This window comes from Lissotriton helveticus, chromosome 9 (assembly GCF_964261635.1).
Source record: "Lissotriton helveticus chromosome 9, aLisHel1.1, whole genome shotgun sequence".
Lineage (NCBI taxonomy): Eukaryota > Metazoa > Chordata > Amphibia > Caudata > Salamandridae > Lissotriton > Lissotriton helveticus.
Genome location: NC_136070.1, coordinates 1,052,543,372 through 1,052,687,550, shown reverse-complemented (window position 1 = coordinate 1,052,687,550; position 144,179 = coordinate 1,052,543,372).

Below are 144,179 nucleotides of genomic sequence, written 5' to 3'. Positions count from 1 at the left end.
AAGGGTGAGCACAGTATGATAATTTTATTTTTGGGTTAAAAATCATCTTGCGGCCAACTAAATCAGGAGTGTTGGCATTGATTGCAGCTACTCTGTATCCTTTTGCTGAGATTGACTGAAGCCTGTGTCCTTTTCTCCCACATACTATTTCCAATTAGTTTTGCCCCATCTAGAGGTAGAGGGGACCTTCTTCAACGACTTTGATCACACACAGAGGAAGCCTTGAACTTTCAAATGCATGTACATGTTCTGTTGCAGATGAATATATGATGTTGCAATGCATGCGTTTACAATGCATGCTTTTACACCATGGTCAGTACAACGACTGTGTTGTTACCACGCGTACCATTAAAACGACTTGTTGTAGGGGGGCGCTGGAGTTTGAAATAGCATAATTTACTATTCCAACTCCAGTCTCTGCAACAGTAGGGAAGGTGTTGGATTGCAAATCCAACACCTAAAGCACCCTACAGCATGTCATTGTAATGACTTGCGTTGTAATGGAATGCCTGGTAACAATACAGCTGCATACTGTTATAGTTGTTTCTCCCTCCAGAAGACACGCTACATGTAAAAAAGTTCGCAGGATCAAGCAGGAAACTCAGCCAGCTGTGTGTACTGGCAAGAGGCTATGAATGCAATAGGGTAATGGGTGCTTGCAGAGCTGAATTATGGCAGCATACTCTGCCCTTAAAGTGATCTTCAAAAATTCAGACCACAGGGACAAAGTCAGATTGCTCAACTGACTGGCCTTGCTCCTATTAAATCACGTCTGGTGAGTTGAACTTCGGAATCTACTGAGCAAAATGCTTATCCTCTCCAGTTTTTTAGTTAATGTAGAAGCATATATAGGAGCTAGTTTTAATTTCCTGGAGACACCACTGTTCAAGGATCCTGCACAGTGGCATACTCAAAATGATAGGGCCCTCCTGCAGGTTGTGAATAGGGGCCTCTGAGCTTTCCATGACTCACAGATGTTCATTGGTCTTGGACTGAATGGGGCCCTCTAAAAGGTTGAGGGCCCCTGCGGCGCAAGGGCTGCAGGACCCTGCATTACAGCCCCTGCACCTGCATTTAGAAATACAAAGTGCCAATTTGCAATGCACCCAAGTGCATCATGATTTATAATTGTTATTGTGAGCAGCAACACATACATTAGATGTCGTTGATAGTCTGTGTGCAGACCACAGACATCAGGCAGGTGCAGGTTGTGGTTCCATTGCGTGTTGCATACTCCCAACAATGTATCTTTCACACGGTCACACTTTACTGGGCACTGTGACTTTTCTGTGTTTAAGGGGCAGAGGGCATCACAATGTCAGCAAGGTGTTGGAGTAAATACCATTGGCCCTATAATTCCTCCTGAGTGCAAGTTAGGTGGACAGCCCTTTCAATACTATCGGGGCTGGCTGCTTGATTCGTCTTACCCACACCACCTTTGCTTTGCACCCTGCTGGTACCCTGGGTGCAGAGGCAATGTGTGGCCTTCTCACAACCCACAACACAAAGTTAGGGTAGAGTTTGAGAAGGCCACTGAGTAAATCTGGACCATGATCATTGTTTGTGCAGTGCTGGCAGGTTTTGGTTGTGCTCTGCCAATGGATTGCTAGTTCCACTCCATTTTCAGTAATTGTTCGGTAAGTCATTGTAGCTGGCAAATAAGCTCCGTAAGCATTCAAAGTATCCTTTTATTTGGATGTAGCCATTAGAATTGGCTGTGGTTCATAGGAATGATTGTGCTGGCATGGGTTCATTAATTTCTTATTATATGGCAAGAAATATTTGCATATGAAAGTGACTTGATAGAAGCATTGTGTTAATATCTTTAGCAGTGCGGAATCATTTTGATCAGTTTTATGGGCAATTGTGAGGTATTCAGGGAGCAATTATCTTAACACAATGTTTGATGTACAGTTTCAGCTCAGAGGCAGCACAACATGTTAATGCCTATATGCGTTTATAAAAATGTAGTTTTACTCCTATTTCCTTCAACCAAATTATTGTTTTTGCTGAGGTCAATTACATATTGCATCCATGTTCTCCTTTGTATAAGTGGTTAGGAAGGGATATTGATGACTTGTTCTGCTAAGGTTTTAATGGAATCCTATGTTGTGTTATGTTATGTTAAGCTACGTTTTATTATGTTAGGTTATATTATGTCATTCTGTCAGAATTTATATAGCATCATACAGCTTTCAGAGCCTACCACATAGTTCCTTGCTATTCACGGCCATAGTTCGGTAGTCATTGCCTCTAATATAAATACTGTGCCTGGTCTTTTCAACGATCTTTGCAATGTACTAAATATAAGGATTTGGGTGCCATTTTTCAGTCTATTGAGGTGAATGACATCCATTCCCCGAAACTGTTCTTTAGTCAGGCATTGTTAGATAAATAGGTGGGATCATTGCAGAAATGTGCATGTGAGGAAGCAGTTATTTCTACTTTCCCCCTTAACCGATTTTAATGATTCTGGCGTCTTTTTACTGATTCATTTTTTTTCTATTTTTCCAAATTGGATTGGGAATGTTATTGTTTCATTTCCTGTTATTTACAAGTGTTGGTTCTTTGAAACTAGCATGCACTTCACTGGGAATTGTCTGTTGCTTGCACTATAGCTGCCAGGGTTGAGCAGAGATTCTCCAAGAAATGTGTGTTAACCTAACCAGATTGTCTTTACCAAGTTTGTATGGGTCTCCCTTTTCCAAATTAATAGCCACATTTCTGATCCTGTCTAAAGTGTTGGAGGATAGTCATGCAAAGGGGGCTACTCTTCATGAGATAGCTGCCTCCCTTAAAGGATTCTCTCAGATGATTGACCGGCAGATACATGCCTTGGATACCATTGCAAAATGATACCAAGAAATGACAAAGATGCACCAAGAGCATCGTTGAACATTTTGGAAAGAGAGTGCACTGCAACATGCCTTGGTCATGGAGGTGACAGAGCCAATAAGCAGTAAATGGCAAATGCATGTAGGAGAAAACCTCTAAAATACCTTTTGATGTGTTACAGTTTGCAACTTTATTCCTATTGAAGTCACTTAAACCATTTCTGTATAACTTTTATCTGTGTTGAATATTTGATGTTCCATTTAGAATACAGGAAAGTGTTATGTATGTTCTGTTCTTTGGCTTCAAAGTGTAATGTACTGAAAAATTCAATTGTGGCATTGAAAGTATCTTCTAATTAACTAAACCTTTCCTTAGGCTGACTGTTCTGTACCCCACCCCAGGAACCTGGATGTGGGCATAGATCAGGGTTAAGATATATATGTAAGCCCCGTTGCAAAATGATGTTGTGCACCAGTCTACAAAGGTTTCCTGCGGAACTTCTGGTGGGTACAGAAGCACTCTACCCCTGTACATTCAAGACATCTGAGTAATAACTTAATGATCCCAAAGTGTGTTCAACAATGACTTCTGAACGTTTGTGTGCTCCACAGTACTGTCATGTCTTATGCTCAATAACGACAGACAAATATGTCAATCTAACAGGAGTTTTATTGTGTGCCTCCTCTTACGTCCCTGTCCCTACTCTAACTGCCCACTAACCGGTGCCGGCTCCTCCTGTTCCTCTTTCTCGCTCCGCCCCCCCAAGCACTAAACTGCATTGCACAATGTTACATCTCCCCCTTTCTTAACAAAATGAAATTGACTTCTACCAAGTTCGTAATTTTCCACTCAGCCCCATGAGTGGGCAGACAGTCTGTTTGGGCCACAGGAAGGTGTCTCCATGCATGAGCTCAGATTCAGTCCGGTCTTCAAGCATCAGTAAGGTCGAATCAGTGATGGGCCTGTCTTTGGTCGATCTTTCTGTGGTCTCAACACAAACATCTTTGACCACAGGAGCGCATCCTTGAAAATGTGAGACATTGTGCGTGAACTGCTTGTTCTCAGATTCCACAGTTGTCATGGTTTCCTTTTGCTGTGTGACTACTGATATCTCAGCGCGGTAGTGACAGTCTGTTCTCCATTGTGACACTTGTTTTTCTAGGCATCGGCTTGTGGTTTCACTTCTTTTACCCATTCGGTCAGGGGCATCAATGCTCTCGTGTTCACGGCCCTGCGTATTGAACGATAGAGCATTGCCTGATAAGACATTATCTGAACTGAGTGTCCTGGTTCGGTTTTGGGACTCATTTGCGGGCTCTATTTGTCCTATCTGCTCCCACTCGCGTTTGTAAATGTTGAACTCTTTGAGCATTGGGGCATGAGCACGTTCCGTTCTCGTCCCCTCTTGCCTTCGTGATGCGGATCCATCTTTGCCAACACACCTTGTCTTCTTGACCGAGTGATGAGACAGTCTTTTCCCATATGGTTGTCTTTCTTCTGAAAACCCCTGGGGTCAACCTCGCAAACCCCGTCAGGGGTGACGGTACCCTCCTCAGGTCCGGATATGACTGCAACGGACAGGACAAGTTGCTTGACGGGGTGATCGAATGTTTCGAGCCATCGGCGTGAGATGTGTTGCTTTGGGCGGGTAGAACATTCTCTGAGTCCAATGTCCGTTCAGGTGATCGATGCCATGGGGTTTGTCGTGAACTTGATTCCGTTGATCCGAGTGAACGTACTGACATGTCTTCTGAATCAGGGAAGTCTCTTGCTGATTTCCTTCGGGACCCTTCTTTCACGTGTGTTTTGACTGATACACTTCTTGAACTGGTAGACTGTGACAAACTGCTTTTAGAGTCTGGACTCTCTTTGGGACATTTCTTGGGGTATGTCTCTCGACATGTCTTCCAAGCTGTTTCAGTGGAGAGATTGTCTGACAACCAAGCATTTATTTCTTTTGTTCGATCCCAAGGCCTTTTGTCGCTGCCCCTCTCGTATGATGTTACTTGTCTTTTCTCAGTTCCCTCATTGTCACGGTTGTCCTGAGTGTGCTTGCCTATCATTTTCGGGTGTTTGAGTGAATCACCCAGTCTTCTGAGGTTTCTTTCTTTTTCTCGCTTGTTGGGGGCTCTGTTGTCTGTGTCCTGGGAGTTGTGTTTTCCTCGGTTATATGCTTCTTCTGACTCGTCTATAAAAATTGGTGAACCGCAGGTTGCTCAGGTGTGTTTGTGTATCGGCTCCCAGAGTTGACGTGACTGGTCTGGTGTTCTATAGCTTTTTTTTCCTTCATACTTGTTGAGCAGGCTGTCATCGGTTCCATCCATGTGATCTGTCCCACTTGACTCGTCTTCAGAATAGTTTGTACCATTTGTTGAGGGACTCCTTGAGGTTGAATGACTCCCTGAGGTTATGTCGGTGGGGCTGTCATGATCCTGGATCATCCCAGTCTTTTGTCTTCGCGTTGTTGTCTCAAAGTATTTCATGTCACTTTGTCTCTCCTGCTGTCTTGTCTCTGGTCTGTCTTCGCCCTCCCTCTTTCTGGTTTCTGTTGCCTCTTGGATTTTATGCTCTGCCATGAGGGATGTCTCTTTTCGCTTATCTTTCTCTCTTGCATTGACATGCAATTCTTTTGACAATTCTCTCGCTTTGGTTCGCTCTCCAGCTTCAGCTCTCCTGATGATCTCCTTTAGCGAGAATTGCCTTTGAAGTATCTTGCTCTGTGCGTCAGGTTTTGAACAGCTCTCAATGGCCCGGAGACGAATCGCTTCCTCATTTGTGAGTGTATGGAATTGACAGTATCGTACCAACTTTTGTAACCTCGTTATGAAGTTTGGTAATGATTCCCCTAGTTCCCGCCGTGCTGCATTGAAGACGAGGCGTTCATGATTTACATCTTCCTTTGTGGTGAAATGAGCACGTATCGTCTTTTTGAGTTTTCTATATGTCCCTGTATCCTTTGCTGAAAAGGTTCTGATTAGGCGTCGGCCTTCGTGACCCACCAGTTGACGTAGTATTAGTAGACGTTTGCCATCTCTTCGCTCTCCGGTTATGTCAAGAAATGCATCCAGTGATTCTAACCACCGGTTCCATTTGGGATCCAAACTCTGGTTGCTGGTACGTGTCACTGGGGGTGGCACTCCAATGCAGGGGTTAGATGAATGTGTTACTTCTCTCCCCAACATGATAGTGGAACGTGGTGGCATGACAATGTCACAGAACTGTGCCCTTTGCTTCCTGTCTTCTTCACAGGACTGTCCCCTTTGCTTCCTATCTTTTTCTGCTGACCCTCCTCAGCCGATAGTCTTTGTTTGGTCGTTTCCTTTGATTTTGGTAAGATGCACCGCTCCCGGGTGACTATTATATGTTGTCCGCCCCTGGCACGACTGTCTCGGTATGCTTCAGTGAGTTAAGCTTGGATCTCCTGAGGTCAACTGGCCACCCTTCAGCTGCACCACGCGCGACTCGTGTCTCTGCGAATTCCCACTTTCTTTGGAGTTGCGTGCTAACTGCAGATAATCGGTGGAGCTGTCGCAACGATATGTGGCAACATTGACATCCTCTTCTTGCGTTTTGTTCCAGACTAGTGCAGGTTGTCCAGCCACTTAGTTGATGAGAGAAGGCTTCTTCGACATTCATCTCCTCATGCCTCTGGATCATTTAATTTCTTGGCTTCTGGTACTGTCTTCTGCAGTTCTGCCCTCTTCTGGATCTTCAGCAATTCTGCCCTCTTCGGGGTCTTCTGCAGGACTGCCCTCTTCTGGGTATTCTGCAGGACTGCCCTATTCTGGGTCTTCTGCACTTCTGCCCTCTTCGGGGTCTTCTGCAGGACTGCCCTCTTCTGGGTCTTCTGCACTTCTGCCCTCTTCGGATTCTTCAGATTACGTTTCTCACATCTGCTTAGGCTCTTTTCCTCACACTTCTTACATCAGCCAGTACTTGTTTTCTTGCATCACTTGCATTTGCATATGCTTGTCTGTGTTTACTCTTATGTTCGCTAGTGCTTGTTTACTTGTGTGATTCACTTTTTGCATTTGTCAAGGCTTGTTTCCTTCACGTTTGTCAATGTTCGCTCATTTACCTTTGCCAATGCTTGGTTCCGTACACTTGCCACTGATTGTTCCTTTAGATTTGCCAATGCTTGTCCTTGCTGTACACTTACATTTATCACTGCTTGTTTTCTTGTTCACATTCACTCGTGCTTGTTTGTTATTTCCTTGGCTCAACCAATGCTTGTTGGATTTCTCTTCTTGTCCCCACCAATGCTTGTTTTGCAATAATTAATGCTTGTCTTGCAATTTCCAGTGCTTGTTTTTTGCACCTGTCAATGCTTGTTTTGCAATCCTCAATGCTAGTTTTGCAATTGCCAATGCATGCTTGCAATTGCCAATGCTTGTTTTGCAACTGGCAATGCTTGTTTTGCAGTCGTCACTGTTTGTACTTGCACTCACCAATGCTTGTTTTGCATCTATCAATGCTTGTTTGGTAGCTATCAATGCTTGTTTGTCTTTTCCAGTGTTTGTTTCGGCCTCAAACTTGGGATGCCTGACTTCAAGATGGCCGCTCATGCATTTCACAGGAATGTCCTTCACGGCTGCCTGACTCTAAGATGGCCGCCACACAGAAACTTTCATTTCCCACGAGGTTTGGCTGCATTCATTCTTCCTGCTCGCTTGACTTCATTCAGCACTCACCGACTGCTGCTTCCACGGGCACCAGGATTTCCTCAGCACTTTCCACGCTCCTTGGCCACCACAACCATCCAGGTAGGCTCAGGGATTTGCTCTGACTCGTGCCGTTACGAGCGTGCCGTTTCTCACGCATCGGGGGTGAGCTCCGACATCGCCATTTTCTTTACGCTCTTCACCTCGGTGTCCACGCTTCTTCCCGCGCTCTGCACTCCTCAGGGCATCACGGCAGGATCGGGGTGGGCTCCCGACTTCCTCCTTTACGGCACGCAGCTCGGTTGGCACCGGGGATGCACTCCCGTTTTTTGGCGCGAACTCGCGCTCGGTTTAAATTTTATGCAGCGCCCGGCCACACTTTCCAGCAGAGCTCCACGCGATCGGCGAATCGCGGAGCGGGGCACTCACCGCTGGCCTTTAGCTGCAGGCGGCGGCTTCGTTGGGGCACACGTGTCTCGCAGACACCTTTCTCTTCGTGGTGCCCAGGGACAGGACGCTTCTTCTGGGGCTCTGAGGTGATTGTCTTCACATCCCACCCTCGTCGCCAGTTGTCATGTCTTATGCTCAATAACGACAGACAAATATGTAAATCTAACAGGAGTTTTATAGTGTGCCTCCTCTTGCGTCCCTGTCCCTACTCTAACTGCCCACTAACTGGTGGCGGCTCCTCCTGTTCCTCTTTCTTGCTCCGCCCCCCCAAGCACTAGACTGCATTGCACAATGTTACAAGTACCTCTGTGGATTTAATGCATTTATACATCCATAGGGTGTGTAGAGATGAAAGATGTAGCTACCACCATCACTAATGACGTGAATGGTTACAAAAGGGGCATTTATAAAAAATATAATACACCAAGCCTACAAACATGCCATTTGCGTGATGGTAATGTGTGGGTATTATGATGTACTGATTAATTAGCATGTTTGAGATACTGCCCCACATGCGATATAACACCTATGTGAGGTATTACCTACCAATGAGTAACCGTGGGTGGAGAACTCAGCTCTGCCCATGGAGTATGCATAGATTTGCCTACTCCGCGTTCCGCAGACAACGAGGAGTAGGCAAATCTCCGCACACTCCGCGGCAGAGCACAGTTGACCAGCCCCTGCCTCCAACCCCCAAAGTAAGAATTAAATAAATATACATCATAAGTAAAATAATAAACACTTACTTTGGCTGTGGCATCCCTGGGCTGCCGTTCTCCTCTTCCTCAGCTTTTCATGGTGATCTGTGAATGCGCACGAGCCCGCGCATGAGCATTCCTTGTGAGAAATGCACTGCGCGAGAGCATGCGCAGATCACCTTGAAACTCAGAGGGAAAGGAGGACGGCAGCCCGGGGACGCCGCAGGCAAGGTAAGTGTTTATTATTTTACTTATAATGAATATTTATTATATTCTTACTAGGGGCGGTGGAGGAGGGCGGCGGAGCGGAGTTGGCCCCCAACTCCGTGGACCTCCGCATAGTGCCACTCCGCTCAGGGTTCCAAATGAGTAACATTTCAGCAAACCCCATAGTAACCAAGCAACATCCAAGAGGTGACTACCTAAAGACGAAGCTGTCAAATGTGCTTCCAGCAAAGGCAATGTACACACCAGTCAGGCAGCCCCTGGCATTACAGACAGATTGCACATTGATGGAGTGCCTAGTTATAAAATCCAACAGAATTTGCTTTTAAATAAAATTGGATCTTAAAAAAATATTATCCTTAATATAACATTCAACTGGATTTGCTTCAGAAAATATTGGATGATAATCATATAATGGAAAATAAAATAACACAGGGGTTATTAAAATATTTCACAAATTAGAATCTTCAAAAAGCCAAAATAACCAGGTTCAACATGACCTCCCTTGAGCCAAAATCTAGGTTAGAGAAATCAACACTGTGATGGACTTCCCTGCTTAGGCAATAGAATGTGGACAATTTCCTTGCAAAAACAGCCAGGTCCAATAGGCTCCATAATTTGCTAATTTTCATCAAATTCTAAATGAGCCACTTTATCTGTGTTTTGGATACAAAAATATATACAATATATTAGGCTTGCGAAACCTCTTTCAGTATCTGAAGAGATCATCTTTTCTTTATTTGGTTCCTCAAGGGCCTACAGTCCTCCACGTGAAATCCCCTAAGTGACTGTTTTCCAGTAAATTAAAGTAGCATCCATTTAATATATGAGGGAACGTAGTGAATACCAACTCAGATTATTGAAGAAAATTAGATGTAGCTTCAATGAACCCAGGCTATCGGTTGCCCCAACAAAGTGGACAACTGGTACAACTTCTTTCATGTGTTTCACCGTCAACTGGGAATTTATCCAGTATCTAGCAGGTCTCTTTAGTGCAAGAAGTGACATATTTCATGCACCTTCCAGATACGAAGGCATGAACAAAATAAAGATGCAGGCGCATTTATTAAAGCAAAACTCATATGTCCTTAAGAGTTTTTTCAGTATACTGTCTACAGCAGACCTGGTTCAAATGCTTTCAGGAAGAGTACTCTTTCTAGTTCCAATTCCTCTTATAGTTGAATCAAATATTTATCTGCTTTTCTCTTTAATAGTCTTGAATTGAAGGTTAGAGTGTTAATTGTGGAACTTTAAAGGGAACATGTGAACATGTCTTTGTAGGTACCCTCTAACTCAATCACAAGCTGTTTCTCATATGTACTACTCCAACGTTTCCAGAACTATGATCCCAGGAAATTCCAGAGACACTTGGGCATGCACTCGTGGAAGTCTCACAGGACATAGTCGGTCGAGGGCATGCTTTACTAGCACAGGAGCTCTCCTGCACAGTGATTCATCTCCTGGAAAGTCCAATGAAATCTACACTTACTGAGGGAGCCCGTGCATGCGCATTCCTCGCCAGGAATGCGTTGCGAAGCAGCCGCGCATGCGCAGTTTCAAGAGGAAGGCGCGATAGACCAGGAAGAGATGTTTCCGTGATAAGGTAAGTGTTTTAGATCTTATTTCAGGCTTTAATGTGTTTAATATTGCAGGCGTGAGGCGGGCGGGAGGCGGGCGGGCAGCCAACTTCCGTTCCGCCCCAGATTGTGCGGAAATTTGCCCCATTTTTCCACCTTCTTTGCGGAAGGCGGAAGGGGCAAATATCCGCACATTCCGTGGGCGGAACGGAAATGTCCGTCCACCCCTCGCAAATATAGTAATTCTTGAATTTTGTCATGAAATTACCATTAATAGGTTCCACCATCAAAAGGCATTCAGAAAACAAATGCTGGTTAGAAAAAAAAGTGCACTATTGCGATGTTCTATTGATTTGAAGGTGATGGTAACTAGCGGTAACTTTTATTGATACCTGGGGCCATTGTGGTCCCCCGTATTGCCTTATATGAACCAATTTGACAATGGTCATTTTATCATATCTTATACTTGTACCACATTGATGATATGCCTATTTTAGAATAAATCACGGCTATTTTTTTTCCTATTTGCTACATGGTAACACATTTTGTAATGTGCAGAACTGGACAGTCATTATTTTGTTTAATAATTGTCTGCATGTGTGATTTAATTAGCTGCCACTCCATTACCTGTGTATAAAAGGCTAGTGCTCGGGAACTAGGGGCCCGATGTAGGTAGGCAAATACCGGTCGGAAACGGCCGAAAATACCGATTTTCGGCCGTTTCCCACCGGTATTTGGATATTGAGATGTAGGGGCATGTTAAATTACAGAATCGGTAATTTTACCGAATCTGTAATTTTTCCGATTCAGTAAAATACCGAATCTGTAAAATTACCGATAATGAAATTTAACATGTAGGTAGCACTGTAATTAGTGCTACAAGGGTTTAAGAATTCGTTATTTACCACCAACTAGGGGCCAGATATAGGTAGGCTTTTACCGGTCGGTAACGGCCAAATTCGGCCGTTACCGACCGGTAAATGGAAATTGAGATGTAGGGGGCATATTTTTACAGAATCGGTAAATTTACAGATCGGTAAATTTACCGATTCTGTAAAATACCGAATCGGTATTTTTACCGATTCGGTAAATTTGATATGTAGGTGGGACTTTTCTGAGTCCCACAAGCCTTACCGAATCGGTATTTTACCATCAAATTCAATTTGATGGTAAAATACCGATTCCGGTGTGCATGCACATGTGTGCATGCACACCTGTGCCATATGACAGGCAGACCTGCCCTTAGGGCATGTATGCCTGCCACATGGCACCCAAACCTGTTTTGGGGGTGCTAGAGGGTGTCAAAGTGACACCCCCTGCACCCTTGTGAAATTCGGTATTTACCGATTCGGTAAATACCGAATCGGTAATGCCCATTCATTCCTATGGGCTTCAAAGCCCATAGGAATGAATGGGCATTACCGGTCGGTATTTACCGAATCGGTAAATACCGAATATTACCGATTCGGTAAATGCACATCTGGATTTACCTACATCTCAGTACTTCTATTTTACCGATTCATAAATACCGAATGGGTAAAATTCGGTATTTATGAGTCGGTAAAATAGATTTACCTACATCTGGCCCTTTAAGTTGATGGTAAATAATGAAAACCCTTCAAAAAGCATTTTTTTTGCTTTACAAAATGTGCCATGTTGCAGATGTCAGCAACATGTGCACCCACGCACAATTGAGGGGTGCAACAGGGTGTCAAAGTGACACCCTGTCCCCCTTTCAAATTCGGTAATTTTACCGAATCGGTATTTACCGATTCGGTAATTGTCATTGATTCCTATGGGCCTCAAGGCCCATAGGAATCAATGGCAATTTCCAAATCGGTAAATACCGATTCGGTAATTACCGAATCATTCCGATTCGGTAATTTCAAAAGTAAAATTACCTACATCCCATTTACCTACTCTTAAATACCGAATCGGTATGATTCGGTATTTAAGAGTAGGTAAATCGAGATTACCTACATCGGGCCCTAGGAGTTTTAAAATGTGGGTGCATGACTATCGAACGAATTGTGTTGTCAGAGCTTTGCTTCACGAATCATCTGCGCCTCTACCTGTACTATATGTGATTGGTGTTGTGAAAGAAAAATATCACTTTTCTAAATTATTTCTCATAATTTCTTGAGCATTTTCAGTCAACTAATTTGCTTGCGTAGTGCGACTTTAATTTCAATGATCTGGCATCACGCAAACAATTCAATGCTTTTAATTAATTTAACTAATTAGGCATGGACAATATTTATAAGTGCAAAAATATGTCCTTGGAATTCTAAACGCTCTGGACGTATTAGAGCTATCTCTTGGATATAAGCTTAATTTTTATGACACAAACAAAAACAATTATTTCCTGAAAACTACCCAGCGTGTGTTGATTGCTGAACATGTTACACAGGCGTTTTATGCAAAGGTTTTACCAATGTCAGAATGCTGTTCGAGAAGTTGCAGGAAAGTGTATCAGAACCACATTTCAAAAGGAAGGCTTAAAGGTAATTGCCCAATAAAATCAATACGTTAAAATGGGCTACAGGGCTTCATCTGTTAGCACAGACCTCCAGTCGTTTCTGTTTTACTGAGATAAGAATAATGGCAGAAAACGCAGTGTCCTGAAGGTAAGAGATAAATGTAATCGTGCTCTGGTAACATCAACAAACTGTTTTCATACAGGAACATATAACCCAAGGTAAACAAACGTGAATTCCTGCTAGTTTTAAGTCTGGAAGAAATACAAAATATTTTCTAGTATTCGACAGTAATAATATGAGCCTATATAAATCTTCTAACAATTTACATTCCTTAGAACAGAAACAGAAGAAAATAAAATCTCTCACCTGAAGCAACAAAAAGTTATTTCACAAGACACCACTGCAAAATCCCTGCAAGAAAATCACATTTAAAAGCACATCAATTAATACTGGTTTATAAAGTTATTTACTAGAAGATTGAGGCTATATTTACAAACTGAATGTTGTAATACATAAATTAATACTACAATGGTAATCCTCACGCACTAAAAGCTGCGGGCAGATATACAAGCCCCTTGCGCTGCCAGTGCGTCACTTTTTCTGAAGCATTTGCAATGCATTTTTCTTTCTGCTCCGTATTTACAAGGACAGGAAAAGCTACCCTGTGTAGCTTTTCCTGTCCTTGTAAATACAGCCTCTTTACATGCAGCACATTGCGTGAATGGGGCGTTCCATGGTTGTTGCTGTGGGTGTTCCCACGCAACACCAATGGAACCAGACACATTTCCAGATTTGCATGAAATTGTAAATCTGGAAATGCGTCTAAATGCTACACCTCCCCAGGGAGGCTTAGAGAGGCACAACGAGGAGAAATGTATTCATTTCTGCTAGTTGTTTACCTCTTTCTATGCGTGCTGCATTCTACAGAACACATAGAATGAGGAAATAACGTTTAATGATTGTTTATGCACATGAAGGTGTTTCTTCCTGCACATAAACAATCCTTTAAATAAGTGATGCTTTACAAGTTCTATGTGTGCTAATGCAGCACACATAGAATTTGGCAAACACAATTTCTGATTGTTTATGTGCAGGAAGGGAAGCCTTTCTACACATAAACAAATATTCCAGTGACACAGGCATCCTTGCACCATGGTGCAAGGGTGCCTGCGTAGGCACATGGCAGCAGTTTGTGCGCCAGCCTATACTTCGCTCAATATATCCTCTACATCCACTCTCTCATTTAATTCCAAACCCATGACACTATTATGATCCCCAAAATAACCCTTTCTAGACTCTCTCCTACTCTACCCCTCCTTGCATCATCTGACACCTCTTTTACTATACCGATCTCCCAAAACAAACCTTTCTAAACTCTTCCCTCTTTTCTACCCCTCCCCAACCCTTCTCAATCCAAATAACTGACTAACATATCCACCACTTTCATGTTTCACCATACTGATTCAACACTAATCCTGATGGGTTCCAGAGTAGCGTGTTACTTGTGCTTCAAAACCCCATCAGGGGTAGCAAGCACTATATAAATACAAACCTCTTTCCCTTCACTATCCCGCCACCTACCCGTCTCTACCCAAATAACTGATTAACATATCCACTACTCAAATTACTTCATATTTTACTATACTAATTCTCAACACTAATCCTTTTGGGTTCCGGAGTGGCGTGCTACTCGCAAGAAAAGCGCTTCAACTTCAACACTATTATGCTACTCTCCTACTACCGACCACTATATAATACACTTTAGTTGCTGAATCACCCTCCTGATGCCCCCACCCCTTGCTCTCTCTATCCTTAGAATTTGGTATAAGCCATCCCTACATCCAAAGTTTACCTGAACTCTATTGTAACGGGATCAATGACTTTGCGCCGTCTTATATTACTTGTTACCTGATTGTATATTGGTTTGTTTTCTGTACACTATTGTTTTCCTATTATGCTATTGACTATTATACTGCTCCCATTATTTCTGTTCAGTCTTGTTGCCCCTACCCCTGTTCTTTGTGAAGCGCTCTGATATCTGTAAAGATCTTGTTCGCGCTATATAAAACTTTGAATAAATAAATAAAATAAAATCAGGGGTAACAAGTGCTATATGAATGCAAACCTTTCTTCCCCTTTTATCCCTCCGCTATCCTTCTCACTCCAAATAACTGACTAATATCCACCACTGAAATGACTTTCATATTTCACCATATTAATTCACCACTAATCCTTTATGGGCTTCCTGAATAGCGTGCTTCAACACCCCATCACGGGTAAAAAGGGCTATATAAATACAAACCATTTTTCCTGCTCTCTCCTTCTGCTATCATTCCAAATCCAAATAACTGACTAACCTATCCACCACTTCAAATGTACTAGCATGTTTCACTATACTAATTCAACACTAATCCTCTATCGGTCCTGTGTTAGCGCCAGAGGCAGTAAGCGCTATATAAATGCAATTACAATACAATACAATACAATATTGTTGTAAATATGTTGCATCCCTGTGCTTCCAACTAATGCAGTGCGGTGCAGCAAAATGACTTGCTCTACCGCGCTGGGTTAGTTTATTGTAAATGTGCCCCTGCATTTCACAAACCTACAGTTGGAGACCTCCTCCTCTTCTTACTTTTCTGTCTGTCAGTCTCTAAACCATGTGTGAAGATCTCCGTCGACATATGTAGACATTTTTGTAGAAAATATGGAACGGACAAAGGAATTCGCTGTGTAATGGAGAATACTTACTTCTAAAAGCGAGAAGTTTAAGGAAATTTCAAAAGGGTAATACAGAAACACACCGGCAAAAATTTAAGACATTTCCAATTCACAAAATGTGCATCTAAAGTTATTACAGCTCTAAAAGTACCAAACCAGATGTAAGTTTACTCAAACCAAGCTTGGATTAAGTCAGGCACTATAAAGGGCACTACCATGAAATTAACATTAAAACCCATAGAAACTAATGTTAAAATCATTAAATTAGTCAAGCATTCAAAATTATATCTATATAAATTATAACGTTAATAAAAAACGACCTAAAAATGTAAACATTTGGAAAAAAAAGAAGTGCGTATATTAATTAAATATGGTTGCTAAATAGTAAATGAAAAATTAAATGTTATTAAGGGCAAGTAATCTTATGTGTACATTATTGTTACAAAATGCATTATCAGTTTAATCAACACATTAAAAATATTTACTTATGTAACACACATTGAATTTTAAAGGGAAATATGTTGTAAAATCTATTTTATTGCTACCAGGTTAGTAATTTTTCAAAGCAATTTAGTTTTATATTATACATTTAAAAAAGTTTTTTTTATGAAAAACGTTATAAAATGTCCCTATATTTTCCCCTTATAGTGATATTTACATCTCCGTGGTCCTGCCCATTGGCTGAAATGACTGCCAAGTAGGTGTCAAATAAAATATTGTTGTAAAGTTGCTTGATGTCACTTTGCAATCGTAGGAGGGCCCTCCCCTTCAGTGGAGTGGATGGAGACATGTAAGTCTACACCTAAGTGTAAATGTCCGATCAGAAATGGAGAATAACAAAAAAGTGGAGACTTACACCTTGGCAGTAGTAAATAAACATGTGCGTAATTATAGACAAGATTATTTACCGATGTGAATGAATCATGCTCATTCAATTTATTAGTTCAATTGGTTTCCTTTTCGGAATTCTGTGAATAGAAAGTTATACTCTGTTGTTGAAACTCTTAAAATCAATTTACAGTTACATTTATAAGATGGTATAGCAATATTTGTCATATAGGGACTATTATTAAGTTAATGATCTCAAATTTATAAATGAATAAAATTGAAACAAATGCATGCCCTCATGGAGTACAATGCTCTATGTGTTCTGGGTCAGTGGGCGAGTAGTATTCTACTCTGTTACTTACATCATTGAAATAGTATCCTGGAATTGCCAGGCTTTGTAGCAAAGTCCCGGTGATGTAAGAAGCATTTGTGTTTCATCTGGGGAAAGAATTGCTTCCATTTACCACCTTTATCTGATTTGTCTTTCTGGAGGGGTGACTGGGAGGTATTTTTTTTCTTCCTTTAAGTCATACTCATAAAATTCCCATATAAATGGACATTCAGCCAACGCGTTTCATTCAAAAATGATTTTGAACTTTGTCAGTGCTGTAAATTATATGCAAAAAACACAACATAAGAAACCACACACTAACATAAATTAGTATAACAAAAATACAATATTTGTAAAGACCAACAAGTCACACAACAATAACAAAACAGGGCATAACATAAATTAATCTGCAACAAGGCAACAATCACAACACATTAACTTCATAATTTTAGAATCAAATAATCAACAGGACCTAGTGTGCAAGAAAAACCCCACCGAAAAGGGGTCCTCCTCACGTTACTCATCTCTTTAAGAATAAATAACATAGAAGAGAGGAGACTTGTTACACAATTGTACAGTATTTGATAAATGGTAACCAAACCCAATATTGTCATATCATATTTCTAATACTTCTTTATACTTGAACATACCTCAAATATATTAATATCCTTTATACTCCTGATGATTCCCATATTCATGAGAAAAATCCACCAGAAACATATTCAACTGGTCCAATGGTATATGGGGAAAGGCTATTTAAATATTAAATGGACTACGTGGAACATGTGTGGCAATAATGCCTGCTTCCCAGGATGAATTCAGTACTACAGCACTGTCTAAGATTATGTATTCCCTAGAACAAGCATAGTATCCACTGGACTAGGGTGCTCTAACTCCTTAAGTTCTTTAAGTCCTTTAAGTCATACTCATAAAATTCCCATATAAATGGACATTCAGCCAACGCGTTTCATTCAAAAATGATTTTGAACTTTGTCAGTGCTGTAAATTATATGCAAAAAACACAACATAAGAAACCACACACTAACATAAATTAGTATAACAAAAATACAATATTTGTAAAGACCAACAAGTCACACAACAACAACAAAACAGGGCATAACATAAATTAATCTGCAACAAGGCAATAATCACAACACATTAACTCCATAATTTTAGAATCAAATAATCAACAGGACGTAGTGTGCAAGAAAAACCCCACCGAAAAGGGGTCCTCCTCACGTTACTCATCTCTTTAAGAATAAATAACATAGAAGAGAGGAATACACTTCAATAAGACTTGTTACACAATTGTACAGTATTTGATAAATGGTAACCAAACCCAATATTGTCATATCATATTTCTAATACTTCTTTATAACAATGAAACAGTTCCTATGTTCCATTACATCATCCCCATATATCGGTAAACTTGAACATACCTCAAATATATTACTATCCTTTATACTCCTGATGATTCCCATATTCATGAGAAACATCCACCAGAAACATATTCAACTGGTCCAATGGTATATGGGGAAAGGCTATTTAAATATTAAATGGACTACGTGGAACATGTGTGGCAATAATGCCTGCTTCCCAGGATGAATTCAGTACTACAGCACTGTCTCAGATTATATATTCCCTAGAAGAAGCATAGTATCCACTGGATTAGGGTGCTCTAACTCCTTAAGTTCAAAGCGACCACCCCAGGGCTGAGTCCTTAGTTGATGTTTTGGGTAATTTGTGCTTAAACCTTCTTAACTGTTTTTCGCAAAACATTTGCATCCTTTAATTGCTGAAATAAAAAACTAAAGAAAATAAGTAGAAAAATTTTAAACAGTTGACAACAATTTCTTCTGTAATTTATTCGCCCCATGAGCACACGACTACCGGCACTCATGACGGCCGGGAGCCATCCTGAGCATCGATGAGGTTAAACTCTTCTAGGTCACAGTGATATATACTCTTTGTGAGTTGCCAAAATATAAGCCGGACATAGAACCAACAAATAAGCTACATGTTATAATAATTTTGCTTTTTGTACTGATCATGTATCAGTTCATATAGTAACCTGTGATGGATGAGAAATGAATATGAAGGAAATCTATATTCTTTTGAAATGTGCCCAAGATAATGTGGTTGGAAATAGTGGTTATTTTTGCTACTTTGAATTTGACTTTACCCATACTCTCATTTGATTTATAGGGCACTTTGTGCTTTTTCAAAGAACACTGGCTTACATTTGGAAGCCACAAATGGAGTGAAATTAAATCCATAAAAACAAATATTCTCCTATTCTATGTTCCCACTCTTCTACCAATAAAAACGGTTGTGTGAGAAAGTTCCAGAATCGACAATGATCCGCAAAATTCCTATCACCCAGCTTTTCTACAATTCTTCTGATAAGAATGAGACACTCTCATTTAACAGTAACAATGGCTTACATTTGGAAGCAAGAAATGGAATGAATTTTAATTTATAACAATTATTATACTACTATTCTGTGTTCCCACTCTTTTACCAATAAAAATGACTGCATTGGATAGTTTCCGAATCTGCAAAGATCCACAAAATTCGTTTCACCCAACTTTCCTTCTGATATGAATGGGACCATACTTTTGTGTCTGGGACTACTGCCCATGGCAGAAAATGTGCCAAACTGTATCAAGTTATATTCAAGGTTTTACCGGTCCTTTGCAACAAAGAGGGTGGACATGGGCTCTTTGGCACAAAGTGGAAATTGTATTCATATGAATGACTTCAATGCAATATAGCTCAGAAATATGTGTTTATATTTATATATATAAATTGACCGAAAAAAAGGTTAAAGTGATGTTATAGTTAGGTGAGATGGATTAAAACCTAACATTTATAGACCGAAAAAACACTGAGATTTGCTAGTTATAGTTCAGTGAACTATCTATGTCTTGTGCTCTGCCAAACACTGCTTCTGACCTCATGTATTACATCACTTATGGCATGTTAAATAACATCGATGAAGACATCACTGATAACATCATTAATGCTGCTACTCCTCAAAAAACCCTAGAACATTTTATAATACGAAGTAGATTGTAAGGGGCTCAAAAACATATATAGCATAGATTAACTATATCCACATCTGTACTTGTCCGAAATAGAAATAGTGTAGTACTGGCGATACATCTGATTCACTGTGGTAAATGTTTTATGGTGCACAGAATAACTACAAGTAAACTTCGAAGTACAAGCAGTTTTTCATTTAAACAATGTAGGGACTGAGCCCACCCAGTCTGTGTTGGCGAGGTTTGGTACACACAGGTTGCAGCTTAAATTAAAGTCCTGTTGTGAAAATATGTGAGAAAACTAAAACTTATGCTTACAATACATTATACACTTGTGGATTTCTATACACATGCTGCAGTTAAAGATTTGTCATTTAGTGAGGTCAACAATTTCTGTATAAACTGTAGGTCCAGATATTTATTTCCAGAAGTTCAGCGATATTTCTGAGACATTATACATTTCATGCATTATACATGGATTGCTCGCAAATAGTGCAAGTCACAGTATGACTGAAGGCATAGTTTTAATGGTCTACACCATTCTGATAATTTCAGGAATATGTGTTCAGTATTTTTGCAAACTAAAGGGGGTTATGCATAGTACCTGGTTGTGTATGACTTATCAGCAGCCAATGAATAGCAGTCACTTTTTTGCACACTGTTCAAGGATTAATACATTGCTGATCGCATTAATGTCCACAGAGACATTACCGGGGCAATTATAAAAGTAACTTACACATGTGAGCAATTTAAAAATCTATGTTTACTCTTACATGACTTGCTGATTGTAATAATGTCTACAGACGTTATGTTTCTTACACAGATGGATACCAGTAAAAAAAGAGCAAATATCCACTATATGTCGGTGATTTCACAGACATGTTTCATGTTCTTCATGTTGTGAAAGGTTACACCTCCTAGCACTAAAGAAGTCATAGAACCATTGGTCTAGATGTACCTTCTGACTACCTTCCAGTATGAAAAGCATAAAGCAAACTGTCTCATTCATTGCATGATGTCACCAGTGATGTCATCAATGCTGTGATTCGAGATGTTATTGTGATGTCATTAATGGTGTCATTTAACAGGGCATGAGTGTTGTAATATGTGAGGTCATAAGCAGTGCATACTGTGCATGCACGTTGCAGTTCATTCACTGAACTATAACTTGCGAATTTCATTTTTTTTTGTTTTTTAAACGTTTGTATTTTTGGTCTTTCACCAGTTCATTCACTGAACTATAACTGGAAAATTTCAGTGCTTTTGTTTTTTAAATACTTGTATTTGTGGTCTTTCAAAACCTAACTATAAAGTCACTTTGACTTTTTGTTTTTTTCAGTAAAGTTCTGTTTTTTAATAAAGATTACATTGCCATACCATATAACATCTTTTAAACTTTTGTTGTTTCCAATGAGTTTCTGACTTTTTTAAATTATATTCTGCTAGCACTCCAAATGTGCAGCTTAGGGGCCCCCGGTTGGCCAACCCACATCAGCCTGCCATCTGTGGTCAGACTGCTGGCTCCCTCCTGCCCACTGCAGTCAGCTTGCTGCACCTGCCCATGTCGGCATGCCCTGAATAGTCCGCTTTCTGCCCAGTGCTCCTCCCACCTGCCCTTCATGGTCAGCTTGCTGCCCTGCCATACTAGTTTTCCCTTTATGATTAGCCTGCCAACCCTGCATCCTTCTTGCCTGCCTGATGATCTCTGTGCAATACATCTGCTGTGCAATACATATGCTCCTCTCTCCTACACTCCATTGTCCTTTGTGCTGCTCCTGCCCATGCCAGCCTGTCCTCCAAATTCAGCTTTCTACTGCTGCCCCTTACCTCTCCTTTTAGCCCTCCATTCTCAGCGTGCTGTCCCCTACCCCACTCCTCTGTCCACCATGCCCATTGTGTTTTCCCTGCTACCTCTGTAGTCAGCTTGCGGCCCCTGCCACTGCCCATACCCACCTCATCCTGCCCTCCATTTCCCATGTGAGTACCCTTGACCCCTCCCTCCCACCCTACCTCCATAGTGCATTGTGCTGCCCCTGCCCAACCTGGCCTGGCCTCAATTGTCAGCTTCCTGCCCCTGCCTCTGCTGCTTCCCTCTTGCCCTCCATTGTCAGTTTGATGCCCATTCTGGCCTACCATCTCTGGTCAGCTTGCTGCCCATGCTTCTACCCCTATTCACCGTTTTCCATCTGTGTGCACCTGTTCCCCTTTCCTGCCCTTTTTTGTCATCTTGCTGCCCCTGCCAGTGTCGACCTGCCCTCCATGGTCAGAGCACTGCTCTGTCCCATCCCCCCTTACCTCCGTTCTCCATATGCGTGCCCCTGGTCCCTCCCTCCTGCCCTCAGTGGTCCATTTTGCTGGACCTACCCATGATGGCCTATCCTCCATGGTCAACTTGTTGCTGCTGTTCCTCCACTCTCTCCCTCGTCTCTCTATCTCCTGCTTTCTGCTCTCCATGTGATGTCCTGCCCCCAGCCTCCTATCTCCTAGGTCTGTTGTGCTGCCACTACTCATACTACCCATTTATGTGTGGTCATCATGCAGCCCCGACACTCATCTCACCTATCCTCTGTTCACCATCCGTGCCCACTTCCACCTGCCCTTCATGATCAGCTTGCTGTCCTTCCCGATCTATAATCCCTGGTCAGCTTGCTGTTCCTGCTTATCTCCACAACCTTTCATTGTCCGTGTACATAGTCCTGTACCCTCATGCCTACCCTCCAGGGAAAACTTAATACCACTGAAGGCTAAATAGGGCCTAGCAGGCTTGCTGTTATTACATGACAATGAAAGGACCCCATAACAATAATTGTGAAAGGGTCTAATCAATCTCTAATTCCTTTACTGAGATTGTTAGACCTGTCATCCTTGGTGTTGTCTTTCCCTTAAACATGTTGCCTTCTCCCCTCCTGCTTTCTGAGTTTCATTTTGTTGGCAATATGACTCTCTTCCTAAAATGGGGTACGATTGGTGTACAGTTGACCTGCATATTTAATTCACTTACAGGTCACTAGTCTATGATATTACATGTAAAGACCTGTAAATTAATGCTACTAGTGGGACTGCCATACTCCTTGTTCCACCCACTAAGTAGCCCTCCAAAACATGTCTCAGGACTGCCATTGCAGCCTGTAGTGGAGTTTTAAAACTATTAATTTGACCTGATAAAATAAATCATTTACCAGGCCTAAGTCTTCCTTTTTTAAACACAGTGTGCATTGTATTTAAAAAGGAGGGCATTTGTTTTGGGAAATTTTATTGCTCTGATAGTGAATAACCCCTAAATTTGTTTTTGCACTACTGCAAGCCCTATTTATCCCATTGGTTAACATTTGGTTGCCGTATTACATGTAATATGTACTAACCTTTGATTGAGAAACATAAAGGGATATCACGTTTGAACTTAAATGTATTATAAGTCAAAATCTTCTTTAACTGTAAAGCCGGATTTTAAATCAGAATACTGAAAATGCCATTCTTAGAAAGCTGACATGTTCTTGTCTTAACAATTTGGTGCCTGCTGCCTGTGTCCTGGGTCAGATTGCTGTGAAAAACTTTAGCAATTGGTCTTTGTGTATTTCTCCAAGACAGTAGTGTGGCTCACTGGTTAGAAGCGGCAGACCCGAGAGCAGAAGTCGGCCCGGGACCAGGGTTCAATTCCCGACGCGGCAGGGTCGTGGACCTGGGTCAGCGGAGTCGATAATTCTCACTTCGGTGCTTACTCTAATCAGGGGTTCCACTCGGCAACTCTGGGCATTAGCTTGCCTAATCTCCACAACAGCCCCATCAATTCCGGGGATGCCTGGCTCCACCTTGGGGACTCCCAGCAGGGACCATCTCACAGGGATAGCCAGGACGGGTTCCCCAGAGTTATACAGCGCCAGGAGACCAATGGACGGGTAGCAGTGTGCTTTACAAGCTCAAATACATTTACATTTACAGTAAGACACAAGGGGATTAGATATTGGCAGGTACATCCTACCAGAATGGGTTGGGTGGAGATGTTCTCTGTCCCACTTATATTTCAAAGGGCTGCCTCCACCCACACAAAAAGGACCATAACTTCTGTCTTTTTTCACCCTTGACTACTTAGAGCATTGGCAAGGAAAGAGAAAAAGCTTTCCAGAACTAGATTTGGAGGTAGCCAGAATGTCACCCCCACATCAAAGTCTGGTACCAGTTATAACTATTGAACCTCCTAAACTATGTCTTCATTACACTCCTGAACCTGTTGACAGCACAGAGGAAGGACTGCCTTGTTCCCCAGAGGACTGTCCTGCTGCTTAAGACCTGCCTTGTTCCTCAGAGGATTTCTGTGCCACTATCAGAGGATTTCCCTGCGTCTTGATGCCTGCCTTTTTCTTCAGAGTGCTGCCCTGCTGCTTGAGACCTGCCCTGCTCATTGAGAAAGAAAACGGGACCAACTCCCTTCATTCGAGAGTAACATGAGTGGCTGCAAGGGTAAGTTGGCTGTCCTCCTGTTCTGAGATATGCGGAAACTATGTGCTCAAGAAGCATCCCTGCAGCTGCCCAACTGACCTGCTGTCTGAACCTACAACTGGACCTGCTAAAGCCCTGCTGACCTCAGCTGCAGTGGGTCCTTGATCCCCCAAGGATACTTGCCCAGGGCCTGACCATCAATATACATCAGAGAGAGCTTTTCCTTGCCTAACTGAAGGTTCCTTCATATCTGGGGCAAAGCAACATGCAGCCCCGCAAGGCCTCACTGCATAGTTGAGCACTTAATTGGAACAAACACAGACCAATGAAATGCATGCCCCTCGCCACAAAGCTGAAAGCTTCACCAGAACCAACGCCGATCGGCGTGAAGCCTCACAAAGTAACATTGCGCATACCTCATATCAAGGACATAAAAAACATCTCCTAGCAGGCAAAACCTGGTCCTGTGCCTGGCTGCGCTCAATTGCAATCGGCCAGAACTTGTGACTTTGCCCCGGTCCAGCATGACCAGATACCCTCCATTGGCACTTTTATGTGCTATATTAAATTCAATATTTGAAATTGAATATCTATGGTTCTACTAATTGGATTTCTGTTCTCTGATTTCATTTTATTTTATCATAATTGAACCTATTTTTATAAATTGATTTTTCTTCAGTTATAGTGTCACTTTTTTGCTGTTTTGTGCTGCATAAATACTTTATATTGTGCTTCTAAGTTAAGCTTGACTGCTTTTGTGCCAAGCTACCAGAGGGTTAGGCACATTTAATTTAGTTACTTTTGTTGTTCACCCTGACAAGATTTGTGGTTGTTGTTTGAGCAGAGGAGTCACCCCCCTCAATCAGTAACCTGATTTCTTATAGGGATCCATAACCTGAAAAGGAGGAATACAAAAAAACAAGAAAACATTACCTGTGATAAAAAAATGTGCACAGAAAACAAACTTTAGAAACAAAAATGGTTAAACAGCCTTGGTATAGAAATGTAATAGTGCTGCAATACGCTATTTACTTCCCTGTCCAGGGAAAACATGCATTTCTTCATTCTTATTTAACGATAAAGATTCCCAAATGATTAGTCCCACTATAATTTTTATTTCAAGATATCTTAGGATTTGTTCTCTAGCTCCTCCTCTTTCACAATTTTTCACAGAATCAAAGGCAAAATATTGTAAGTCTTGAATTTTGCTGTTATAAACATTGGCAACATATTTAGGCACATAGTAAGACACGTTCCTGTTCGAAATAGCTCTATTATTTTGACGCATTCTTTGTGTATAGGAAGTGTGTTTCTCCCAATGTTCATTTTATTGCCAGTGCATGTTAAAGCGTATATGACATATGATATTTCACAATTCAAAAATCTTTTCATTTGCAGGATTTACAGTCTTATCAAAACTTAGCAGGTGCATAGGCCTAGCCCTGCCCAGGCCCTCCCTGGATTTACCTGTGACCTGTCTTCCAACAGATCAAGGCCCTTGCCCACCAGAACTCCAGAACCTTGAGGCTCCTTACTCACCTCTCTCTGTCTTGCTCTCTCTCACATCGATCTCTCTCTCTCTGTGACTTTTGTGCCACTTCTCACATTCTCAGCCTTTTTCTATCACTCTCAATGTGACCTTTTGTGCCCCTTTTACTTGCTCTTTAGGCCCTCCCTCCCACTCTTTGTCCCTTTTCCCTCATTGTGCCTTTTCTTCTCACTGTTGCTGTGACTTTTTCTGTTGTTTACCATGCTGTCTGAACGCCTCACCATACATCAGCTTCTCGACACCACACAATCAGGATTCAGACCCAACCACAGCATGGAATCCGCCCTTTTAGCAGCAATGAACGATATCTGGATGATCCTCGATAGGAGGGAAAACGCAGTCCTCACCCTTCTTGACCTATCAGCAGTTTTCAACACTGTCTCCTACCACATCCTAATCCAATGACTCCACAAAGTAGGCATCCAGGGACTCGTACTTAAATAGATCTTCTCCTTCCTCACAGGAAGAACACAATCCATTTCCCTCACTTTGCCTCTGAAGCACAAGAACTTATTTGTGGAGTCCCACAGTGCTCCTCACTCAACCCAACACCTCAACATCTACATGATCCCACTAGCCAACATCATATGAACTCACAATATAAACATCCTCATTTATGCCACTGACTTACAACTGATACTATCTCTCTCAGGCAAAACATTTAAAACAAGCAACAAGTTCACCACATGCATTACAGAAGTAGACACCTGGATGATATCCAATTGCCTCAACTTGAACTATGATAAGACTGAGGTGGTAGTCTTTGGGAAGAACGCTTCGCTATGAGACTCCACTTGGTGGCCCACAGACATTGTACCCACCTCCATGCTTTGCTCAGAAGCGAGAATCCTCAGAATCAAAACAGACCACCAAGTGACATGACTTCCCAAGTCAACACACCAAGAATGCTGAAGAAAGACTTCGAGTGGCTACTATGATGACATTTGGTTTATTATATGGTGTGTTTCCACATCCTCACTGTGTAATAAACTCACAATCTGAACTTGAGTCCAGTCATGTTTGTTTATTGGAACCTTAGGTCAACCCTGGGTAGCAGTCAGGCTGAAATGTCAAGCATTAATAAACCCCCAAAAAATTAGATAAGAAAGAAACATGGCTTTCAAGAAATCCAACACCAACTCATAAAATTGGACTGTATTTTTAGGAGCTTATGAACACAAAAATGAACAAAATCCACAGGAGAGTTCCTGAGATGTAAATACTTGAAGAAACAGTAAATCACAGTTTATTTACTCAACCGCAAACAAGGATTGGTATGTACTGCAAAAACAGGACTTTGAAACTTTTTGGAAACTTTCTCAAAACTTTGTCCAAGTGGGATTCATTAATTTACAGTTACTTTATGTGACCCAATCTGGCAGGGAGCAGGTCAGGAAGAATGACAAAGTCTGAAGGAGCAGTTATCTCGTAGGAAAATCAGTCTCCATTCCACTTCAATCATTAGTGGCAACATGCTATGAACTTCAATGGAGTGGTACTGATGAAAGGGAGGCAGAGGGATGAACATGCTCAAGGATGCTGTGGTTATCATTCTGGGGATGGAGTCTTCCTGGGGATACCCCTAAGTCTACGAACACAGTGGGGTGACTTTGGCCACAGAGGTCAATGTTCCTCAAAGTCCTGGATGGAGGCTGGTCAAGAACCAATTGTTTCTGGTCTCTGCTGCCAATAAATCTAGTGGTTACATTCTACTGGTAATCACTTTTCTTCTCCGTGACCAAACTGCACTCTGGCAACTCTTCCGAGTCCAGCCTACTCAGGTGCCATTTTGTATGCACCAGGACTTGGTCTCACAGGCTACACTCCGGCGGGCAAGCGATTATGGCTATCGACTCGCCGAGGCAGACTTCTTCATCTTGGTGCTGGAACAGGAAGTCTGACAACTGACTCTTGGAGTGTCCTGTCAGGGTATTCGGGTCAGCTTTTTCTCAGTTAGTGCACTGCAGGCACAGTCCTATCTTTGCTAGGCCAGGGAGCAACAGATGCAGTGCAACCTTGGCAGAGCCTCTTTTTGCCTGGTCCAAGGTCAGCAGGACAGTCCTTCTTCGGTCCTCTTCTCCAGTACAGATGATATTGAGGTATGGGTGATAGGGGTGCCACACAATTAAGATGCTTGGGTTTTCAGAAGATCAACCAATAGAGTTCTATGTCATCAAAAGGCATCCAAAAGATATGGATCAATCACCTCACTCACTTGCTGTGGCATGCTTTTTCATTTGTGACCCATCCACACATAGGTAGATGGATACCGCCTTGGTTGACTCAACCGGTATCTGGGAGTTAACATAAAATTTGACTGGATAGTTGCAGGGATCCCGGTTATTAAAAACATCTCTGGATACACTCCTTTTGGAATTACTACTTTATTTAAGGAGTACCCCAGATATGATTTAAGTGGTGAGGTTGGGATTTTATTCACAGTTATCCTGCCTACAAGTTTCAGCCATTTTATTTTCCATCCGAGAAACATTGGATCAGTAGATCATTTACAGCTTGATGCAAAAGAAACCCAAACGCTATTCGCTGCGTGCATTCCCAAGTGTATGTGTATGTAATGAGTGAACTAAAGACAGGGACACCAATTTCAGATTAGCCCTGATGATGGCTTATTTTATGGTTTATTTTTAATTAATTTCCTATTTGTATTGGTTAGTTTGCTTTACAGTTGTTCTTATTGGTTATTGGTCAATCAGTTGGATTTTTTTCCCAGTTATTTCCTTTTATTATGGACTCTAATTAGTGTGTCTGTTTATAATGTGTGATATATAATTCTCATTTTTGTTTTATTTCGTTTTTTTATATTTCTTTTCATTTAGGAACATTTCTATTTTATTTTACATTAATTTTAGCAAGTATTTTTGTTCAAATATCTGATGTTTTGCATTTTAATTTCTTTTATGTGCCTAAAGTTTATTTTATTGTTATAAAATTTACATAATGTAGTTAGACTGTTTTTTTTACTCATGTAGTGTTTAATTTTATTTGTTGTTGAAAGTAAAACTGAGTTATTCCCTTATTTTGCAATATTGTACTTCATTTTTTGCTATATTAGTGGTAGTTGCTATTGTGTGTTTCAATACTTTTTACTTTTTATATATTTAGTTTTAGGTAAAAATATTTTTATTTATGATATTTTTGGTTTCAGTATTAGTGGAAATAGATGTTTTTAAGGGCGATACTTTGATCGCCAATATTTGTTTTATTGTAAACTAAGTATAGGATGGTGATTTTATGGTAAGTAATTTTGACGTCAGCATTCACCCTGCTATTTCACAGAAAAAGGTCTGATACAACTTTTACTCTCCAACCCCAACCACTTATCTATCAAATAGCTCCATCACATTCATTGCAACTCAATGGTAACTTTTGCCCACACATCTCCTGAAATCTCCAAGAGGAGTGTAGAATTGTCACTACTTCCTTGATGTCTTGATATGTATAGGCTCTGTTGGTGAGGCAATTTTCTCTTGTACCAAGTTTGACAACAAAACATTTGTTATAAGACTTATAGCTTTACCTACTTGAAACACATATTATTTCATGAAGTAGCTGTTTTAAATAAAATAGTTTACTTATATCCTCCTAAAGTATGTAAAATGATAGCCAATTTCCTTCTAAACAGAAGCAATTATGAAAATACATATGCTGAGGTTGGTGGCAGTGTTCGGTGCGAATGACCCCTTCCTGGTGCTACAGACTTGCATCCGTGCCTGGTGTGATCTCAGCTATTTATTTATTTATTTATTATTTATTTATTTAAGGATTTATAGAGCGCCTGGTGACCCGAGGGCATCCCCGCGCTATAAAACTGTGAATTGGCTAAGAGGGGGGAAGGGAGGAGCGGAACTCATTACTTGGGGAAAAGCAGCGTTTTAAGTTGTTTGCGAAAGCGAAGGTAGCAGGGTTCCAATCGCAGGCTGCGGGGAAGCAGATTCCAGCGAGAGGCTGCCTTTACAGAGAAGCGACGGCCTCCGGTACGTGCCCTCCTAAACTTGGGGACATTCGCCAGTCGTTCATTGTCCGATCGTAGGGACCTCAGGGCCTTGTACGGGGTAACCATTTCTTCCAAGATGGAAGGGCCTTGTCCATTTAGGAGCCTGTGGGCAATGCACAAAGCCTTAAACTCGATCCTCTCTCGTACTGGTAACCAATGGAGTGCTTTGAGGGCAGGTCTTGCGGAAGATCTGGAAGGGAAACCAAGCAACATCCGAGCAGCTGCATTTTGGGTTCGTTGCAGCTTACCCAGGGTGGATTCAGGGGCTCCCAAATAGACAGCATTACTGTAATCCAGTCGGGCAAGAACTAGTCCTTGAATCAGTAATTTCCTGGAAGGGGGGGGGAGTAGGGGAAGAATCCTGCGCAAGGACCGCATGAGACCAAAGCAAGTACCAGCTGTTTTAGTAGCCTGGGTTTTCATGGTTAGGTCTGGTTCGAGCCAGACCCCCAGGCTCTTAAGTTCTTTCCTGGGGGTGGGCACTTCACCCAAGCAGTCGGGCCAAACAGATGATGGAATAGTTGTCCATTTCTTGCCCATCAGCATGACCTCTGTTTTAGACCCATTGAGCTTGAGCGAAGATTCGCACATCCAGTGATGGTCTTCTGGAGGCAGTGCAGAAGACTGTCTGGGCGCTGGTCTAAGTGTGACAGTGAGACGACCAATTGCGTGTCGTCCGCGTAGCTCACGATCTTAAATCCAAAGGGGGCAACTACATCTTCCAGAGGGGCCATATAGGCATTAAAAAGGGTGGGGCTCAAAGAAGAGCCCTGGGGAACCCCATTTATCAGAGGAAGAGAGTCAGACCGGGAGCAGCCATCCCAGACCTGAAAAGAGCGGCCCGAGAGAAAGGACTCCAGCCAGGCCAGCGCCGTGCCCCCGAGTCCCGCCCTAGCCAGCCGGTGGAGCAGGACACGGTGGTCCACCGTATCAAAGGCTGCACTAAGGTCCAGGAGGATCACTGCCACTGATCCCCCCGAATCCAGAATGCACCTTGCCTCCTCGATGACAGCGAGGAGGGCGGTGTCCGTGCCCTGACCAGGGCGAAACCCCGTTTGGGACTGACGCAGCAGTTTGTTTGATTCTAGAAACTGGGACAGCTGCGCGTTGACCAATTTTTCTGCAATTTTGCTGATGCCAGGAAGGAGCGAGATTGGTCTATAATTGGCTAGGTCGGAACGGTCTAGTTGGTTTTTTTTTTAGCAGGGCTTTGACTACCGCTCCCTTCCAGCCAGGGGGGACCATGCCTTGAGACAAAGAGGCGTTGATCAGCTCTGTGACTGGAGGAGCGATCACTGGGGCGACTGCTTTGAGAAATCTCATGGGCGCGGGATCTAGGGGGGAGCCACTTTTCATTTTGGCCAGGGTCTTTTCGACTTCATCCAGTGTGACTGCTCTAAAGGCATTAAGAGACGGACCAGGGATGCTTCCTGAGCTGGTGATAGGTGTGATCGTGTCCCGGCAAGTTAGCTGACTAGGCTGTGGAAGTGAGTCCAGGATGGTGGTGATTTTTGAGTCGAAGAATTTAGCAATTTCTTTACTCCTGTCTGGGGAGATGCTGGACAGTGATGGAGGTTCAGGGATCTTTAGGAGTTCTTTTACTATGAGATAAGATTCTCTTGCGGAATTGGAGGCATTTTTTATTCTGTCATCATAGTAGGAGGCTTTAGAGGTTTTCAGAGCGGCTTTATATGCTCTGACAGTCCTCCGGTATGCATCTTTATTGGAGTGAAGCCAGTCCTTCCTCCATAATCGTTCAGCTTTTTTACAATCTTTGCGGAGAACTCTAAGTTCTAAGTTAAACCATGGGGCTGAACCTAGCTTTCCGCTTTTATCTTCCCGATTTTTCATGGGGATGATAGGATCAAGTGAGTCGGAGATCCACTTCCTGAGGTTATTGTCAGCTGTAACCGGGTTCCCGGTAGGATTGGGAGTTGACGCTTCTAAAGCAATGGCCCATTCCTTGATAGGGAGTCTGGACCAAGCCCTGTCTCGGGTGTACGTAATGGACTTAGGAGGCTTCCTGAGTTCTCCTGGTAATACGAGGGGGACCAAAAAATGGTCAGTCCAGGGGAGAGGGCATACAGGTTTGGCCAGGAGGGTATGAACATTGGTGAAGACTGGGTCTAGCAAATGGCCCTTAATGTGGGTAGCTCCGGTGTTTGCTAGTTGGAGACCATAAGCAGCAAGATCTCGTGCCAGGTCGGCAGCCCCTGTGTCTAAGGGATCGTCAAAATGGATATTGAGGTCCCCTAGCACAGTGAAGTTGGAAGTGGAGTGGGCAAGAGCTGATATGGAATCCAGTAGGGTGCTAGCAAAGGGGCCAGAATGACCGGGGGGCGATACACCAGAATGCCTGTCAGTGAGGTTACCGGGGACAGGCGGATGTTAAAATGGCAGCTCTCTGAATCCTTGATGAGGGCATCACTGATTCTGCACGGGAGATACTCCCGGTGCAGAATTGCCAGTCCGCCTCCTCTGCCACAGGGGCGTGGCTGGGATTGGATGAGGAAGCCCGGGGGCAGAGCCAAAACTACATCCGAGTCAGAGTGCGGTGTAAGCCATGTTTCTGTTAAGAACAGAATGTCTAGTTCATGGTCTTCAAGCAGATGGTTAATGAGCAAGGCATGCATAGGGAGCGACCTACAGTTTAGTACTGCTAGTGTCAGGCCAGAGTGTGTACGAGGCCTTTGAGTCAGTGGTAGTTTGACCGGAGGGCAGATGGCACAGTTTGTAAAAGTTCCACCTGAATCATGGACATAATGACAGTATGTGCTTTTGATGGGTCTGAGGCTAAGTAAGTCACGGCTGGAGTAACTCACCCTCTTGGTAAGCCCGTCTGGCAGGGGCTGTGGCCCTGGGCCCGGTCGGGCGCAGACGGGCGCAGACGGGCTTGCCTTAGGCGCGCCATCGTCGCGCCCGCTGCGCTTGTCCGCTGCGCGTCCTGGTCATGCACATAATTTATGCCACTTCCGGAGAGGAGGGGGGGGGCGTGGCCTGGAAAGGGGGCGTGGCCTCCGGTTTCAGCGTGCTGGCGCCAAACAACGATCCCTGGCGGTCTACCAGCAGTAAGAAATCGACTGCTTTCAACCCAGGTTTTCAGTAAGCAAGGTGTGGTATTTTAAAATCATACACAGTATTCAAGTGACACAGAAAACATTTTAAAAATATGAGCAGAGCTTCGCTCCCGGCTACAGCCTCAGTTATAAGTTATCTGCTATCCTGATATTTTTTACTTGGTACACATACCATTTATGCATACACTCTGAAACCTAAGCTTTTCATCATGGTTCTGAGACCCCGAGTCTAGCTCTATGATCTGGAGGTGCACATCATGTGTGCTCCCTGCTTGACAAGAGACTATTTTCTATGTCCATGTCCATGGTTATATACATTAAATGGTGGAGGCAGTTTACCATTTTCTTTGGTATGAGTGGTGCCTCCATGCAGCACACATATACATTTTCTATTGAATGTAGTGCCCAGAACCTGCTCTGACATCTGTGTGTGTGTGTGTTTGTGATGTATGATTGGTGACTGGTAGCAGGCCTCCAAACTCTTTATGAATGTATGGCTGCAGAGGCCAGTAGGTTTCTATATTCAATCAATCAATCAAACAATCAGGGGTTTGTAAAGCGCACTACTCATCCAAAAGGGGTTATTCGTTTTGGAGGGGATACCACAACCAAATCAATAAAGTTCCTATGGGTTTATCAAAACACCGTTTTGAGATAATCTGTGCTCTGTTTAATCCCAGACAGCTGTGGCACAAATAGCAGGGCATCTCTAGAGAAGTGTGTGCTAAGTTTAAGCAGTACCTATGCTTTTAAGGTAAAGGGCACAAACGTATTACATTAGTGCCAATTAAGAAAATGTAAGACAAATATAACCAGTAAAGGCTGGTTAGACCAGGGCTCAGGCAGGTCCAGGAAGGTCCAGTTGTAACTGGTCAGCGGAGCAGCTGCAGGGAGGTCTCTGAAGCTTATTGTGTCCCTGTAGCTCACATTGAAGGCTATCCCGCTAGCACTTGGAGTCACTGTGGTGGCCCTGGCTTCAAAGTATTAGGTCCAGTTCCCCTTCTGTTTGACAGCAGGGCTACAAGGCAGTCCTGGCAGCAGGATATCAAAGCAGTCCTTCTTCTGAATCGTCCACAGGTCCAGAAGTGTACTGCTGAGTGGCTATGGAGGTATAATATTTATACCAGGTACCAGCCTTTGTGTGGTGGGAGTCCCTCTCCTACCCCCAATACTGCTTCTGAAAAGTTCTTCTTCTTCCCCTGGTCAAGGTTTAAAACTATCTGAGGTGACAAAATGCAGGGAAGATCTGGTGTCATGTTCCTTTTATTGTGAGTATAGGCAAAGCCCTTTAAAGTATAAATGAGGCTTGGCACAGCTTTGCCCCAGCCATCCTGTCTGAATGACACATCCTGTTTATACCAAAGCCCCCTTTATGTCACTGCTTGGAAGTAATACACAAACCCCAACAGCAGAGCCATTCCCATTCCTGTGACCCCCGGACACAAGCAGAAGGCACAGTTGGGTGGGACAAGAAATTGCCAACTTCCTAGAAGTGGCATTTTCAGAATTCTAATTTAGGATTTCAAATTACAATTCATTTGAGTGTAAAAAGCATATTTCTAACTGATCCAAACCTAGTAAACATGTGCTGCTTTTTAAATACAATGCACCTGCCCTATGCACCTTTAGAGCCTTCCTTAGGAATAACTTATATGTATTCAAAACAAAGGTTTATGCCTGGAAAAGACATGAGGCACCTTGCCCATCTGACTCAGGAAATCACCCTTGCAGATGCAATTCAGGAAGGACCTCAATACCTGGCTCTTCGGATAAACTCAGTACTTAGTCCGATCCACTCCCCCCCCCCTCTCCCACAGTACCTTGAGACTCTCAGGGGTGAGTAGCCACGGTTTGCAAACCCTGGTTGATTTATTGACTGGAAAAAGTTCATTTTGCCAGGTCAAAATGGCAGTTTAAAACTGTACTACAGGCTGATGTGGCAGACCTGAAACATGTTTTTGGAAGGCTACATTATTAGGTAAATGTAAATGTGCTGGACTTGTAAAGCGCACAGCTGCCCGTAAGCGTCCCGGCGCTTGCTTAGGGAACCCGTCCTGGTATTCCCCTGTGAGAAACCCCGGCAGGGTATCCACAAGGTGAAAGCCAGGCATCCCGCCGCGAGGGGCCGTAGTGGAGATTAAGCAAGCTATTGCCCAGAGTCGCAGAGTGTGACCCCGTGAGTTGAGTAGGCACCAGAGCAAGAATTGTCGAGTCCGTGGAATTTTGAGCCCGAGACGGGGAATCGAACCCTGGTCCACGGTCTATCTCAGCTTCCGGGTCTGCTGCCTCTAACCACTGAGCCACGCTTCTCCACAATGGGTGCTGCTGCCACATATGCCATTTCATTTACAGGCCCTCTGTACATGAAGTACCATATACTATTAATTTACATGTCAATTAAAAGTACCAGTTAGGGGTAGACAAAAGTTACCATGTTTGAAGGAGGGAGCAAAAGCACTTTAACACTATTTAGTAATGGTAAAGAACACAGAGTCCTAAACTCAACAAGTTTTTATTTGGGAAGGTCTAACCTAAAGTAGAATGTTTTTGTTGTTTATTTATGAAAAATTACAAAACATTGTGAATAGAATTAATTTAAATCAATGTAATCATTTAAAAAAAGTGGATTTGCATTTATTTTACAGTAAAAAAATAAAAAAATTGTATCATTATATAATATACATTTTCTAATATATCATAACGTTACAAATATATATTATTATTTAAATGTTGTAATACATTAATTTATTTTAACATTATTTCCTACACAGTTGTATTTTAAGTAGCAGTCTCCATTATTTCATGAGATTGAGTTGCAGTTCCAGTGGCTGGTGCTAGACTTACTCCAGGTCTGAGCAAGAGTACATATCCTACTGTTTTGGTCCATTTTTGGCTATAATAACTTTAGGAGTGAAATTTGTAAATAACAACGAGCCCACTCTTTCATACATTGGTGACTGTCCCTATCTAAATCCCTCTTTAGCCCTCCATAAACTCCCCCTTAGTTGCTTTTAAACCCCTCCCTGTTCCTATCTCAATTACTACCAAGGATTTCTCCATAGAAAAGATAGGAGAGGTGAAAGTGGAGATTACCAAATGTAATGTTGTGAATTCCCTTTTCCAGTAAGTACCATAGTACTATTTTACATTCTGGAAAGTGCAGTTTCTGAATCAGGCCCAGAGCTTCCGATTGTTGTGAACATTCCTACTTGTAAGTCCTGCAGCTTTTTGCTCCTCAGGGTAGGCTTCCACAATGTCTCTCTCCTGCCAAGTCTGCTGCAGGGTCCAAACCGCTGCGGTCAGTTGGGACCTCTTGAAGTCAGGAATCCTTCTGGTTTTGTGCCCATGAAGCAGGTTAATAGGAGGCCAATCTCTTGGCCCTTGGGGAGCAGTTTCAGTCCCTGGGTGCCTGCAGGATTCAGGAGGCATTGAGCCTTAATGTGAGTCTTCTGCTTTTAGTGGGAATCTGAATTCAGGAGTCTTCTTCCAGCAGGGCCTTCTTCTTCAGGTGGAGGTTTTCTAGGTATAGGAATGTGGTTGTGGTTGACTCCTTTTATAGCACCTCCTCTTTGCCTTTTAGTAAAATTATCCTGAGACACCTGTCACCTCTGTTTTTAGCTCCTTAGACATTTCTCAGCTTAAATCAGCTTTCCTCCCATCTGACAGGGATAAAAGGGTTCCCTGCCCATATGTGACTCATCATTGCTCTCTGAAATGGTCCTGAGAATTAACAGCCAACCTTGGTATTTTCAAGTCCAAATAAATAGTGCCAAAGCTGCCATTTGTTCTGCCAGGTACATATGAAAGTGGTCGGAGTCTATTGCTTTCATAGACAGCAAATGTCAACAAATATCACGTGTCAAAGTCATACAATAAGTAGTCCGTTGGTGCGGTGCATATTTTATTTTAGCACGTCATAGAATACTAGGTATCAATCACTAAGTAACAAGGTATAAGAGAAGCAAAAACTCGAAACATATCAATTACTTCATTGAATCAAAGAAAAATAGAGAGAACAAATTAAAGAAACAAATGTGCTCATCAAAATGAGAGCCAATTACATTCTAATATATCAACGCGCTCTTAAGTGAACATGAAAAAGGGTTAGTTTAGAGGGGATGGGTGTGATGGGATAAAACTGGGGACCGGGTAAAGGTGTTGTGACTTTTAAACAATCACAGTGAGGTTCTATGTAGCCTTTACAGTCTGGTTAAGATCGATGGTTCCATAATACTCTTAAGCACAGGATCTGTATTTGTCCATTAGTTATTCCTATGCTCAGAGAGATGCCATGGGCTAGTTGTCTACGTTTCGACCCCTGGTTGTATGGGTTGTTCGGAACCTCATGGTGGGGTCTTCCTCAGGACACAAAAGTAGCAGGAGCGCTTTACGTGGGGCCAGTTCAATGGCCGTTGAGATAGGACCTTCCTGGGTTCCTATGCTGTTTGATATAGCTGGGACATGGTAGCTTTCCAGATAATATGTTCTTTATATTTCAAAAATGTTCAGTGTTTTCAAAATCATCGTCTGTCCAACGCTGGTCACAGACATGCGTGGCTAGACTCTCAGACCCGGTGGTTTCTAATCTGCACCGGGAGAGAAACCTCTCTCTGACGGCAGCCGCTGGATGTCTGGGCTGCCGTCAGAGAGAGGTTTCTCTCACGTCTGGGCATACCCATGCCACATGAAACACGCAAAAGATGATGGGAGGCTGCTTGCAATAAGTCTCATCACTTGCAATCATTCAGAGTAGCACTCCAACTCATCAATCTTTTTCTCACCATGCCACCTCAGTTTAGACCCAGCCATCTGTTACTGGAACCAAACTGTACACAGCTGATGAGCCCATGACTAGGGTTTAAATGATCCTGGGTTGCTTGTGCTCTGGTTCAGGGAGGACCTGGCTTGGCAGTTCAGGCTGGATTGTACAAATTGAAAGCATGGTCAAGACTGAATTGCATATAGCTGGGTCCAAACTGAGGTGACATGGTGTGCAAAATAACAATAGATTGGGATACAACCAGAGTAATTACTAGTGGCTTATATTAATTGAAGTATTTCATCCATCACATTTTTGTATACTTTAGTGTGTTGCCCTAAGTGGGATGGGTATGCCTAGACGTTGGTCCCATTTGAACTGTGTCACTGGAACAAATCAGTTTTATGTAAACAAGGGAACCCAATAGATACCTTGGACCATGGGTAGTCAACTATTATAAGGAACAAGGGTCCTAAGGATAGTTCAATAGAGTAAACAATGAAATTATAGACCGAAATCAGTACTATAATCAAATTTTCTACACCCAGCCGGGTGAGGAATTATTTAATGTATGATCAAGGAGAAATCAGCTGACCTAGGGGAGGTCATATACACATATTTAGATAGGGCACAATCCTGTACCTATCCCAAAGTCAGAAAACATAATAAGAAAAGTAAACATGTCAAGAGAAGAGTTTTAGCAGGCAAAAAACTATTGGAGCCAACTGTCGCTTGCAAAATGTTACACAATCTTAGCAAGCTTCGACATACAGTATCTACAGAACAATATACAGATGGATTAACTGCAGAACTGTTTAAGCGTCGACGTTTCGATCCCCCTGGCTCCTAATAAACCAGGATCATCATCAGGACTGTAATAATCATTGCCTGTTTTAGTTGCGAACGCCTGTTGAAGTAAAGAGGGAAGAAAAATAAGAGAACAACATAAGGCATCCGCCTAGAATTGTAAGATTTTTCAGTAGCGAGATCCATAAGTACATCTAATTGGCAATTGGTGACTGAACAGGTGACCTTCATTTGTGGCTATGTGGCATGTGCAAGGCACAGACATGCAAGTGAGGTCCGCCTAATGTGCCAAGGCTTAGTGCAATTGGAGGCCATGCTCTAAGTCAAAAAACACATTATTATCGTCACTGTGAGTGGGCGGGTGCTGAGTTATGACGGTCCTGGTGGGCTGACCTTGTGCCGTGTAATTGGTGCCCAAGTCGGTTGGTACGGAGATCAATAAAGTAGTGATAGTTTGAAAACCGGTTGGTGCAGGTTTACTGGGTACATAACGGTGCAGTGATTAAACATATGCTACGGTGCTAGAATGACCGGTGGTGGTTTAGCAGAGACTTGTAAGCAGCATTGCGAACAATGAATTAATAGATCCGAGCAATTGGTTAATAAACGGCGCAGTGAGTGGGCATATTAAAACCGTGATGCCGGCAGGCGTGTTTATGCACGAACTAGAAGGGTGCGAAATACTAAGTAAAAGGCGGCGCAGTGAGTGAATTTGCATTGGATTACTAAATTTCGGAGGTTTTTCCGGACTGCTAACCAAAGGGCCGTTGCTAGGAGTGAGGACTGATTAACATGCATATATTGGGAAAGCCGCGACGTGCTCCCAGGAGAACACTGACCTGCCGAGTCACTTTGGCGGTCCGGGTCAGGCGCTGCTGTAATGGATCAAGGGCCCAGGTATTTAGGGTGCCTGAAACGGAAGCGTAGTGTAAAAAAAGTAGTGTAAAAAATGGGCGGACCAGTGTCACACAGCGATTGAGTGAACGGGTGCCTGAGCATGAATACCTTAATGAGGACGGAGTCGGGCATGGATTGGCCAAGGGCCCGCGGTCGAGTCCTCCACAGTGGTCGGGCTCTATATTAGGAGTGCGTTGCTCCAGGGATAATTTCGCCACTTTTAATACGGCTGTGTCAGTTCTGGAAAAAAGGGCAAGAATAAGTGGTTCGCCCAGTGAGTGGTACCGGGGGTCATGATGCTGGCAAGGCACCTATGGCATTCATAGGCTCGGGCTAGCGCTTACCTTACGTCACAAGTTGGTGCGGCAGTAATCCGATGACGGGGACTCAATGGTCTCTCTCCTCATCACGGGCAGCGGGGATCCGCGGGTGTTGTGTTGGAAGGGACGCTTCCGGGTGGCTATAGATTGCTAAAAACCGAAATGGAGGACGGACTATCCATTTCCGGTACAACTACGGCGGCCATACTAGAGTGGCCTAATAGTTGACTAACACATAGGAATCGTCAACTACAATAGCGGCCATATTGTAGTGATGTGGTTGTGATTCTGAGGGGTGACCCAGTGACTAGTGTAAAGGTGCTTAACGACCTTGGGTGATTCCAGGAGACCGTGAATGCCCATAGGAGTGAGGGACTATCCTGTTGTGCCAACCATTTATACATATGACAATTTTTAACACAGGATTATACATTTAAAAGGTTCTAATATTGATACGGTAATACCAAAACAAACAGTGGCCTGAGTTGTTTTACAGAGAACAGAAGACTCAGCATTCAGAAGAACAATTTTACATATTGAATCTGCATTGAAGGAAGTGCGGCAAGATATACCCCTAAAGAAATTGTCCGTTATGGAGCTATCTTGCCAGTCAAAGTGGTATACATACTGATTATGTGGCCGTCAAACAGAGAGAAGGAACAGTTATAATCTCAGAGAAGGGAGGTCCAATCCTCTGTGCGGTTTAATCCATTACGGATCGAGCCCAACATTATTATGCATTTTAATTCCTCTTTGTTTAGGAGACTTGCCATACTACCTCCTCTTTGGGGTAGTTTCAATGCCTTTAGTACTGTCCAACGGATGTCATCTTTGCAATGATTTGCATCCATGAAATGTTCCACCAGTGGAGCATTCGGCGTTCGGCACCTGATGCGGCTTCTATGTTGGCAGATGCGCGTTTTGATCTTCTGTGTCGTTTGGCCAACATAAACTTTACTGCAAGGGCATTGGATCAGGTATACAACATTATTCGTGTTACAGTTTGTGAGAGTATTACATCTAAACGTAATGTTGTTAAACACCAAAGTTTTACCTTCAATGGTCAAGTTACAGACAGTACACCCTCCACACTTGACATGTCCAACCATGGGGGACAAGCCCCATGCAGCTTCTAGAGTGGAAGATTGAGTGGGACTGGGCAGGGCTGCACGGACTAAATGGTCCTTTAGATTCTTGCTCTTTTTTAAAGAAAACAAAGGGCGATCAATCTCTAGAATACCTGCATTGATCACAGGCCAATGATGCAATATCATTTTCCTCAATTTGTTAGACAGGGGAGAGAAAGTTGTTACACATGCTATTCTGTCCATATCTTGTTTTGGGTTGGGGACTAATAGTGTTTCTCGAGGACTATACCATGCCCTTTTCAAGGTGTTTTTTACTATTCTCCTTGGGTAGCCCCTATTTTTTAGTTTATTGGCAAGGATGGTGCTTTCTTTAAAATAGTCCGCCCTACAAGAGCAATTTCGCCTAATTCTAAGGTACTGTGAGAAGGGTAGTGAATCTCTCAAGGCCCTGGGGTGATTGCTTGTGTATTCCAGTAGGGCATTCCTCTCAGTGGGTTTCCTGAATAAGCGTGTCAGAAGTTCACCTTCATGGTGGAAAATGGTAAAGTCCAAAAAGTCTATAGATGACTTATCAGACATGGAAGTGAAGTTAAGACCCGAACAATTGTTGTTTATCCAATGCATGAAATGGCGTAGAACATTGATGTCTAACCTCCATAACATGAAGATATCATCAATGTATCTATCTCACATGATGATGCCAGTGAAGAAAAGATTAGATGGTACTAGAATGACTTGCCTTTCTATCTCGTCCATGAATAATATAGCCAGATTTGAGGCGAAAATCGCGCCCATCGATGTGCCCTTTATTTGTTGCTAAAAGAGGCCTTTAATGAAAAAAAGTTTCGGGTGAGGCAAAGTTCAAGTAACTGACAGATAAATGTTGTTGGTATAGCATGTGGGCGAGGTCGTTTGTCAAGAGTCTTTTGTATTACATTAAGGGCTGCCGTTTGCGGGATGTTAGTATATAACGACTCCACGTCCATGGTGCACAAGGTGTCGGTTGTGGGGTCGAAGGGATGGTGTTCGATCAAGTTAATCATGGACATGGAGTCTCGTACATAGCACTCTGTTGGGGGGACAAATTATTTAATAAAGAAATCAACATATGCCCCTAATGGTTCCAAAATTGAGCCGCATGCTAACACTATTGGTCGTCCTGGCGGAGTGGTGATGTTTTTATGAATTTTTGGCAGCGTATAAATTACAGGGGTCCTGGGGCTTTTCACATTTAAATAGTTGAATTCTTTCTTTGTCAGGAATCCCTCTGCAACTGCTCTTGAATCTCTTTAGAAGGGTACGATGCTAGCCTAAGGTAGTGATCCTTATTATCCAACTGCTTTTGAATTTCAGCAGTATAGGAGTCAAGATCTTGTATGACAATCCCTCCACCTTTGTCTGCGCTTTTGATGACTATAGACTCATTGGTTTTCAGGGAACTGATGGCTTGCTTTTCCTTGAGTGTAATGTTGTAGGGTATAAAACACCTTTTTTGTTCAAAAGTTGAGAGGTCTTTTAAGACCAGTTTCTCAAACGTAATAACTTCTGAAGGTATCATTCCTGCAGAGAGTAAAAAAGTGGAGGGTGGACGAAAGGGAGTATGTGCCTTGATTTCAGGTGAGGTGTGAATTTGAAAAAAAGCCTTAAGGCGGATGCGCCTGAAGAATCTCAGAAGCTCTGTCTGAACCTCCATGAAGTTGGGTGGTATCGTCGGGACAAAAGACAGGCCCTTTTTGAGAAGGGAGAGCTCATCCTCTGCTAGTAAATGACTAGTGAGGTTAAAGATAGGGATGGTTTCAATTTGTGTAGGGGGAGGTCCTACCATTGATAGCAGTTGTTTCTGGTCCTCCGTTCTCCAGGAGGATTGAACCATCTCTGGGTTTTCTTGACCCGCCCATGTTGAGGTGGTTCCTGCTGGCCTCTCTGTAAAAAAGAATTAGAATTCTGATGTGCGCCCCCTCGCCTTGATGCGCTAGTCCCCTCACCTGCGTCCGAGTTGTCGGATGACTCGGCGGAGGTATCAGAAAACCCCACCAAGTTCTGTCATCTGTTGAATCTACCCTAATGTCTATTGTGTTGGGGATTAGTATATGACCTGTTAGTGTAAAAATCTTTGTGCAAATATGGGTAGGTTACCTCGATGTTATAAGATTTTATGTCTTTTTTAACCTTCGTTGACTTTTTGTTCTGTTCGATTCTGTAAAAGTCTGCAATGGTCTTATCCACCTGTTCTATGAGTTTTTTGCTTTCTGTTGTTGTGTTGGAATCATCAATTTGTTTTAGGATATCAGCAATTTCGGCTTCTAATGATTTTAATGTTTCAGTGGCGATGTCAATACCTAGTGCCAACCAATGGCGGGAGCAAGTGGTCCCTATGTAGCTGAAGTTTGACGTGTACTTAGGATTGTCTGTGAAAATACCCGGTATGTTTCGAACCTGCAAGCCTAAGGGAATCACATCTGCCTTCAGGTAGTCCGTCAGCATCAGTACCATTAACTGCAATCTGACCTGTTTCTTCCTTAATTTTTCTAACTGTTCTGGTATTAAGGTATTGGCCTGGTTGGGAATCTCAGAATTGTCTGAAAGCAAGGAGGGGCCAGAGCATAGATGTTTGATATAATCGTCTGTGTATAAAGGAGCCAAAGTTGACATAATGGTCTCGCTTGGGGAAGAAGACGGGGGAGAATACTCTTCGTGTGGAAAAAAAAAAAAAAATGGAAAGAGGTAGGGTAAGGTGATAAGTACTAGGGAACCCAAACCAAGTAGTTTGGACAGAGTATGAACCCTTGCAAACCAGTGTTTGCGCTCAAATCTTTTTTATGTAAACAAGGGAACCCAATAGATACCTTGGACCATGGGTAGTCAACTATTATAAGGAACAAGGGTCCTAAGGATAGTTCAATAGAGTAAACAATGAAATTATAGACCGAAATCAGTACTATAATCAAATTTTCTACACCCAGCCGGGTGAGGAATTATTTAATGTATGATCAAGGAGAAATCAGTTGACCTAGGGGAGGTCATATACACACATTTAGATAGGGCACAATCCTGTACCTATCCCAAAGTCAGAAAACATATAATAAGAAAAGTAAACAAGTCAAGAGAAGAGGTTTAGCAGGCAAAAAACCATTGAAGCCAACTGTCGCTTGCAAAATGTTACACAATCTTAGCAAGCTTCGACATACAGTATCTACAGAACAATATACAGATGGATTAACTGCAGAACTGTTTAAGCGTCGACGTTTCGATCCCCCTGGCTCCTAATAAACCGGGATCATCATCAGGACTGTATTAATCATTGCCTGTTTTAGTTGCGAACGCCTGTTGAAGTAAAGAGGGAAGAAAAATAAGAGAACAACATAAGGCATCCGCCTAGAATTGTAAGATTTTTCAGTAGCGAGATCCATAAGTACATCTAATTGGCAATTGGTGACTGAACAGGTGACCTTCATTTGTGGCTATGTGGCATGTGCAAGGCGCAGACATGCAAGTGAGGGCCGCCTAGTGTGCCAAGGCTTAGTGCAATTGGAGGCCATGCTCTAAGTCGAAAAACACATTATTATCGTCACTGTGAGTGGGCGGGTGCTGAGTTATGACGGTCCCGGTGGGCTGACCTTGTGCCATGTAATTGGAGCCCAAGTCGGTTGGTACGGAGATCAATAAAGTAGTGATAGTTTGAAAACTGGTTGGTGTAGGTTTACTGGGTACATAACGGTGCAGTGATTAAACATATGCTACGGTGCTAGAATGACCGGTTCTGGTTTAGCAGAGACTTGTAAGCGGCATTGCGAACAATGAATTAATAGATCCGAGTAATTGGTTAATAAACGGCGCAGTGAGTTGGCATATTAAAACCGTGATGCCGGCAGGCGTGTTTATGCACGAGCTAGAAGGGTGCGAAATACTAAGTAAAAGGCGGCGCAGTGAGTGAATTTGCATTGGATTACTAAATTTCGGAGGTTTTTCCGGACTGCTAACCAAAGGGCCGTTGCTAGGAGTGAGGACTGATTAACATGCATATATTGGGAAAGCCGCGACGTGCTCCCAGGAGAACACTGACCTGCCGAGTCACTTTGGCGGTCCGGGTCAGGCGCTGCTGTAATGGATCAAGGGGCCCAGGTATTTAGGGTGCCTGAAACGGAAGCGTAGTGTAAAAAAAGTAGTGTAAAAAATGGGCGGACCAGTGTCACACAGCGATTGAGTGAACGGGTGCCTGAGCATGAATACCTTAATGAGGACGGAGTCGGGCCTGGATTGGCCAAGGGCCCGCGGTCGAGTCCTCCACAGTGGTCGGGCTCTATATTAGGAGTGCGTTGCTCCAGGGATAATTTCGCCACTTTTAATACGGCTGTGTCAGTTCTGGAAAAAAGGGCAAGAATAAGTGGTTCGCCCAGTGAGTGGTACCGGGGGTCATGATGCTGGCAAGGCACCTATGGCATTCATAGGCTCGGGCTAGCGCTTACCTTACGTCACAAGTTGGTGCGGCAGTAATCCGATGACGGGGACTCAATGGTCTCTCTCCTCATCACGGGCAGCGGGGATCCGCGGGTGTTGTGTTGGAAGAGACGCTTCCGGGTGGCTATAGATTGCTAAAAACCGAAATGGAGGACGGACTATCCATTTCCGGTACAACTACGGCGGCCATACTAGAGTGGCCTAATAGTTGACTAACACATAGGAATCGTCAACTACAATAGCGGCCATATTGTAGTGATGTGGTTGTGATTCTGAGGGGTGACCCAGTGACTAGTGTAAAGGTGCTTAACGACCTTGGGTGATTCCAGGAGACCGTGAATGCCCATAGGAGTGAGGGACTATCCTGTTGTGCCAACCATTTATACATATGACAATTTTTAACACAGGATTATACATTTAAAAGGTTCTAATATTGATACGGTAATACCAAAACAAACAGTGCCCTGAGTTGTTTTACAGAGAACAGAAGACTCAGCATTCAGAAGAACAATTTTACATATTGAATCTGAATTGAAGGAAGTGCGGCAAGATATACCCCTAAAGAAATTGTCCGTTATGGAGCTATCTTGCCAGTCAAAGTGGTATACATACTGATTATGTGGCCGTCAAACAGAGAGAAGGAACAGTTATAATCTCAGAGAAGGGAGGTCCAATCCTCTGTGCGGTTTAATCCATTACGGATCGAGCCCAACATTATTATGCATTTTAATTCCTCTTTGTTTAGGAGACTTGCCATACTACCTCCTCTTTGGGGTAGTTTCAATCCCTTTAGTACTGTCCAACGGATGTCATCTTTGCAATGATTTGCATCCATGAAATGTTCCACCAGTGGAGCATTCGGCGTTCGGCACCTGATGCGGCTTCTATGTTGGCAGATGCACGTTTTGATCTTCTGTGTCGTTTGGCCAACATAAACTTTACTGCAAGGGCATTGGATCAGGTATACAACATTATTCGTGTTACAGTTTGTGAGAGTATTACATCTAAACGTAATGTTGTTAAACACCAAAGTTTTACCTTCAATGGTCAAGTTACAGACAGTACACCCTCCACACTTGACATGTCCAACCATGGGGGACAAGCCCCATGCAGCTTCTAGAGTGGAAGATTGAGTGGGACTGGGCAGGGCTGCACGGACTAAATGGTCCTTTAGATTCTTGCTCTTTTTTAAAGAAAACAAAGGGCGATCAATCTCTAGAATACCTGCATTGATCACAGGCCAATGATGCAATATCATTGTCCTCAATTTGTTAGACAGGGGAGAGAAAGTTGTTACACATGCTATTCTGTCCATATCTTGTTTTGGGTTGGGGACTAATAGTGTTTCTCGAGGACTATACCATGCCCTTTTCAAGGTGTTTTTTACTATTCTCCTCGGGTAGCCCCTATTTTTTAGTTTATTGGCAAGGATGGTGCTTTCTTTAAAATAGTCCGCCCTACAAGAGCAATTTCGCCTAATTCTAAGGTACTGTGAGAAGGGTAGTGAATCTCTCAAGGCCCTGGGGTGATTGCTTGTGTATTCCAGTAGGGCATTCCTCTCAGTGGGTTTCCTGAATAAGCGTGTCAGAAGTTCACCTTCATGGTGGAAAATGGTAAAGTCCAAAAAGTCTATAGATGACTTATCAGACATGGAAGTGAAGTTAAGACCCGAACAATTGTTGTTTATCCAATGCATGAAATGGCGTAGAACATTGATGTCTAACCTCCATAACATGAAGATATCATCAATGTATCTATCTCACATGATGATGCCAGTGAAGAAAAGATTAGATGGTACTAGAATGACTTGCCTTTCTATCTCGTCCATGAATAATATAGCCAGATTTGAGGCGAAAATCGCGCCCATCGATGTGCCCTTTATTTGTTGCTAAAAGAGGCCTTTAATGAAAAAAAGTTTCGGGTGAGGCAAAGTTCAAGTAACTGACAGATAAATGTTGTTGGTATAGCATGTGGGCGAGGTCGTTTGTCAAGAGTCTTTTGTATTACATTAAGGGCTGCCGTTTGCGGGATGTTAGTATATAACGACTCCACGTCCATGGTGCACAAGGTGTCGGTTGTGGGGTCGAAGGGATGGTGTTCGATCAAGTTAATCATGGACATGGAGTCTCGTACATAGCACTCTGTTGGGGGGACAAATTATTTAATAAAGAAATCAACATATGCCCCTAATGGTTCCAAAATTGAGCCGCATGCTAACACTATTGGTCGTCCTGGCGGAGTGGTGATGTTTTTATGAATTTTTGGCAGCGTATAAATTACAGGGGTCCTGGGGCTTTTCACATTTAAATAGTTGAATTCTTTCTTTGTCAGGAATCCCTCTGCAACTGCTCTTGAATCTCTTTAGAAGGGTTCGATGCTAGCCTAAGGTAGTGATCCTTATTATCCAACTGCTTTTGAATTTCAGCATAATAGGAGTCAAGATCTTGTATGACAATCCCTCCACCTTTGTCTGCGCTTTTGATGACTATAGACTCATTGGTTTTCAGGGAACTGATGGCTTGCTTTTCCTTGAGTGTAATGTTGTAGGGTATAAAACACCTTTTTTGTTCAAAAGTTGAGAGGTCTTTTAAGACCAGTTTCTCAAACGTAATAACTTCTGAAGGTATCATTCCTGCAGAGGGTAAAAAAGTGGAGGGTGGACGAAAGGGAGTATGTGCCTTGATTTCAGGTGAGGTGTGAATTTGAAAAAAAGCCTTAAGGCGGATGCGCCTGAAGAATCTCAGAAGCTCTGTCTGAACCTCCATGAAGTTGGGTGGTATCGTCGGGACAAAAGACAGGCCCTTTTTGAGAAGGGAGAGCTCATCCTCTGCTAGTAAATGACTAGTGAGGTTAAAGATAGGGATGGTTTCAATTTGTGTAGGGGGAGGTCCTACCATTGATAGCAGTTGTTTCTGGTCCTCCGTTCTCCAGGAGGATTGAACCATCTCTGGGTTTTCTTGACCCGCCCATGTTGAGGTGGTTCCTGCTGGCCTCTCTGTAAAAAAGAATTAGAATTCTGATGTGCGCCCCCTCGCCTTGATGCGCTACACCCCTCACCTGCGTCCGAGTTGTCGGATGACTCGGCGGAGGTATCAGAAAACCCCACCAAGTTCTGTCATCTGTTGAATCTACCCTAATGTCTATTGTGTTGGGGATTAGTATATGACCTGTTAGTGTAAAAATCTTTGTGCAAATATGGGTAGGTTACCTCGATGTTATAAGATTTTATGTCTTTTTTAACCTTCGTTGACTTTTTGTTCTGTTCGATTCTGTAAAAGTCTGCAATGGTCTTATCCACCTGTTCTATGAGTTTTTTGCTTTCTGTTGTTGTGTTGGAATCATCAATTTGTTTTAGGATATCAGCAATTTCGGCTTCTAATGATTTTAATGTTTCAGTGGCGATGTCAATACCTAGTGCCAACCAATGGCGGGAGCAAGTGGTCCCTATGTAGCTGAAGTTTGACGTGTACTTAGGATTGTCTGTGAAAATACCCGGTATGTTTCGAACCTGCAAGCCTAAGGGAATCACATCTGCCTTCAGGTAGTCCGTCAGCATCAGTACCATTAACTGCAATCTGACCTGTTTCTTCCTTAATTTTTCTAACTGTTCTGGTATTAAGGTATTGGCCTGGTTGGGAATCTCAGAATTGTCTGAAAGCAAGGAGGGGCCAGAGCATAGATGTTTGATATAATCGTCTGTGTATAAAGGAGCCAAAGTTGACATAATGGTCTCGCTTGGGGTTGAAGACGGGGGAGAATACTCTTCGTGTGGAAAAAAAAAAAAAATGGAAAGAGGTAGGGTAAGGTGATAAGTACTAGGGAACCCAAACCAAGTAGTTTGGACAGAGTATGAACCCTTGCAAACCAGTGTTTGCGCTCAAATCTTTTTTATGTAAACAAGGGAACCCAATAGATACCTTGGACCATGGGTAGTCAACTATTATAAGGAACAAGGGTCCTAAGGATAGTTCAATAGAGTAAACAATGAAATTATAGACCGAAATCAGTACTATAATCAAATTTTCTACACCCAGCCGGGTGAGGAATTATTTAATGTATGATCAAGGAGAAATCAGTTGACCTAGGGGAGGTCATATACACACATTTAGATAGGGCACAATCCTGTACCTATCCCAAAGTCAGAAAACATATAATAAGAAAAGTAAACAAGTCAAGAGAAGAGGTTTAGCAGGCAAAAAACCATTGAAGCCAACTGTCGCTTGCAAAATGTTACACAATCTTAGCAAGCTTCGACATACAGTATCTACAGAACAATATACAGATGGATTAACTGCAGAACTGTTTAAGCGTCGACGTTTCGATCCCCCTGGCTCCTAATAAACCGGGATCATCATCAGGACTGTATTAATCATTGCCTGTTTTAGTTGCGAACGCCTGTTGAAGTAAAGAGGGAAGAAAAATAAGAGAACAACATAAGGCAACCGCCTAGAATTGTAAGATTTTTCAGTAGCGAGATCCATAAGTACATCTAATTGGCAATTGGTGACTGAACAGGTGACCTTCATTTGTGGCTATGTGGCATGTGCAAGGCGCAGACATGCAAGTGAGGGCCGCCTAGTGTGCCAAGGCTTAGTGCAATTGGAGGCCATGCTCTAAGTCGAAAAACACATTATTTTCGTCACTGTGAGTGGGCGGGTGCTGAGTTATGACGGTCCCGGTGGGCTGACCTTGTGCCATGTAATTGGAGCCCAAGTCGGTTGGTACGGAGATCAATAAAGTAGTGATAGTTTGAAAACTGGTTGGTGTAGGTTTACTGGGTACATAACGGTGCAGTGATTAAACATATGCTACGGTGCTAGAATGACCGGTTCTGGTTTAGCAGAGACTTGTAAGCGGCATTGCGAACAATGAATTAATAGATCCGAGTAATTGGTTAATAAACGGCGCAGTGAGTTGGCATATTAAAACCGTGATGCCGGCAGGCGTGTTTATGCACGAACTAGAAGGGTGCGAAATACTAAGTAAAAGGCGGCGCAGTGAGTGAATTTGCATTGGATTACTAAATTTCGGAGGTTTTGCCGGACTGCTAACCAAAGGGCCGTTGCTAGGAGTGAGGACTGATTAACATGCATATATTGGGAAAGCCGGAACGTGCTCCCAGGAGGACACTGATCTGCCGAGTCACTTTGGCGGTCCGGGTCAGGCGCTGCTGTAATGGATCAAGGGGCCCAGGTATTTAGGGTGCCTGAAACGGAAGCGTAGTGTATAAAAAGTAGTGTAAAAAACGGGCGGACCAGTGTCACACAGCGATTGAGTGAACGGGTGCCTGAGCATAAATACCTTAATGAGGACCGAGTCGGCCTGGATTGGCCAAATCAGTGCATGGCTGATGAGCCCAATACTAGGGTGAAACCAGTCCTTGATTGCTTGTGTTCCGGTTCAGGGGGCACCTGGCTTTTCCTCTATATTTTCCAAGGTTCGCAAGACAAAGTATGCAGCATAAGAAATCCTGTGGATAATGACTCGCCTTTGTTCTCGCGAGTTCCTGTATCTGTATGTAAATTTGACAGCCTGATGATCCCAAGTTAAAATAAGTATCTAAAGTATATGGAAGCCTGTACCAATGTTAATCCATATTTAAATACAATTCAAGTAGGATAGCAACACCTCGCCCTTTCAACTGAGGATGGCAAGCTCCTAAGTCTGTATTATGCAAGTTTCGCCCAGTTTCTTCAATTCATTCATCAAAGTGCAGGACTGGGAGCCACAGTCAAGTCCCATGGGCGTCTCTTCGTTATGAAACCCAGGATGGTTAGAAACTGGAGAAGGCGTGGACCCATAAAAGCCCTGTCCTTTTCTAAGTTAAACCCCCATGGGCTTTCCTATTAGGCCTGAGGTATACGTGTAAAAATGCTGCCCGTTCCAAAGCCCAAAAAAGCTTTGACCTCACGACTTTGTGGGCGAACCAGCAATCTCCTGTCAGTCCATATGGGGGGGTTCACACACAAAGTCACGAGGTCAAAGCTTATCAGGGCTTTGGAACGGGCAGCATTTCTGCTTGATTACTTCAGGACTAACAGGAAAGCCCGTGGGGGTTTAACTTAGAAAAGGACAGGGCTTTTACGGGTCCATGCCATCTCCAGTTTCAAACCATTCTGGGATTCATAATAGAGAGACGCCCATGGGACTTGGCTGTGGCTCACAGTCCTTCATTTTGACGAATAAATTGATGAAACTCGGCGATACATGCATAATACAGATGTAGGAGTGCGCCAATCTCAGTTGAAAGATCTAGGTGTTGCCATCCTATTAGAATTGTATGTGGATACGGATTAACTTTGGTGCAGGCTTCCATATACTTTGAATACTTTTTTAAACTTGGGATCGTAGGGCTGTCAAGTTTACATATAGATACATGAACGGTGAAAACAAAAGAGAGTCATACTACACATTATCCATAGGATTTCTTATGCTGCATACTTTGTCTTGGGAACCTTGGAAAATCTAGAGGACGAAGCTCTCTTTAATTGATCTGGGCTTCTTCAGAGGATCAGATTTCATGTATCCTTCCTATACATCCGGTACACTGTACTACAGTGATGCTGGGTATATTTATTGTTGGATCTTAGCCTTAAAAAAGTCCTGCTGGACGAAACACGTGTCTGCTGCCAGTGTGTTTTTTTGTATGTGGACACTTGAGAACAAGAAGAAAATAAAAGAATAAGAAATATCTGATGGACTCACTCTCTCTACTATCTACGCTACTATTCATTTTTACATTGTGTTGAGACTACCCTGTGTGCCTTGGCATTTGTGTATGTCATCACTTAACCACTTGGATGCTAAGGTACCTGATATTCCTCCATGTAATTTCGATTGAAATCAATGGAAACTCCATGACGAGCTGGGCTCGTCATGAGCGTCGAAGGGGTTAAAGTCTACACGTCTTGCTGGAGAGCTTTTGGGTCTGCCTGTGGCCTTGTCTTCTATGAGATGAGCCCTTGATGGTGCAGGAATTGACAGGTGAAGGAGGGAAAGCCCAACTGCCATGACAGAGTGTGTGGCAACCCAGAATAAACAGACTAAAAAGGGGAGTGTAACCGGTGTCAAAACTAGGCATGGGCGGATTTCACACATCCACGATCCGCGGATTTGCGTATTGTTGATCCGCAAAATCCGCGGATCTGCGGATTTGCGAATTTGCGGATTTTTTTTTTTTTCGCTTGCGCTCGTGAAAGTCAAGGATGCAAAGGCCTCTATCCAGCATCACAGCTGATTTTTGACGGTAGATTTGGGAAGAAAGCACTCCTGCCCAGCCTCGACAATGCTCACGATTAATAATGAGCAGCAAGCACAGGACAAGAGAATATTCTTAGCGCCTTGAAGCACTGCACGAAGGAGCCTGGGCGCGAGTTCATTGCAGATCAAAGTGTCAAAGTGGCTCGGCTCGTCACATTGGAATCCTGGGAGTCTGCCTCTGTGCGTGGTTTCCCTTGTTCACTGGGTCTGTCCTCAAGAGACTGCGGGGGCGGTTCACAAGGGAGAGGTTTGCACACAATCTGCTCCGATAACGAACGAAGGAGCAGTGTGTTTTTTTGTGGGGGGTTTTATAGTGCACACATTTCGTCATTGAAATAGATCAGTCGGCAGTCATAAGTGACACCATTGATTCAGATGTTCAATGTCATCACGTTCTCCACACAGTACCCCCTCCCCACCCATCCACACCCCAGGGTTTATTCTCCAAGCACAAAAACGAGCGAGACTCAAAGACAAGACTCCGACAAGGCTGTTGTGAAGGTGCCGAGCAGCTGAGAAGGGGGTGGGGCAGCGTTGGGTATTACCGCTCCTCATGGGACGAGATGAAAACCAGAGCAGAATAGGCAAACAGCGGCCCAAGGTGTTTCCTAAATTAGAAAAAAATCTCAATCCACATCAAATGACGCACTTGCTTGGGGGTACTGTAAGCCAGCTCAGTGGGTTAACAGCGGGCTCATCCACTGTATTGTCGTGTTTTGCAGGCTGTTTCAGGATCGCTTATTTTTAGCATTATTGTTTTTATTCCTCTCCTATAATAACTCACATTTAGCTTAGTTGCTGCAGTTTTATAAAGCTTTAATTCCAAAGACACAAATGGCGGGAAGACGGTTCACATCGCAAGTGTGTGGACGGGGCCAAACGGGCGGGGATTCCATGCAAGCACACATGCCTCTGGTGTGTATAAAAAGTCAGAGACCGATCAGAGCAGCAAATGAAGAGAAAGAAGCTCCTGGTCACAGGAACAGCCAGGGGATTGCGCTCGTGAAATTCAAGGATGCAAAGGCCTCTATCAAGCAACACAGCTGATTTTCGACGGTAGATTTGGGAAGAAATCACACCTGCCCAGCCTCGACAATGCTCACGATTGTTTTTGGTCTGATGAATGCATCACTGAATTTGAGCTTCAACTAGGGCACATGCTTTATTGATATCTGTAAGTGCTTCCTGTTGAGGTTTAATTTTTGTGACAGGACCATCGTGCCAGAATGAACCCTGCCCTTCATATCCTTTAACTATTTTAGGATGGCGCTGGCAAGCTGCCAGCGCCATCCTGAAATAGTTACTAAGTTAGCTTCAACAGGAGGCACTAATAGATAAAATAAAGCAGGTGCTCGAGCACCTGCTTTATTTTATCTATTAGAGCTTCCTGTTAAAGGTAACTTGGTAACTATTTCAGGATGGCGCTGGCAGCTTGCCGGCGCCATCCTAAAATAGTTACAAACAACAGGCCAGGCTTCAACCTTTGCCCCCGGATCCGCCGCGCGCGGATTTGCGAATTCTCGGTAAATTCGCGGGAGTTCGCGGATCGCGAATTTACCGAAAATTCGCAAAATCTGCGAGCGGAACGGATTTTGCGCTCACCCTTAGTCAAAACAATCCTGAAGAGCCCAGCCTCCCAAATAGCTTACACAACAAGCCAAGTAAATGTCACCCAAGAAACGTCACTCAGTGTGACTGTGACTTGTCTGCCCTCTGCCTGAATCCGGAAAACTGGTGCTGACTCAGTTGCTCTTCAAGATCAGAGGCATCGGGAAGCACCGCTGGGAGGATTCCTATCAGAGAGAGGCCTTGGGTTGCTGCCAGACTTGTGCTGTTCCCATTTGGAGCCACTCTACCAAAGTATCAGTGCTGAGAGTCCAAGGTGGCAAGCCACTAGTCTGCACCACGGAGAGCTCAAGCAGGACTGTGACCATGTTCCAGGTATCGGCCGTTACGCATTTGTGTGATCCAAGCACTTGATCCACCAAGTAGCTTGACCTGCAGGAACCTAACATATTATTGCGTCTTCCTCCTCTAAAACGTCAGTGGGTTGTTTAACCCAGGCAGGACCACATAGCTCTACAAAACATTTGCAATGAGAGCTAAATGCACTGGACTTCAAATTACAGAAACAGGGAAGCAGCCTGCACCTTATGTTGTCAAGTTCATATGTATATGAGACATAGATTAAAATGCACAAAGTTCCAGAAAAAACACCATTATTTGACAGTGATGATAACACATATTTGCAAGTTGTTGTGACTGAAAGAAACGGTGACTCAATTACTTGTGCTTTTTCTGTGAAATAAACCTAGTCGAGAAAAACAAACTGCTGTATGGCATTTAGATGGTGTCAAACTTAAATACAATTGAAAACTGCATCTACACCCATAAAAATCTATTTCCAAGGCAATTCGTTGAAAATGTCCCCCTGAGTAAGAAAAAGACAATATATTAATGGACTGTGAAGCTTTCTCTAGCTCAGAGTTGGCTACTCACTCTGAAGAGAGTCAATAAGACCGAAATGCTTTAAGGATTTTCTTTTCTAATCCATACATTCCGATGCAGGTGTTTCCATTTCAGGGTGCATTGCACTGCTTGATTGGAGACCAACTCATTAGCTATTGGCGTTCTGATTGTGAAACAGTAAAAGACTTAACAGTTATTACTCAGAACATTTCCTGCAATTTCTTGGAAGTGTACCTCCCCTAAGAATAAGAGTTTATTACTTATGCATGCACACTCAAAAACATTCTGAACCACAAAAATATCTTACTATATCTAAATACCATACACCCCAATTGTAAAATATCTTCATAAGCGATCGTGCTTTAACTCAACCGAAGAGCAGTACTCCTGTTGCTATTTTCAATGATCCATCATAAAGTCTGGTGCTTGTAATTTTGTGTAAGTGTCATGATTTGAAATATATGTCCTTTGTATGTACTTCCCCCATCAATTGTGTTTCTGATGCTCTAGACAATTACAATGAAACTTCTACAATCAGCATACCCAAAATAGATCAGTCCCACAGATAGTGAGAGGCCAGCTAGGCAGGGGAACATTTCCAGCACAGATCTGGCAGATTGATTACATTGGGCCCTGCCAACTAGTTGAGGATGTCAATATGTGTGCACGGCTGTAGACATATATGCTGGATATTTGATAGCATTTCCATGCAAAGGTGCTACTCAGTTGAACACATTGACAACGTTAGGCTTGTTGATTTTGTATTATGAAATTCTATTACAGATTCAAAGTGACAATGGGTATTGTTTGAAAGGCAAATTGGTGCAGGATTATTTTGCACAACATAACATTGAGTGGGTCTTTCATATCCCGTATTACCCGCAGGCTGCGGGTCTAATTGAGCGCAAGAATGGATTGTTAAAAGATCAATTGAGAAAGTTGTCTGATGGGTCATTGAAACATTGGAGAGATCATTTGAATGAGGCATTACAAATACTGAACAATAGACCCTTAGTAAATGCAGAAACCCCTCTGATGCGATTGCTAACCTCAGCCTTGAAGATTCAGCCTCATGTAGCCACCAGTACAATCCTCTACTGGGAGACAGCTCCTGGAGCTTTGGCACTGTACCGGGCGACACCAGAGGCTGCAGGTCTTGAGTTACATGCTTTGAAACTATACAGGCTCAAATCAAAAGATATAGCACTTATTGAGACCGGAGTGGGAACCCAGATTCCACTGGAGCACTTTGGTTTGATTGTACCTCGGTCTGGGTTGGCTTTAAAAGCATTCAAGTGCTGGGAAGGGTCATTTATGCAGTCTATCAAGGTGAAATCAAGGTCATCCTACTGAATAGTGGAGACGCTGATTTGATAGTACAACCTGGAGACAGAGTCGCTCAAATAGTGATTATGCCAATATATGGAGGGATAGTCAAGAAGGGGACTGCCCCACCCCTTCTCAACGTGCCTGGGGAAGGAGAGTTTGGTTCTACGGACAAGAACCCTGGAGCCAAGGCGTGGGTAGAATCTCAGAATAGTCCCCCCAAACAGGCAGAGGATATTGCAACAGGAAAGGACAGGAAAAGTAGGAACATGTGCCTGCTGATAAATGTTACTTGCGAAAAAGAATAATGCCTGTTTGTTCTCTGTTTTTTTAGATCATAGCATGGAGTGTCTGTACTTGCTTGAGCGTGTTTGGTTATGTTCAAGTGGCGCCGGGAGGGACCGGGAGCACCTTACTCCGAAGTGGCCAGCCGACAGCGCAGATCAACAGCAATGCTGACTCGACCTGACAACGCACAGACAGTCCTCAACAGGTCGTACTTTTGTAGGACAAACATGAAAAGCCCCATGGATATTATTTCTATGTGCCGCGTTGCTATACCTACCCCCGTCGATATACTGTTGCAGTCATTCAACGTCACAAATGCAGACAAGGCAGTGGAGGAAAATGAGAACTCACCTGTCACCTTATGAGTTTTGCCGATTTGTCCAGAAACTACTGATGATGCTTGGAAAAATCTAACACAAGTGATAACGTTTAATGTCACCAAAGGAGATATTTGTTACAATCTAACCTGTGACCCCATTTCCATTGGTAAATGTGCTCAAATAGGGCTTGAAGGAACTGAGCCTCAAATGACGTGGGAACAACAAACTCTATGCAAAAATCCAAATGAAAGTACATGTAAAAATATGCAGAACAATATGACATGTAAAAATGTAGTATCTGCTGCCAGTCAATTCAGGCATGTTATATTGCCTGTAGGGTGGTTATTCTCTTGTGGTAATGTTACATACACGTACATTCCAGCAAATATCAGAGGTGGACCGGGTGCCTTTACCAGATTAGGCCTCATGATGTTCTCATTAAATCCATCATCACATGTCCGTAATACAAGAGAAGCTGTTCAACTCAGTGAACATTGAACATTGTGATTCTGAAGTTCATTTACTATCTAAGTCGAAATATATTAGTTTAGCTGCTTCAATATTTGGAATTCCAGGCCTAACCATTTATAATTCTAGGGCTGTTAGTAAATTAGCATGTTTGATGGTGAAAAATATTAATCATTGATCAGTTGATCTAGCAGAATTATTACTAGATGTCGGGAGTAAGAAAAGCTATCCTACAGAACAAAGCCACAATCAATGATTTACTCTTGAAACATGATCATGGATGTTCAGACTTTGAGGGGAATGTGTTGCTTTAAACTTTCAGATTATTCTAAGTCAATTCAGTCCCACATTGATGCTTTACACAAGTTAGCTAAAGATTTCAAGCAGGATGTAGAGAAAGTATGGTGGGATTGGTTGTTTGGGTGGTTGCTGGACTTTGGTAAACTTCGCTCAGTTCTAGGTGGGATAATATTATCAATATGTATCTTGATATCGTTATGTTGTTGTATCCAGGTTGTGCCTAACCTCTCATCTATGCTTCGACCTAAAGCAGTTGATCTTAGACCTATTTGTTACGAAAGCCAATGGTCAAAGGGTGAAATGTAGTGATATTAAGAATGATATATTGACCATTGGCTCCATTTGGCATAATTGACTCAATTTCCGGAGCTGACTCCATCTTGTATAACAGACAACATACTCAATTTTCTGTGCTCACACGTAGCTGCAAAGCGGGGAGGGGATGTTTTCGCTCTTCACTTGTTTTTGCTACTAACTGATCAGAGTGAACTGGAACATGTTGTGTGGGATGCGTACTTGGCAGCTTTCAAGGAATGTTTGGAATGTCCAGCTCTGACTTGGAGTCAAAATACAGGAGCCTGGCCGGCTTCTGTCTTGACCTTGACACAGACAAGTACGGCCAGCTTAGTTTTTCGCCTCAGAAGAACGGGGACGAGGTTTCTAGAACCTTCGCTTCACAGAGAGTAAAACGTATTAAAGCAGTAGAATATGTTGACAGGTGGATTGGAGCTCACTTATGGAGTAGACACACAGCCGTAAGAGGAACGGAACCTGAGTCCCGTTCGAGAGTCCAAGCCCAACTGTCAACGGGCTCCCCAGCTTGAGTTGGCAAGGATGTCGAGTGAACAATTGGTGAGGTGTTACTTACTTTGTGTATATAATTTCTAAGTATCTTTGCTCTTTGCTACATGTATATATGCTACATGTTATTCTGGTTTTGTGCTTGAGTTACTTGATTTTTAGGAGTATGCATCAACCAATATAGATTGCCTTCCTTTCCAAAATATTTGAATTAATAAACATGTGTGTGTCACTTTAAATGCACTTAAATGTGTTGTCTTACCTCACCTTAAGTGAGTGCTGTATCTTGTTTTATCGTCTCGACTTTTGGGAGTGCTGTTTCATGAGTGTTATTTAAAGAGGCAGCAGTGCATTTGCCTCCTCTTGGGAGTGTAGGGTTTAGGTTTGTCCTATTGTGAAAAATTACAAGCACTACAGTCGTCGATATGGAAGTTGAGGTCGCCAACTACAATGTAGCGGTGAGAGTCGATTGCTAGGGGGCTATGAGATTGGGGATGGTGTATCAGAATGTTGCTCGGGGTCCTGGAGGGAAGGATGGCTCTTATTGTGATCTTCGTGTCCGTTTGTAGTAGGAAGTTGAGGAGTTCCATGAGAGGTGTGGAGTCGTTATTGGTGAAAGTGCATCTGATGGTTTCCTTGAATTTGAAGGCGATGCCTCCACCTTGTTTGTTGGCGCGGTCTCAGTGAATATTCTTGTAACCTTCGGAAGTGGCGGTGGTGATGTCGGGGTTCGAAGAGGGGTTGAGCCACATTTCAGTGATGAAGGCATCATTCATGGAGAGAGTTGTGATGGTGTCAGAGATTTCCATGGCATGTTTGCAGAGTGAGCGGGTGTTGAGCAGGCTTCAATGGCGCAGTTGTGGGGTGTTTTTGTGTGGGATCTTTCGTAGGTTGTGTTGTAGGAGAAGTGGCATTGTCAGCAGGTGAAGGGTTTTTTGGTAGATCATGGAGAGGAGGAGATGCAGCTCTTGTTTCGGCGTCTGGGGTCTAGGAGTTCCTTGGCGGTCTACCGTAGGATGGCAGGAAGGCCAGGGGTCTTGGCTTTGGGTGTTCTCCAACCGGCAGTGCGTTGGCAGCAGACCCAAAGCCTGTGTCCGCTCTGTGGGGGTGGTCTCCATTAGAGGTCCTGGTAGAGTAGTCCTAGAGGTCCTTGGCACTGGACAAGGACCTGGAATGGGCAGCACAGGGACCACAGGCAGCGCAGTGGCAGCAGGCAGTACAGGGGCAGAAACCGCTGGCAGCCCAGGATTAGCTGGCAGTGCAAGGGCTCAACTTTACCAGGGCCTGGTGACTACCTCTTGTGGACTCCAATTGATGTACTTTCCCCAGGGGTTCGGCTCCCAGTATGAAATCCTCTGTACTAGAGAGTGCAGTTACATGCAGTCATCCTGGATTTCTAGCACAGGGCCAGATGAAGACAGAACCTGTTACACAAGTGATTTATTTACCTGGCTAAAATCCCATGTACATATATCTACCTCTACAGCAAACACTGATGTTTATGTACAGCAGATAACATTTGTCCTTCCTTAAAATCTGCAAAAACATTCAGCTGTGAGAAGAGGGGTTGACTGTAGGGGTTGAACTTAGAGTGGGTCCTTTGCGAAGCCACCATGTGGACAAGTGCAATTTGCATTCGTACTGCTTGCAGCAGGTTTTAAACATAGGGCAGTTTCCTTATACCCTTTTGGAAATAACCCATTGTGCACGGTCTTGATCCAGACACAATGCAGATTGAGTGCTGGGCCTTATATTCAAATAAGGGGAGTTGCACCTAACACCCAAATTGATATAACCCACTACACACTGCCTTTGACCATGCACAATGGCAACTGATCCAAGGATATGGTCTTTGACATTGACCTGTAACTAATTCTATATTGGACAGAAACAACTGCACACCTTTGGTTATGTACAGTGGGCGTTAAGTGAAGTTGCTGCACCTACCCTCATATTTTCACGTTGGGTGAAGGGCCTTGACTTCAGGGACTGCCATGCCATATGACCAGATTCATATCTGGTACATCAGGTACACATTGTGCCCAACATCTGTACGGATACAAGAGTCATTCATAATGCTGAAAACAGGCTCTTACCTCTACATCACTTACCCTGTAGTCTAAATGGCAAGTTAATGACTGGCTTTGCATAGTTAGTCTATTCAGTACAGGAATAATGATTTATTTATTTTCAAACCTATTTCTACATTGGGTGAAGTCCCCGAGCTCAATAAATGTCATGCCATATGACCAGATATATATGGCAATAACACACTTGCACAACTTTTGAAAATGTATTTGCATACATGAAGCACCCTCCCACCCCTCGGCAATACAAAATGGTGCCATCATCCCGGAGGCGCAGCGGACGGGCGCAGCGGGCGCGCCGTCAGCGCGCCAAAGGCAAGCCCGTCTGCGCCCGTCTGCGGCCGGCTGGGCAAGGGGCACAACACTCTGCCCGGCTGATCACTTACCCCCCATATCAGCTCATCTCCCATTGGATTCCTGGCACCATCCCCTCCCCAGTAGCAACCCTGGTGTCTGCCCTTGGCCTGTCAGCCTCCCCTCCCCGCTCCCCTCCTACGATTGTGTCACAAATGTTACCCCCGCATGTCCCACCGTCCTCGATCCCCGACCACCCTTTCACTCCCCAAACTCCGGCTTTTAACATCTCGGCCACGCTTCTCAATACCAGGTCAGCAGTTAGCCACCAGCATGAGCTATCTTACTACATCGACACGCATGCTCCCGACCTCCTGTTTTTAACAGAAACCTGGTTCAAGGCGGACTCCCTACCCAATATTCTAGCTACACTGCCCCCCTCACACTCTGCCATCCGAGCGGATCGGCCAGAGGGTAAGAAGGGTGGAGGAGTGGCCTTGATAGACCGCACTGACTTCCACTTTCAGATCCTCCCCTCCCCCCAATTCCAGAAGTGGACTACCTGGTAGCATGCTCTACCTCCTATCAGACGCCCCTGACATGTGTTCTCATTTACCGCCCCCCCCCACCTCACCCCGTCTTTTAACTCTAGCTTTCAAGAACTCTTAGCCACTTTGGCGATCAACAACTCTTCAGTCTTAGTCCTAGGGGATCTCAATTTCTGGCCAAATGACCCAGCTGAAAGTCCCCACTCCAGGGACTTTACGGACCTTATGACCAGTCTCAACTTTACATCTTACATCCACAGTCCCACTCATATCCACGGTCACACATTGGACCAGATTTGGGCTTTGAATGTCCCCATCTCACCCCCCACCGTCTCCCCCTGCTCCTGGTCTGATCATTCCCTTATCTCATTCTCCCTCGCCCTTGCCCCCGATGCGAAGCCTCCACTCCGCAAGAACATCTGGGCTAGGAAATGGGGCAAAGCTGACATGCCTTCCTTTTGCTCGTCCCTGGCCAGGACCAGCCCCGACCTCTCAGGCCTCGCCGCCCCTGCCCAGCTGGCAACCATCAACAACTGGCTAACTCAATCAGGCAACAAATTCGCTCCCCTGAGACGCATCACGGTTAAAAGGGCTCATGCAGCCAACAGATGGTTCAACTCAGACCTTAAGGCAAAGAAACTAGCCACGCGGAGAGCAGAGCGAGCGTGGAGGAGAGCCTACTGCCCTACGCTGAAAACCGCTTACCTCTCTGCTCTCCAGATCTACAAAAAAGCCATACTTGAGGCCAAGACAGCTTTCTACTCTAACCGGGTTCTAATGGCCGAGTCCCAGTCCAAAGAAATCTTTGCCACGGTGCACGAATTAGCTGCATCCAATAGAGCCACGGCCACGATCCACTCTTCCCAAAATCTATGCAACTCGCTCAATGCCTTCTTTCATGAGAAGGTTGCCAAAATCAAAACTAATATTCCCCTCCCTTCACCAACTTTTGTTAATCCCTCTCCCCCTTCCACTGCCACCAAACTAACCACTATTCCTCCTCTGACCATGGACTCCCTTCCCCCGTTGCTCCAACGGGTAAAATCTGGCTCTCCTCTAGACTTCGGCCCTGCCCACATTCTTAGAGAGATCTACCTAAACTGCCCTGTCCCCCCCCTCACTCTCCTCAACGACTCGCTCAGCTACGGCATTGTCCCCAACTTTCACAAAGCAGCGGTCGTTATCCCAATCCTGAAATAACCTGGTGTCGACCCCTCATCCCCTTCCAACTACCGTCCCATCTCCCTATTACCCTTCTTGGGAAAGGTTTTGGAAACTCACGTCACCACCACCCTGAGTGCTCACGTGGAAGCAAACCACTGTCTCTCCCCTCGTCAGGCAGGCTTCCGACTGCTACACTCCACGGAGAAGGTAGTGATTTCGGTAATGGATGGACTTCGCGAAGGCATCGACACCAATCTCTCGCAGGCCTGCATCCTTCTGGACCTGTCCGCCGCCTTTGACACGGTGGACCACTCCACCCTCCTCACCCGTGTCAAGGCGGCGGGCATAGAGGGCTCAGCCCTTTCATGGGTTGAATCCTTCCTATGCGATAGGGCTCAAGCGGTCCACCTTGCTGATTTCACTGCCGCTCCCCGTAAGGTGGAGTGCGGCGTCCCCCAGGGCTCGTCACTTGCCCCCCTTTTGTTTAATCTATACATCTACCCCCTCATTTTTATGTTGCAGCAGCTGGAGGTCACGGTGTTCAACTATGCCGACGACCTCCAGCTAATCTTTAATCTCTCCCATTCCCCTTCATCCGCTCAGAACGTCCAAACTGTTATGCTATTCATTCAGGACTGGATGAACTGCAACCACCTCAAGCTTAATCCAGACAAGACTGAGTTAGTCCTGACTGGAGGTGGCTGCAGTCCATGGTCCCCGTCCTTTTGGCCCCCCTCACTTGGTACCCCCCCACTCCCGGTCCCCAAAGTCAAGACCCTTGGGATTCTGCTAAATGCACAACTTTCTGTACATTCCCAAGTTAGTTCGGTAGTATCCTCCTGCTTCTTCTCCCTCAGGATAATCAGGAAAATATCCCGTTTCTTCTCCCTCCCGGCGCTAAAGGTCATCATAATGGCTATGGTGCTTTCGCGCCTTGATTATGGAAACATAATCTACAATGGCGCACCGGCCTATGCCGTACACCGCTTGCAGCTGGTGCAGAACCAGGCTGCCCGCCTGATCTATGGATTGCCCAAATACCATCGTGCCACCCCATTGCTGAAGGCCCTGCACTGGCTGCCTGTGAGAGAACGATCCCTATTTAAACTGGGCTGCCTCACTTACCAGGCCAGGATGGGCACTGCTCCTGAGTTTATCAACTCAGCCATCAGCCCCTACTTACCAGGCAGAGAACTTCGTTCAACCCACATGGCTCTCCTGACCGTACCCCGCTTCAAGAAAAAGAAAGCTGGCGGGGCAAAATTTGCGGCCCTAGCACCAACGTTCTGGAACTCCCTCCCCTTGGGAATCCGTACCTCACCCTCTTACTTGGAGTTCCGGAAAAATCTTAAAACTTTTCTCTTCTCCAGCGCCTTTTCTACTTAAAACGCTTTTGCTGCTACCTGCTGGTCGTACCCCTTAAAAGCGCCATGAAACCGCTTGGTATAAGTGCGCTCAATAAATGATTTTTAAATTCAAATTCAAATTCAAATTTTAAATTCAAATTTGTCGATAATCTAACTGAATAGCAATATAGAGGTAAAGTGGGCAGGAGGGCTTGTCCATCAGGGGTCGAGTGTAGGGCATGGCCTTCAGAAAGGCTGTACTGGTACAGGAGTCATTCTTAATGATGAAACTAGGCTCTTGCCACTACATCTCTTACCCTTTAGTCTAACAGCAGATTAGAAGGCTGACTTACATAATTAATCCATTCAGTACAGCAGTAATTATTTATTTATTTTCACACCCATTTCACATTTAGTGTAGATCCTACTGAAATTAAAGTTCCATACTTATAATTCTAAGTTTTTTCCTAAATGTTCTTTTGTGAGTTGCGCTGCTTTGACCATCCATTGTGATCTCATTGATAATGTTAACATAGAGGTCAGATGTGATGTCAGCAAAGATGACATCAATGATATGTGTCATACTGTTTTATGTGAAATTAGGTGTTAGATCATGAGCAGTGCATTCAAGGAGTGAGTTATGGTGTCATTCCTCAATGTACTGAAATGTCTGTTTCTTTTATCTATACTAATATAATAAAGAGAGAGCCCAAACCTTTGAGGCTGGTAATCTCGAGAACAACAGCACCAATCACAACACCCAATACAGCGTTGAAAGGGCAGTAGCAGCAGAAGGACATAGGCTATGCAGACGCCCACCATATACATTTAAAAGGTAAAAGAACCGTGCCAGCAAAGTAGTCCCTTGTGGGAGTGTCCGCGTTGAGCTGTGGGCGTGTGCTGGGGCGTGACAAACGATGGGGGTGTGTGGTACGTTCCGCCCTTCATGCCATGTCTCATATAGTGTGCTGTGGGCGTGTGCTGGGGACGTGGGCGTGTGCGGGGCGTGGGATTACGGAAAAAAAAGCGAGCGATGTGCCCAATATTTCATTGTTTTTTCTTCCCAGGTTCTGTACACTCCAGCTCTGGGTGTCCACTCTGCTCCCTTTAAATACCCCTGCACCCCATAATCATAACCCACCCTTCCTCCTTAAAATACCCCAACACCCTTAAACACTAACCCATCTTAACCCTATAAATATACCCTGTACCCCAAAACCCAAACCTATCCCTAAACCCTAAAAATACCCCTGTACCCCAAAACCCAAACCTAGCCCTGAACCCTATAAATACCCCTGTACCTCAAAACCCAAACCTACCCATGAACCCTAAAATACCCCTTTACCCCAAAACCCCAAACTAGCCCTGAATCCTAAAAATACCCCTGTACCCCAAAACCCAAACCTACCCCTGAACCCTAAAATACCCCTGTACCCCAAAACCCAAACCTAGCCCTGAACCCTTAAAATACCCCTGTACCCCAAAACCCAAACCTATCCCTGAACCCTAAAATACCCCTGTACCCCAAAACCCAAACCTAGCCCTGAACCCTTAAAATACCCCTGTACCCCAAAACCCAAACCTTCCCCTGAACCCTAAAAATACCCCTGTACCCCAAAACCCAAACCTAGCCCTGAACCATAAAAATACCCCTGTACCCAAAAACCCAAACCTACCCCTGATCCCTAAAATACCCCTGTATCCCAAAACCCAAACCTAGCCCTGAACCCTAAAAATACCCCTGTACCCCAAAACCCAAACCTAGCCCTGAGCCTTTAAAATAACCCTGTACCCCAAAACCCAAACCTACCTCTGAACCCTAAAAATACCCCTATACCCCAAAACCCAAACCTAGCCCTGAACACTAAAAATACCCCTGTACCCCAAAACCAATACCTATCCCTAAACCCTAAAACTACCCCTGTACCCCATAACCCAAAACTATATCTGAACCCTTAAAATACCCAAACACCCCAAAACATATACCTCAGTACCCCAAAACATATACCCCTATACCCATACTTACCTTATCCAAACATTAAAAAAACATGCTTTTACCATTCATGCATTTACAACGAATTTCGTTGTAAATGTATGCGTGGTAAAAGCTTATAAAATGTAATGCCATGCGTTATCATGGCATTGATGAAAGTATGCGGAGCGATCGTATGCGGAAAGAAAGTTGCTTAATAATGGGTGTTTACCCTCCCCGGTAAGTACATTGGTGGCACGGCGGCCCACATCTCCAGCAACATACTCATATTTTTTCACCACCGATTTGAAAAATGCACAAGTCTCTCTCATTGATGGCCAGCACCGACATACACTTTTAGACACACTTCCCGCCACAAGTTCTAGAATTGCGAACTTTAGAGCTGGGGAGCTACGTTCGAATCTCGGCATCAGCTCAACATCCTGTGATTCCAGGCAAATCGCTTTGTCTCCCCATGCCTACCACAAATTAATGTGTTCTTCTGTAATGTAGATTGTGCTCATGCCATGTTGTCGAGTTTGCGCTATACAATATTGCAAGGAAAAATAAAGTAGGGAAACTCGAGTTCACACACTACTGAACGCAAACTCTTAAGTGCATTAGCAGTGCACTGTGAATCGGAGCGTTTCACAGGCCTGTCACAGATAAGAAATGCTATCAAAACGAAATCCTACAAAACAATATACTACTGGCCGGCAGCAATTCATACCCGGACAACGTCGGGACGGGCTGCTAGTTTAAGGTAAAAATGAATATAACTTCGTTTTTTAGGGAATTTATTTGCTTTTATAACATGTTTTTCTTACTCCTAAGCACTCTCCAGGGCTACTTTTTTCAGTGAAAGGTTTTACAGTGATGTACAATTTCCCCTTGACAAATTAAGTTTTACGAGTTTTGAGCTTCCACATGGACATGATATATTTGGTACGGTTGCAGGTCATGCACACCAGAAGATGAGCACAGGCCCTGGCTTTTAGCCATGCCATTTCCCCAGTCCACATATGGGCTTATCCCAGCTGTGTGTATGGGGTTTAGCACACAACCTGGCTGGGGCCTCCCAGTTGGACAAAACACTAAACATAGCTATTGGCCATGCACACAGGTGCTGAAGTCAGACCTGTGTTCTATATTCATATGGGAAACACCCACTGCTCGTGGCCGAAGAACATACATAGCTGGTTCTGTGGACAATTGTGAGGGTTAATAAGAAAAAATGGTACAGCTGCACAGAGCAGATGGCCGTGGAAGTTGCCTCAGATATTTCACATGCTGACATGCCAAATTACCTGCACACAGCCAAGGATGATTTGTACAGGGTATGGCCACGATGAATGCCCAGGCCCCATTGGCCTTAGCAGTGTGAGTGTTTAGTGATACAAATTTACAGTTTTGTAGATGTCATATCTGTGATTTCACTCTTTCCGACTGACATTGTCTGAAGATGGAATTGGACAGGCTCGATTGTTTAGCGGTTCCTATGCATTCACCCATTTCCCGTCCTTTCTTTTCAAGCAGTTCACATCATTTTAAAAAATATTTGTATTAAGCATTTTGAATTTATAGTATGAACAATACATTTTAGTAGGCACTTGATATTGTTCTAAGCAGTATATTAGGCAAATGTCACATGCATTATATTAATAAATATGCCGTCGTGGTCTCTGGAGACGAAAAACACATATGAATGCTCTAGAGTAGAGCAGGTAACAGGTATATTGCAGAAGTGGTCTTCGTTATAAGTAGCCAAGGGCCTGAAAGGGCGAGATTTTGATCGATACCTTATATCTATTGATCCAAACCTCGATCTGGTCGACTGAACCTTTATTGCCTGTCTTGGAAGGAAACAGTACACCTATCTGCAAATTAGTTCACCCAAGAAAGGACTCTACTCTCAAAGATCACGGACAACTTCTAGGTTTCAAAAGTTTATTGTAAAGATATAATGAGCTGCAAATACAAGCATCTCAGAATGAGATTCACGAGATACACAGGTCCAATTACATACATGTGCTCTCGAAAAGCCCTCAGACGAGCAACAGAAATCACTAACACAAGTTCTAAAAATAGCAAAGCTATCAGCATAGACGCATATCTCTCCTTCATTTAGGTTGGAGGAAAACAAACACAGGTTAGGCGTCCCTACCCTGTTCTAGATGGTATCCCTACTTAACCAAATCCCAACCTAACAAAGGTGTCAGCAATGAATGACCCCCAAGGGAAGTCACCCACTCTAAGTCTCTTGGTGAAAACCTAAAGTTCTCCAGTCATGACCCCTCACTGCCTACCCATCCGCTCTCTAAAGGGTCCTCAGGTCTCTGCTCTAACTCCACCCAGGGGTGCTGTCCCTAATACAAAACAGTCAACAACATTTGAGACGCCCCTTGCGAAACGCCTCTCACGTGGTGCAACTTCAGGCTTTTTCCATGATGCTTTGTATTGGGCCTCAGACGTTAGAGTTGACCTTGCTTCTCAGTCTCTTCTCCGGCCCGCTGATACCCCTTAAACATTCCAGAACCCTCCTCCATGTCTGGGCCGTCTACTGAACAGACCTCTATTCATTCACTTATAATTGGATCCCCCCTTTCCTGTTGCAGACAGATATCTGCCGCCAAGAACCCAACTCTCATAGACTTCTAAAAAGGCTTGCAACATTTCTCAGCCCAGACATGTACGTGTAAATCACTGCTAAAACATTTCAGGCCTACAATATTTCACATTATGATTATAGCATTCAATTTCTTCATTTAATTAAAGCATGTTAAACTCTTATTCTATTATTTAGAAAACATTACTCTAAATCATGGCCCATTAATGCAATGACCAAAAACGTTAAACAATCTGTGTCGTGAAAAGAAACACCTTCCCTTTTAGCTCCAGCTCTGGCCCTGAGGCCTACCACGTTCTGCGTTTTACCACAGACCATCTTATATGTTAACAGCTACACGACATAGATTCAAAATAATCACGTCTAATAAAATCATATAATGTCACACATTTCTGTATTAATTCCACTTCTACTTAAATCTCTATATTAGCTATACATTTAGAATATAATTTCAGATACTATTAGCACTCATGGCATTTCTCATCATGACTTGTGCTTACTATAGGTAAGTGTGATGTACTCATACATTTATATCAGTTTGCGCTCTCTCAGTTCCCCCCTTTGATGACCTCTCGGGGTCATCACTAACATTTAAACTGCAGTTATTGCTGGCATTCTCTGCGCTTCCAGAGCTCTCAGGCTCCTGTACTGATTATCTTGTATGGCAGCCAATCTCTGCAACTGTTCTCTTTGGGCCCTTTCTGACCTTCTTGCTCTGTACCATTTGAATACCCTCACCAATCCCCACAATATTATCCCACAGATCAATATTATGATGATAGGCTTTAGGATATACCAAATAAAGCTTTTGCCTAAGGTGGAAAACCACCCTCCAACTGTACTCATTCCGTGGCCCACCTTTTCCCAGACATTTTCTCTACTCAAGTCTTCGATCTCTTTGTGTATATTAGTTATGTTCTTAATAACTTTCTCAAGGGGTTTTGAAAGGTCTGGAATGTAAGTGCAACATTCCTGAACCTTCAAAGCCTTACAGACTCCGCCCTCTTTTGCTAATAAGACATCTAATGCAAGCCGATTTTGAAGAACCATAGCCCTTATCGATTGCATCTCTCCTTCTACCAGCATTAAGGACTGAGCAGTGCTGGCAGACAACCTGTCGACAACTGTTGCCAGTCGTCTAATTTTAACATCATTAAGGATTATTCCCAAAAGAGGGAACATAGCTCCAAAGACATCTCCAACCATTTCTGCATCGCCTAAATCTCTCCTTCCCCTCGATGATGTCTGGCCCTCAATGATCAATAAGTCTTGTGCATGATATATTTTGGGGAAGACAATTGCCAAGTAACATGATCCATACCAGTTGTCAGGTAGTCTCACGTAAGCATTTCTTCCACATACAAAATACACATTTGGAATCACTTGCATTCCCTTCAGGAAATCCTTAGTGTAGTACTCTAAATTAAAAGCATGTTCACAGTCAACTTCACCCACGTATACATTTTCATAATACGTTTTGGCTCGGTGAAGACATAACTTTCCTTTCTGCGCTTTATCTAAAGCTATTGGACCACTACTACCCTTTCTCTTATGTGACTTCTCTTCCTCGGTCCAATCTAATTTCCCTTGTCCTGATTTTTTCAAAATCTTTTGTCTCCTGTAACGATCATCCACCTGCCCTATGAACTTTTTCTCGACTTCTGACACCTTGCATGTCAGATTATTTCTACGGGCATGTGAAGTATCTAAGGTAATCCAAGGAATGAAGAACTTGGCCAATCTGTCTTCACTCTTCCAGTAATCCCATTTATTCATCTGCTTATAATTCGGGACTTCTGGCAACACAGAATCATAATTGGAGAAATAGTATTCAAAACTATCTCTCTCATAAAATATACTAAGCAATAAGCTACATGTAATGCCATATGTCAGAGGGAGGTGATGATATCGAATTCCTTCATCTACAGACGCAGGCAACTGCATGCAGACGTAGCAATCCTTAACCCCCATGGCATCCACGTATTCATACAAAAGTTTAGCATAAGCATTTGACCTAAAGTCTCCTTGGGACTCGTCTACATGTAACCTGCGGGCTTCTGCAGCCAATAACGCTTTCTCTTGAGTGTTTTCCCTTTTCTCACCTGCAACAGTGGGTGTAAGTGTTACTACAGAATTCGCATCAGTTACCTTTACCTCATCCTCATGTCCCTTTACATAAGAAATTGTTACCACTAAAGCTATTAATATTATCACTCCTACTATTAGTGTACCTATTATACATTTAGCTCTGCGGTTCGGGGTGCCGGCCTCCATTTCGTCAGAAAATCTAGCTTTTCCCTTTCTCTTTGCAAAAAAAGTTCTTTTCCTCTCGTTCCTTTACAGTCTCTTTCAATCCTTTTTTTGTCTTTAGAATCCACACAGCTGGAGGCTGACAGCCTTTTTCGCAAAAAGTCCTTTCACAGTTCAAAAAGACAACCCTAGCCCTTCTCCATCCACTCAAGGGGTTCCCTAAATTCTCTGCTTCCTGGGCGCTAGGTAATCTTCTTTTCTTCTGCTTGCTTTATTTACAAAGTCCTTTAACAATCGACTATTAGATTTGTGGTTGCAGCTTCAATAGCATAGTTCAATATTTCCAAGCGAAGAGTATGCTCTTCATGTGCTGTTATCGTTGTACCAAAGTCGGGGAATTTCAATTCTGTAAGAAACATGTGTTTTAACTTGCTGAGGCGGGGAGGTCTGGGGAGCACGAATGTTAGTGACCCTTCTTGTTCGACACCGGGTACCAACAGTTGTATTTCCACGGTGATAATGGGCTCAGAACTGGACACCACCACCGCTCGGATCCTCCCTGTCTCCGGTTTCACAGACATTTGTCGCCAGATATGTCCACTCAGGTGTGGAGTATCTTCTGTTAGGCACACGCACTCTTCTTGACCTTCTTCGGTCTGGTGCTTCAGCGCCCTGAGCACCTTCTTCTGGGTCTGAGTCTTCTGATATCGGAGGAAGGGTTGCTTCTGGAGTTGACCTCAGGCTAGAACTTCTTCTTTGCGGCCAATTTGCTTCTCCACGTGCCCTTCTACTCCTTCTCCTTCTGGTCTGTTCTCGCTCTCTTTCAGACCTGTCAGGGTCAGACTCGTACTCCCAGCTGTCTTCTCCTTCTGTAGCGTCTTCTGTTTCGCTGTTGTACTGACCGTCCTCAGCTTGGTCAGACTCGTTCCCTGCTTCCACTGGCACCTCTACAGCTTGGCTAGCCCCCTCTATGGCTTCTTGGTCCTCAGCTGGACGTCCATCCGAGAGAGGAGCTGTTTCCAGAGGTGCTGGAACCCTTTTCGTATGCGACGCGTGTATCCAGTTGGGCAGGCCTCCCACCTTTACAGCTGTACTTGTGATCAGGATGACCTGGTAGGGCCCACGCCAACGAATATCCAAGCAGCTTCTTCTCACATGTTTCTTCACCAGGACCCAGTCCCCAGGATACAGGTCATGGCAAGGGCCCTGGCACGCTGGAACCTCTGCAGCCTGCACCTGAAGGGACACAGAACGCATGGCGTCAGACAGCCCCTTACAATAGTCCAGGATCATATCATCTGTGATATTTAACAGTGCAGTAGCTGGAATAGATGGCAGTCTCATTGCTCTCCCCATTAACACCTCATGTGGTGACAACCCTGTTCTTCTGTCTGGGGTACTACGAAGGCTCATGAGTACTAATGGCAGGGCGTCAGGCCAATTCAGGGTTGTTGAGGAGCAAACTTTCGCTATTCTGGACTTGATCGTGCCATTAATTTGTTCCACAATTCCTGAGGCTTCTGGTCGGTAACTGCAATGGAGCTTCTGGTCTATATTCAGTGCAACACAAATCATCTTCACAAGCTCGCTGTTAAAATGTGTTCCCCTATCTGATTCCAAAAAGGCCGGCACCCCGAACCGAGGGATAAGTTCTCTAAGCAGTAACTTAGCCACTGTGAGGGTGTCGCACCTACGTGTAGGGTATGCCTCAACCCATCTGGAGAACACACAAACAACCACCAGAACATAGCGGAGGCGGTTGCATCTTGGCATTTCAATGAAATCTATCTGCATTCTGTTGAATGGACCTCCAGACCTTCCTATGTGACTTAGTGCAACTGGTGTTCTTTTCCCTACATTCAGCTGCTGGCAGGTCACACAACGCTGGCACACTGCTTCTGCTGCTATTCTAAACTTAGGATTGTACCAAGTCTGTCTAAACACTCTCAGCATAGCATCTCTCCCTAAGTGTACGGGACCATGTATGAGTCTAGCCATTGGACTCACCATCTCATTGGGCAACACTGCTCTGCCGTCTGCTGAGACCCAAAAATGAGTCTCACCCATTACACATCCTGCCTTTACCCATGTTTCCTTTTCTGAATCCGGAGCATTTTCTTGCATGGTTGACAGTTCATCCCAAGTATCAACAGTTTCCAGTATCATGGCTAATTCAGTTCTCACATTTATTCCACCCACATCCACCTCTGTGAAAGAGTAACCTTGTTCTGCGCAATACCGCGCAACTTCATCAGCATATCTATTGCCTTTCGAAACAAAGTCCTCATTTTTGGTATGTGCGATGCACTTTACAACTGCGATACTTGCTGGACATTGCAATGCTTCTAACAACAAGCGCACAAACTCTCCATTGCGAATGGGAGAGCCTGAAGAAGTCATGAACCCTCTTTGAGACCATAACTGCCCGTAATCATGAACTACCCCAAACCCGTATTGGCTGTCGGTGTAGATGGTGACTCGAATTTGATTGCCTGCTAAGCAAGCACGTGTTAGGGCAATAATCTCGGCTACCTGAGCGGAGTGTACTCCTTCCAGGCACCCAGCTTCCACAACTCCTTCAATTGTACAAACAGCATAAGCTGCTCTCAACTGCCCAACTTCGTCTCTTACACATGAGCCATCGACAAAGAAAACTTCATCTGGGTCCGTCAGTGGCTCATCTACGATGTCGGGTCTGGGTTTGGTGCATAGTTCAGTCACATCGAGACAGTCATGGTCTGTATATTCATCATCATCATCAATATCATTTGGAAGTGGCATTAAGGTAGCAGGGTTCAAAACAGAGCATCTCTTGAGGGTCACGTTCTCTGCAGCAAGAATAACTTGCTCATAGCGCGTGAGCCTGCTATTGGTCAGATGCTGTGTTTTGGTCCTGGTCATCAACAGTTCAACAGAATGTGGCACGCACACCTCTAACGGGTGCCCCATAACAATATTTTCACATCTCTCAATGCTGACACCCGTTGCAGCAACGGATTTGAGACATCCGGGCAACGCTGCGGCTACTGGGTCTAAAGTAGCTGAAAAATAAGCAACTGGTCTACGGGCATTCCCATGGATTTGGACCAACACAGACAACGCACAACCTTCTCTCTCACAACAGTAAAGAAAGAATTGTTTATTGTAATCAGGCATTCCCAATGCCGGAGCACGACACAGGTCCTCTCTCAGCTGTAAGAATGCCATCAAACAGTCTTTGTCCCATGGTACCGGATCACTCACCTCTTTGTGCGTCAGTTTTTGCAAGGGCTTTGCTTTCAGTGAAAAGTTCACGATCCACTGTCGGCAATAACCCACCATCCCTAGGAACATCCTGACCTCTCTCTGGGTCTGAGGCGCATTCATTTTCATGATCGCCTCTATCCTGTCTGGTGACACCTTTCGTTTGCCTTTCTCAATTCTGTGTCCCAAGTACTGTACTTCTGTCAGGCAGTACTGCAATTTTCCCGGGGACACCTTGTGCCCATTGGCAGCTAGGTGATTTAACAAAGCAATGGAATCTTCCCTGCAAGCTTCTTCTGTTTCTGACGCCACAAGGAGGTCGTCTATGTACTGGACCAGAACTGACTTCTGGGGCAGCACTAGACTTTCAAGATTTTTCTTCAGAAGCTGGTTAAAGATCGATGGACTCTCTGTATACCCCTGAGGGATACGACACCATGTTAGGACGCGATTTTCCAGCTTAAATGCGAAAAGAAAATGGCTATCTTCGTCCAAAGGGATCGAAAAGAAAGCCTGACAAAGATCGATCACAGTGAACCACTCAGCTTGGAATGGAATCTGAAACAGTATCACTGATGGATTCGGTACCACTGGACAACATGAAACGACTATGTTATTAACCTTTCGAAGGTCCTGCACTATCCGAAATTTCCCATTTGGTTTCTGCAGACCCATAATCGGGGAGTTACATGGACTACCCACGATCTCTTTCAGTATTCCCTGTTTAATCATGGACTCGATCACGGGTTTTATGCCTGCAATCGTTTCTGGAGTCAATTTATACTGGGGTGTTCTTGGGAACTCAGCATGCGGTTTCACTACAATTTTCACTGGGTCCACCCCTTTGACCAATCCAATCTCTTCCCCAGTGAAATCCCATACCTCTGATGCCACTGTCTCTCTCAAATCCCAGGGAAGCTCGTCTACTGTCAAAGTAGGGTACAGCTCCACACATATTCTTGAGTTTGCAACTTTGAAATCTGCATCATCATCATTAGTCAATACCTCCACTCCCTGGGGTGTACAATATATAGTACAATTCAATTTGCACAACAGGTCTCTTCCTAGCAGACACACAGGGCTTGAATCGCAAACCACAAATTGGTGCTCATCGCTGTACTTCCCTATTTTCACCTGTACCGGTTCTGTCAATTGGCTGGTTATTCTCCTGTTTGCGACCCCTACCACCTGTATGGTCTCTCCAGACATGGGCAGGTCTGGAACTGCAGCTGATCTGATCGTGGATCTAGTGGCTCCTGTGTCCACCAGAAATGTCGTAGGGCACCCTGCTACTTCTGCTTCCACATAGGGTCCCCTCTGATCTACCTCTAAGGCTGCCCCAAGGGTGCAGTCTTCTCTTTCCACTCTCTGTCCGGTTAATGGGTCCACATAATAGCATTCTTCACCTTCCACAAACAGGGGCATTTGTCTATAGGTCTTACCCATACTCCCTACTCGAGGAGGTTGCGGGAACTGGGCTCGGGGAGGAGCCCCCCCCCCTTTGAGCACCTTTCCTTGGTATGGCGTCGCCCCTCTCATAGGTGCGCTCTGGACCTCTTCCTCCTCTATCTCTTGCTCTCCTATCTCTACATTGTAAGGGCACTCGCGTTTCCAATGCCCCAACTCGTTGCACTGGTGACACCTAGTCGTTTTCTTCAAGGTAGCTATGTCTACTCTGGGTCTGAAGGTAGTACTCTCCTCATTACCCTTGTTCTGACTGTACTGCTTCTTACCTCCTGTACCTGTCCCTTGCTGCTGTTGTTGCGGTCCCCCCTTTCCTGCTGCCTGCAATTGTACCACCATCAGCTTCTCCTTTAGTTTCTTAGCCTTGGAGTCTACCTCATCACAGCAGTACCTAGCATATCTCAGTATTTCATCTAGGGGTCTACTTTGCCAACAAATCGAGTGTTGCTGAATCATTAAACTAATATCCGGTCTCAGTCCCAGGACGAACTTGGACACGAATTGCCCTATATCTTTTGGATCCATTACATCCAAACCGCTATACTGTTTAAACGCCTTCAGCAATCTCTCGTAATATTCATGGACTGTCTCTTTGGGTTCTTGTCTCGTTCTGTCTATTCTGACCCAATCTATGTCTTGCATTGGCACCTTTTCTTTCAGCCAAGTCATCACTCTCTCGAATTTTGCCATCACGATCTCGGACGGCCCATTAGTCCTAGCATCTCTCTCTGGCTCCGTTGTGGGCCACTCAGCGCTAACCTTGCATGCTGTCCACAGATCCCCTGGTACTACAATGTCAAACAGCGTGTTCAAATCTATCCATAGGACTTTTGAGATCTTTACAAACCTCTCGACTTGCTTGTACCACTCCACGGGGCTCTCTCGTAACTTGGGGAAAGATGTGGTAAAAGCAGCTAAATCTCCCCTACTCCAAGGGACATGTACATAGCTCCCATTGGCAACTTCACGCAAAGGGTAAGCTTCTATTCCCTGCTGTCCTGGTGTTATACCAATCATGCTTCTTCTGCCGGTCCCTTTCTTGGACCACCTCTCTTCCCATTTATCTAGTGCCCTCCATGTCCTTATTCCAGTAATCAATTCCCTTATGTGTGTTTTCAGCCCAATCGTTCTCCTCTCATCTAGATCTCGATCTGAGTAATGTAGCCTGTGGTTACCCTGTAATGCTTTGGTTCTTGACAAGTCCACCATATATTTGCCTGCTAGTTCGACTAACTTCTCATGGACTGCTCTCGCCTTTCGTGTGATGTCCTTTGCCATATACAGTATTTCATCCTGTTCATACATTTCCATTCTTTCTAAAGGCAGGGTACCATCTACCATGTCATCCAGATCTGACCTTAAGCTGGAGACATCAAGTCTCTTGGCTTTTATCTCAGCTCGCAATATGTCTTTTGAAGGGGGCTCACTGGTCTCCCTACCATCCCAACTTCTAGCTCTGCGTTTGGGCTCAGGAGAATTAATGGGTGGCCTCCCTTGCTCCCATCTCTCCAGGTCCCATGCTCGGCCATCCAATCTTGGAAGGTGATGGAACACGGGCCTTTTATCCCTACTCTCTCTCTGCCTACTCTCGTCTTCTTCTCTCCTCTCACCGCACATCTCTCTGTTATTTTCCCTCTGGTCGCTACACTCCCTTTGCCTCGTATCGCTCAGTATCCGATACGATCCTTCCTGGTTCCCCATATTCCCTGGGCTGCGCTCATTTCTGTCATCACAGGGACTATGGTGCGACCTCTCACAACTCCCATTCTGTTCTCTGGTGCCAGGCACACAGTGTGGACACTTAAAGCTGTTCCTGTACTCTTGTGCTCTCCTCTCCTCTTCACTGAGTATCGGGCACGCCACCCCTCCACTCCCGGGGCCCCCGTTTTCCAGGTCTGTTCTACCTCCACTCCGGGCCCAATGGGTGACTCCTCTACTCCCTCTACAGTCCCACTCCGGGCTACTCTCCCCAGCCCCGCAGTGAGTTCGTGCTCTGCTGTCCTGACTTTCCCTTTCTGCTTCTGCAGCATTGATGCACTTTTGAGCCTTCACTGCCTCATCCCACTGCTTCATGTACTCATTTAGCTCTTGAAAGGATTTTCGTCCAGATCCCCTCAGATCCATTGGCCATCTAGGGCCCCCAGGATCTCCTCCTGGGTCCCCTGCTGTGTGCATCGGGGTGCTCCACTCTCTGGGTATCGGCATCTGACTTGGGGAATTAGTGGTATCGTTCCTCCTTGCCTGCTCTGCTCTTTCTCTGTCTTTCCGTTTCCGTTCTTCCCCTTTTGCTCTCTCTTGGTCATATATCGATATTATAGGACCTATGGTAACAGGTACCTGTAGTGCATCTGGTAATGGGTAGGATGTGGCGCTTTCCGTTTCCGGCGCTCTTTGTACCACAAACCTACCGACTACCTGTTGCACCTGACTAGGCTGGAGCAACTCTTTCTTTGGCTCAGGATCCCACTCTGAACTGGGAAGCAGTCTATGCTCTCCTGCATTGCCCCCCTTTTCTCCTTCAGTATTCTCGACCTCTCCCCCTGCTCTATTATACGGGGGTGGCCTGTCTGTCAGTAATCTGTTTATCAGGCTGTCCTCTGTTTCGCTCTCATCATCTTCTTCTATGGGGCTTTTATTTACTGGCGCCTCTAACACTGGGTACAGTTTATTTATTTCCAAATTATGCACTCTCCATCTTTTAGCATCCGCATCCCACCTGGCATCCTGCACTGCCCTTACCGAGCGTTTCACCCTTTCTTGCCGTCTGTTCATATTCCTTTCATGCGCTGCCCTAAGCCATGCTTCAAGGGCTTCAAACTGGGTTGGTCTAGGCAAGGGTCTCTTTGAGGTCATGACTGATTTCAATCGATGTAACACCTCTAATCTGAACGTCCCGTACTTCGGGAACGTCAGTTCCTCGTTTCCTTCAGTAATCTTACTCCACTCTGATATCCAAAGGATCGTATGCAACCCAACATTTACTGCCATATAACGAGCTGGCGTACCCTCCGGCGGGGCTTCTTCCCCTTCATACGATCCTCTCCTCTCTTTCTTAAACAGCGCTTTCAACCATTTAAAACACTTCATAATTATGCGCACAAAATCCAGCCTCGCTACTCTGTTTACTTCCTGATGACAATCCACCAATCCTGTCGCGGCTTTGCTAGCTTGGCCTATCACAGCGCGGTCTTTCTCCTGTTGGCCAATCACGTCGCGACCCTGTATGACGTGTTCGCTAGCTGGCCTATCACAGCGCGGTCTTTCTCCTGTCAGCCAATCACTGCGCGACACCACCTGACGTCTCTTTTCTCCGCTTCGCAGCAGCACCCCTCCTTTCTCAACTCGTCTCCCGGTTATGCATGCGTCCCATTCATACACTGAAAAATGACTACTTCCGACCAAGCGGTCACTTCTCTCGACTGTACGTCCACAGTCTATCTGTAATTGTCAACACAACTGACGAGATGTCTATCGTCTCTCTGATAGGTTACTTACACACACAGTAACTTCCGACCAGCGTCCGTTACTCACGCACTCACTCTTACGTTCCCCCTATCTCGGTCTCTCGGGTGATCAATGGTACCTCATGACCCCCTTCACACTAGTTGACGATTACTCTGGGTGTCCGATACACCCGAACCACTTAAGCTCTCCTTGAACTTAAGATTTCCACCGGTTGCGCGCGCTCACAACCTGTTCCACAGTCACTCTACAGACATTCAACTCCGCCAAACATTACAACATAGATACAATACAAAAACACCGCAATCTAACACGCATAACCCTTTATACTCACTCTCTCTGATACTGCTGCTTTTTCTGTCTCACGTCATCCGGATCTTCATCTGCGGGCTGTTCTTCCGATCATCGATTTCTAGGGGCCTTGGGGTAAGCTAACCTGGCCTAGGTCACCGTCCTCAAGAAGGCAACCATCCTCTATAGCTACCAACTGAAAGGGCGAGATTTTGATCGATACCTTATATCTATTGATCCAAACCTCGATCTGGTCGACTGAACCTTTATTGCCTGTCTTGGAAGGAAACAGTACACCTATCTGCAAATTAGTTCACCCAAGAAAGGACTCTACTCTCAAAGATCACGGACAACTTCTAGGTTTCAAAAGTTTATTGTAAAGATATAATGAGCTGCAAATACAAGCATCTCAGAATGAGATTCACGAGATACACAGGTCCAATTACATACATGTGCTCTCGAAAAGCCCTCAGACGAGCAACAGAAATCACTAACACAAGTTCTAAAAATAGCAAAGCTATCAGCATAGACGCATATCTCTCCTTCATTTAGGTTGGAGGAAAACAAACACAGGTTAGGCGTCCCTACCCTGTTCTAGATGGTATCCCTACTTAACCAAATCCCAACCTAACAAAGGTGTCAGCAATGAATGACCCCCAAGGGAAGTCACCCACTCTAAGTCTCTTGGTGAAAACCTAAAGTTCTCCAGTCATGACCCCTCACTGCCTACCCATCCGCTCTCTAAAGGGTCCTCAGGTCTCTGCTCTAACTCCACCCAGGGGTGCTGTCCCTAATACAAAACAGTCAACAACATTTGAGACGCCCCTTGCGAAACGCCTCTCACGTGGTGCAACTTCAGGCTTTTTCCATGATGCTTTGTATTGGGCCTCAGACGTTAGAGTTGACCTTGCTTCTCAGTCTCTTCTCCGGCCCGCTGATACCCCTTAAACATTCCAGAACCCTCCTCCATGTCTGGGCCGTCTACTGAACAGACCTCTATTCATTCACTTATAATTGGATCCCCCCTTTCCTGTTGCAGACAGATATCTGCCGCCAAGAACCCAACTCTCATAGACTTCTAAAAAGGCTTGCAACATTTCTCAGCCCAGACATGTACGTGTAAATCACTGCTAAAACATTTCAGGCCTACAATATTTCACATTATGATTATAGCATTCAATTTCTTCATTTAATTAAAGCATGTTAAACTCTTATTCTATTATTTAGAAAACATTACTCTAAATCATGGCCCATTAATGCAATGACCAAAAACGTTAAACAATCTGTGTCGTGAAAAGAAACACCTTCCCTTTTAGCTCCAGCTCTGGCCCTGAGGCCTACCACGTTCTGCGTTTTACCACAGACCATCTTATATGTTAACAGCTACACGACATAGATTCAAAATAATCACGTCTAATAAAATCATATAATGTCACACATTTCTGTATTAATTCCACTTCTACTTAAATCTCTATATTAGCTATACATTTAGAATATAATTTCAGATACTATTAGCACTCATGGCATTTCTCATCATGACTTGTGCTTACTATAGGTAAGTGTGATGTACTCATACATTTATATCAGTTTGCGCTCTCTCAGGCCTATGGACCGTGCATTCTTTCGTGCATATAGAGTGGAACACCTTCTTTCCAAAGCTACTGTATGCAAATGCTGGTCATATAAAATGAAACAAACAGGTACACAAGAAACTTTGCAGTTTAACCATCGGTCGTATTAGCATAGGGAGAGAGCAGCCAGGCACGCCAGTCAGCACTCATCATGGAGATAGAAATAGGGTGGTTGTAGCAGCGTAGAAGGCAAGATCTGAATCTTGGATTTTATTCCCGCTTGGCATTTCCAGCGGAAAGCGGTGTCCCTGAAGAATTCAGGGCAGCGCACTTTATAGAGTAATAATCACTATGTCGGAGGAACATGGGGCCTGTATCGGAGATAGGGAGGGCATTCAGAGTGCAGCCAGTTAAAGGAGGAAGTGCGTAGTCGTTCTCCTAGGTGCGAATGGTCAGGAGGAGTCCATCCCAGCATAATCACAAGGACGCTTGCGGGGGCCTCTGGCATCTTCCAGCAAGAGCAATGCACTCTCCGATTCAGCCAAGGAGAGCATAGTTCGATGCTAAGTGGCCATTGCCAGAGGGCATTAGCCTTCCAAAGGCATGTTATATGCAGACACTCATATCATGCATTATCTGCTGGCTATTGAGAGCAGTCTAAGAAATGTTACAGCACAAGAAAATCTTAACATAGCCAAAGGCAAAGCACAGGTCCTTCGCACCTAATGCCCATCGTGCCCACACCGTCATCCGCTCCCCCCTGCATTTTATACACTTGCCCATATAATGATTACACAGGACACATTGTTATGGGTAAAGAACTGCTGCGGGTTTATTTTCATACAACAAAAAATATGACGTTTTTGTGGGTTATCTTACGGACGATCCAGGGCAGGCAGCCCCTCGCTGCCCCGCCGCCTTATGAGCCAGCCGGCACGGTGGGTCGATGCCCGGACAGTGCAGCCTTTGCTGATCTCCTTACGTATCACGTGATCATGTCTTATACTCCCGCCTCCCCTTTCAGGGCAGAGCGTGGTGTGGCACACCCCCGGTTGGTAAGGCCCCCCAACCGCCCGAAGGACTAACCGGGCGCCGTCGCGGTTCTCCCGGAACCTCCCTGCGGCTCCAGGTCTTTGGCTCAGGCACCCTTACTGTGCCAGGCATAGGTACCCTTACTGTACCCGTCTGCCGCAGAGGTACCCTTACTGTACCAGTCTGCCTCCAGATCGCCCTGTAACTCCGCCACAGCTCTGGCGGAGGCTACTGTCGATGACAGAGCCCCCCACCTCAGAGTTCCCCACTTACATCTCGCAGCTTCTAGTGCCTCCCGCACGTCAAGGAGAAACATATCTTTCCTGACTTTGCCACCTTGACCAGACACTTTTGCAAGGTGTCCCACTAAGTTGTTGCATATTTCGTGGGGGGCAAACCTACCGATGGCCGGACCCTGTTATACACCTGTGACCCTGAAAACTTATACCAGTACTGGTATAGACTACTAGATAGTGGGTCACATGTCTAACTATAGGCTTCCAGGATTCGCTGGGGACCCGTCATGTCCCTGCTATCAGCCCTAGCCCGTCCCATAAGACACCTAAGCGCCTGCTATCCCCCAATGCTTGATGATAGGGTAATTGGGCCAAGCCCCCGTCTATGTTCCTAACCTTCATCCCCCTTACAGGCCCAGCTGGTGTGGGTGGTTGTCCCTGACCTAGCGAGGCGCACAATGGCCACCTCCCCACTTGGGGACTATCTTGCCATTCTGGCGATGGGCTTGAGCATCCATTTCTTGGTGCATGCTTGCAACCTTATGTAATCACCTTAGTCGTGTGGCCCCTGCCTGGCAGCAAGCTTAGCTAAGGCCCCTGTTGAAATCACCTGCCTGTGCACGCCAGCCCAGCTATATCCCTAGGCGTCCTTCCCCTAGCCATAAGGCTTACCTCTCCAGGCATGCCACTAGATGTCCCCATCATGCGTTGAAGCCTCTTATGGGATCTATTTAGCCAATCTCCCTTCACGTTCCTCGTGCAGAGTGACTGGTATGTCCGTCTCGTGACCAGTCACCCCTAATGGGCATTCGTTGGCTCCCAGACGGCTGGTTGACAAGCACCCTGTTCAGATGTAAAAAACCAGTTGGGCAACTAGGGACACTATTACTTACTCACTATGCCCTTTCGAGCATGTAAATACCGCCTGAGATCTCCCCACTTTAACTTGAATAACCAAACCTAAATCTGACTCAGGCTGCACGCATGCTGATGCACCTAGCCCAGGACTCTCTACTGCGTGTGAACCCCGCAGTTCGCATTAAGACCGTTGTCGTTGCCTGTCCACGCCTGGACCCGGAGCACACGTCTTTACCCAGGCCACTGTTTGCTTGCTGCATGCTTCTTAGTTGCATAAATTAACTGGGCTCCAAATAGTGCACACTCCCCCGGAGGTCAGCGTGCTAACCATCGCACCAGTCGCATTACGGAGGCATACCGTTTTTATTGTTTTTTGAGGCTTCCAACAACTCGAACCTAGGTCCTCAGTTTTAGATTCGGCTGCCCTAGCCATTAGCTATCCTCGAAGAGTCGATAGACTCCTTGCCGAGCCAATAGGGTGCTAGCCACCCCCGTCCATGTCCCCAAAGTCTCGACTGCCCTGGGAACATTTCCATCCTTTCGGTGCATTATGAGTGACATTTAAGGCTAAGAATGACACTTCATTGCTGGCAATAAAACAATGAGGGTGCGGTAGACCCCTTACATTCATCACTCCCATTTGACCAGCAAGAAGCTCTAAGAATCCATGGTTTGAGACAGCCTTTGTGAGATAACCCACTCTTGGAGTGTGCATCCCTGCAACACTTCACCTTGTGCCCTATGTTCTCCCCAACATCACTGACGGGTTTCTTTAGATCAGGTCAAAACCTCCTCTATGCTAGCTGGTGGGTCACTTCACTTACTAATTTCAGTAGCATTAGTGAGCTGCTGCTGTGTTGCCGCACACCAACACATGACCATCCCCTAATATTCGATGCAAACCTATTTAAAAATTGTGAGTGTCATGACTCTTGAAAGCGTGAGCATGAGAGGGATGGCCTGTACCAAACCAAAGCCGCTCCAACCAGGGGAGGAGAGGGGGGGGTCCAACTAAGCCTTCACCAAGGGCAACTGATAGTCATACTGCCTGTGCTGCGATGCGCAAATGCATCCATACCCTCAAATCTTACAAATTGCAGTGTAAGAACGCGCCAGATCCCCCCAACATCCTGAAAGCGACCATGCGCTATGTTGTATTCTGATCTGCAGGGACTTTTAAAGTGTCCGTGGTCGTGCAATTGTAATATGGCAGTAGCCAAATTAAGCCTGCCTCAAAGAATAATAAAACCTATTCTAACCACTTCATTAGAAATGAAAGACGCACGACAAGCCAGGAATTAATGCAAAGTACCTGACATGTCCAATATTATTCAAACACTTCTGATCAATAACTTAGGACAAAGCAAAGTCCTGAAACAGTTTGAAGCAAAATTTCAATGCCAATACCTCCGTTGACGTTTCCGTAAAGACCCATGTAGAGAGTTAAGAAATACCCTTAGTAGTATGGCCTTACGGTACGCCTATCAGTCCTCTGCTTCATTCCAAAGCCCTTTCTGGAAGCCCTTTAGCGGAATCTGGAAACCGCTGCCTTATGGCAAAGCTCCGTCCCAACATGCATGGAGCTCATCATGTTTTGCAATAACTTTTATTTCGGTCTAGGATTGTTTGAAGAGCTCACTTTGATTACTGGTGTACCGACATGTCAGCGATCAGTTCCAATTTGCAATCGCTGACACATTCAGTGCTGATTCGTTAAAGGTGTTGTGAAGTCTATCGTCCTAAAATGTGCTTCCCACTGTGCTATACCTAAAAGTGCTAAAGTGACCCTATGCCTTATGCGCTTACACTCATGAGATAACCTAACATAGAACGACAAGTTTGCACTTCCCTAAACAATAGGTAATAACTAGCATCGCGGTGAGCAACAGTATTGCCTTGGAGTTTGTAATATGCAACAATCCCTCTCACCCCTAAACTGAAGCTGTTGTTCATATCTCATACAATTGGTGTAGGTCTACTTTGCCATGTAATCCTTGCATCGTATATGGGCACATTATTCACTGTACACACACAAGTGTCATTAGTGCCTCCATTTGGTATGAGATCTGGCTTGGAGAAGTTAGCACTTGTTGGTCATTTAGGAGCAGCCATAACTAAAAATTATTGTGTTGGGATCATAACTGACAATGTTTGTTTGATGTCGTTTTACCCTTACATGTCCAGAGGGACAGTGGTCATGTGACTCTGCTCCTATAATTTTCATGTGTTTTACTTATGAAGAAATTCTTGCATTAATCTCGCTGCAGGTGATTGCTTAGGGCCGAATTTCAGCCCCACTGTGCCACTATAAACAAAGCCAGCAGTATGCAAATCATTATAGTCTAGTCTGGATATTTGTATTGCGCAACATATCACATCCCGAGGGAGTCTCATGGCGCATTATCATTATCTGATCCTGATGCCTGCATAAATGACTTGTAATCTAAGTAAAAATCTGCACTTGCCACTAAATCGTTCTCTTGTCCATCATGTCTCTCAAACATAACCAGTCAAACCCTCCTGTGGTATGCGTCATGAAGATGGAAGTGTGTTGTTAATCTGGAATGGGGCAATAGAATGTCAAGGAGGGAATGAGAAAGGACAGCTTGGAAAGTGGAAGGAGGTGAGAGAGAAGTTTGAATGGAGGGGTCAGTTGGCAGTCTAGTTCTTTGCTGATGAGCCTGTGCTGCTTTCCTGTGTACTTCTTCCTAATAAACTACATTGTTCTTACCAAAGGACCCGGGATGTGACATTTTCTCTTTGTCTGCCCTCCTGGACTCTTTAAAAGAGACTCGAGAAACCGTAAAACCCAGCCCTTACTACTCCATCATCAGACAAGATCGTCTGGGTAAAATATGGGCAGGGTTGCTATCATCCACAAAAGTACCTTTTTCCTGCTCTCTTCTCTCTGTTCCCTCACTCCTGGGTATGTATAGTCTCATGGCATTATCATTTCCACCTATAACCCTTTACCTCATCATAGAGTACCTGTCTCCCTTTCTGTAAAGTTAAAGTGTCTATCTCCTACCTATTGAGCTGCAAGCATGTATTGTCACTCTGTTACCCTTTTGTTTTTTGCTGCCTGCTGCAGTCATTCCAATCTTTCTCACTCATACTGTCACAAGTCCCTCCTAATATTCTCTATTTTGTGCCCTGCTACAATCCTCGCCCCTTTAGGTCTATCTTGACAGCGCAACTGTATGCTGCCATGCTATTATCTATTCTTTAAAATATACAGAGTGAGCTATGGCTCCACCCAGAGGAACATAATTCTCTCACAACATACAATTGGCTGTTTGGTGTACTTCACCTTTCAGGAAGTGCTTCCTTTGAAATGCATGAGGGGCTATTTTATCTCCGAAAAGTAAACTTAGTAATACCACTATTTTTATATATCTCCTGCGTGCTTTCTATATGGAAAATAGTCCTTTTTCTAGACCTTAATGCGATAGACAACATTTGTGAATGTAAACAGCATTTGTGAGCACCTGTGTTTCAATGCATTGGCAGATTAAAAGCAGACCACTGCATGTTAGGTTTATTGTTGGGTTTATAATTCCAACCTGCATGTATTTATCACGTTGCTGAGATGACTGCTTCACTTTTTATTAACCTGTTCGTATGGTAAGAGTTCTGTTTCACTATCCACTGTCACTGTTCTGAACCCCTTTCGAACGGTAAGCTGTGCCTAGTATCATTCTACTTTGGCACTATTTCTGTGTTTCAGTTACTGTCGTATTGCGACTCAATCTGCCCACTGTACTTTTTTGCTGCACTGAATATTTTAACCTGCCTAGCCTGCATACTTCCGGCCTGCTGTTGCCTCAATACCTTGATCTGCTCCCGACCGCACCATTATGAATTTCTACCATTACTGTACAGTGATCTAAAACCTGTATGGAGCAGAGTTCGTCCTACTATCCAAGGCAAGAGCAGATAAAAGGCAGACCAGCCGAGGACATCTAAGCTGTGTGTATCGCAGGTGTAGCGCATGCGCAAACACTGCCGGTAATGGCAGGCCTGTCCTATACGTGCCCCTCGTGTGAACGGCATTTGTGTGACTTATGTTTTTGTGCAGGACAATGACTATTTCTGTCCGACGCTGTGTTGTTAATACCCTCATCAGGAAATGCTGTACTGTGTACTTTCGGGGGGCTGGGTTGTCAGCTAGGAGCAGCCCGTTACGAGGCTAATCCAACTGCTGAATTCGCGCGAGTGTTAATGTGCCTGCAGCAGTACATTTTATTCAGCCTGTAGGTTACAGTTTTGCTTCCAAGCTGGGGAAATATATCATTCCACCCTTCTCATGGAAACTAGACACATTGTCTACCAGTACTTTAAGGCCTCACTCAGTGAATGAGAGCTACACCGCATTTAGCGTTATTGTTGCTCTTGATACACCTCTGGCAGTGAGTATAAAGTATTGTTTGATTTGTTAATAAAGTGAAACGTCACCTTAATGTAATGCGGAAGTTTGGTCTCGGTGATCAATCAAGCCGAGAAGGCATTCGGTGTAGGAACGTTTACAGTTCCATAGTAATCTGAGCTGGCAAAAATGCCCCTCTAGACAGATGATGGCTTCTAGGTTTTATTTTCTCTCCAATAAGATTCGTAAGGATTTGTGTAGATTCAACAGACGGATGCAGAATATCAGCAGTAATAAAACCTTTAAAGGTAACTTACATAGAAACATCTTGCATTTTCAGAGACATCAGTTTCGTTTCAAGCAGGACAGATTTAGGCTCTGAAAGTTTTTGTGTAGGGTCAGACAGGCCTCTCTCTATATTATTGTAATTAAGTTGCTGCTGATATCTTGCTTGGTGTATGAACTGGTGTTTCGGGGAAGGCTTCTGAACAGGGACAGTGTTGTTCCTAACGTGTAGGGCTGTGGACTGTTAACACACTGAGCATCTTCTGTGCCTGCAGCCCTCATCTCCCTGCCCAGCCAAATAGCTGCTGTTCTTGTCTTTAAAGAGATGCCAGCTATTGTGAGGGGCTTTGCATGGTACCACAAGGTGCCCTTGCCTTTGGGTAGCTCTGCTGGTAAATGCTTCTAAAGCTTTGCTGGGGGTGTAGAACGGTGCGGCTTCCAGCCTGGGGCTGCTGTCTGAGCGGCGGTGGGGCGGTCCCCGCATTTCATCCCCTACGAAGAGAAAAGGCAGGCGTGTAACAGGGACAGAGCCTTCTCTGCAGGCGGGAGGACGTTCTGAGCTCAAAGCTGCTGGTTGCCTACCTAACTACACCCGTCCCTGTTTACTTTTCGTGCCCTTCCCTGGCCCTTGGCAGTGTGTGCGCCTCCTCCCACATCAGAGTACAGCGCTGGAGCACATGGTCAGCGACTAGCTGCCGCCTCCCCCCCAGACTGGCACCCAACACCCAGAAACGGGGACACGAGACGTTTTTACTTTTTGGAAGGCGGGCGCTAGTCGCCCGGCCGTATTTATTAAAGTATGAAATTAAAAAAGGTTTTTTAATTGCATGATCAACAATTTATACAAAAATCAGCAGGACGTTATATACAAAATTATTGTCAACAAGTTTGAGAGCCTGACCTTAACAAAACTCTAATACATGTTGTTTCCTAACCGAGTCTAAACATCCTCATCTTGATTTTTGTACATTTCTGGCCATATGGCTAGGTCACTACCGGTGTCAGGTCCTACAAGCTGCGCCTCCCCATGAGACGTGCGCATGCGCAGTGTTACCCCGGGAATTGCCCGGTCTACGCCCTGAACTCCATTTACCCACTGAAGGAGGGCCCTTACTCTGCGCCAGCCGGTGACGTCATGAGTATACGCGCGCGGGGTGGCTACCAGCCTAAGGAAAGCGTGAACTACTCCTACCCGCGCTCCTTTGCAGCATGAATTACCTTGCCCCTGGAGTTCTAGGAGTGGCCCGCAGGCCCCTCCCCCTGGGCGGGAACCTCCATAGGATGATGCCCGCCCCCTCAGACCTCAAATATGTGCTCACCGATAATGACCTTACCGCCACAGGCCAGCATTGTTACCCGACGATCTGGCCTCCCCCCTCTAGCCCCTACTTAAGGAACCCTCTGACTTGCAAATCTCTCTAGCCAGGCCCAGATATTGTCAGACCACAAGACATTCCCCTCCTGAGTTAAATGAACTCCGTCCCTCAAGTAATACTTGTCGCCCCAGATACACCCATGAGGTATTGACTGTAACAAGGGGGTTCGAAACAACCTATCCAACCGTGTGTTGATCCTCTTTACCGAGTGATTCAACGCCCTGACCGAATGTCCCCCCCGCCACTGTAATCGGGGTATGAGTTGTGACCATACTAGTGTGCAACCCGGGCAGGTCCTGGCCATCCAACCCGCCGTTGAGATAATCTCCTCGATCAGAATGCGCCTTCCCAGTGTTGCCAAATCATTCTCCCCAAGGTGAAGTATCACCACTGACGGGGGAGATTGCCGGCGCGCTAAAAGCCCCTGGAAGAATCCCCTAAACTCGTTCAGACACAACCCCCCTCTCCCGAAGAACGTGATGTCCAACCCCAGTTGTGCCGCCCTTTTCCCCCTGTCACCTGACATAAAGACACATTCTGCTCTTCTTACATAGGAGTGACCCACAATCCAAACACTTTCCTTCATTGTTTCCTGGCTGCCGCTCCGTGCTGATGTATGTTGCTGGTGCCCGACGACAAATTCCTCCCCTGCGTAACAGGTCTGAGAAACTGTAAGAGAGCGGAAACAAACCAAGCGTGAGCGCCATGTAATCACAGCATGTCAATTCGTACATAACGTTTGTAGCATTCTGAGGACCATCTCCCAATTGTCTTCACTCTCTCCACTGGGAGGCCCCCCGCCACCGCCTCAGTCGCTGCCCCAATCCTAAAGGAATGAGAGCCAAACTCTTTAGGGTCAAGACCTGCTTTCCTGACCACCATCTCCAATACCCTCCTGAATTGATACCTGGTCAAGGGGTTCCCGTCGGCATGGCAGAGCAATGCCCTGCCCGCTGTGCCCACCAGTAGCCCGTGCAATAATTCCACGTGCCTCACTGGGCAGCAAGGGTTGGCGGGGGCCCGTTGGAGGACTATGGTGTGGCCCCTAGACTCCTGGTCGGTCTTTGACTTCTGAATAGTCACCCACATGGTGTCCTCCCTTATCGTCACACTAGCCCTTTGCAAGCCGCCCAGTAGGTCTGACTTGGAACCTGCCACAAGTTCGCTAATTCTCAGCGCCCCATAGAATGCCAAGGAGAATGCTGCCTTAAAAAGAAGCACCTCCCACTCCGAGCTACAAACAGTGTCGAGCGCGCCCAGTAAAGCTGTCAGCCGGGCTAATCCTATGGGCTTTCTCTTATCTTTATGATGGCCCTGAATACGGCGCCATCCCCTCAAAGCCTTACGCACCATAAAGGTATTAGTGGGGTCACGCAAGCCCCTAGCTTGAGCATAGAATGACACCGCTGCCCTATGTCTGTTTGCCGCTGCCACCGAGCGCCCCTCCTTATGCATCCATTCTAAATAGGCCGCAAAGCCATCCTCCTGCGCCCAAAGCACTTCCCATTGTTGCCCCAAAAAAGAACAATAAGACAAAAACGCCCCTTCGTAAGCCGTCTTGGTCCTGGGGGCTAGGCTAGCGACCACGAGGTCCTGTAATCTGGGGCACCAATCTGCCAAAGTACTGCTGGGAAGTGCGCTGGCGAGGGGTCTGCTGTAGGAAGATGCTCCCTGAAAACCTGCATTTTGAAGCGAGAGAGGGAGTCAGCTGCATTGTTCAGAACACCAGGGACATGTTTGGCCTTAAAATTGACATTCAATTTAAGGCACTGCAAAACAATTTCTTTGATCAGACGAAGTATGAAAGGACACCGTGCTCCCTGCTGGTTGATACATTCCACAACCGTCATGTTGTCTGACCAAAACACCACTGATTGATTACATAGGTGTTCGGGCCAGACCATCAATGCCACCCATATTGGGAAGAGTTCCAGGAAGCCAATGTTGGTGGTCAGACCCCATGTTCGCCATACCTCCGGCCACTGTTGAGCGACCCACCTGTTCCCTAGGATGGCGCCAAAGCCTACACTCCCGGCAGCATCCGTCCACAGGCCCAACTCTGCTGATGTTGTCAGCGGGCCGGGCCAGACCACCCTGCCGTTAAAATCCTCCAGGAATGCCATCCATATAAGCATATCCTGGCGAATTTCAGACGATAGCCGAGTGCGGTGGTGCTTCTCCCTCAGCCCCTTCATTGCCTGAGCAATGGAGCGAGTGAAAGGGCGAGCCATGGGGATGATCCTCAGTGCGAAGTTCAATTGCCCTACCACCTCCTGTAATTGCTGCAGGGTGACCTTATCTTTCCGTAGGCATAAATGTAGTGCTGTTTTGAATTTGTCCACCTTATCCCTAGGCAATCTAAAACATCCCTCCACTGAATCAATCTCAATGCCGAGGAATTCTAAGCAGGTAGTCGGGCCCACAGTCTTCCCGGGCGCAAGCGGGACACCAAAAGCCCGCATGAGCACGCAAAATTCCTGCAATGCCAGTGCACACTCCTGAGATCCCGCTGTACCCAGGAAGAGGAAATCATCCAAATAATGCATGACCTGCTGATGGCCCGTCACCTGTCTCATGGCCCATTCAAGAAAAGAGCTAAACATCTCAAAGTAAGCACAAGATATAGAACAACCCATGGGCATGCATTTATCCATATAGAACATATCCCCAAAGGTGAAGCCCACGAGATGTTGATCCGCTGGGTGTACCGGGAGGAGGCGAAAGGCTGATTCTATGTCTGATTTCGCCATTAGCGCCCCGGGCCCCGTGGCCTGTAATAAGTTAACTGCCTGATCAAAAGAGGCGTACTTAACGCTACAGATACCCTCGTCAATGGCATCATTCAGTGACGCCCCCCTAGGTGCTGACAGGTTGTGAATCAGTCTGAATTGCCCTTTCTCCTTTTTGGGGACAACTCCTAATGGGGAACACACAAAATCAGGTACCGGCGCTTCAGTGAAAGGGCCAGCTATCCTGCCTAAAGATAGCTCCTTGTCAATTTTGGCGGCCACCACAGCCGGATTGTGCTTTACTGACAATTGGTTTCTACAGTGCGCGCTGCCTGTGTATCCCGCTGCCGGGATCCTAAAGCCTTTAGAAAAACCTTCTTGGAGTAGGGTGGCCGATGTGTGGTCCGGGTATCTGTTCAACCATGGAATCATTGCCACCACATCCACTGGAGTGGGGGGGGCCTAACCTGTTTGTCTTATAGTGGCTTTCCCCTACCCCTCTGACCTGTGTTTCCCTGCTTGGACCTACAGGCAGTTTCTGGATGAGAGGGGTGACCACAGGAGGAACATGCATGTCTAAACTTACACGCGGCCCTTGTGCAGGTGCGCCTATTAAAATCCCAGCACACCCCTTTTTTGTCTGGCCCACTGGCCCTAAACTTCCCAGGTACCTCACTCGTTTGGGGGGGCCGAAAGGGCTGTTGAGGTCTAGCAGAGAACACCTTGACTGAACCGGAGAACTGAGGGGGGGGGGTGCAGTATCCGAGAACTGTTTATGCCAAGACATGGAGTCCACCGTGTCCCATGCCAATGTTCTATTAAATTCCAATGCCTTCCTGAAATTGACATCATACCCTTTCCATGCCTCCCCAGAATACTGTTCACTCCACCCCACAATCCTGCTCGAGTAGCATGCCAATGGTGCCTGTAAATCTGGAGGTCGCTCAGCTTTAATAGCAGTGAATACAGCCCAAGCTTTCATCCAGTTGTTCAGAGTTTCCTCAACCCTAAATCTAGCACACTGCACCCTCCATTCGCTTGGGAGCATCCACTCTTTCAGTGTTTTCGCATGCTCCATTTCCCTATTATCTAACAACAAAGAATAAATATAAACATATTTGTCTGCCCAAATCATCTCCTTCACAGCTAACGACACATGCTGAGCCAAATTCTCACTCCTGGAAGGTAGAACACCGTCCCCCAAGAGCGGCAATGCCACTTCCTTACCAAGTGCGGGCACCGGGGGCGGCTGCCCATTAGCTCCGTCCAGCTGGGGAAGACTTGGACCTGCAGGGGGAGAAGATATTGGCAATGCAACACTGTCGGCGACCGCTGCCGATTTGATTTTTTCTACAAACCTCGCCGCCTCTGCTGCATGGTCTGCAGAATTCGGGAAAGCTCCCCCTTTTTGGAGCCATGGCATCAAGGCCGTTATCTGGGATAACAATTCAGGGGGCATTGAATCTAAATTCCCCCCCCGGGACAACAGGTACCACTGGGGTTATGCCCTGTGGTACCGGCGCAGCAGGCAGGGCGGGTGCCGGGTGTGGCAAGCCTGTACCCGGGATTGTGGGCACCGGTGGGGGAGCAGACGCAGCATCTACTGGTTGACCTACAGGCACCGGCACCACGGGGGCAGGGGGCGTAGGCATAGGTATATGCGGGGGTGGGACGACCGCCGGCGGCACGGCAGGTACCGGCTCTACTGGCCCTGGGGTGGGGGCAGCATACCTGGGTCTCTTGGACTTAGACTTCCTAGGTGGGGTAACAAAATCCCCCCTTGGCACTGGTGCCACCCTCCGGCGGATAGGCCTACCCGATGGGCCCGGGGCATCACCATGCCTCTCATTCAACCGTGCTTCCAGCTCATCTACTTTCCCTAGCTGCTGCTTAATTTCACTCATCTCACGCATCATGGCCCGCATCATAGCCTCCATGTTGGACCCACTTTTTCCACCCCGCGGACCTGGCATGATACCACCCCAAACAACCGCAGCCTACTCTCTTAATATCACAACAGGTCAACTATGTGTACCTTTTTGATGGAGGGTCACCAGGGGGCTTTCAGCACCATGCAACGGCGACCGCAACACTAGCGGCTTGTCCGCTTATGTAAGGGGGTGAGTAAACCTAATGTAGACCCACCCGGCGGCCACCTGGAGCAATGAATGCTAGCCCCCCGTACCCCTCTTACCGACCAGTCCCTAGCACTCGCCGGCGATAACCGTCTGTGATCACGTTCCCCCACCAGGCTGCGCGTTTACACTCCTTGCGTCCTCTCTGAAGGATGGATTGGACCAATAATGTCGCTAAAAGCCTGGAATGGAGAATAGCATTAACACCTTGAGGCAAAGCAGGGCCAAATTTCACGATAACTCAGTTCCAATACACTGGAGGCCTGAACCCCCCCTTGTCAACCTCGTTTGGGATGTCCTAAAAACAATTATAAAACAGCAATTCACTATCACTCCTCATTAAAACAAAACAGCAATGAAGAATCAAATATCTTATTTTCAGTTACACAATCTTATCACAGTTCCCAATACCAATCCCAGGTGCCCCTTAGTGTCCTGAAGAGTTGCTATCGCAGGGCACTCCACTTTATCCCTCAAAATAATGCTGGACAGAAAACAGTACAAAAAACGACGTTAGAAATAAACAACTCGTTATTTCTAGACTGTGTACACTTTACCCGAAGGGTCTCCCATCCAAGTGCTGCCCTGGTCGACCCTGCTTCACTTCCTTTCACAGTTGCACGTGTTAACCTGCCCTGTGGCCATACGCGAGTAAAACTTTGCTAAATTACCGCCCACTCTCGCTGGGCTTATCTAACACGCGTATATAGCCGTTTGAAGTAAATGTGGACGATAAAAAACCGTTCTTCAATGAACCTTATTGCCCCGGGCTTACGCTCTTCATCACCATTTATCTGAATACCTTTCCGCGCCCTTCTCGCGCAACGGAGAACCCCTCAGACCCGCGCTCTACTTCTTGCAGCCGGTCCGCTGCTTGTCCCTGCCCCCCGTGCCACAAATACCTTATGCGGTCGCCGTGTGCGCCGCTTTAGAATTACAATCAGGCCTGGGCAAAGCGCCTCTGCTACCGCCGCCTCTGCTGCCGGCTCGCGTCCTTTGCAAACGCTGATCTCCCCGGCGGCTGGCCCCACGCGGCTGGGCCGTTGATCTTGCGACGCGGCTGGCTCTTGGCTCCACGCGGCTGTCCTCCGTGTAAAGTCCTTCTGGAAGACAAAAAACAAAAATACACGCTGTCGCCTCGCGTCCTCGGTGCTCCGCGCTGCAAATCTTCGGATCCGCTTCCCACCTGCAAAAGAAAGGGAAAAGTTCAATAAAACAAAGAAGCCCCGAGCGCGGGGCACACCGTAATGCGGGGGAGCGTCCAGGGACAAGGGGGTCTCCTGGGCGCTCCCCGCCTCTTTATTCCCGAGGGGCCAGGCGGGGGGGCACGCCCCCCCGGCCCGCCCCTCCTGTAGCCCGCCCCCCCTGACTCGGACCTTCTACCTTGTATCCGGGTCAGGGAGGCCGCCGGCCAATCGGTGGTGGGTCGCGCCCCCAGGGCCCGCCCCCACCACCGAGAGACACACTGGTGTAAGGGGGGGCGACGGTCGCCGCACCGCCATGCGTGCGGGGGGGCCGAGGGCCCCCCCTTTTCAGGTGGTGTAAAGCACCGTGCTTACCGCCAGAGACATACGAGGGTGGGGCGAATAATCGCTGAGCACCGAAGTCGGAGGGTGGTTGCTGGGACGGGCACAGGCACATGCCTGACCACATAATTGATAGGAGTCCGTGGACCCAAATGTGTGGCGGCTAGTGGCCTCCGTTTAACAAATCCAGGTCCACGCTGCCTTAACCCCCTGCGCTACTGTACCCGCTAAAGGCCCCAACATGGTGGCGGGAGGGAGGGGGACCCCGAGCCTGCATCTCAGCCCCACGCCGATTCGCGTGCTGGCAGGGGCACGGGGGTGGGGGGTTTGTGAACTCCATCGAGACCCCAGACCCCCGTCGCTTACACGGTCGCGCCCTCAACACCCGCAACGCAGCCCCCCCCTGGCTATCGTGTGTAACCATAGAATCAACGGTAGCCCTCACCTCCACATAAAAAGGAGCCCAAACACTTTGGAAACCTTGGTTTCCTACAGTGAGCTGCTCTGCATATCAAGGCAGAGTCAACTGTTTGCAAGGGAGCCTGTCTGCGCCTGGTGTTAAATCTAGGGGCGATTTAGCCGGGAGCCAAAATTAACGCTCTAAAACGAGGAGCAACTCGAAGTGCTCAACCGTCCGTCTGCCCATGCGGTCAAGACCGCAAATCGGCCACGTCTTCCCCCCCGTGGTATCCAACCACAGGCCCCTGTGCAACCTGGGCTTGCGCTTGCCCGAGGCAACACAGTGGCCATAAAGAGAGCGGGCCCCTAGTCGCAGAGGGCTGCCCCCGCCCACTCACGTGGCCAGCCACTCCTCACCAGGGCAGCCCTTGCCCGGTGGGAAGGAGGCGGGTCGCTGACGCACGTCCGGGGCGGCTAGGAGGAGCCTCATGGGGTACTTAGCTCCCTTGCTCTGCTGCGGAGGCCTCTTTGCCTTTCCGGACGTCGCGCTGCAGCTCGGAACACTCTTTTCGACGGGACACTCTTTGCGGTGAGTGTGGCCTATGGGCCTTGCCCCCCTCCGCCTACTCCCTCCCTGGGAGGTTTGAGTTGTGGCTAGGCGGCCCGCTTAGCGTCGGGCCGCTGTGGAGGTGGTGGTCGCGATGTGGCAAAGATTTATTCCCCCCGTGCCCTTCCTTCAGGGTGCGGGCTATACTATTAGCACATGGTCGCTGAGGCTGCCTGTGGAGTCTGTGTCCCTTCCCTCCTCCCAGGCCCCGTCTCCTTCTGGAGCCGGGCGGCGCGAGGGGCCAATTTCCGGGCCTCACTGGGAGGGGAGAGTTCGTGCGTTGGCCGAGCGTGTCCCCCGACTATTTGTGCGAACGAGGGTGAAATGTTTAGCGCCTTAAGGCCAGTGCGCATCATACTGTCTCGGCCCGGGCCCTGAGTGGACGTTTTGTCGTCTTCCTTCACTCGGGCCGGGCAGGGACTGTAAGATGGCGTCAGATTGCCTCTTGCTCCCTCCATCTTGTCCCTTTGCGAGCCTGGTGGTGGGTCTCTGGCTTTCGCCTTGTGCATCTCTGTTTCATTGTGATAAAATCTTGCTCATGGGGTTACCGAGCTAGTTATGTCGCGCGCTTGATATCACATGAATCCTAAATGTCGCATTACAGTATTGTTCTGTTGATGATGGTGTTCTGATGTTGGTCAGCCATCCTGAATATTGCTTTGCCCGGACATGGTATGCACGCGGCCGTTAATTGCAGTGATGCCCCCCCCGCATACATGTGATCGCTCATGCATTGTACATCTTGTGGGGTGGGCGGTATTCATGTGTGGTGTATACACGTTTTTGATGTTCATGCCTAGTGAATTACAACGAGTTAAAACGGTTCTCTCCGTGTTGTCTTTGAACGATGGGCGGTATTCATGTGGGGGTATACACGTTTTGGGGATTGTATCATGCTCATGTCATGCCTAGTGTTTTACGAGGTACAACGATTGTCTCTGTGTTGTCTTTTCAAACCCCCCCCTCCCCCTGCTCTGCCATGTGGTGTGCGGCTCTGGTGTGCGATGCCGACATGTCCGATTGGGTACATGGAGGGCCAGCTTGGCAGGGGAAGGAGTTTTGTTTGCACGGGGCGGGCGGCCAATTGTATTCCGTATATTTGGTGTTGCATTGGCGAAGCTTACGCACGATTGCGTTCCGAGGTTGCCCAGGTCCTCGTGCGATTCTCCCTCCTGTGCTCAGGCGGCTCTGCGGGACCCGGCGGCCTTTTGGAATGGGTGCTGCGGGGCTCCGGCGGGTTTTATTGCCGGGCCTGGAAATTTTGTCGTATCATTGCTCCTGGGTTTGTGTCACGGCAAGGACGCCGCTGTTTAATTTTTGGTATTTATGTATCCATCCCCATTACAAACGGTGTGTTGTGGGAGGGGTCAAGCCCGGTTTAACCTGCCTGGAGCGGCTGGGTCCCCGGCGTCTGCTGTGCGCTTGGAGCCGGGGGGTTGGTCACATCTGTAGTTGGTCGTGAAGGTCGGCGACACAGCATGTGGTCGCGGCTCCAGGTCCCACGCAGCAGTACAGCTTGTAGGCCCCTTCATTTAATTATAGTGCATTTCAGCTATAGGCCTTGGTCGCTGTTCGTGCTCCACGCAGTGGTAGCAGGTGGTGGGGCCTCATCATTTATTTTCTTTTCAACGGTTTTAGGTCCCACGCAGCGGAGCAGCTTGTGGGCCCCCATTCCTAATTATGCCATTTCTTTTCGCTGCTGCGGGTCCCACGCAGCGGGAGCAGCTTGTGGGGCCTCATTTCTAATTGTGCCATTTCTCCCCGGTTACAGGCTTCGCTCGCATCATTATCCCATTGCGCACGCCCGGCGCCGCGCAGATTCAAGCTACTTCAACACCCCCCTTTTGGGGAGGTATGTATATTGGCGAAGCGGGAGGGGCATGTTTTGGAGGGAGCCCGGTCTGGGGATACCTGGTAGGCTTCGGGCCTACCTTCGTGGGGGGCAGGGTCCAGGCTACGCCTTATTCGTAGGCGCCCCTTGCGCTCTTCCATCAACCTCTGTGCCCCTGCACAGGGCAATATTGTGGTGTGCGTTTATGTTGCCGGTCGCGTCCGGCAGTCGTGGGTGTTTGCCATGTCTAAACTCTGTCTTCTTCCTCGCAGTTTTGCCCTCGTTTCCAACGTCCGGCTTGGGGAGCTGATCTTTCCACCCGCAACCTCACCCCCCCCCCCTCTTTGCCTTCCCGGCACTAGGAAAAGTTCCGCGAGGTATGTATGGGGGCCTGCTGGGATCATGGGTGTGGGCATGTTGGAGTGCTGGATATATTTACAGTCCCTCCTCACAATACAAGGCACGGATCTGTTAATCTCGCCTACTGATGTTATGTGTTATTTTCAGTCGTGTGCAATAAGTGCTCTACTGGATATTTTCACATGTTTTGGTTAGTAGAGGGCTTTCTCCCAACAGATAGCATCGCGCCGTTCTAGGGTCGTTCCATGATCGCGTGTAGGTGGCCTGTACTGCTTTTGCTCGTCGTCTAGTAATTTGTCTTTGGCTCACTGTGATTTTTCTTTCAGGTGTAGAGCCACAGATAACATGGAAAGTCAGGGATCCCCTCCGCTTTTCACTCAGACGTCCCAGGTGATGACTCGGGGATAGGACCCTCCCAGGATGCCCAGATGAAGGCTTTATTGGACATGATCAAGGCTAATGGGGTGGCGTGGGCCAGTGAACTTTTGTCGGCCAACCCCCCCAAAGCCCCCGGGGTTTCCCCCGCCCCCAGTGCCCCAGAAATAGACATTTTGGAGGATTCTGGCACAGGGAGGCCCAAGCGTGTGAGGAAGCCGACAGTTAAGGACTTCCCAGCGGAGCCCCCCCCAAGACCAGGGCGTCCGAACCCGTCAGAAATGTTATTGTGCACGCCCCAGCCTCACCCCCGGCTGTGCCCCTGGCTAGCCCCCCCACCCCCTCGCCCGGTGGCTGTTGCTGCGGAATTTGCCACCCGGGAGGATTTGGGTAAGCTCACGGACACCCTAGCTGTTTTTATGTCTGAGGTTAGAGCGGGTTTGCTTGCCGCTCCTTTGCAGTCTTCGCCTCCGGTTTGCCCCCGGGTGGTGGAGCCTGCGGTTGTTGTTCCCCTTCCTATGTTGGAAGAGGCGGCTGTTGCTCGTGTGTGGGGTGGGTTTCCTGTCCTAGGGGGGGACAGCTGCACAGCGCCTGCTGGCATCCTTGTTAAGGTGGCTTCCCAGTCAGAAATTGCGCTACCTACCTCCGCTACTACTCCTATCCCGGCCCCAGCGCTGCCTCACACTTCCCCAGCGCACTTAGCGGCACCTGCGCTAGCGGCTGTTTCTCCACTTGCCCCCGTTGCTGCCCCCATGTCGCCTGCGCCCATAGCGGTACCTGCGCTCCCAGCTGTGACGGTGCCTGTCCCCGGTGCGGCCCCCACGCCGCCAGCCGTACTGATGACCATGGCACCCTTATTGTCGGGTAAATGCTCCCTCGCTTGGCAGGTCCCACAAGCAGCGAAGGATGGTATTTGGCGCAGAGAATTAATCGACATCTTTTCTCTCCTGATGTTGGGGGCCTATGGTGTTGACGTTAGGAAAATGGGTTCTAAGGATGAGGAAAAGAAAGCTCATTTCCAGTCTTGGCCTGAGAAAATGATCAAGAACTGGAGACAGGCTTTTTCAATTTTGGCTGCAGTTATCACGGAGCGCTTCCCAGAACAGGTGCAGGGTTTATTCCAATACGCCAGTGTCATTACTGATGAAGCGGAATCCTCTACTGGCATGGGGTGGTACTTGTACGACTGTGAATTTCGCAAGAAAATGTCTATGTGTCCAGAATTGGATTGGGACCAGGTAGAGGTAAGACTCTGGATGCAGCATATGGGGAAGGGAAAATCCGAAGCCGTTGGCAAAGCCAGCCTACAAGTTAAGGCGGAAACAAGTAAAGGGTTTCCAGACAAAAAAGGTAACTTCAGGCAGTCCTTTCGAGGGGGCAGAGGCGGAGGGGGGTTTAATAGACAGGTCAACAAGAAGGGCTTCCATGCAACATGCAGATTGTTTAATGCGGGTAATTGCACCTGGGGTAAGGCGTGCAGGTTTGCACACTCCTGCAGTAAATGTGGAGGGTCCCATCCTGGATCAAATTGTGACAAACGTGATGCCGCCACCAGCGCCTCTGGCAAAGACAAATAAGACCCCTTACAGAGTATTGCCGCCTAGCGCCCCCCCCTCCACGCTCCCCTCCCCCCAGCACTTTCCCCTGCCTGCCCACGCAGATCACATTGCCTCTGTTGTCTCCGGCGGAGACTCCACCCTCCTTCATTCTAAGGGTCCGTCTCCTGTCATTATCCCGAACTTGCTGGCCTTGCTGCGAACCTACCCCAATGAGAAAGACAGGGAGGTTCTGACTTTAGGTTTCCTGGAAGGTTTCAGGATCCCTTACCAGGGTCCCAGGGTCAGTAGGGACGCGGAGAATCAGAAGTCTGTTAGGGAACTCCCTGAGATCGTAGACAAGAAAATCTGCAAAGAAGTGTCTTTGGGGAGGGTGGCGGGCCCGTTCAAGTCCTCCCCCCCCCTGCTTGATTTTGTGGTGTCCCCGCTGGGTGTGGTCCCCAAAAAGGAGCCGGGGGCTTACAGGTTAATTCACAACCTTTCCCTCCCAGAGGGCAATTCTGTGAACTCTTGGCTACCAGAGGGGGCCTGCTCTGTCTCCTACTGTTCCCTGGAGATGGCTATTGACCTAGTGAGGAGAGCGGGGGAGGGGGCCTGGCTTGCAAAGGCGGACATTGAGGCAGCCTTCCGTTTATTGCCCGTGCACCCGGACAGCCAGCACCTGCTGGGCTTCAAGTGGAATGGGGAGTACTATGTTGACAAGTGCATGCCAATGGGGTGCGCTGTATCATGCGCTTTCTTTGAGGCTTTCAGCACTTTCATACAATGGGCCCTCTCTGCGAAGTATGGTGTCACGGCGGTGTCACATTACCTCGATGACTTCCTTTTCATTGGGAGGGAGGGCACGCAGGAATGTCAGGAAGGTTTGAATTGTTTCATTGACCTGGCTAGTCACTTGGGGGTGCCTTTGGCGCCTGGCAAGACTGAGGGTCCGGCACAGGTCCTGACTTTCCTGGGCATAGAGTTGGACACACTTACAGGTCGAGAAGGTACTGAGACTGAAACAGGACATTCAAGACTTGCTGGGAAGGGACAAAGCACCGCTAGGGGTCATACAAAGTCTCCTAGGCAAACTAAATTTTGCGGCTAGAGTCATCCCATTGGGTCGCGTGTTTGCAAGACGGTTAGCCAGGGCCACTGCTAAGGTCACCAAACGCCACCACTTTGTAAAATTGTCTTCAGGCCTAAAGAAAGACTTATTGATGTGGGATGATTTCCTGTCAGACTTCAACGAGACGGTCATTTGGAGGTCCCCGTGGGTGGATAGCCCCGAAATCAGTATGTTCACCGATGCCTCTGGGCGGGAGGGTTTCGCTGCAATTTTGGGAGAGCTGTGGTGCGCGCAGGAATGGCCTAATGTCTGGCGCAAGCGGGGGATCACCTCCAACATAACTGTCCTTGAACTCTTCCCTATTGTGGTTTCCTTGCATCTTTGGCCGGGCCCTTTGTCCAACAGGAAGGTCCTGTTCTGGTCGGACAATATGGCAGTGGTCCAAGCCATCAATGGTCAAACAGTTAGTTGCCCCTTGGTTCTGTGCTTACTTCGAGAACTGGCCAGTAGGTGCCTGCGCTGCAATGTGGAATTTAGGGCTAGGCACATTGCGGGGGTCAAAAATGTAGCGGCTGACGCTCTTTCTCGTTTGCAGTGGGACCGTTTCCGGGCGGCCTGCCCACAGGCGAGAAAGGAGATGACCCCCTTCGCACCAGGACTTTGGCGCATCTTGGAGTGGAGCAGGAGCTGAGAGAGTTAGGGGAGAAGTCTTTAGCCCCAGGTACAAGGAGGCGCTATGCTAACCACCGGGCCACTTTCCACAAAGCTACTGCTGACTTAGGAGTGGTGGCCCTTCCACTGGAAGATAGAGTACGGGCCTTCGTAGTCTGGGCCAAGAAACAGAACAAATCCCACTCCTGGGTCTGTGGTCACCTGGCAGCCATCAGTCATGAAGCTAGGTTGTCCGGGGTGGGTGATCCAGCCAAGTCTTTTGCAATCAGGGCAGCTCTGAAAGGTTGGGCTCGGAAAGAACCTAAGACTACTGATGACAGGTCCCCTATTGAGTTCCCCACGTTGCAGGCCATGTTGGGGGTCCTACAGTCGGTGGTGCATTCTCACTACGAGGCTTCCCTTTTTTCTGCGGCCTTCATTTTGGCATTTTTTGGGGCATTCAGGAGCAGTGAGTTAGTTGCATGCTCCAAGGCAGACCGGTCTGGGGACGCTCTTGGGATGGCGGACATATGCTTCTTGGAAGGTCTGTCTATCACACTCAGACGGTCCAAGACGGACCAGGCGGGCAAAGGGTCAGTCATCCGGTTGGCCCCCCTCGGTGATCCCCGCTTCTGCCCGGTGTCTGCCTTACAATCCTACCTGGCGCACCGTCCTGCGGTACCGGGTTACCTTTTTATCCACCTGGATCACAGCTCCCTGACCAAATACCAGATGGATAAAATTATGTTAGCTTGCCTGGATCGGGCGGGTTTGTTGAAGCAGGGAAAAAGGTTCTCCAGTCATTCCTTCCGTATTGGAGCGGCAACGTCAGCTTTCAAAGCTGGCTTGCAGCCAGACAAGGTGCAAATGGTAGGGCGTTGGGAGTCCCCCTGCTATAAACGTTACATTCGCCCTTGAACAGGGTATCCTGGCATGTCCATGTTCTTGTATATTTGCTTGCTGTGCTCCATTTTGGAGGTTTTTTGGCCCTTTTTATGTTGTGTGCAATTTATTCAATAAACAGTCTTGAACATATTGCGTCTTTTTCTTGACAGGGTCAAGAGTGTGGGTCTTGGGGCATTCCACAGTCGCCAGGTTGGGACGGTGGGCAGCAATCAGGAACTGGACCCAGGGCTTCGAGAGCTTGGACTGTGTTTGCCTGGGTTTTCCTGGTATGCGATGGAACAGCTTGCTGCACAGATTACGGGAAGCCCTTGCTACTGCAGGGCCTCCTCCTCAGCATTTGGTAATTCACCTGGGTGGCAATGACCTGACCAATCTGGGGAGATCTACCTTGCTGCAAAAAATGAAAGTGGACCTGGGGGTCATCTGCGGGCTCATGCGCGAGTGTGAGATTTGGTGGTCCGAAATTGTGCCAAGGAGAATTTGGTGGGGCGCCAAGTCTAGTGAGGGAATTGAGAGGTCCAGGAAAAGAGTCAACAGTGCCATGAAAAGATTCACCCAATGGAGGGGCCTGGGTTTCATCAAACACGAAATGATTCAGGACAAGGTCAGGGGTTACTTTGAGGCGGATGGAGTTCATCTCACGCCTGTGGGCTTAGACCTGTTCCTCCTAGACCTTAAAGAAGCACTTCTGAGCAAAGGTTGCAGGTAATGAGTAGTAGCAGTGGTGGGGGGCCCGTGCGGCAGCGGGTACCACCGCACGGGCTGTGGCGGAGTTACTGGGCGATCTGGAAGAAGAGAGGTGCAACACAGTACTTCAGCGGGCACATAGGGGTGCCAGAGCCTAACCTGTAACCTCATTGGAGGTGCAGGAACTCGTGTCGGCGCCCCAGTAGTCCTTCGGGCGATTGTGGGCCTGTGCAACCAGGGGTTTGCCTAGACACGCCCCGCAAGGGGCGTGAGTAGTATTATTAATAAGTGTGCAGCAGTTGGGTAGTTTGCCACTGTGCTGATTGGCTCAACAGGCGGGCAGGTGGCGAGAATGCGGCCTGTCCTTTGATCGCCCTTAAGATAACCCACCATCATTACATATGTTGTATGTAATAAACCTGCAGCAAATTTTTCCCAAACTTAACACTTGTGTCTGTGTGTTATTTGCGGGTTTGGGCATTGTAGGGCGGGGGGGGTTCTGTGGCCCTGATGTGACTATGCGCTTGCCCGAGGCCACACAGTGGCCATAAAGAGGGCGGGCCCCTAGTCGCAGAGGGCTGCCCCCGCCCACTCACGTGGCCAGCCACTCCTGACCAGGGCAGGCCTTGCCCGGTGGGAAGGAGGCGGGTCGCTGACGCACGTCCGGGGCAGCTAGGAGGAGCCTCATGGGGTACTTAGCTCCCTTGCTCTGCTGCGGAGGCCTCTTTGCCGCTCCGGACGTCGCGCTGCAGCTCGGGACACTCTTTTCCCACCCTTCCTCGAACCCAGAGTGTCTGTTTGAGGGGGGGCTCCTGTGGGAGCTTTAATGTGTTCTTTTTCGTTGCAGGCAGAGTTACTGGGCGATCTGGAAGAAGAGAGGTGCAACACAGTACTTCAGCGGGCACATAGGGGTGCCAGAGCCTAACCTGTAACCTCATGGGAGGTGCAGGAACTCGTGTCGGCGCCCCAGTAGTCCTTCGGGCGGTTGTGGGCCTGTGCAACCGGGGGTTTGCCTAGACACGCCCCGCAAGGGGCGTGAGTAGTATTATTAATAAGTGTGCAGCAGTTGGGTGGTTTGCCACTGTGCTGATTGGCTCAACAGGCGGGCAGGTGGCGAGAATGTGGCCTGTCCTTTGATCGCCCGTAAGATAACCCACCATCATTACATATGTTGTATGTAATAAACCTGCAGCAAATTTTTCCCAAACTTAACACTTGTGTCTGTGTGTTATTTGCGGGTTTGGGCATTGTAGGGCGGGGGGGGTTCTGTGGCCCTGATGTGACTATGACCCAGGGACGGGGCGGGGGGGGAGGAGAGAGCGTGGCACTCACCTAAAAAAGACGACGATCCTTAGCAGCGAGGCAGGCAGGCATAGGACGGCCGGTACAGAGGCCGGACAGGGGCAGCCGGGAGGGCAGACGACCGGCAAAGAGGTCGCATACAGGGCTGCAGGGGCCTATACCCGCCCCCAACGCGCCCTCCCCCGGATGCACGTCACTGGTGCACCCGGCCGGGAGAGGGGCAGGTGCACTGCCCGAGCCTTCCCCTCCACGAGGACTGACGGAGGGGGGGTCTCCGACTAATGGGACTAAGGGGGCTGCCCTGCTGATGTCCCCCTGTGGGGGACGCGGACAGCGGCAGACTCCAAAGTGCATAGAGAAAGGTGGTGTGCAATGGGTTCTGTGTACAGTACACACGATTTTGAGATTCTGTGGTTTCCCCTCTTCCGCCACAAATGCCTGCACATAGCACTGGGTCACTCACAGGTCCGTGGAGGTACAAAGTGCAGTCTCCTATCATTTCTTGTTCTCTCCTATTGTGCGCACACTGCATCAGGCCCGCTTCAGGGCGGTGCCACCGGTGCGACCGCACTGGGCGCTGACCTGTGAAGGGGGGCTCTGACATCAGGGAGAGCGCTGTGTTTAGCAATATCTTATGATTGGAGAGATGAGGGGCACTTTTGCCCGGTGGTAGTGAAAGAATCAGAGGAGGCGGTCATGGGGTGCGGGGGTGGGGGCGTAAAACGGATTGTCGCCCTTGCCCCACTATATCTGGCCCTGCACTGCATCATCTTTTTTTTTCTTATTCATGTACTGTTCTTATTGAAGAGATCGGTGAGGTGAACAATGAAGTAATTTAAATTGTCCTTTATATGCTATTGCCTTTGTAAACAACTCAGTCAAAAAACAATCCACAACTACATAATCAGAAAGTCGACTCTTAGTTAACACATTCCCAGAGCAAGAGTTTTTTTTGGTCTCTATCAAGTTAGGTAATAGGGAGCAACACTGCTGGCCAATCCGCGATAAAAACACTATTACGTGAATTTCCAGAGTTGGGAATAAGGAATAGTTGTATTGTCCAAAGTGTAGACAGTAACTCTAAAAGAACAAGAAGTCAACATAAATATATGAAAAGATGAGATAATAGTCCAAAAAAAGGAGGTGAGTGTGTGGTTTGGGTACATGAAGGACAGATTTGAAAGGTGTCACTCATCATTTGTCAACTACAGAGAACTATAAGATTCAAGCCTTGGACAGCAACCGAAGGTAAGGATTGTTGGCTTCCTACGATTTTAATTGATACAGAAAACATCACATTCAAGTTGTGAATAATGCATTTTTCTACTCTTGAACGTGGACTCAATATTTGCCAAGTAATATGTTCATTCAAACTATTCATCAGAAAAGGATCCATAATATGAGTGAACATAAAGATCAGCAAAATTAAATTAACTACATTTTCTCATGATTTCTCCTAATTATGACTACAACATCACCTTTTGTTAATTTTTTGCAGAATTAAATTCAGATATCAGTGATCGCAGCCCAGATTACGAGATTAAATTGCTTTGTAAATCGAGTCCAAAAACTAACATAGTGAAAATGATATTGGCTTCTCTAATGCTTGCCAAAGGTTGGCCACTTGGTGATGCCTCTGGTTTCACTTGTTCTTAGAGAGTTTTAGTGCATGAAAGAAAACCCAAAGGCCTCAATATATGGAGAAAGGTCATCTGTCAAACAGGATACAATAATGGCAGCACCTTTGCTTCTCGACATCTCCACGGAGCTCACGACTATAATAGCAGTGAGAAGGCAGGACGGATGTGAATGGAAGAGTAATGATGATTTTGCTTATTTTGGGCCCTGCTATTCTTTACCCACTAACTTTTCTGTGTACCTTTTGTACTGACATTCTCATTAAAGAGGTTCCTGAAGCATGTAATGTGTATGTCTGTGGTGTTGAACACGCTCATGCTGCTCAGTATTGACAATGCCCTCTCTGAAATCAATAATTTCGATTTATTGATTTATCAGCTACAGGATCATGTTGATGTTGATTTCGAAATAGTCATGTTGATTGATGCTGCTTAAATTTATTTCTCATTCAGTTCAAGTGATTGCTTTTTGCAAGGTTAAATGTATATACATAGCATTATTAGTTTATTAATACTAAAAAATTAGGACTTGATTATCATGGCGGTCAGACCGACTGCTGCGGCCAGGATCCGATTCCGATCGCTGAGGCCGGGAAAGTTACCCCCGCTGTAAGACGAAGCAACGCTTCCTCGGAGGTCTCATCTACGGCGGTGCACATACCCTTGAATATGTCTCTGCAAGTACATGCAAACTCCTAGGAAACATGGGAATTGTACATACATGCATGGCATATGTGGGAATATGCTGTGTGCACCATGGTCCTCATTACAAGAGTGTGGCACTCAGTGTAAGGTCCAGTTAATGGGGATACATGCCACCTACGGACTTACCTGCATTCCGGCATCAACAGGGTCATAGTCTTTGGGGTTCAGCTGCCTCAGTGAAGCGAGAACTTGGAGGAAGGGATCCACACTGTTGACTGTTGCGTAGAAGCTGATTTGGCTGAGTATGCACCCCAAATTAATTGTTTCCAATGACTCGAGGCAGGCAGTTGGTCGTCAGAACCCACATCATAATCCAGACGGTGGTCTGAGATCCCTGTACTGCCCTGTTAATGCTGTTGTTCTCCGACTGCCATCTCGGCGGTCGGAGAAAGGCTGCCGGAGTTGGCAGTCTTTCAGTAGTCGGTCAGAGTACAGGAGGCTTGCACCGTAATCCTGTAGTTGGACTGACCTCTTCCGATGAGACCATGGAAGTCTGACCGCCTCTGACAGGACCGCAAAAGTCGGTCCGACCGGCATCGTAATCAAGCCCTTTGTTACCAAAGTTACATGTTCATAGAAAATTATTTTTTTCATACTTTTGCTCCATTATGTAGCTTTCTCTCCAACCATATGTGAAACAATTTGTTTTTCATGTGTGCTTACATTAGTCAGTGGGACGTATCCAGCCTTGGTCCATGCAGGTAACAGCGGTTAGGCGGTGGGCCAGGTATGAGGGGGATTTTAAGGGATGATGCTAAGAGAAAACTAATTATTTATTTAATTTCCCCCGTCATCGTCCCTCAAAATCCCCCCACCACTGTTACCTGCACGGACCGTGGCTGGATGTATCTAATTTTAACACATTCTCTTTACGCAACAGCATTTTAGTTAACTCACAGAAATGGTTCAAGTCATCTGGACTGGAAAACTGTATTTTAGGAATTGGATATTAAATAATATTTTTTGTCCACATTAATGCACACATGGTTTACAGAAAGAAAGATCACAGTAGGGTATTTGGATCAAGTGGTCTGAAATTCACATAAAATAACCCTTAAAGTGTCATTGTTTCAGAATGACGTTTTCTCTTTCTGGATCAGTATTTTAGTTTGCACAGGTAAGAGAGCAGCTTTGATGATGCTATTTCCCTTTATTAGGAATACACTATTTGACTTTTTTGTATGTTTTACCCACCTCTTTTATAGCAAAGTTACCACATGGCTTTATACTAAAATAATCAAAACCTATGACTATTTGTTTAAATTTGATGGTGGAATTGCGACTATGGGCCTGACTTAGAGTTGGCAATGCCATGATTCAATACAGCGCTTATGCCTGCCCTCCAGCATACTCTGTATATTGACCGCCATCTGCTTACTAGACCGCTATTGAGGACCTAGTCTAACGGGGCACTGTGTTTGTCACTGCCCCACTGGTTATAGCAGTTACACTGGTTGCTTGAACCCCAGATTTGTGTTATGTGTAGCTGGCCGGCAGGATGGCAGTCTGCTCCTCACTGTAGGAGCCCTGTGGGAGATGTGGACCCATCTATAGACTGTCTGTCAGTATTTGGTTGTGTTTGGGCTGGAGGCCCAGCTGCAGGCACTCCGATACTGAGTCTACCCACCGGGGAGCTGGGGAGGGCAGATATGTGGCATGACGAGCTGAGCCTCGCAGTTGGCAGCTGGTATCTTGGTGCCTTTGGTGCCTTCAGCTAAACTTTGGAACAGCGATGAGGTACCAGTTGGGCTGCCACTCTTAGGCATTCATGGGAACTGGCATTTATGTAGGTGAGCTGGCACACCTACCTTTAGAAAGAATAATTGAAAGCCTTACCCATTCTGGCAGCAGCAGCTGCTTGCTACTGGGGGAGGAACTAAGTGGATCACTCCACACTTTATGGTTTATTTTAGAAAATGTAGATGTGAAAATAATTTAGTCTGAGGTTTATCAAGGAACTTGATGGTATTAAGAGAAGTACACTCTTTTTGCAAATCCAAATGTTAAAGCATTCCCTTGCCTCATCTTTCTAACCCAGGTGATCAAATTCTGTAATGGTTAATAGTGCACGCCAACGTGCAACTACCCCCCCCTGAAGCCCCTCCCAAGGAGGTTGACAACTGCAATTATTGTGGTTTAACAAAGGGCGTAGCCTTTTATTCACAAAATCACATTGCATCAATGAGAAATGACTATAATTAAGCATACATTAGTAATATGAGAATACAGGACATAGATTGGCCAAAGACATTATTGTTATAAGGATAGAGACATAAGTCAGCAAAACAGCTCAAAGATTGTGAAAGCAATAAAACAGTTGTTTCCTCCCATTAGGCGCAACACTTCAGACTGTACTTGTAAGACCAGTTCAGACCACTATTGCTAAGAGAATACAGTACGTAATATCAGCAAAAGAGCTCAAAATTAAACAAACAATAAAATAGTGGGAACACTTCAGAATGCTAAAGTGCCAGCAGGCCCCTTTTCCATAGCCATCACCTACGTCCTCAACCAAGGGCATGCGGGGTATAACTCAGTGGTAACCACCCTCCGTCACTTAGAGGGATGAGTAACACACTCAGTTCCACATACACAAGGGCACCACACAGTTCTGAATCCCTGCCAGGGTACCTGTCCCCGGGTAAAACCTCCCAAAATATTCATCTCCAGGCATCCCGGGGTAAAGCAGAAAGGTTCAGGACCATCAGCAGGTCAGTTCCCCTTCCTGCCTGCCCAGTGCCCACACAAAACACTCCTCCCAGTTATAAGTTCAGTAAATCAGTCCAAATTTTGGGTAGCCCCCTTTTTCTGTTGCATGAAATTCTGCCAATTCCTCCTTCCTCCAGGCGAGAGTGGATGTTTGATGCAGAATGTTGGCTGGTGCGCTGTGGAGAGAAAAACAAGACAAATCCCTCAAAATGCCTTATATGCTGCCTCACCCGCACCTCCAGATGGCATCACCTGCAACCCTCTTCCTGGTGAATCAGACTAAAGACTCCCCGCTTTAGCTCCTGCCTGTGCAACACCTAGGTGCACCCAAATGCCATTTGCAGGGGGAGTCTGGTCTTAGTGCTCCAACTATATCTTAAGACGATCTCAACACTTTCATTATAATGACAAAAGAACAAATGCAAACTTGAGGACTGCTATGTCAAATGCAATGACGTCAGAATGTATAAAACCTACTTCCAGACAGGAAGACAATAATTGTTTTGCTCCCTTGGCAATGCAGCAGGATGGCATTGATTGGGCTATCTTGGCAGATTACCAATAGAATTTGGAGTTTTCTCATTACCTAAAAATTTGAAAGTGGAACGTCCATGGCTATGATAGAATTAAAAAGAAAGTTTGTCTAGAATCCATGCTAAATGATTGCCACATCATATCCTTGCTGGAAACCTAGTTACCAGACAACACCAAACTAAATGGCTTAGTAGCCATTAATAGTTTAGGTATTAAATGAGGCAGAGTTTGACTATGTGGGGGTCTGTTAACCCTAATCTCTATGAAAATAATCAAGAGTGTTATCAGGGTGGTCATGGATTCAAGCAGAATTCAAATCTTAATTGTAGAGATGTCTGTAAATAATATAGAAATAAGGGCCTGGTGTATCAGTTTTACCCATTCTGTGTCTATGGGAAAATGTGTTCATACATCTGACCCTAAAAGCCTACGCTCTGATGTACATTCACAAAAAGGAATTTTTGGGATTTGACAAAAATAACAGAAGAGATTAAATGCAAAATAAAGTTTTATTCAACTATCACAATGCTATTAAGGTTTTGGCAGACGGTTTTAATGTGAGACTGTTTCCTATGTGTACAAATAGCAGGGCCAGGGCCAAATTCAATTATTGACTATTGTTTTGCTCGGTGGGCAATCGTTAGGAAATCTTTGGAAATGGCTGTGCTGCTCTTTTTTGACTTCCGCACTGTCTTTGATACTGCTAAAAGAGGGCGGTATTTGGAGAAATTCAGACCTTGGAATATATCTGTTGCCCTTTGCTAGACCTGTCTTCGCCCAACTTTTTGCCTGCTTTCCTTCACTTTTTGCTTTTTGGTTGGCCTTAGGACTCTGAGCACTTTACCACTGCTGACCAGTGCTAAAGTGCATGTGCTTCTCCCCTAAATATGGTGACTTTGGTGTATACCCGATTGGCATATTTAGTTCACCTATAAGACCCTTGTAAAGTAGTATACCATATGCCCAGAGCCTGGAATTGAAATGCTACCATTGGGCCTGCAGCACTGGTTGTGCCATCCACACAAGTAGCCAAACAAACCTGTCTCAGGCCTGCTTTTGCAGGGCCTGTGTGTGCAGTTTACTGCCACTTCGACTTTTAAAACCACTTGCCAAGCTTTATCCCCTATTTATTTTCACATAAACCTTCCCTAATAGAGGCTTAAAGTGACTCTAAGGACAGGGTGCTCTGTAACTAAAAGGCAGGACATGTACTTTTAAGTGTTACATGTTCTGGAAGTGACAACAAAAATTTGTTTTTCACTATGGTGAGGCCTACTCCTCTCATAGGCTAGGATTCGGTATTCCTTAAAACACTTTTAAGCTGTAATTCCTGATTAGAAAGGAGTAGTCAAATCATGTTTCATATCTTTGTAATGGTAATGGTAAATCCTCTTTATTGATAAACTTGGATTTGAAATTACTATTTGAGAAATACCACTTTTAAAATGTGGATTTTTCTCTCTTCTCAACTTTGTTCTATGTACCTGCAGTCTGTCTCCAATACACGTCTGGGCTGGGTGACATTCCCTCTACACAGCCACAAACACAGGAAGAGTTGGGCGTGACAAAGGAGTCATCTGCATTTCTTTTAGCCTCCCTGAGCAGGAAAGGAGTGAGGTGGCTCATACTTACATCTGAATGGGTTGTGTCCTGTCCTCACACAAAAGGCTGATTACCCCCGACATATAGCCTGGCAGACAGGGTTGAGTTGAAAGGGATCTGTGTAAACTTCAGAGAGTTCCTTTGAAGTAAGCCCCTACATTAAAGGCAATTTTGGGTATGAATACTGGCACTTCGACCCTCCCAAATCAGTACACTACCGGATCTGGGAAGAACTCTGCTGGAGTAAAAACAACTGTGCTGTAAGGATTGTCACTCTGCCTGGACTAACTGTTTCGAGGAACTGCTTCTATGCTTTGCTGACCTGCCCTGCTGCCTTTTAAACTCCTCTGCCCTGCTGAGGATAAAGACTGGGTCTATCCCACTTGATCCCAGAGGGACTCCAAGGGCTTTCTGGCTTGCCTCCATTTTCAAAGTCCCAGGGAGACAAAAGACTTCCTGCAATCCTGTTGGTGCTGCAAGACTCTACCATCTGTAAGTCCTACCCTTGTCTGAGGTGCCCTTCCAGTCCTGGTCCTCAGAAGTAGGTTCTACAGCTGATTTCTTCAAAAACAAACAAATTGCCTTGACTGCATTAGAATTTCGCCCACATCGCCCTTTGACGCAAAGGCAGAGGCTGCTTGATCATGACAGATCCACAGCCTGTGTGGCTCAATGACAATGCTCTGCGCAGCCTTGTGACATTGCATTCACTTTAGTGGAGCACGACGGTGGGGCAGGAACCTGTTTGCATGGTTTGACAATGACACAGTAGGCGCTCGACGTCAATAAAAGCACAACCCAGGTATTTCTTCAATGGAATCAGTCTGGGTCCTGTAGCCAGCCTGCCTTCCATCGTAGTCAGCCTGAAGTTTGAATTTACACCGGTCCCTTATGACCTCAAGTAACCTTTTGACCGCTAGTGACTTCTAAGCACAAATTCATATTTCGTCTTCTACTTATTGGATTTTTGACATTTTGGTCTTGATTTACGCAGATAAACATTACATTTTTTTATGAACTTGTATGGAGTCTTTCTGTGGTGTTTTCATGGAGTTACTGTAATTTAAGTAGTGCACAAATACTTCAGAGATTGCCTCTTAAGTTAAGCGTGACTGCTCTGAGCCAAGTAACCAGAAGGAGAGCACTGGTTAATTTAGGGTGTGTATCTGACTTACACTGACTACGATTATGGTCCCTACTTGGACAGGGAGCAAACCTCTGCCAACTAGAGACCCAATACCTAACAGTGGTGGTCAGCGGTGAGGATAGAACTGGTGTTTGTGCAATACCATTAAGTAATTCAGTGCTCCCTAAAACTTTATACTTAAGTCCAATTCAAGCCCATTCTCATTGATTAGCATTTATTTCTCTATTCTTTGTTAATTGGCATTTTTCTATTCTCCCTGATTGGCATTTTTGCTTTTGCCTAAAATCATGTCTCTCGCTAGTGAACCAATAGTTACATCTGTACCGTCCCCTACATCTGCACCAGCACAATTGGTGTTTGAGATGGTCAAATTGGAGAATTACAAAGTGGCCAAGTTCAAGTTTTTCTGTGAGGAGTTTCAGGTCTCTATGAAGGGCTTCACCAAAAAGGAGAAGGTGCAGAGGTTGCTAAAGGTCTATAGAGAAGCAAGGGATGCAGACCCTGTGGCCCCAGGGGAGGAGTAGGAGATTCTGGTTGAGGATGAGGAACTAGACCAGGAGGATGTGGGACTGCCTGCAGGCCAGGAGGCCAACAACTTGCCAAGAGTAGTGGGCCCCACCAAGGCAGGGGGCATTGCCTCATGCATGTGCCTGACCACAGAGAAGCTGGAGGACAGGAGGGAGAGCTGATCAAGATGCTGTTTGAGAATGAGCAGGCTTTAGAGGAGGAGAGGCTGGCTCTAGAGTTGAGGAAAGTAACCCATGAGCTCAAACCTCAGAGAGATGGACATCTGAGCCATATAAGTGGGGTCTAGCAACTGCAATGGTGGAAGTATACCTGCAGTGGGTGCACAGTCTAAATATCAAGTTTTTTATATCGACCTACAGAAATATCGAGTTTAAAATATCGAAGGTACAGAATATCGAGGTCAAGAATATCGATGGACAGAATATCGACCCTAAGGTAAGTAAAATCGATTTTTTTTATATCGATGTAAGTAACATCGAAGTTAATAATATCGATATCAAATATATCGATGTTACTAATATCGATATTTGTACTATTGTTATGTATTTTATAATGTATTTAATATGTATGTGTTATATTTTTTTTGTTAAGTATTTTACTTGTTTAAAATTATATGTGTACTATTTTATATATTAATAATGTTATTTTTAAGTAAATTTTATGTTTTAGTACCAGAGCGGGTTGTAGGTTTATAGGGGAATAGGGTGGGAAGTAATTTAATAATAGTAAATTAATTATTAATTTTTAGGAGTTATAAATTAATTGTAATTTATTTTTGCATTTAAGTTCTGTAGCGGGTAGTGGGTTTATAGGGGAATTGGGTGGGAAGTATTTTAATTGTAATTAAGTAATGATTTATTTTTATTTATTGGTATTCATAATTAAATTATTTTTATTAATTAATAATTGGCAATTAAATATTTTAATTGTTAATTTACTTTTTTAATTGGCAATTAATGTTTGTAATCGGTAATTAATTTTGCTAATTGGTAATTAATATTTGTAATTGGTAATTATTTTTTTAATTGGTAATTAATTTTTTTAATTGGTAATTATTATTTTTATTTTAGAAATTATTTTTTATTAATCGGTAATTAATTTTTTAATCGGTAATGAATGTTTTATAAAAAGGTTTTTTTTTGTATAAAAATAATTTTATTGTTTCATTTTTTTAAATTGCTAATCAATTTTTATTAATTAATATATTTTTAAAAAAAATCTTTTATTTTTTATTATTTATTATTTGGTAACTTATATGAATTAATTAATATTTATTGGTATTTATTGTTAATTTATTGTCAATAAATTATTCAATTGTAATTATGTTTTTAATAATTATTAATGGGTATTTGTAAATGATATTGAGTTGTTTAAACTTTAAATTATTATTTATTTTAAATACAAAAATTATTTATAAGTATGTTATATTTAATTTCTATGCTATCCAACGCTGTCCCTACTGTTGCACTCACTGGTGTGGGAATAGTAATTTTTACCCCTATGCTATCCAACGTTTTCCCTACTGTTGCACTCACTGGAGTGGGAATAGTAATTATTACCCATCCGCTATCCAACGCTTTCCCTACTGTTGCACTCACTGGAGTGGGAATGGTAATTTTTACCCCGACGCTAACCAACGCTTTCCCTACTGTTGCACTCACTGGAGTGGGAATAGTAATTTTTAGCCACCCGCTATCCAACGCTTTCCCTACTGTTGCACTCTCTGGAATGGAAATATTAATTTTTACCCCTACGCTATCCAACGCTTTCCCTACTGTTTTACTCTCTGGAGTTGAAATAGTCATTTTTACCCACCCGCTATCCAGCGATTTCCCTACTGTTGCACTCACTGGAGTGGGAATAGTAAATTTTACCCCTACGGTATCCAACGCTTTCCCTACTGTTGCACTCACTGGAGTGGGAATAATCATTTTTACCCCTATGCTATCCAACGCTTTCTCTACTGTTGCACTCTCTGGAGTTAGAATAGTAATCTTTACCCCTATGCTATGCAAAGTTTTCCTTACCGTTTCACTCTCTGGAGTTGGAATAGTAATTTTTACCCACCCGCTATCCAACGGTTTCCCTACTGTTGCACTCACTGGAGTGGGAATAGTAATTTTTACCCACCCGCTATCCAACGCTTTCCCTACTGTTGCACTCTCTGGAGTGGAAATAGTCATTTTTACCCCTACGCTATCCAACGCTTTCCCTACTGTTGCACTCTCTGGAGTGGGAATAGTAATTTTTAGCCACCCGCTTTCCAACGCTTTCCCTACTGTTGCACTCTCTGGAGTTGAAATATTAATTTTTACCCCTACACTATCCAACGCTTTCCCTACTGTTTCACTCTCTGGAGTTGGAATAGTAATTTTTACTCCTACGCTATCCAATGCTTTCCCTACTGTTGCACTCACTGGAGTGGGAATAGTATTTTTTACCCACCCGCTATCCAACGCTTTCCCTACTGTTGCACTCTCTGGAGTGGAAATAGTCATTTTTACCCCTACGCTATCCAACGCTTTCCCTACTGTTGCACTCTCTGGAGTGGGAATAGTAATTTTTAGCCACCCGCTTTCCAACGCTTTCCCTACTGTTGCACTCCCTGGAGTTGAAATATTAATTTTTACCCCTACACTATCCAACGCTTTCCCTACTGTTTCACTCTCTGGAGTTGGAATAGTAATTTTTACCCACCCGCTATCCAGCGCTTTCCCTACTGTTGCACTCACTGGAGTGGGAATAGTAATTTTTACCCCTACGCTATCCAACGCTTTCCCTACTGTTGCACTCTCTGGAGTGGGAATAGTAATTTTTACCCCTACGCTATCCAACATTTTTCCTACTGCTGCACTCTCTGGAGTGGGAATAGTAATTTTTACCCCTACGCTATTTAACACTTTCCCTACTGTTGAATTTTCTGGAGTGGGATTAGTAATTTTACTTTCTACGCTATCCAATGTTTTCATTACTGTAGTTTTTTTTTACTTTAAATAGTAGTTTTATTTATTTATGTATTTAATATTTTTTGTATTAGCTTAGATAATGTTGTATTTAATTAACTTTAAAAATATTTTAAGTATATTTAATTTTTTAATTTATTAAATATAATAATTTATTTTTATTTATGTTATTATTTTATGTGTGTAGATGTATTTGCAGTTTATAGTATTTTTTAATAATGTATAAGTAATTAAAATAATTATTAAACATAATTATTAAGTAAGTATATATTATATATTTTATGTATATTTTTAATTAAAGTTTTATTATTACATATTTATTATGTATTAATTTTGAACATTATTAAATATGTTTTTTTATTTATAAGTATTATTTACTTTATTTTACTTTTTTTATAGAAAAAAAACTATATTTTTAATTACGATATTTTAAACATTGATATTTTGGTTTCGATATTTTTGTACTTACCATGTTGCAGATAGGGTGTCGATATACTTGCCTTCGATATTCCAGCGTCGATGTTTCTGTAGGTCGATATTCTGTCTGTCGATATTCTGTCAGTGATTCCCTGCAGTGTCCTCAAATGAGTCCCTTTTTATATCCCAAAAGATATGGTGCCTCCCTACAATGTGGGGATGACATATATAACTGGCTGGCAGCCTATGAATAGACTTTAAAAGTGTACATGATCCCATAAGAGGTCTGGGGATAGTCTTTGGTGGTACATGCCCAAAGTGGGGAGGAATACACTTCTACATTAGAGTTGGGGGACAATATCTAATGCAATGCCATGAAGATCATTTTTGTCAGAAAGTTTCGTTTGATGCCTGAGAAGTACAGGCAATGGTTCAGTAGTCACAAACATTCTAGAAATGGAAGGATTTCCTGGACTATGCTGATGGGGCACTGAAGGGATGGTAAGGGGCAGTAAGGTTGATGATTTTGAAGGGTTGTACAACTTATTTTTGAAGGAGCATATTCTTGAGAATTGTTTTCCAGAGCTACACCAATACCTGGTGGATAGCAAGCTGACTGACTCTAGGAAACTTGCCCTGGAGGCGAACCTCTAGGTCAGCACCGGAGTGTCCAAGAAAGTATCAGGGTGGACTCCCAAAAGGGTGGTCAGAATTCCCAACAGAAGAACGAGTGCAGAGATAAAAAGAAGGAGTTCTCTAACGGTCCCCAGAATAATTCACAGGGGAAACAGTCATTCCAATCTGGCCACCAGAGGCAAAACTACCCTGACAAAGGTCAGCAGCCCAAAAGTCCCAAGAGCTATGGGTGCGGTGAGCATGGACATTACAAGGGGAATCGCAAATGTTTAAAAGAGCACAAACACCCACTGTAGGTAAGAACCCAGGAGTGACTGGCATAGTGCTGGGGGAAGAGTTTGTTCCAGTAATGGGGGTAGTTTAGCAGGTTTACCCTAGTTTCCGTGGGTGACAATGAGATGATTTCTAAGATCCATGTGCCCACAAATACTACTAAATATAGGCAATAGGTCGCCATTAAGTGGCAAGGCATAGAGGTTCTCAAGGAAACAGATTGCAGCATGACTATGGTAAGGAATTAGCTGGTGTCCCCACAGCAGGTGATTCCTAATGTACTCTACCAAGTTTTAGACCTGACAACAGGGAGGGTCACTACCCTGTGGTACTGGTTCCATTTGAGTGACTGGGGTTACAGGTCTTATGAAGCTGCTGTGAGCCCACCCATTCCTGTGAACTGTTTGTTGGGTAATAACCTTGAGCATACGACCTGGAAAGAAGTGGTGCTCAAGGCTCATGTGGAGATGTTGGAGTTACCTGAGTGAATCTGTGCCACCACTAGGTCCATGACTGCCCAAGAAGGAAGTTAAACAGGGCTGGGCCCTGGAATAATGTTCCAGCCAGCTGCTAAAAAGGGGAAAAGCAAAGAACTTGGAAAACCAGCCCCTCAATGCACCCCCAGTGAGATGTAAGAGGCACCTGTGGTGGCAGCCCTTTAAGTCCACTGAGGAGGACATTGCTATCATTGGTGACCTACCTACATCTGCTGATTGGCATGTAGAGGAAGGACCCACCAAGGAGGAGTTCTGTGGAGCAAAGAGGAAGTGCCGAAGCCTTGAAGGCAAGAGGAAACAGGCCGAAAACCAAACCGCAGGTGATGTCTCTGGTAGCGTTCACATTAACTGGGAGGACAACCACCTTTACAGTGAGCCTAACATTCCTGTGCATGGGACAACAAGGGTCCTGGTGGGCCCCAATATTACAGGGGTTTCCTAATGGAGCTGGCTCAGGAGATTCCCCTGGCAGGACACTTTGGTCAAGACAAGACCTTTGCAAGGCTTGTCCCCCACTTTTATTGTCCCAAGATCAGGACATCCTCAGATGCATTCTATAGGACCGGTGTGAACTGCCAGGCCCATGGGAAAACAGGGAAGAGGCTGAAAGTTCCACTTACTCCCATACCTTTGTAAGCACCCACTTTGAGACAGTGGGCATCAACATGGTTGGGCCTAGGGATCTCCAGACAGCTTCAAGAAACCCTCACTCTGGCTCCTGAATAGCAGAGGGACTGATGCCAAGTGTTGGAGCAGTACTCCTCTCTTTTCTCCCTTACTCCTGCAATTACCCACCTGTGTGCCCATGTTGTAGACACAGGAGACAACATTCCTGTCAAGAATAAATCTTCCAGGTTGCTGGATAAAATGAGGGCCAGCATCAAGAGAGAAGTCTCTAAGATGCTAGAGTGGGGGGTGATGGAACCCTACAGTGTCCCCTGGTCCAGTGCTGTGGCTCTGGTACCAAATGCTGCCCCAGCAAGCACAACTGAACTGAGGTTCTGTGTGGCTTATAGAGGGCTAAATTCTGTGACCAAGACTGATACTCATCCCATCCCTAAGGTGCATGGGCTGATTGAGAGGTTAGGGTCCCTCACATCAGGGAACTGGCAAATCACCCTAGAAAAGGTGCCAAAGAGAGGTCAGGCTTCTCCACTCCAAAGGGCCACTATCAGTTTAGGGTGATGCCCTTTGGATTAAAGAACACCCCTGCCAGCTTCTTGGTGTTGGAAAGTTGTTTATTAGTAGTAATAAGTAGTGGCCTACTACTAGTAAAAAGGCCACAAAAGTAATAAAAGGTTCAGTTAAGTTCTCAATAAATTATTCCCTTGCTCAACCCTTGGTGGCTGACAATGAGCATGTGAGCTTAACATAGGGGACAGGTGTGTAAAGCATTTTAAAACACCAATGCATCAAATAAGTAAGACATAATAAGCAATACAAAACCAGCACCAATTTACAAAAATAAGTTATATTTTTATGAACAGATAGACAACAAAATGACAAAAAATCCAATGTAGGATGAATTTTTAAACATGAACACTTTCTTGTGCTTCAAAAAACAATAGCGCCAACCTGGGACATCTGGTCACGCTTGACCAGGACAAAGTAAAAGTTTGAGTCTGACTGCGATGGAGCCCTGGTCAGACACACTAAGGGGTCGATTCCGTTCCTGGAAAAAAAATGTCAGTACGATTCATATCCGGAGCCCTCTCCGTATGAATCGTAAACATGCCATACGACCCGACGAGTACGATCTGGACGGGGGTATCAGGACGCGATTCATACGGTCCACGTCAGGTAAGGCTGATTCGTACGGAAAAGCACACAATCACATACACACCGTACGGTCCGTACACCCCATGATCGCGGGGTACGGTGCTTACACCCCATGATCGCAGGGGTACGCACCGTAGCCCTGTGATGATGGGGTGTACGCACAGTACCCAGGGGGGCCATTCCGTACCTGTTTCGAGGTGAACTCTGCTTCTCCAGACGTTTTCAGCTCCCGGAAAAAAGCATCGTACGGTGCGTACCCGACACGAATCGTACTTGCTGGGTCGGAGAAACCAGCCGTGAACCGTACGGATGTCACGTACAGCGGGTTCCGAGGGAGATTCGTACGGGGGTGTGATTCGTACGGTCTCTATACAATTCGTACGGAGTCCAGCTCCTGGTATGAATCGTACTTCGTCGTACATACGGGGGACATTGCAGGGTACGATTCGTACGGGAAAAACGCTCCGTACGGCTATTCGGAGCGGTTTTTCCCGAATCGGAATCGACCCCTAAGTAGGAGGTCACTGTCAAAATGTTATCTTTGCACTTAGAAACTTTTCTGGAGGGTTTTATCTCGTCATCGAACCATGCTCTTCTTCAGGCCGGATCTGCAGAAATGTTGTCAACTTGATTCTGTATGAGGCCCTGGTCAACTCCTGGAAATCTCGTTGATGGCTGGAGCACCGGAGCTGAAATCCAGGCCAGGCCATGGTTTGACATCGGCGGCTTGATTCTTGTCGATGAGTCCGTCACCATATGGAGTTGTTTTCTAAAAGATGCTCCAAACTTCTCCACACTTCTGGAACTTCTTCCTGAACTTCATCTTGTGGGTTAAAAGTGTCTAAAACACCAATCCACAGGTCTAAAAGCTCTGAGATGGTCTTTGGGATGTTGGGACTGCAATTCCCACAATGTACCTGGCCAAATCCTTAAAAGTCCACTGAAGGCACTCCAGGATGAGGACGTCTTAGTGGAGATTATGTAGGTGAGCTCTGATAACTTGTAGCTTTCAGGGAGTCCACTCCTTCATCCTTAGGAAATCAGGCAAAGTCCTTAGGGCTCTAGTACCAGATTGTGCAGCAGGTGCAGTCCTTCAAAGTGCAGTCCTTTGGGGGCAAATCAGGGTTTCAGCAGGGCAGTCCTTTTACTCCTTGTTATTTCAGGTAGTATATCTGAGTTGCTTGGCAACTCACCCATAGTTATTTAGTGTTCCTGGGTGTCAAGCAAGGGGGTATCCCTGACAAATGGGATGCAGGGTGCCACCCTCAGGTATGGCCACTTCCTCCAAAGTGTGCCATTTTCTTGTCCAAGAAAGCACTATTCTTCCAAAGTCCAAAGTGGATAAACTTTCTCCTGGAGAGTTAGATTTGGCTACATCAACCCGCTGGTGTGGCCATGATTCTCTAACACTCCCCTTCCAGTCGCTTCACTAATCTAATTACTGGGGTGCTTTTGATGTTGGGGGTCAAGAATGTGCTGATGAGTCTGTGCTGTCCTAAAGTGCCAGTCTCGCTTTATAGACCCCCTTTGGCCATTTCACCCCAAACCTGCCTTTTGCTGCTACGGCTTGGCTCAGCCTGACAGAGGCTTGCAAATCCAGAGAGGGCAGCTGGAATTCTGGATTGTGGCTGACAGAAAATAAACTTTTTTCTGTGATCGGTCTTATAAATCTAACGGTGCCAAGTTGTTGGATTTATCATAACTATCATTGTGAGCCTTTGAATATCAATTCTAGCTCACTCCTGTCAATATGTATACTTAAATAAAATATTCTCATGTTAGCATATGGAGCTAGTTTTCTGCAATGGTGACAAATTACATTTGCTTTTGAAATGCCTATCTGCGAGTTACAAGGCACCATACCCCCTTGGGCACCTATGGGAGACCTTAGGTGTGACTTATATGTAAAACTAAGGTAGTTTGAGGCTTTGGAAGTATCTTTAATTCCAAAGTCGAATTTGTGTATACATTTAATGTAACGGCAGCCTGAAAAGCAGTACTGCCTTTAAAATGCTAGCAGGCAACACAGTGGTGCACACTTAAGTGCATTATGTCTACTGGGCCTTCAAAACTCATATACTCTATAATAGATACTAGGGACTTACTGCTAGGTTGTCAATACCAATTGTAATTACATCTAATTACCATATGCCACATAATCAGAGCCCTTGCCTTGAGTCTGTTAAGAGGAGCCCAGAGCACTGGTACCAAGCATAAAATGGGGGCGATCAGGGCAAAAATGCTGACTTTCTCACACTTGCTGTTTTGGAGGCCTTCACAGCTGCCTACCTGGATGACGTAGCTGTCTTCAGTAGCTGTGGGAGGACATCCTTTTTCACCTACATGAAGTGCATCAGGCCCTGCATCAGGCAGGACTGACTATCCAAGCCAGTAGGATCCAGATAGGGCAGGGGTCTGTGGTGTACGTGGGACACCTGATGGGCAGGGGGATGGTGCAGTCCCTCCAGTCCAAGATAGAGATTATCATGTCCTGGGAACCCCAGGAAATCCAGACTGGGGTCAGAGCCTTCTTCGACCTCACCGGGTACTATAGGAAATTTGTCAAGAGCAATGGCACCATGGTTGCCCCCTTGACTTTATAGCAACAAGTAGGGGAAAGGATGGGACCAATTGCGATCCAGTCGGGCTGAAATTACCATTCACAAGGGAAGGAATGGAAGGTCCCGCCACAGTCTCAGCCCCAAATGTGGAGACAACAAGGAGGTGACTGGGCTGTTCCTAGAAGACGTGAGGGAGGGAGAGAAATGGTGATATAGATGGAGGGGGAGAGGGAGAGAGGGGAAGTGACGGTCACGAGGGAGGGGTATGTGCTCAAGTGGACAAACACCCCTGGGTATCCAATGTGTTGGATTTAGTGGCCTCACACACCCTTGCGAGTGTCATGCTTCATCATCGGCGTTGCTCCTCGTCGGGCAGGCGGTGCAATGCCCAATGGGCTCACCTCAAGGAGGGGCTCTTTATCGGAGATCTTCTATCCAACTGCCTTATGGTGAAGTGCGGGTGAGGGGCCAGTAATAAGTAGAAGGTGCGGGTGAGAGTAAAAAGTAGCTCAGGGTACCGGAGACAATTTTATTCTGGTGGTCCCCTGCCACTAGTAAAATCAGGGATAGCCGGTATTCATGGGAACAAAAGTTTCCCAGTGTGAATCAAGGCTAAAGGTGCAAAAATTGTGGTCAACATGTTTCTCGCATCTAGTTTATTAACTGCGATTCTTCAGGACCTATATATAAAGAAACCTACAATCTACTAAAACATGATCTAATCAAAAGTATCAGTTTAGACAAGACACATCTGTTGTACTACCTGTCTGACACTGTTCCTACCTAGGGGTTAGGATTGAGGGGTGTCAACAGTACCCGGCGGATCTGGCATCGGGCATGAAGCCAATGTATTTGGATTCTAGATGCCTGTGCCGTAGCCTTCAGCGCCTACCCTTCACGCCGGGTCCGGACCCGGCGTGAAGGGTAGGCGCTGAAGGCTATGTCTTGTCTAAACTGATACTTTTGATTGATTTGATTAAGTGACCCAAAGGGCAGGGTGCTGTGTAACTAAAAGGCAGGACATGTACTTTTAAGTTTTACATGTCCTGGTAGTGACAAACAGCTACATTAGTTATTCACTATTGTGAAGCCTTTTCCTCTCATTGGCTAGCACTGTGAATTCCTTAAAACACTTTTAAGATGTAATTCCTGATTAGAAATGAGTAGTTAAACCATGTTTCGTATCTCTGGAATGATAAAGTTAAATCCTCTTTAGTGGTAAAGTAGGATTTGACATTGCTATTTTAGAAATACCCCTTTTAGAAAAAGAAAACATTTCTATGCTCTTAACTTTGCTCCATGTGCATGCAGCCTGTCTCCAATATACTCATTGCCTGGTTTACAGCTACACTTTGTGCATTCCCTCTAGACAGCTACACATTCAGGAAGGGCAGGGTGTGACAGAGAACTCACCTGCATTCATCTTCATTCTAATAGCTTTTATGGGCGGGAAGGGGGGTGACTCATACTTCTGAATAGACTGTGTCCTGTCCTTAAAGGGCTGATTACCCCACAGATAGCCTGGCAGGCAGGGCAGGGTTGAATTGGATCCTTCTGCACTTCAGAGAGGTCCTTTGAAGTCATCCTCTACATCAAAGACACTTTTAGATATAAGTACTGGAGATCTGATCCTCCCAAATCAGTACATTACTGGACCTGGAAAGAACTCTGCTGGAGTAAAGACTGTTGTGCTGTAAGGATTGATACTCTGCCTGGATTGACTGTTCTGAGTAACTGCTTCTCTGTTTTGCTGAGCTTTCCTGCTGTCTGCTGAACTCTGCCCTGCTGAGACAAGGACTGGACATATCTCACTTGAACCCTGATATCCGGTTTTTCAGAGTTGCATCTCAGATGGTTGGTTTTCATCCAGTGAAAGACAGCTGTAAGGCATTGGCAGAGGTTTTCCTCAGCCAGTGTAGTATTTTTGTCTAGGACCAATACCAACTGAGTGTCATCCGCATATGATATTGTTTCGATGTTGAAGGACATAATTAACCTGATTAGTGGGGCCATATATGCATTAAAAAGTACTGGACTGAGAATGGAACCTTGTGGGACCCCAGAGAGCAGAGGTTTTTCTGCTGATTGATATTGCCAGAGGGTAATGACTTACCTTCGATTTTGGAGAAAAGATTTTAACTAGGCCAGTGCAAGATGCGAAATGCCATAGGCTTCGAGACGGTTTAGGAGAATGTTGTGCCAGACCTTGTCGAAAGCAGCTGATAGGTCCAAAAGGAAAAAACACAGCACATATTCCCTGGTACAGGGCAGCTTTTAGGGATTCAGGCGAGAACAGAAGGGCGGATTCCGTTGAATGCTGCGATCTGAAACATGATTGGTTTGGGTGTAGAATATTAGGTCCTTCCAAGTAGGTCATAAGCTGTGAGTTGACCAGTTTTTTCGCGATCTTACTTAGGCAAGGAAGGAGGGAAATGGGTCAAAGTTTAGAGAGGATGGTAGAATCGGCAAAATCTTTCTTATGCAAGGGTCTAACTGCGGCAAGTTTCCATTCATTAGGAACCTCCCAGGTAGACAGTGAAGTGTTTATTATAGTGTGGATAATTGGGCTGACCGTTTCTATCAGGGGGTGTAGGAACAGAAGGGGGCAGGGATCAAAAGGAGACCAAGATTTGACAGCCAAAATTGTGTGGTGTTTGATCTAGACTGAGATTTTGAGATAAGTGGAGGAAGAGTTGGTTGCTGTCCAGAGCAATCTTGGAAGGAGTAGGGGTCAAAGGGGGAGGGGGGAAGTCTTTTTTCAGCAGCTGGACTTTTCCTCAAAGAAATCTGTGATGCGATCACAGAGAGCCTGTGAAGGGGGAATTTCTTGTCTGAGTGACATGGGATTTAAAAAGGAACTCACGTTATCAAAAATATTTTTGGGGTTAGAGTTGGCCTGTTCAAGTATATTGATGAAGTATGATTTCTTGGCGATTTTTATGCTTTGATGGTAATTTTTAAGGGCAGACTTGAATCTGGTCCGCTCTGTCTGGATGTATTTAAGTCACCATCTTCGTTCCAATTTTCTGCAGTGGCTCTGCATTTCCTTTAACTCTTTGGTATACCAAGGGGATGAGGGCTTCTTTTTCAAGCAGCTTTTTTCAGGACCGGCTGCCACAAAGTGATCCTTCAAATTGGCTAGTCATGATGTGAAATGTTTGTTGTCTTCCGCTGGGTCTCCTGTGAGTGTAGGCTTACCTACTAAGGCTGCCAAGACTGGTAAGCAATGGACACATTTCTCTTAGAAGTAGGGAAATCTCTTTCAATAAAGGGCTTAAAGGGACAAGGCACAAGAACTTAAAACTGATTATTTTGACCACTTATAGCCCACGCAAAGTATCCAGAGATGAATTGACAGCGTTCTGAATATGTTGTAATTGTTTTAAGAGCCCCAGCAGCGAACCGAGAAACGGAGAATTGCACTGGTCTAATTCACTTAGAATTGCTGCGTGAACCACCAAAGACATACTGAGGATGGACGAAAGATCAGATTTTAGGCAACACCCACAAGAGAAAGAAACCGGTGGTGAAAAGATGGTTGACCTGTTTGGTCAACCATCCGGGTCTGGTGGCTCAGTGGACTAATGCGTCCACTGCAGGGGCCTATGTTCGATCGCATGGTCACAGGTTAAAATCCCAGTAGGTCCACTCTTTCGTCCGCTTTCATCCACTTGAGGTCGATAAAATGAGTATCATTGCGTTGGGTAACAATAAACATCTGTTATTCAGTGCCAAGATGCCTCTGGGTGAACCTACGCTTTACAAATACTTATGTAATGTTATGGTGAGGGACAGTTTATTGTCAGGGTAGATATCTAGATTACGCTGTGTTTGCTGGAATCAGAGGAGAGCAAACAAAAATGTTGCTTTCAGTTTGAATGAATTAAAATAATAACGGCAGAAAAAGTTCCAAAAAACACATATTTTTTTGTTTTCCTACCGCCTAAATTAGATAAGTATGCCACATAATTTTTCCACCATTGGCTCATAATCCCAGTATCTCTGACAATGGTAGCGAGCTGCAGGAGGGTTTGGGCCTGATGAGGAAACCCATGTTTCGCAAGGTCTCATGAGGCATGTTTCCTATTTCACTGGATCCGTTCAGTTATATAGTGGTAAGGATATTCCACATTAAAAGGGAAAGATGAACGAGGTGTTGCCAAATAATGAAATGACAGGTACCCAGCCTCCTCCCAGCTCCATCCACCACTGGCAATTATCTTCTCATCTCATCATCAAATGCCAATCAATGCTAGACATTTAAATTAGATCATGACAGCTGATACCTCTGCACAGTGTATCAAAACGTGACTGGTATCACAAGAATGAACTGAAGCGGTACCACATTTGTAGGTCAATTCAAGGATTGAGCTTGGGGGACCATTCCCCATAGGACTCACCCTCCCACCTCCCAAGGTGCATCGCCTCGATGACTATTTGCTGATAAGTAATGACCTTGCAGCAGCCAATTAGGATGTCGAAATCCCCTTTGAACATTCCATTAGACTTGCATTTAGCTCGGTAATGACAAATGTAATCAACAGCATGGCAGGAAGTAAAATGGCAGGAAGTAAAATGACTCGATAATGTCATTAAAGCGGAGTCAGTTATTGTAACATAGATGCAGGGTGTTAAAAAACAATATTTTTAAAAAATGTCAGACGCGCTGTAATCATTTAGAGATATTATACCTCAGTAGTAACACCCCCTTCCCTGCCTGCCAAATGCGCATTGCTTTAAACGAGCGCAAACGACAAAGGCATTTTTCGCAGAAGCAGAAATTATGACAGATGGCAAGTAAATGAGGGGTGAAGCAACCTGCTAAATAATATGACATGAAATTTAGCATTTAAAATCCCATCTGGATTGCCTTTACAGTCAAATGGTCTTCGGGGGCTCGGGTATGGATTTTCAGAACGTGCCTTGAATGTATGAGCTGGTAATGTAATTTCAAGTGCTTGGCAATTGGTGCGCCGCACGCATGGCTGCTCGCTTGACGTCTGAACCACATAAGGTAGCGATTACACAGCCTCGCGGGGTGCACATTGCTCTGGGCTGCAGGCATGATTAATGCGAGATGCAGCACAGTCATGTGGCCTTAAAAGCCTGCATCCGAAAATATTTACACACTCGAAGCTCCGTTAGGGCCCTATCTTTCTTATGTATGCATTTAGTGCATGCATGTAAAATGTCAGCGACAGGGGTAGGAAATGACGTAGTGGTTACATGTTGCGTCTCCATATCAATATTCGGTCATTTTTTATTGGCATGTTTTAAAATTGAGGCAGCGCCGACAAGCAAATGAAAAGGGGGGGCCCTCGGCCCCCCCGCACGCATGGCGGCGCGGCGACCGTCGCCCCCACTGTCTCCTTTGTCGCCATTCGGCGGTGGGGGCGTGCCCTGGGGGGCGCGGCCCACCGCCGATTGGCTGGCGGCCTCCTTGACCCGGATCCTGGGAAGTGGGTCCGGGTCAGGGGGGGCGGGCTATAGGAGGGGCCACATGGCCCCTCGGGAATAAAGAGATAGGGAGCGCCCAGGAGACCCTCTTGTCCCTGGACGCTCCCTCGCCGAAACGGTGTGCCCCGCGCTCGGGGCTTCTTTGTTTTTTAACTTCTTTTCTTTCTTTTGCAGGTTCCGGATGTTGACCCCCCTGTTTAGTGCGGGAAGAGTTGGAACATCGGATGAGGCCTCGGCGAGGGGTATGGCGCCGGAGTGGGACTGGACGGCCAGCTCCGACGGGATCCCGGCGGTGGAGTCCGTGATGCGGGCAGAACACTGGGGCTGAATGGTGAGCATCGGAGCCTGTGTTTACACTGTGCAGGTCTGTGATGCTGCTGTGGGTAGGCGGCGGGATGGCTCTGTGTGCTTTGGCTCGGGGGTGGGGCGCGTGATGCGAGTGCATAGCGCCACGGGCTCGGTGCCTGGCATCGCCGCCGGAGCACTGTTCATTTGGAGAGGGAACGCATCGCCGGAGCACTGTCTATTTGTGTGGCCACAGTTTGCTATGCTACAAACTGTGGTCGGTTTGTCCACAGTTCACCCTGTGCTGAGTTGTGGGTCTCTGGTTGGGCGAGTGTGCTCCGATTGTAGGTTTGTGCTACCCTTGGGAGTTGCACGGATAGAGATGTGCACTAGTTGTGAATGTGCGCGAGCTGTGACGGACGTGCTGCGTGTGTGGGGCAGCTTCTGTGTGTTGCGTGGTGGGCAGCGCTCAGCTGCGCCTTGTTTGGGACGTGCCTCGGGTACGAGTGGGTATTGAGCTGATTTTCGCCGAGTTTGTGGGGTCGATGGTAGCGGGATCGATGCCCGTATTTAACTTTAGTAAAAATATTGGAAATAATGTTTAGAGTTTTATCTAAAGATGTAAGCACCTCACTAAAGCGACCTTTCAGGACTGAAGTCTTTTTTATTTGGTCACTCGCCGTTGTTTCCTAAATTAAAGAACCGGAAACATTGAGAGGGCACCAGGAGATCTGTTCCTAGAATTTAGACCTTTCAGTTGTGCCATTTTTCTCAAAATACCAAGCGGATTTCTCATTGTGATTGTGTTAAGCTGCGCCCTTTCTGAGAATTAATTAGAGAATTCAAATAGCATATAGTATAGGCTTTTGACAGTCCTTTGCGACGTGTGAACTTCGAGAACTATTAGAAATACTACAAGGGCATACAGTGCAAATATACTGTCGTGGAAAGGCATAAGTGGTCTGCTTTTGTCATCAGGATAATATTGCAATCATTTAATTCTCCCTCCTCCCCCTTCGTGGTTGCTTTTCGGAGGTTAGTGAGGGGATTTTTTGTGCGGGCACAGGTTCTCGTGTGGGGGCCTGCCATGTGCTGCACAGATTGTTCATCGGCGCGGGTGGCGATCTTCACATATTATTTGATTAGGGTGGGGAAATTCATGCAGTGGTAGGGACATGATAATGACAAAACAGCCCCGCGCTTCAATTTCAATCAGGTGGAATGTAGGGTCGACTGAACATCCTTGCACATTATGAGCGACCTGGGTAGGGGGTGTGGTTACATGTTGGATGTCACATCTTCAAATTGCAATTTACGTTAGTAGGGGGGTTTCGAAGTCACAAGGACAACTCACTAGTTTAATGAACTCGAAGATGTAGCTACATGCCCCTGAGGATTTATTCACCTAAAGGTTAGCCGGAAGCAAACGAGTAGGACGGCAGGTGGGTTCATTAATCTGCTCTCAGACGCTCGAAGAGAGCCCGGGCCATTTTTAAAGGGCATACTTAGCAAAAGGCTCTGTTCCAGAAATTCATTGTTCGGCTCTGTCTTACCAAAAAAGGTTCAAAACCTGCTGGTGTGGCTTCTGGGAGGCGCTGGGTTTCCTATTAGAAGTGGTTTATCTTGGGTAAAGGGCTATTGTCATATTGCGGATTGCCCTTTATTCTATTTGAACCTTCAAAGCTGGTGTCAGGACATATTGTCCTGCCTTCGACTGCTCTGAGGCAGATCCCCCTCTTTAACAGTAAGTTAAATTTTGTGAAGAACTATTTCTAAGGTGCTTTCTGTCTACTGAAGGTCGCCAGGCAGGGCTTTACACGAGGAGTGCCCTGAGTGATGAAGCCCGACCACCACATTTCTCCAGGCTGAAACGGGGGAGATTACGAGGCAATTCTGATTCTGCAAACTTAGAGCTCCGAGTAGGATATATCAGTTGCATCTTTATGTCAGGGAACGTGGGCCGATTTCCATGCCATGTTTCATATTATGCACAGGGCTTTAAAACCTGCATTATGTTGGACTGGTGGCCAATGCAGGTCCTCAACATTAGATGTGCTCTAACGATTGTTTAGGAGGAATGACGTTGGACATGGTGCGTCTCGTAAACATGTGCAAGAGCAAAAGGAATGAGTGTGCTTTTGTTGAACTTGTAACTTGACTGTCATTACAGTTTGCTAAATTGGAGACAGCTGGTGTTAGCATTTGCTATCTGTGGCTGTTGATTTCTCTCATGAAAACTTAGGCATAACTAATAGTTTTCAAATTTGCTACTTCGGAGGCAGAACTTATCCTGACTTAAGCTAAATAACAGTATAGGGATGGATAAGGAGGGAGCTTGAGTTCAAAAGTAGGGTCAGTGCCTTTCTTGAGTTGCTTCAGATATATAACAGTTTTATAATTCTATTTCCTACGTACATTCTTTATTTGGGTTCCCTTAGCTTCTCATTCCATGCACGATTGTGAGATGGAAACCAAGGTTAGTGACAGTGGGGAGTGGGAAATGCCTAGAAGAAGTCATTGTGAGCGGCTTAGCATCGGGAAGGCATGAAAACATAAAAGGTGTTTTCACTCCATATCACCATGATCTGACTGTGTCCTGTATTTGGGGTGAAACTTGACTGGCAACACGTAATGCTTTTTGCGTTTGTTTTGAGTGGTGACTGGCTAATTAGAAATCTTCATGCCATTTTTTCACAGCGTTTTAAGGGCAAATGCCCAAGTAATCCAGGCAGGTACAATTTTCTGACCCATAGCATATACCGGGCATTTGACTCTTCTCAACTCTGCCCACCTTTCGACATGTGTCAGGGGTTAGGGTTTATTATCCGACGGAGAGTGTAGAGCAGGCTGTCCCAGTTCCATGGTACTCAGTAGCGCACAGACACAGAGCCTGAAAGTAAATATTAGTAGTAACATGGGATCAGGTCTCTCCAATAGACCACTGCACCGCAGGAGGGACGAAAGCTATTTAGTTATAATACGACATCTCCACACCAGTGACACGTGAGATTGCAGCACTGCTGCCAAGAAACAGAGCAACCCATCATACACTTAGGAGCCACATGGGGATGGGAGAGTCCAAGCAATATTCCAGAATTCACGTCCAGGGATCTCAACAGACCTCTACAGCAGCAGTGCGCAGTAGAGGGCGAGGTAATAAAGATGCAATGGGTCACGATGCAAAGGTTAATCTACATCTGAGGTGCTGTTCATTATCCTAGGGGGGGACATTGCACCAGTCCAAACGACTCTTCATTGAGGATAGGTTAAAGCCAACTTTATTGGAAAGCTATCCTAGTGGTAGCTGTATTGCGGGCAGCCTTCAGGCTAAGTCTTGAAGGAATGTAGAGCAGCTGGCTTTACCAGTCTATATTGGCATGAATGAGTAAAGGAGAAGAGAACAGGTGTATAACAATATATGTATTTGTTTTAAACACATTCCTTTAGTTCCTTTACGAGGCTATAGGCAAGAAATTACAGTCGGTAAACTTATTCTAACACACAAGTAAATGGGCACAATATACGTTGAGCCTATGATGAGATTAGTGGCGATTAATTACAGTCTGTAGGCCTATATAACACATAGTAATTTAGCACCATATACGTGGAGCTCTAGGGGTGTCCCAAAGCCATATATCAATAAAGTGTAGGGGAACGACGAATGGCATAGAGACAGGGCATAGAGCCAGTAGAAAGACTACTTGGGGGTCCTGATAATGCTACACACCCTTATGTCACACCTATAAGGTGCCCAAGAGCCTAGTTGCGACATCACATAGTTCTGGGGATGCGTGTGGCCATGTCCGGCTGGCTAGGATGATATTTACCAGAAGCCAAAGTGGCGAGCGAACAAGGCCCTTGGGCCAGCTTACAGGGGGAGCTATGGCATTCATTGGAGCCCACAGGCTTATTCTTAGCCAGGGTTATGTTAATAGGCACCACACGGTAGCAAGAAGTTTAAATGCGCTACGGGTGTCACAAACTGATGCTGCTGACCACTCGCTACGGAGAGTAAGGTGGGGAGTGCACCTGGGGTTCATCTCAGCTAAAGCCTGGTATCGGAGGGCATTGAATGCAGACGGGTGGGGCAGCTTTCGTTAAGAAGCCAGAAACATTACCTAAATATACAATATTATGGCACGGCATTTCACAATGTGGATTGTCCTAAGGTAACAATGGATGGGCTATTGCATTCACGGGGGACTACAGGTCGAAGCTTTCACGAAGGTCATATTACCAGACACCCTTAGGTAGCCCTAATGTAAATGTCAGCAAGTGGCATAAAGCCTAGCATCTGAGTACGTGGAATGCAGGCATGTGTGGATCAACGTGGGGGGTGAAGTCAGGAACATTACCTAAATATACAGTACGATTCCATGGCATTTCACCCCGTGTATGGTCCTGAAGTAACAATGGTTGGGCTATTGCATTCATTAAGGACCACAGGTCTAAGCTTTTATGAAGGGCTTACCACCTGGCACCTGTAGGTTATAATAACGTGGATGTCCGCAAGTGGCACAAGCTGTCACTTTACTGCACACGAATGAGTAGTCATCTGGCGCTAAGGTTATCGAAAAACTTACTTAGCAAGTAAGTGATGCTAATGTAAGACTAGCACGTGTACAGCAGTTATCGCCAGAAACACTAATGGTTTGTGTTTATCTTTTCCACTTATGTATGGCCGGGTCCATGGTGGACATCTGGAGTGCTCCACATCACAACAGCTGCAACAGGTGGACAGCTCAAGGGATGCTTCCGTCAGTCACGGCCGGGTCCAGGGCGGATACTGGAGGGGTGCTCCACACCGCAACATCAGCAGCGGGTGGACGTCAAAAGGGAAGCATACGTCGAGAAAGAGGACACCAAGGGCCCAAGTATTGCTGGCAGGTGTAAGTGCTACCCATTCCCTAAGGTGGAAGTGGGAATTGTCACCCAGGTTTTCTCGATCTTTTCCTGGTTCTGGCAGTTTCTCCAACCTGTGACGCAGGGGAGGAACTCATCACCAGAAGGGGAGGTGCTACAATGTGCCAGCGCAAGCAACAGGCTGGACGCGGGACAGGGAAGAGTTGGTTTGGGGGACTGTGCCTTGGTCAGTTCAGGAACTTCTTTCAGGGACTCTTAGCTCAGCAGCCCGACCCCCCGTCAGTGGTGATACTTCACCTAGGAGGGACTGACTTGGCCAAACTTGGGAGGCGAATACTCATTGATGAGTTCATCTCCACTGTGGGTGGGTCTTCAGGACTTGCCCGGGTGGCACAGTAGTAGGGTCTCAACCTATCCCGCGGTGGCAGGGGCGAGGGGCGGACTCGGTCAGGGCGTTGAATCACTCGATAGAGAGGATCAACACACAGTGGGAAAAATTATTTCAAGCCCCCCCTCGGATGCAGACGATCCAACATGGGTGTATTTGAGGTGCATAATTCTACCTGGTGAGGGGAGTCCATTTGACGGAGGAAGGAAGGGTCCTGTGGTCTGATAATATCAGGGCCTAGTTGAAAGGTTTTGATAAAGTGAGAACTTTCTAGGGTAGGTCAAGGCAGGGGGAGGCCAGATCGTCGGTTAACAATGCTGGCCTGTGGCGGTAAGGTCATTATCGGTGAGCACATATTTGAGGTCTGAGGGGGCGGGCATCATCCTATGGAGGTTCCCGCCTAGGGGGAGGGGCCTGCGGGCCACTCCCAGAACTCCAGGGGCAAGGTAATGGATGCTGCAAAGCAAAGGAGCGCGGGTAGGAGTAGTTCACGCTTTCCTTAGGCTGGTAGCCACCCCGCGCGCGTGGACTCATGACGCCACCGGCGCAGAGTAAGGGCCCTCCTTTAGTGGGTAAATGGAGTTCAGGGCGTAGACCGGGCAATTCCCGGGGTAACACTGCGCATGCGCACATCCAGAGGGGAGGCGCAGCTTGTAGGACCTGACACCGGTAGTGACCCTGCCATATGGCCAGAAATGTACAAAAATTCTAGATGAGGATGTTTAGTCTAAGTTAGGAAACAACATGTATTAGAGTTTTGTTAAAGTCAGGCTCTCAAACTTGTTGCTAAGAATTATGTACCTAAATGTCCTGCTGAATTTTTGTATAAATTGTTTATTATGCAATTAAAAAACCTTTTTTAATTTCATACTTTAATAAATACGGCCGGGCGACTAGCGCCCGCCTTCCAAAAAGTAAAGATGTCTCGTGTCCACGTTCCTGGGTATTGGGTGCCGGATTAGGGGGGAGGCGGCAGCTAGTCGCTGACCATGTGAAAAGGGGGGGCCCTCGGCCCCCCGCACGCATGGCGGCGCGGCGACCGTCGCCCCCACTGTCTCCTTTGTCGCCATTCGGCGGTGGGGGCGTGCCCTGGGGGGCGCGGCCCACCGCCGATTGGCTGGCGGCCTCCTTGACCCGGATCCTGGGAAGTGGGTCCGGGTCAGGGGGGGCGGGCTATAGGAGGGGCCACATGGCCCCTCGGGAATAAAGAGATAGGGAGCGCCCAGGAGACCCTCTTGTCCCTGGACGCTCCCTCGCCGAAACGGTGTGCCCCGCGCTCGGGGCTTCTTTGTTTTCCCACCCACCATCCCTTGGAACAAAAAGTTTTGTAGCAGTTCTTATGTCTGGTTGAATGGTAAGTTTTGAAGGTACGGTCCACGGGTCTCACAGGGTAATAGAGATGGAACTGTTGGTGTATTTTGTTGATGCTTTTGTCTAGGAATTTATTCCCCTTTTAGCAAGTCATGTGGGAAGTGAATTGTATTTGATGCTAAGTGTCTTTAGGCCTTTTTTCCCTTTGTAGCTATACGTTGATACTGTTATTTATTAGCCAGTGTAGCTGTCCTTTAGAATTTTTTCCCATAGGTCGTCGTATTTATTAGGTATGGGGCATGCGGTAAGGTCATTATCGGTGAGCACATATTTGAGGTCTGAGGGGGCGGGCATCATCCTATGGAGGTTCCCGCCCAGGGGGAGGGGCCTGCGGGCCACTCCCAGAACTCCAGGGGCAAGGTAATGGATGCTGCAAAGCAAAGGAGCGCGGGTAGGAGTAGTTCACGCTTTCCTTAGGCTGGTAGCCACCCCGCGCGCGTGGACTCATGACGCCACCGGCGCAGAGTAAGGGCCCTCCTTTAGTGGGTAAATGGAGTTCAGGGCGTAGACCGGGCAATTCCCGGGGTAACACTGCGCATGCGCACATCCAGAGGGGAGGCGCAGCTTGTAGGACCTGACACCGGTAGTGACCCTGCCATATGGCCAGAAATGTACAAAAATTCTAGATGAGGATGTTTAGTCTAAGTTAGGAAACAACATGTATTAGAGTTTTGTTAAAATCAGGCTCTCAAACTTGTTGCTAAGAATTATGTACCTAAATGTCCTGCTGAATTTTTGTATAAATTGTTTATTATGCAATTAAAAAACCTTTTTTAATTTCATACTTTAATAAATACGGCCGGGCGACTAGCGCCCGCCTTCCAAAAAGTAAAGATGTCTCGTGTCCACGTTCCTGGGTATTGGGTGCCGGATTGGGGGGGAGGCGGCAGCTAGTCGCTGACCATGTGAAAGGGCATCTTGTTAGAAAACATTAGACATTCTCACTGTTTAAAAAAAAAAAAAATAGGCATTGGGCCAGTAATTTGAGAAAAAGCCAACGAAATATTCAACTGTATTTTGTTAGTACTGTTCGTGGGGTGTAATAGAAAAATATATTTTCCTATTTGGTTCAAAATCTGTGATATAAATTTCACTTAGAGGCTGCCATGTCCGAGAGTCGGCAATGTCTACAGGACCCTGTATATATTTTCATGTTGGCCTTTGCAAAATGTAAATTGGAAGAATTGACTGAAAAGTAAATGCAGTCGTCATTCTACATTAGTGCAATGCCCTGGATTATTAACTTGCAGTACACCTGCGCTTGAATTTTATAGTAAAAAAATTGCTGGGTTCACTCCTTTTTTAACCAATTGTAATGGTGAAAATAAATGCAATATGCACGAACCACTTTGATTGGAACTTTGTGAGAAGGCAGTTTAATGCAAGATTTTGTTTAGAAATGTACTTAGCCTTGGTAGGATTTTTTTTAAGTGATACATCCTGGTAGGTGTGCTTGTGTGTGTGTGCTCATTCTCTAGCAAAACTAAGACAGGCTATGATATTGCAAAATAGGACGATGCGTGAAAACTGCCCTGCTGCGTTGCACAAAGGAAAAAAAAAACGATTTAGAAAAAGTAGCCTGCTCAAAACATAATGGCCGGGATTTGAGCTAAACCTCATTATTCTGCATGCTCTGCCCCACACTACGGAGCAAGGGAGAGCCAGCAGTGTTTAGCCTTGGGATTGTATTGGCGGTGCACTCTTAACTACAATTTCCTAAGCGTAGACTTCTGAGTAGGGGTCGGAATTGTAGGATGTCTGTTTTAATGTAAAGAAGAAGTTACACATTTGTATGTCAGGCGATATACTGCCTCACTCCTTGCTTGTTCCCGCTTTCACGAGGTTTTGGGATTTTGGGCAAAGCAGGATCACGCTAATTTAGCAGATCTGCTTTACCGCAAAAACATTTTTTTTGTTCTGGCTCATCCACAACATGGCACCTTGCATATATTAATAGGGGTTTGGTTAGGGTGTTGCGAGAGGTTCAACTTTGGGCACAAAATGTCTTCTGCTTGTGAAAATTGATAATTCACTGTCATTTGGACCACCTTGTGACACTTTGGGCCAGATTTTCAAAAAAGGCACGCAGCGCACCCCCAAAGAGGCTGCGCTGTATTGCGTGACAGGGAGGGAGCAGGAGAGTGCCATATCTACAGAGCTATGTCTCTCTCCTCTCGTTTCCCTTGTACTGATGCTGATTTTAGCTGCCGTGCTCCAGCTAAGGCACGCACCTTAGAGCCATAGCCCTAAGGTGCGTAAATGAGTTTAGCATAGGTTTTGTAAAGGAAGGCTACCCTTCCTGCACAAAATACTACTCCTAGACAAGTTCAAACACTTTCCCCACTTGTATGTGTGCACGCATGTAAAGTAGAAAAGCAAAGGAGAAATGAAAACATTTCTCTTGTAACGCCTCCTTTCAGATGGCGTTAACCTTTGGCGCTAATCCCTGCCTACAGTTGTTTGTAGATAGGGTTTTGCATGAAAAAGCGTGGGTTGTTGCATGGGAATGCCCATGTACCAACCAAAAAATACCCCTTGGCGCTAAGTAACGCAAAGCAATACTTTGCGCTGTTTTGGTTTACTTGTAGGCCACTATCCAATGCAAAACAAGTTTTGTGCTGGAAAGTAAAATGGTAAAAAAACATTTTATGCTGGTTATCTTCACTTCTGTGATGCTAACCTGGCACAAAATGTTTGAAGATCTACCCCTTAGTGTCATGCAAGCACCAGTGCAAAAATAAGTAAGTACCACATGTCATGGATCGCATCTTACACCACCCTTACACAATCATTGCAAAGTCTCTGTAGGTCACCTTTGTCTTTCCATACAGATAGGAAATCAACATTTTAGGCACTTATTCCACTGTATGGCAGGAACATTTTCACAAAATATTTGCAATATGATGGACTGTTCCAGAATTAGTGGGCATAGCACAGCCAGAGGAGTGAACAACTTTCTAGCAGTACTCATACTGATGAATCTATCCCTATCACATACCCTCTTATACTGCTCACAACCACCATTCCACTGGTTAGTGTGGGTAACGCTGAAGTGAAACCTCTTGACTACTATGGTTCTCCCTGATTGCCCCCCTCCACCTAGGTACTAAGCACAATTTTGGATGTATTAATTTTTTTCCACAAAATGTATCCACAGCAAATTTGTATAATTTTTTTTAACAACATAAAAGTATCAAAAGCTTGAAGATTTTCCTGAAGGGAACTGAAAAAATAGCCACAATATAGCAAAATTTTGTTTTTTGGTGTGAAAAATTGTATGCACCAAAGCATACGTTTTTCTTCTATTAATGGCTTAATTGAAAAGTTTGATGAGTGAGGATTACCATCTTCCCAGCTTTCAAGAACAAGCAGAGATGTATAAAAAAAACATTGTAACCACCATTTTTGCATTTTCCTAAAATATAATCTGTTTTTCCTAAGTATGGCTTACTTGTTGAAAACAGGTGTAAAACCTATGAATGATTGTGGAAAGCTACACATTTCTGAAAAGTAGATTAAATACTGAATTCTGCTAGGGATGATTTGTGTAGATCCCTCAAGGTTTTTCCAAAGGAACTTAATGTTGAATTAAAGAAATAATATTATTGAGTAAGCTAAATCAGCAATTTATGTAACATTTTCGTCTTAACTTCTTGTCAAGATGGCCAATTTACAGAAGTAATATACTGTTACATCCTTCTGGTTGTGGGAATACGTAGGGTTTTTATGTTCTCTAAAAATATGTGATACACAGAGCCAACAACGGAGTTGCACCTTACATTGATTTCCCATTGTGTATCGACAATACAGCAATTCATATAGTAAAATATAAAGAATGAAACCTATGGTTTTATGAAATGCACACAAGATATTAAGTTTAGGAACAGAGGTCATTTGTACACCTCTGTGTTTTCCATACTATTATGTAATTCAGAGAGCATTTTGTTAAATGTCTTCTATCTTGTAAACTTCCTTACATTTGGAAGCCATACATGCAGAGAAATCCACTTGATAATAACACATGTTCTAGTATTCTGTGCGCCCATACATCTTCTGAAAGAAACGGTACCCCAATTGTGTGGCTGGGCTTAGTTACTGTGACACAAAATGCCCCGAAACGCGACCTGGAGATATAATATTTCAGAAGTTATAAAACAAGAGGGAGTGAAGAGGTTCAGTAAGTGGTAGACTCACCCTCCTGTGTGTATCATGAAAAATCAAAGAGAATCCACCCTTGTAAACAGAATAGTAGTATCTTTCCTAGATCAGTTCAACGGTGTCAAGAGCTGTGAATCCCATAAAGATGTATAGAAAAACACAATGTTTGGTTAAAATAACCCTCACCCACCAAAAGGTCCCTTGGTGGCATGCTTTATCATCGGGTTCTTCCCGGCCGCTGCGGGACGGGGCGTGCTACGACCGACGGAGACATGGGAGCACTTAATAGTAAAATGATACTATGTGTAATGTGAGAGTGGAGGGATCACAGTGAATAAAGTGTGATTTACAAAATACCTTGCTGTGTGGACACTAGAATTTAATACTCCCTCTAGCTGGTATTGTTAAAAATGGGGAGTGGAGGATGTATGCTGTAATGGGCTACTACCTCCGGAGACTACATGTTTCGAAGCCATCCCCCTGGCTTCTTATCAGGACCAAAAAAGTGATCCCTACACCATTCTAAATAGACAACAACAATGTGGTCTGCCTATTCAATATTGCAGAATGTTGTGCACATTCAAAACATGCACTTATATCGTACCCAATTGGTATAGTCTCTTAAGTAAATCTGGAAGGATAAAGACAAAACATGGTTATCTGCAGCTTTTATAATTGCAGGACCACATCACCAAACCTGTGGAAGGTCTCAGTAGTGATATATTTTTCAGTAGATACACGACCGCTTACAATTAAGTGGGTGCTGTGGTGCCCTTGAGAGTGACATACAATTCAGTACTAGACACAACAACATATAACGCACACTCTATATTCATCTGTATTGCTGGTCTACAGATCCATGTCTTAGAATCTTGTGAACTATTAATTGTATTTTATGCGGGTGAAATACATCGCAATGCCTCTACAAAATAAGGTTTTGAAATAATAATATAGAGAAGCATAGTTGACATACACTAATATTACCAAACTATTGCCCCATGAACTATTTTCAAGGGAGAAGAGGAGCACTTGTCATACACTGTGGGAGATAAAGTGCATAAGAATTCTGGAATATTGTTAAAAAACGACATCTAGTCATTTAAACTGCTTGTTGTCTAGGGGATTGGCTATGCCATACTCACTTCATCAAAGCTGCTCTCCCACCCTAGAAATTCCTTCCCGTTGCTCCAATGAACAGGAAATGTGTGTCCAGAGCCGGTTTAAGTATTACTTGCCTTCTGCGTTTCACGCGTGTTTGTTGTGAGAAGGCTGCAATGTTAAATCACCCCAAATGGCTGCCCGTCATGGAACCGTCCCCATGCCAGGCCTGGTTACTTCCGTGTTTATGTTGAACCGCTAAGGATTGTGCTCTTGCAGAGAAGCTGAAGTACTAACTTTTACAAAATGGCCGCACGTAATGCAACTTCCTAATCCCATATCGCGGTCACTTCCGCATCTATACTAGTGTACCATTATTTCTTACATCCTATTGTTGTTGGTGCTCTTGAAACTTCTGTGCAGTGTGTTCCCATGCTCATTAATACTATAAGGACCCAGTCATTGAACTCCTTATTTACTCCACCCGAAAAGTCAAATGGCACCCATGGTGGTACAGTGCAGTACCATGGCCATATTGCTATACTCACCTAGTTATAAGACGTATTCACTCCCTTGTCCATAGTGTGAGACCTACCCACACGTGGCATCTTATTGTTGCACTCATTGAGATTCTGAGCCACGCGTCTCCCTGCTCATTTGGTTGTAAGGACCCAGTCATTGCATTCATTGTTTACACCACCTGTAGCGTCAGATGGCCGCTCCTAGTGGTGACATTTTCTAGTGCGGTCGCAGGCCCATATTGCCATACGGCTCTTAGTGACGCCACCGCCCGCATGGCGGTGGCATCCGCCCTACATCCTAGCCCATCCGCCACCCATTTCCCCCGCCACATTAGTATGGCGGGGGGACCCCGGCGGACGGGAAGACCGTCTGCCGCTTTTCTGCCTGGTCAATGAGTTGACCGGGCAGAAAAGGGTTTCATATGGTGGCGGTGTCTGCTAGACACCACCATCCATATCAGGATGCACGCGGGAGGGTGCCTTTCACTGGTGGTGTTGCCACCACGGAAAGGCATGCAGTGTTTGTGTTTGGGGGCCTGTTGTGGGTCCCCAGGATGTTGGGGGGTGGGGGGTGGCACATGGGGGGTACCTATGGTACCCCCCAGCAGTTCCATGCACAACATGGCAGGCACCGTGCGGTGCTTGCCATGTTGTGCATGGAAGTGCACAACATGCCTTCCTGGCATCGTGGCGGGCGCCACAATGCCAGGAATGCAGGATGCGCCCGCCACTGTGGCAGGCGCATCCTAATTGCCCACACAGGACCCCCGCCCTTTTTGAGGGCGGTCCCAATTCCCGAAAGGATGGCGGGCGGACAAAGTCCGCCCGCCATCCTAATGACCCTCCTGTTGTGCAAACTAGCAAAGAGTGTTCTAAGACACTCTTTTGTCATCTCTAAATTTCCTCTAATTGAGTATGAACCAGTTAAAAAACTCAGTTTTCAATTTCACTTTTGGTGCTATAGCAATACTACCTGGGCTGTAATAACCGTCTGCTAGCCCCATGGTCTCTAACTGTTTTTTATATAACTGAGCCAAGGTATTTTTGTCATATGGTTTAGTTTAAGACAGTCTAAGATAATTGCGCGATTAAGAGCTGGTTCTTCCTTTGCCCACATTGAATGCCACAATAATATTGGTGTTAACTGTATTGCGAAAGGACAAAGGTATCAGACGAAGTTTGCTATAACAGATGTGTGGCAGCAAGACTTTTAGGGACTGTCAACAGATGTCTCATAAAAATATTCTCTGCTCTTTGTAAGACATTGCCAAAGCCCCATACTCTGGCACCATATAAAGTGGTGGAGCAGGAGCGTGCCTTATAAATATTAATATAAACAAGAACAATTCCCAACAGGTATCATTTAAAAGGCAATTTCAACAGTGTATGCAATTTGCATTACATGAATAAACAACAAGGAGTCTCTAAGGTTTTTTTGAGAAGGGGTATTATTCACCAATTAAGAGAAGAGGGGTCTTTCACATGGTAATACAGTTGGACAGCACTGTACAGAACAAATCATGTGACAACCCGGTGGCACTTGGTGAATAGTGATATATACAGTTGGTGATGGTGAAAGTGCAAGTGCTACGGTGAACAGCGTGGTCGGCGCATAGTGACAAATTATACAACAGTAATGGCTCCAGAGGATCAAGTTGTAGTCACTTAGAACATGACTAAAAGAATTTTAACAGGAGCACAAAACGTAGTATGCGCCATAAAGTTAGGCTGTGAAGTCGACGGCGTTGTACTTTTTATAATTTTTCAATATGCGCCGACCACGCTGTTCACCGTAGCACTTGCACTTTCACCATCACCAACTGTATATATCACTATTCACCAAGTGCCACCGGGTTGTCACATGATTTGTTCTGTACAGTGCTGTCCAACTGTATTACCATGTGAAAGACCCCTCTTCTCTTAATTGGTGAATAATACCCCTTCTCAAAAAAACCTTAGAGACTCCTTGTTGTTTATTCATGTAATGCGAATTGCATACACTGTTGAAATTGCCTTTTAAATGATACCTGTTGGGAATTGTTCTTGTTTATACTACACACCCATCCCAACGTGGTCTATGGGTTTCCTCCTGTTGTTCTTACACTTATAAATATTAATAGCCTAGCTTTTTCAAAAATCTAAAAATCGCCTCCAGGTTTTGATTAAAACTACTAATCCTTGATTCTACTGATGCTAGGTACTTTTTGGATAGAAAATTATTCCCTGGTAGGAAAAAGTGGGGACATAAGACAACTTTTCATTTTTTATGAAACAAGATTTAAAAATGGTGGGGGATTTACCCACCACTATAGTATAAGATTTCCCTACATTAGTCTTTAATCCGAGGTCATTCAGAAAATCATTAAACCTAGTCAAAAGCCTCTGCAACCCACCCTAGTTCTAGACATTAAAACGCAGTCATCTGCTTAAAGTAATGCCTGTAACAGCCTACGGCCTATCATCATGACATCCACATTCCGATATTTAATGTTATTTTCTAAATCATTTATGTACAAGCAGAATAAAAAAGGTGTGAGTATGCAGCCCTGGCGAACCCTGCGATTCATTTTTATTGGGACCGTGAGTTCACCAGCTGCTCCATATCTAACTCTCCCTGTCACATCTTCATGCATGGTGGCTAGGAAGTGGACAATTGATGGTTCAATGCCCATGTTCAACATCTTTTTCCACAATCTCCCTCTCTGTACCCAGTCAAAAGAGGACGTAACATCCATGAACCCAAGGTGAAGGGATCCAGGCTTGGCTAGTGTGTACTTGCTTATGACCAAGTGCAGATTGGGACATTGTTCCACCGTTCCCAAACCACTCTTAAAGCCGTATTGAATATCTGAAAATTTCCCACTGTTAATTGCCCAGACCTCCAATCGTTCTAATAGAACCCTGCCCATCAATGTACAGGTGCAATCAATTAAGGAGATGGGCGTTAACATTTTGGGTCAGACCTGTCCCTTTTT